Below are 121,896 nucleotides of genomic sequence, written 5' to 3'. Positions count from 1 at the left end.
TGAATCAGGATCTAAAAAACTATTGACAGATTTGAACACTCGGCTAAATCTAGTAAGATGAAATATAATAGGAATAAATGTAAAATATTACTCTTGGGTTCAAAAAAATTGATTTTAGGAGTATATGACAGAGGAGACATTATCAGATCAAAAAAGACTTTAACAGACAAATTATAAGTCAATAATATGATATAGCAGTAAAACAGCTGGGTGGCTTAGTGGATAGAGAGCCAGGAGCAGACAGGAGGTCCTGGATTCAAATTTGACCTCAGACACTTCCTAGCCATGTGACCCTGGGCAAGTCACTTAACCCCAGTTGTCCAGCCCTTACTGCCCTTCTGCCTTGGGATTGATACTAAGTACTGATTCCAAGGAAACATGAGGGTTTTAGAAGGCGATAGAACAGCCCAGAAAGCTAACGTGATTACATTTCCAGCAATAAGGTAATAATCCTGGTGGTCGTAGCTCCTTCTGTGTTCCTGTGTTCAGCTGTGGGGGCCACCCCTTTGGGGAGCGTCCAGAGGATGAAAGAGAACGGACCCCCTTCTCATCCCATTTCAGGCTTCTGATGGCAGAGCTCGGCATAATCCACGTCGAATAAGGAGGTGAAGACGACAAGACGCGGGGGACGCGATGGCTGTCTTCAAGGGTTTGAAGGGCTGTCACGGAAGAGCGCGTGCACTAGCCCGGCCCTGGAGGAAATGAGAAGGAACCAAGCGGATGGTGCAGACACAAACTGAGGCGTGATGTCAGGAGTAGCCTCAGCGCCTGGAGGGCTCCCCCCTCCCTGGACATCTTCAGGAGGACAAGATATCACGGATGCTGAAGCGGGGACTCTTCTCTGGGGAAGGGCTGGACCAAAGGGCCGTTCGGGTCCCATCCAGCTCTGACATGATCTTCAGATTTGTTTTCCCTAGACTACCTGGGCTCTCGTCCCTTACATTTTAGACCGAGTTCCCCTTGCCTCAACAATTCCAATGGCCTTGTCAGAGACTACTTTGGAGTTCCTTTTCTCTTGTCCAATCTTTGGATGTTCCCACCTGCCACTGTCAGCGATGGTCCTCTTCTGGATGAAGCCATCTTTAATAAAATCTCTTGGTCCTGATTAGGGGCTCTTGAGCATCACAAAGGCTCTCTCCCTAGTCCTTTAACTCAGAGGCCCTTCTTTATCCATACCCCAACCCCAAGAAGGAGCAGAAGGCGGAGCTCTTTCATCAATAAATCAATTTATTTAAAAGAATATGTTACAATTAATTACACTAAGTGACATTACCAAACGATTTTAGAGTGGTTAGCTCTAGAACAAGGAATGAAAGAAACACTGTTAGCCATTGTGTGTTTTCTCTTCACATTTCTTAAATCACAAATAAAAAATACAAGATACTGCAGTGAAAATACAATTAAGAGTTTCTCTCAAATAAATTAAAAGAGTGCATGGCCTGGGGAAAGCTGAGACCAGATCATAAGTTCAAAAGGGGGAACATGATACAACATTGGTTTCCATGTTAGCAGTTGGCCCAAACCTCCCACTCTCTCTTCTTTTAAGTTCCCTTTCCAAAGTCCTGGACTGTCCACGCATTGCAAATTATTACCTTGGAAAGCAACCCAATGCTGTCCTGGTATGAATGAGGCCTGGAAAAAACATGCTTAGATCTGGGGGAAAGTGGTGTGAAGAGAGAGAAGAGTGGGGGGAAAGGGGAGTTCAGTGTATCCCCAATACCCACCTCTAACGGCAAAAACTTGCTCTTCCTCCAAGCACACTGCCACTTCTCCCTCATAAAGTGCCACTGAATATGGGAAGGAATACCGGGAAGGCATATGGAGATCCAGCTCTAGGGTCCTCCGAAGCTAATAATCAACCTAGCCCACAGCTTTAGGGTATGGCAGTCTCCTTAGCAGAAGAGTGACCATGGCAGGAAGGTTCCCCAAGACCTTGGGGAAAGCTGCTGCCTAGGAGCCAGACCCCCAAGCTAGTACACTTAGGAACGGGATAGGAAAAGCCCATCGGAGGGGCCCTAGCCTACTATTTTAGATGCTGCGTTGGGCCTAAAAGGGAAACTAAGGTAAGCCTGTAGGGGACTCACCTGGCCCAGTCAACAGAAAAGTTATTTAAGCAGGCCAGGGCTGGGACGGTTCCATTTCCTCCATTAGAACTCGGCCTAGGCCTAGAAGCTACCATGAAAGCCCTCAGATCTGTACCGTAGCTGAGCGGATTCCCTAGGGGATTTAGGAATGGAGCCCGGAAAAGCACAGAACCATTCAAAAATTATCAAAAGCTTAGGCAAAGTGTAAAGACATGAAGACTAACTGAAGATTACGGGTCTTGGGAAATGGGAGACGGGGCCAAAGAGCACCTCTCTAGAAAGCAGGAGTATGCCAGGGCCATTCTCTTCCTCAGTCTCCAAAGCGCTCTCTACTTACCTCGGAGAAATTGGGGGGGGGGGGGGGGCGGCGCCAGGAAGACCCTGCTGGCTCTATTGGGGGATACATTTGGACTATGCCAACCCCAGCAAGGAAAGGAGCAGAGGGAACTACAAATGAGGGAGAGGCGCTTGTCAGACCTAACTAGCACTGGCTCATGGAGAGAGGGGCTCCTTTTCCTAACCTGCAAGTTCCTGGGGCCATGCTGACCTTTGCCACCAGAAACCTGAGGTATAATTGGGGGGGGACCCCACTCTCTTCATCCCTACTGCAAATGGGATGCTTTTTTGTTCATGCGGCAGCTTCAAGAGGGGATTGCCCACAGACCATAACATCAGACTTTGGGGCATTTTCCCATAGGGCCCAGGAAGGGCCCACAGCAGCTGTAGCATACTGTAGAGATTTAGGGGGTGAATTTAGAGAGAAAATCAAAACTACATATGTGGAAGGCATTGCTCCCTCATCTCTTCTTCCCCAGTGTTGGGTCTTTTTACCACCATGCATAGAGGGCAGACAAATCCAAATGACATTAACTATGTCTCTCTCACTATTCTGAGGCCAGCAACCTTTCTGTTTTCGGATTCTCTGGTTGGTCTGTCCCTCCCCATGACAGAGAAGGGCAGGTTTCTATCATTTTGAAATTTGACTAACTGTGGCCAAAAACCTCCTAGGGACTTAGAGGAAGAAACCAACATTTTCTCTTTCCAAAGCTTTTGGCTCAGCCTTAAATTGGTTAAAAACCCAAATGACAAAGTTAATCCTGTGTGAAAGCCTTCAAATCTGGAGTCGCTTCCTGCCACTTTAAACTTTCAGCACATTCTTGAGTTCTGCAAAGTCTGATTCCATGTCCACCTGAGTGAGCAGTGTTAGCAGTGGAGAGGTGTTCTATGCAGACCCAAATCATCAGGTGGGGAGATGCCAGGAAGACAAGGTGGGAAAGAGAGGAAGAAAAGTAGACTCACAACGTTCTGCAAACACATTTCTGGTTCTGAAATACATATCATAAAAATGCATTCCAAACCCCTCCAAGCCCTGCTCAAGACATACTTAATAGTCTTAATGTTAGAATGACTTTCCATAAAACTGACCAGGCTCCCCTCAGGATTGGGGGGGGGGAGTGAGGGGAAGCGGCGGGAGCTTGAAAAGTGTAAACTGGAGCATCAGATGCTACCCTAGTGTTGTGAATGCCTCACCACATAGAGCCCCTCAAAAGCAGCTATTTTTGTCTCAAAGGTCTAACAAGTCAGAATGGGCTCTCTGGGTGGAAAAGGTTGCTCTTTCCCCTGTGTTTCTCAATTTCTGTCATCCATGTTTTCTGTGATGGGGCTCCTGCCTGGGAACTCAACTGATTTAATAGCGAAGGGTTGGGGTCAGTTGGCAAAGCAAAGAGTTGAGGGTATCACTTATTCACGATGAACAAATCCCTCTCTACCCCTGCTGCCCCAGGAAGCTGTTCTAAACCTTGTAACAGATAGGGATGATGGTGCGCCGGTTGGGCAAGGTGTTTCTAAGATGTACAGGGTATTACTTCTTTTTTCTTCCTCCATACAAAGCCAAGTTTCACGTCTAAAACTCTCGGGGCTAGAACTGTCCTTTACCACTGTTCCTGGCAAAAATGATTCTGAGGGCAGACAGAGGAACATGACCACCACAAGGCATGCCTGGGTTTTTTGGAGGAAATGGACCACACAATGTGTCCACTCCATATATCAATGCCTAAGCCCAGGATGCTGGGGAAGCTGGGGAAAGGTCCTCAGAGAAACAGGGAAGAGAGGTGGAACATGGCTGGGGAAAGGTAAGGAACAAAAGGGATATGGGGGTTGGAGCATCTTTCTCTGAGCCAAGAAGAGGCCTTGATTGAGTCTTTTGACTAAGTACACTATCCTTGCCAGGCTATTCCTTTAGCCATTCTTTCCCCTTTCCCATCAGCTCTGCTCTTCATCTTCTTGGAAGGCAAAAAGAACATGTTTTGCTTGCCTTTTAGGCTCCATGTCAACCTCTAGCCAGAAACTGCACCCAACGCAAATAAAGGAAGAAATACAAAACCCAAGCAGGTTGTAAACTTTTCAAGTCTTTCACGAGGAGAGGTATTTTCCCTGTAATTTTTTTAAAAGTTTGTTTCAAAGGAAAAAAGAGCAAGAGAGACAAGAGTAATGAAATCTGGTGAAAGGTGTGTAAAAATGCAAGCTAAAAAAGGTACTGCCATCAATATGAAATTTAAAAAGAAATATATATATATGTATATACGTGCAGCTAATTTGTGTGTGTGTGTATATATATATATATAATTTTTTTTTACATACATACATATATATGTTTGAACAGTGCAAATGGATGGAGTTCGTAGTTCCAGTTTTAAAAATATAGTCCAAGGAGAGTCTGTTGGTGTGAGGCCTGGGCAAAAGACAAAAACGCCTTTGGTGGCTTGGTTGGGCGCGTTTGTTTTTCCATATGACAACTTGGTTGGCTTCTGGTGCTCACCATCCTATGTTTTCTACCAGCTCAATTCCATAGACATGAAATTCACAAAGGGGTTATTAATATTCAGCTTAGGGCTTTTTAATACAATGACTTTCTTTTTTTTTCCTTTTTCTCCTCTTTTGTAAGTGTTAATGGTTACTCTGTCTGACAGGGAGTGGAAGGGGAAAAGGACCATATCAAGGGAAGGAAGGGAAAGGAAGGGAGAGGGCTAAGTGGCCATATCCCTCTGCTGTGACCTGGCCATCTGGAAAATGTTCTGAAAGGAAAAAAGAGAAAAAAAAAAGCCTGGTTATGAGGGAGCCTTGGGAGTGCCACACATTTCCAGTGTGGAATAGCTGTGACACAGCAGATGTACAGGTAACATCTTGGGGGAGGGAAGCCCAGGGCCAGGGCTTCCATCTCTGACCAACCTCTTTCACTACATTGGGATGCCCCCTTTGATTCCTCAGGCTGTTGGAGTTGTTCTTGGAGAGTTAACGACCAGGAGAAACCAGAGTGCTTCCTAGGAGACCATCCCTAGCACTTCCTCAGACAAGAACTGTCAGAGAAGCAGCAAAAACCTGAACACCCATGCAGGGCAGAAAAATCTTGCCTGAGAGACTGTTCCTGATCAGGCAGCTCTTGTAGGTCTGGGCTCCTGGTTTAGCCCTGACATAATGGGGGGCAGAGGAAGGAGAAAACAGATCAGAAGAAAACAAGACAGTTCAGGGACCGTGAATGCCAGTGTTTGTTGGGCAGGGGCTTCACTGGCTCAGCCTGATTTCTGACCAGCACACACCAGTGTCTCTCTTGCAATGCTGCCCTGGGCTGTGTGCTGCCACAATGGGAACTTGTGGGGGCTAGTGAAAAGCAAAGGAGGGAGCAGCACCAGGGAGCCAGGGCACTGCCCCACAATCCTCTGTACAAAGAAGCAAAGACCAATGGGAAGAGCTCTGAGTTACCTCTTTCCTCCACTTGAGTTCGCAGAACACCCTCTCGAAGCACTCATGCATGTAATTGAACTGAAAGAGAAGCAGCAGCATTTACCACCTCCTCACTGCCAGGGCCCTGACCCTGAGTCCACATTCTTCCCCAGCTCCCAGAAGGAGTGAAAAGAGAAGAATGTAGGTGGAGAGAACCTGGTAGGAAAGAGGGGAAGGGTGGGAGGCACACTCCCTGGCTCCTTCTTGTGGCTGCCTGAGAGGAGGACTCAGTTCCATCCCCCAACCAACCATCTCCCACTGGGCCAGGAGGGTCAAGGAATGTGACTCTCCTTCCCATTCTCCTCCTTAGCTGTCCATCCAGCCTTTCCAAACCATGCAGCCCCTCTGACCACTCACATATGGTGTGAAGATTTTAACCCATCGAGGTTTCTTCTCTCCTCTTGCGTATTCAAAACAGAAAGCCATGCCCTCTTCATCTGTGTCCCATCGCTGCATCTCATCCCATTCAAATGCTATTACCTGGTTCTGAACATCAGAGAATAACAGAGTCAAGAGAAGGCCAGGGATTCTGAGCTGGAGATGGTCCAACAAAGGAGTTCTTGGTCAGGCAGCGAGGGGAGAGGGGATGGAGAAGGCTGAGGCCAGGAAGGAAGAATGCAGCAAAGGAGACCTACTGCCAGCTCACTGGCCCCAGGGCAACAGCTGTGATTCACTTCTCTCCTAAAGAGAAGGGCTCAAAGTATGGCTGATGATCATGCTATCATGTCCATACCAGACAGGGATCTTTGTTCTCATGGGAATCCTCTCCCCTTGTTTGCCCCCAGCTTCTGCATGGCTCTCACCTCAAGCTGTCCCTCTTCTGTGCAGGCGTGTAGCTTAAAGTGCGTGATGCTGATGGCTGTGATGACGTGTCCCTTCCTCCTAGAGTCACAGGAACAGTGGGGGAAGATAATCTCATTGTAGCCCTCACAGGTCCTAAGCATGTTGAGGTACTGGGGAGAGGAAGGGGTAAAGCTGTATCACTATGAAGTCAAATTCCTACTGAGAAGCTAGGAGAAAAGAACAATGCACAAGAGACAGCAGGATCTAGAAGAAAGATTACTCCCCTCCACACCTGGAGACCTGCGACCTGAGCTTACTTCTGCACCTGAGCTGCTATAGAAGTCTTACATATTTCATCTTTAAACAAGGGGGGAATGCCCATCTCTCTCACCTGTTTTCTCCTGGCCCCAGAGATGCTGCCAGGAAGGGCAGTAGAAGCACTCATAGTCATTTACTCTCATTCCTTCCCCCATTATTAAGCACATTCAGGAAAGAAGGTTTCACCACCAGCTCTCCTTTGTTTCCTCCAGTCTGAAGGAGCCTCAGGGAAGTTAGCAATCTCAGCTGGAGATGATGATGAGAGCACCCTAAGCATGTAGGTTGTCATGGTCTTCCCTATAAATGCTTGGATTTGAATTTAATGGAAGTCTATAGATAATAATGATCACTGACATTTATAGAGCAATTCTTGTGGATCAGAAAGTCCAAAGCACTCTCATTTGAGTGTTACTGAGGTGCACAGGTAAAAGATTTAACCACAATCATACAGCTTTTGAGTTTGAGAACAAATACTCAAACTGGGGTTTTCCTCGAGTCCAGGACCCTCTGCTCTGCTGCTTCTCAGGTGACTGGTACACAAGGCCACAAATCTAATCCAAGGAAGGCCTCCTCCCTCAGTGCTCCTAAACCTAGGCCCTCCCTAGGGCCAGGCAGGATCCTTAATGTAGTTGTTTCCCCAACTAAATACTGTGTGCAGAGGAAGGTAAAAAGAGTTATGTGAAACCCTGAAGAAAGTTTTCTGGGTTCTAGCCTAACTCCAGGAGAGGCCCTCCAGGAAACAGTTCCATACCTTGAGCCTTCACACCCCCAATCATACATCAAACAGACTGAGAGAACTGGGGATGTTGACAGAATGCCAAAGCTAAAGCATTCACACACACTCTCTCTCTCTCACACACACACACACACACACAAACTGCCCCCCTCACCACCTTAGACTGGCAAGAAGATTGGAATGCCCTGTGAAGTTGGCAGCGAGCTATCTTAATGGGGGAAATGAGGGAATGACAACAAAAAAGGTTACAACTCCAGCATGGGGGGGGAGGAAATTCTTAGACTTTGGAGCCAAAGAATGATTGAGGCAACTATAGATGTCATGAAAGTTTCCTCTAAGGGAGTGGAAAGTCCTAGACAAATCACCTTACGTGTCCCTACCCATCTCATTCAATATTTCATTACTGATAAAAAAAAATCAAGCAAAAATGAATAATAAAGTCAGTCTTAGAGGGCAAAAGAAGTCACAAGGGAAGCCCAAGTAAAGGGCCCTGGTGGGATCTCTATTCCACAGCTGTGGTTCTGGCTGCCACTCTCTTCTCCTCCTCCCTCATTCTTCTTTTGTCTTCTCCCCTTTAAATGTCTTCTGCCTATGCTGGTGGTACCCACAGACAGGGCTTAGCCTTGAATCTGAGGAGAAAAGAGATTCAGCCTCTCAGCATGTTTATCGGAAGCTTTCCACAGGCTGAATAAAAAGCAGATTCAGCTAGAAAAATGCTTTAGTAAGATTTCTACAGTTCTCAGAGCATTTTGGAAGCTCTAAAGCTGGTTCTTCCTGTGTGCTTTTGTCACTGAGAGACAATGAAGTACAGCAGAAACAGGGATGGCCCTGGAATCAGCAGAGACCGAGGTCAAAGTCCCCTTGGACATGTCCTAGTTGTGTGACCACAGGGGGTCCCAAAACCTCTCAACTTCCATTTCCTCATCTGCAAGAGGGCACAGTAAATGAATTCTTGTACTCCGTACCTCACAGGGCTGTCTGTAAGGAAAATGTTTGACCTCAAAGTGCTTATAGAAAGGGAGACATTTTAGACCATATCTTAAACGAAGACCAAGAACATCCAGGGCTTTGGTAAGGATGCATGGGGAAGTCTCATAGAGGCACATTTTAAAAAGGGGCAGATAATCAGCCTCATGGATCAGCAGGTCCAACCATCATGAGCTGATGAATCTCTATTTTAAGGGCTGTTTGAAGGTGGAGAGAAAATGATCTGAAACTGATGGCATGTAATCTGTCTTAAAAGTTAGAAAGGGAAGGGATATAGATCTGGTCAAAGGATGAGAGGTTTACAAATTGAAGGGAAACCCAAAGTTTCCACACAACAAAGATAGGGTTTTATTTATTTTATAGAGGGGAGGAACACAGATGTACCTTTACAACACATGACTTTCCTCTTAGGCATTATAAAAGCCCAAGGCTCTAAAAGTTAAAGTCTTTGCCTTAAACACTACATCAAACCAAACAATAACACTCAATTCCCATGTATATATTATTTTATAGCTTACAAAGTACTTTTCTCAAGGTGAAAAAGTATAGTAAGGGACATTTTACAAGTGTTCAATATTCAACAAGGTAGGCAAATACTGAATTAAAAGAATTATTAAAGCAAGGACTCTGGGCTTAACGGAGCAGAACACTTCTGGCAAGCAGGTCAAGGTCCTCTTTGGAGGAATTTAAATTACCACAACCTGCCTAGGGTCAAACCTGGTATTAAAAATGCCCACTAAGCTTATTTACCCCATCCAACTCCCAGACTTACATGGAAATCTCTTGTCTGTCAGCTCTGCAAAAGAAAATTGGGCTGTTGGAGAACCCCAGCATGAGATGAAATAATGTATACCTGATTTCAATCTTGAGAAAGCAAGTCAGGAATGAGGAACATTATTCTACATTCTACCATCAACAAAAACTGAAATTCAGTCCAACTCGGTTTGAGAGCTAGAAGAGTATGGGAAAGCAAACATGTATTTTACTGAATAGGTGGTGCCAACCTTGGCAAGGCAGTTCTCTTTATGTCTCTGGACATCTCTTTAGGCATCAAGTTTTAGGAAAGTGTCAAAAAACTAACACCATACTTCAAAGGCCCCCATTACAATGCCTAAGAAGAGATTTTTGGCACAGCATGCCTAGTGGGCCAATGAATCAGGAATAAGGCCAAGGCAAAAACCCAGCTCCAATTCCCTAGTCAGAACTGTATCACTAGGATTACACTGCTCCCCTGCAAATGCTCTAATGTGAGAGATTTTTCCATTAGGGAACTTCATACCCAGAATTTGAGGAAACCCAAACCTACCATAACCATCTTCCTCTGTTCACAAAGCTTCTGTAACTGGTACGATTTTTCCTCTGCTTTGATATAACCTTTTTTCACATCATCAACAGCCTGATATCCAAAGATAAGCAAGGAAAAAAGGAAAGAAAAAATTATTATAAAGTTAGCTCTTTAGAAGAATGGAGGAACAGATTAATTCCAAGAATTATTCTATTCATTCTGACCATTTTCACTATTATAATAATCATCATTTGCTTCACAAATTAGTGTTGGGTACACTGATTCAACAATCATTGACTACTAGATAAAAAGCCTCAACTTCTTAACTTAACATTCAAGACTATCTCTAATTTGCCCCAGTTTCCTTCTCCAGCCTTATCTCACACTAACCTCCATCATGCTATGTGTCAGTCAAACGAAGCTACTACTCACTTTCCATCCAAGGAGCACCTCTCTTTCTCCCGGGCCTCTTTTCCAGTCATCTCTTTCTATCAAAATCATACTAATTCTTTAAGACTTAGCTGAGAAATTTAACCTTCCAGAACCTCTCACCTGACAGTGATCTCTTCATTATCTGATCTAGAATTCTGTATTACTGCTATATTTATCATTCTAATATGCATTTTATTCATGTGTATAAAAAAATTTAATTCGGCAAACATAATTAAGCACATATTAAAATGCAAAGCACCATGTTAGTTGATAGGAATGCCAAGATGAGAATGAAACAGTCCCTGTTTTCAAGGAACTTACAATCTACTGAGAGGATATAACTTGCCAGTAGATAAGCCCCCCCAAAAAAGAAACACATTTATACTGTGCTTTTAAAACTCTAGGGGCAGCTAAGTGGTTCAGTGGCTACAGAGTCAGGCCTCAAAAAACACTTCTAGTAGACAAGTCATTTAACCCCAATTTCTAGCCCTTACCCTTTTTCTGTTTTGGAACCAATACTAAGTATCAATTCTAAGACAGAAGGTAAGGGGTTAAAAAAAACCCAACCCAATACTTTACCAAGTTCTTTCTTCCAAAATAATTGTATACAGAGATGAGTGTTTCAAGCTTCATCGTCTTCATTTCACAGCTCGATTGTGTGACTTGCTCTCTTTTTCCAACTTCAGGTTGATGACGTTAAGTCCAATGCTTTGTCCATTATATCATGGCTACCTCCTAATAAATAATCTCACTCCTACAAGACTTTTACCCAGCCTCTGAAATACCAATGTAGGCACTTCCTCTACCTAGTAGATCAGCACCTCCTCTGTATAGCACAGTTACAAAGAAGTGCCTTCATCACTAAGAAATTAAATGACTTCTTCAAGTTCACAGGGCCAATGTGACATAGAGGACAGACTTGAACCCAAGTCTCCATGCCTGAGAGTCTGGCTCTACCATGCCATGCTGACTCTCAAGTCTGTAAATTTCTTAAGTGCAGAGACTGATTAGTCTATCTGTATCCCCACCAGTTCCTAGATGCAAAGGGCTTTATTCTTCTACTTCAATGGACTGAAGAGCCAATGGCACCTCATCAAAATCAATCTTCTCCATTTTTCTGATTCATGTCTGTGTTTATCCAGAAATCTTCCACAGAGGACATACCCTCTAAATCTTTACTGTTTTGTAGGTACAAATGGTGATGGGTACAACATTCAGGATTATCCATGTTATTTCTCTCTCTCTCTTATTGAATCATACATCTGCTTCTCCAGTTCTGGCCCACAATCATTACTGGTGATGTGCTGTAACCTGCTGACAACTATTATGTATTTTCCATCAACTTTAATTCTGATTCTCTGGGAATCTTGGGATTGCAAGCTTCACAACTAAAGAGCACCACCAGTCAAATATTGGTGCTGAAAATATGGGTTTCAATGTAAGAGAAGAGTTTAGGATCGCTGAAATGGCATGGTTGTGGATTTCATTGGGGAGATCTGTCGAGTTATCATTCACAAATAGGAGCATCTGTCAAGAAAGAATCTCTCATTCTTCAGATATCGAGTAAGCTATCCCCAATAACACTGTGAGCACTTTTCCCAAGACTGTTTTATAACTTGTTTACTATTGATAACTAAAGGATTCTTAAAATTACATCTTGTATTATCTTTATACATGAAGGACAACTTATTGGGAAAAAAATCCTTAATATGGTTTTTGATTCACACAAATCCTGTTCTATAACCAAGCAACAATATAGTAAGTAGTACCTTATATTTCTCATACTTTTTAGTCAATTATGAGACTGAAAATTGGTTTAGTGTAGAAAATCGGCTACAAATGCCTGTTTCTTCTCTCCTGTTCTCATCAAAGAAACCTTCAACATATAGTTAGACCATTCTTACAAAGTTTATATAGATGAGGAAGCAGTCATATGGGTCAGTAGCCGCAAATGTCTTCCCATTTAACTTTATTTTGATATTAATACTACCAGGGAACTTTTCTATTCTTTTGGACCCCTCACTTCAGATGTCTTGAAAGTTGATCCCCAAGTGCCTTCAGTCCATTGACATTTTTTGTCTAATCAAGTTTCACTTGTCAATATATTCAGTCTTGACTCCATACTTTGCCACTATATTGGTTTCCTAGCTAATGACCTTACCCCCATTGACCTTCCACTACTTTAGACCTGTGAATCCACAAATTCCCATGTAACCCCCCATCATATGATTTCTCTGCTAACTCTCCAGGACTTATTAGCAGGAGAAATTTGCAAAATTAAGCTGATTTCATGCACTAAAAAGCAATGACATAGAACCTCAGCTGAGTACTTGCTGATGCACAATATTTTTATATTCTATCCTATAGAATTCTATTCTACCTCATTCCCCAGAATGAATGTCCCAGATCTTTTTTCTCTCTTATTACAAATCACTGCACTCCTACTTTATTGAAAAGACCCAGAAGAAAAATTCCCCTTCTTCCTTAACTTCTTAAATGTTCTTAGTATCATCACCCATTTTCTTCATTCCTTCTAATAAAAAAATGAAAAGATATTCTATTGCTAACCCTTGAGATCTGCATTCAAAAGCCTATTTTCTCCACCTTCTTTCAAGAACCTATTCTAGCAGCCACCTCTGTCTCACATCCATCTTTTCCAATTTAGGTCAATTTAACCTATCTCCCTCATCTTACAGTTGAGGAAATTGAGTCACCACAGTCTCCTAACTTTCTCCTTCCTGTTAGAATTGTTCCCTTTGCATTTTCTTCCCTGAGGCTTCATTTCTCCTTCCAAAACCCTTAATTCAGGTGTTCTCCAGGGATCTGTCTTTGCTTGCCTTTTCTTTTCTCTTTCTAGTCTTGTCCTTAACAATCTTGTTCTATGACATTAACTATATCCTCTATACAGATACCTCAACTCTATGTATGTATCTTTGATCTCTCTTTTGTGCTCCAGATCCAAATCCAAAAGGCATTCAGATGCTTGAGTGCTCACTGACATCTTTAATAAAACTCGACATGTTCAAGCAGTAGTTTTACTAACCTCCCTCCCTAAATCATAATTTCATTAATTACGTCAACATCAAAAACACTACATCTCATCTAACCCCCCACATCTGAGACACTGTGATTATAGCTTCAACTCTTTATCTCATCCATGACAAACAATCAATTAATAAATCTTGTCAATTCACAACATTTCTACCTACCATCTTGCCACCTCTTCTCTACTCCCACTGGTACAACCTTAGTACAGGTCTTCATTATCATGTTATCTGGACTACTATAATAGCCTTTCAGCAGAAGACTTGTTTTCCATTTCAAACCAATTTCCTTTTTTTTTTAACTTTAATGTTTTTTATGAAATCCAACACTTGCTTTTGTGAAAACTAAATCATAAGGATAAATGGACATTTAGTTAATATACCAAATAGTATTTATCTAAATGCAAACAAACATATATAACAGAAAAAGTAGAGGTTCATACAGTAAGATATAAAGCAAGGATACTACCCTTTTTTCAAACCAATTTTCTTACTGCTACCAAAATAATCTTCCTTATGAACAAATTTAGTTCCATCACACCTTTGTTTAAAGTCCTCCAACTACTTATCAAGTAAACTTCAAACATTTTTTTGTCAGGCATTCAAGGTGCTATAGATACTACCCATTGTACTCCTTAATGCTTTTGTCAAAGATTTGAATAAAGGCATAGATGCCAAGCTTATCAAATCTTCATTAGACACAAAGTTTGGAGAAGAAAGCTAACAAACTACAAAACGATCAGGATTGGAAATAAACCTCTTGAGGCAAAGTCAAGATGGTGGAGTAGCAGAAAGCAATAGAGCAAGTTTTCCTCCCCAAAATACCTTCAAACGGATCTAAAAAAAAAAACACACTTGGATCAATCCTGATGAAGAAATCCTTTATAAATACTTTTGTAGGTACCCCTATATAAAGGAGAAAATAAATTGGAATATAATATTCTAAAGATTTTAAAAAATGGGTTTATAGCCAAGAATAATTTATCCAGAAAAACTGAATATAATGCTCCAGGAGAAAAAACAGATGTGTAATGAAGAAATTTCCAGCATTTCTAATGAAAAGGGCAGAGCTGTGCAGAAACTCTGAAGTTCACACACAAAAGTTAAAAAGAAGATAAAATATACAAAGACATAGACACACAGAAGGGAAATAAAAGGGAAAGAGAAGAAGAGGGGACATGGAATTATAGAGGGTAGACTAGGGCAAAACAAACTTTAACAACCAAGGATTATAAATATAATATATTCCTTTTGAGATGAGAAAGAATGGGATGAAAGGGCCCCATAAACTGAGGAAGAGATGGACAAGTTATGGTACATAAATGTGATAGGAAAACTACTTTGCTGTAAGAAATGAAGGTGATGGCTTCAGAGAAACCTGAAAAGCCTTTTATGAACCGACACAGAGTGAAATAAACAGAACAAAAAGAAAAATATATACAATGACAATATGATAAAGAAAAACAGCTTTTAAAGAACTGGGTACTCTTATCAGGGCAATGACCAGTCAAGATTCCGAAGAACTGATGCTGAAATACTCTACTCAACTCTTGAGAGAGGGAAAGGGCTTCAGAAGGCAGAACCGACAAGTCAGTTTGGAAATGGCCATTGTGGAAATTGGATGCTTGGTACAGGTTTGTAACTGGTTTTATTTTTCTTTTGTTCTCTACCAAAGGGAGGGTGTATTGGAGTAGGAGAGTAAAAAGGCAGACTTTTGCTAATTAAAAAAGAAAATGCACTTAAAAAATTATTGAAGAGTTAGAACACTGGTTAAAGTAAGAGGAAATTTTAGTAGCAATAAATATGAAGGGTTATGTTTGGGTTGAAAATGTCAACTTCATAAGAACAAAATGGAGTACTGTTATATAGCAGTGCATCTGGAAGAAAAAAAAAAGACCTAGCATTCAAGCAAACTACAAATTCAACATTAGTACATAGTAAATACCACAGCCAAGAAAGCTAAAAAGAAGACTAGAGAAGAAGATAGCTTTGAAATGTTCTTTCCTGGCCAGACAATATTTGGAGTTCATGTTCAGTTCTGGCTACTTCATTTTTTAAGACAGACACTGTTCATCTGGAAAGGATTCTGAGGAAGAAAGGGTCTCAAGGCTCGTACGATCTGGGGAAGTTCCACTTGTGGAGAAAAATATGACTTAGTGGAGCATTATAGATCTCTTCCAAGTATTTGAAGGATTCCAACAAGAAAAAGGGATTAGACTTAATGATCTTGATTGCAAGGCACAAAATTAGAAGCAACGAATAGAAGCTACATAAAAGCAGATTCTGGGGCAGCTAGGTGGCTCAGTAGATAGAGAGCTAGGAGGTTCTGTGTTCAAATGTGACCTCAGATACTTCTAGCTGTGTGACCCTGGGCAAGTCACTTAATTACTAATGCCTAGCCCTTACTGTTCTTCTGTCTTGGAATATGTAGTATAAATTCCTATTTCTATTAGTTTAATAGAAAGTACACTATAGAATAGATTCTCACACCTAGTATTAATATAGTAACTCATGATTAATATGATAATGTACACATGTAAGATGATAAATCAGGGTGCCCTCAGACTACATTATTAATACGGTTACATACACAGGCTTTTACCTGCTATTATATTCTTAGCGTTTCTTAAGCAAATACAAATGAGAGACTGCTTAATTAAATTCCCTTCTTATAATGGACAAGCACAATGAAAAAAGCCATTGTAGTGTTTATATAGTAAGACCCAGAAGAGAAGTCATAGAGTTTTACAGCCTCAAAATACTAGGAGGAAAGTATTTAAAATATGCCAGGCAAGTTATTTTTTTTGTGGGGAATATGAATATTATTTAGTAATTAAATTGGTGTGTTGCTTTTGGGAGTATTCAGTTAGAATTTACAATTTAAATGTGTAATTCAATAGGGTATATATAAAATGATATTTAAATAAAATATTTTAGATCGAAAAAATGAACTATAAACAAACAAAAAAAAAAACAACCCTTACCTTGTCTTGGAATTTATACTACGTATTCCAAGACAGAAGGTAAGGGTTGGTTTTTTGTTTTATTTTTAAACCCTCACCTTCCACCTTAGAATCAATATCGTGTTTTGTCACACAAGGAAATGTCTGAGGCTATATTTGAACCCAGGTACTCCTATCTCTGAACCCACTGAACCACCTAGCTGTCCTGGTTTTTGTTGTTGTTGTTGTTTTTAAAGTAGATTCTGTTTCATTAAGGAAAAATTTCCTTATAATTAGAGCTATTAAGCAGAATAGGCTCCTCTCAGGAGATAATGGATCCCTCTCCATTGGTTATTGTCAGAGAATTATAGGACAGTGCATTGTAGGAGGTAACTGCAATGGGTTGGAGCCAAGAGTTTGGCTTAAACAGTCATAGAAATCCCTTCTTTCTGCTCTCATTACTATTCTGTGTAATTAAATTGTCCTGGGGCAGCTACTTATTGAACTGGAAGAAGGACCTGGGTTCAAATTTTCAAATCTAGAACTGATACTACGACAGAAGGGCATGAGTTTGAAAAAAAATTATTAAAGGGTCCTACTTCCTCCTTTTCACTTATTGAATTACTACCTTTAACAAGTAATCCAATGGAAAAGTCCTTTACAATACCTCATTAAACAATGACCTCCCACTTTGAATCTTATTATAGAACTTTGTTTTTTAACTTTCTAAAGCATTTATCCTGAAATATTGTATTCTTAGTTATTTGTTCTTAGATTTGTTCTTGTTCCTGGAATGGAAGTTCCATAAGAACAGGAACTGATTCAATTAAAGCATTTAGTAAGTGCTTATTGTGCACAAAGCACCATGCTAAATGCCAGGAATACTAAGAAGAAAGTAAGGCAGTTGCTAATCCCAGGGGCCTCCCACTCTGATCAAGAAAAGGCCACCCATGAAAGGGTTCAGCTGTAGAGCCAACAGAAAAAGCCCTGGACCCTTAGAGTAAGTGGCAGAGGACTCGCCTACAGCACTGCTTCTGGAACTTCTTTGGGCCTTACCATGCCTCACTGGGAAATCTCACTAACTTGCAAATGCAGTCCACCTGAGTACTTGAGGGAGCCTAGCACAGTCCTCTCCCCATTCCCCAGGAGCTGTCCTGCTTTGGGACTTCTTGAAAATTCTCCCCCTGGTATCAGCTTCCATTTGTGGCCTTTCTTCCTCATCAGATTATAAGATACTTGGAGACAGGGACTGCCTGTCTTTTTATTTGCATTTGTGTGCCTCACACTTTGCACAGCCCCATCTTGCAAATGGGAGGTTCTTAATGAATGCACTAACTACAGATAGCTGTTTCTGACATCAAACCCTCCGATGACACCAAGCTAGGTCCCTAGCTGTAGGTGCAGAGACAGGCCCCAGCACAGTGAGTCCCATGTCTGCATACATTAGGAGCTTAGTAAAAGTTTGCTAAGGCACAACCAGTAATGGGATAGCAGCACTACAGACCTAGAGCAGAGATCATCTAGTCCGACCTCTTAGTTTCACAGATCAGAAAACTGAGGGCTACGGAGATTAAGTGACTCACTGATAGTCACACATTCAATAATTACCAGATGAGGGATCTGAAGCCAGGTGCTATGATTCCAGGATCACGGTTCTACTCCCTGTGTCACAACCACCTCACAAGACAATGACAGGGTTATTTTAGCTAAAGGTAAAACTTGGAAGGGGGGGCGGGGTGAGGCAGACAGAATGTGTGGAGAGGACATAAAACTAGGCTATCACTTGGGAGATGAATTAGGCTTGTTTTCCTGTGATCGTCCCTTCCCATCTGCCATCCCCTATCACCCCTAGAGCTTATCCCTGTAATAATTAACTAGTGGCCATTCATAAAGGAGAAAGCTGCCCTTTCACTCTCAACTTGACTCACCACCCATACCCCAAGCCAACACTGCCCACTGGGCTTTTAGGAATTCCCATTCCATAACAAACTCTGCTTCCTCCTGGACCTTTTTTCCTCAGACTCTTTCCACCCATTAACTCTCCCTAAGACCTGGCTCCCTCCAATGATCCTCCTATCCTGAACAGCACTGGCTTTTACTATGTCTTATGCTCCAAACCACACTGGATACTCTCACTTCCAGACTCCCTCGGGCCTCCTTTACTTAGGAACCCACCCTTCTGAAGTCCATATGACTCCGATTTTCTACCCAATTGAGGTTATGGATGTTCCATATATACCAACTTCAGATTTACCCTCTCCCTCTCCGTGATTTCTGCTTTCACACTAGGGGACTTGAATGCTTGTGGAGATGTCTCTTCCACCTCCCAATCTCCCATGCTTTCATGACCTCCTTCATCTTGGGTCCCCAGAAGGATTCTACACACCATATCTTGTCACTGTTCACAAGGGCTCCACTTCCCTCATCAAACACTATGAGATTCCCCTCTCTGATCATAATTTGCTGTCATTCCTCTTCCTGTCCTTATTGAGCTGCCAATCCTTCTATGCCCTCAGTACCTTCTTAGACCATCACTCTACTCTGACTTCATTTTCTCCCTCTCTATCTTTGACCCAACAGGCAGTCCTACTTTTCACTCCTACACGTTTGGTCTTTTAACACTCTGTCCTCTACTTTTGATACTTGACCCTTGTCTTAAAACTGCTCTTTTCTTCCCATACCTCAGTCCTCGATTATTTCCACCAACTGCTTCTTCTGCTTCTGCCCAAGAACTACCAAAGAAACCAGAAGTGATCCCATCACTGTCCATTAACAAGCCAGGCATGGCATCCAATCTCACTTAGGCCTTCACTGCAGCAAAGCAGGCCCTCATTGCTGTCTGACTGATTTTTTCTATCACCCCTCCTACAGAAGTTATTCACTTCTCTCCTCCTCCACATCCTTAACTGACAACCTTGCCTCTTACTTTACTGAAAAAAATTGAGGGTGATGGATGCAAGTTCTTTCTTCTCCTGTTCTCTTCATCTAAAAATCTCTGACATTATTCCTACTCTCTCTTCCTTTCCCCCAACTTCTAATTCTAATAAAAGAAGAGGGGATCCTTCTCCTTGCTCCTTATATCAAATGATATAATGTTTATAAAGCTCTTAGAAGAATGCGGCACACAGAAGGTACTCTATAAATGTTTATTCCTCTCCCTCCTCCTATACTCACTGCCTCCATTCCTCTCCTTTTACCTACTCCTCCATTCTTTGCAGGGTTATTCAACTAAAATTACTCTTAACAAAATCAACAGTGATCTCTTAGGTTCCAAAGATGATGGTCTTTTTTCAGGCCTAATCCTTCTCAGTCATCTGCTGCACTGGACATTATTGTCTCCCACTTTACCTTCTCTCTGACCACTCCTCAGTCTCTTGCTGGCGCATTATCTACACTATACTCTAACTGTGGGTGCTCCTCAAGGTTCTCTCTGGGTCTCTCTCCCATTCTTCCTCTCTACCCTTTTAGTAAACTCGACCACTACCTTGGGTTTTAACTATCACCTCTATATAGATGATTCCCAGCCCTACCTATCCTGCTGCAGTTTCTCTGAAGCTCCAGTCCTTTATTAACAATTGCTTATCAGCCATTGTAGGCCTGATATCCTGGACACATCTCAAAGGAGGCTCCAGAAATAAAGGTGATGGATGGAATTATTAGTCAATCTTCAGTCTGCATCTGCTGCCCTGCTTGATGGAGCTGCTCTCAACTCCAAAACAAGATGCTCCCCCCAGGATAAGCTCATTGCCCTTAATCTTACCACCATGCTAACTCAAGCCACCTCCCTAAACTCCTCCCAATGCCCTCCTACAGAGGGCAGAGTTACTACTCTGCTTCTATTGCTCTGCCTTGTCTCAACTCCATGCAACCACCAACACACACCTTTTTGTACATCAGACTGTGTTAGATTGTCATTATATATAGTCATATGAAAAAAGTCCTCCGAGTTACTACTGATGAGAAAATGCAAATTAAAACAACTCTGAGGTACCACATCTACATAGCTTATAAGCTCCATGAGGGCAGGGACCATCTTTCTTTTTATTAATTGTCTCCAGTGCTTAGCAGAGTCCCCATGATATAATAGTTACTTCATAAATGTTTACTGCATTGACATGAAAAGCCTATTAATTAGCCAAAAAAAGGGAGGGTTTTTTTTTCTGGCAACAACATACTGCTGACTCAATGAACTTGTAGTTAACTAAGCCTAAAGGTCTTTTTCACATGTGATGTTTTCATCCATTCTTTTCCCGTACAGTTGAGGCCAACTATCCTACCCCACTGAGACTGATATGAAATTCTATTCTGTCATCCAAAGTGTAATTCAATAAATTCATTCATCTCACAAATTTATTATATACCCAAGGTGTGCAGATGTGCAGAGCACAGAATTGGTTGATGGAGGAAACTTAAAATGCAGATAGGACATGGTCCTGACCCTCTGCACTTAGAGCCTAATATTAGCTGTCTTCAGCTTTGTCACCTGAAATTGTGATCAACAGGTTATCAACTAGTCAAGAGTCCTATCTGGAGTGTTCTCTACCACCTATAAAGGAAAAGACAGGCAGGTCCAGGCAGGGAGGCTGGTGTACCCACCTGATGGAAGAAGTAGGTAACTGCAAGGTCATTGTCATTCAGCAGTGCCTCTTCTTCTGTAGTAAAGAGCCATTTTCGGACAGTCAGGCAGGTGCCTGGCACAGCTGACGTGTAGTTCTGGACATAGAGTTTGTGGGGGAATTCGTTGGGAGCCAGCTTACGTACTACAAGTTAGAGAAAAGACACAAAGCTCAGAGACCCAGGTAGGGAAGAGAAAACTGATCATTCTGATTCAGACTGCAGAGGCCAAATCAGGAATGGCAAGCTATTACCCAGATAAGAACAGGATAACAGTTCAGATCCATTAAGAGATATTTTTGTACCAGAAAATAAGCATTTGTCTTGACAAATATGATTCTCCTACCTTTTCAACTCTTCACAAACTAGTCCAAAAAATGACTGTCATTCTTTTCTTCTGACACCTGAATAATGGAACTTGCAGTTGGCCTACTAATAGCAATAACTACTTGCAAGTTCTCTCCAGTATATCTGATGTAATCTTTGGTAAGTTACATACGAATGCTGTTTATTGACAGGAAGTCTAGCATCTCGTGTGTGAGGGCTTGCTAAGTCCTTTTCAGGGCTGCCTATCTTTGGTATCCACCTCTCATCCAACTCTCATCTGTGGCTCCAAGAAGTTGTAGCATACAGAGCAGCCACACCCTGGTAAAACCATTTAAGTTTCTGGGCTAAACCAGGATGAGAGTAACAATCAGGCCTCAAGCCCTTCAGTGAGTTCAGGGAGTATCTACCCATACATGAGAAGACTTTCCCTGGTAGAAGGGGCAGATAAAAATAGCCATGAAGATGGCAGAAGCAGGGGTTTTGGGAACCTTAAGAGTTTAGTTAAACATAAAAGAGGCTAAGCCCATCCACTGCTTCCAGAATGATTGCCAGTTGCCTTGACTTTTATCTTGCCAATAGACTTAGATGACTCTGGAAGAGAGAGATCCAGTTCTTTACACAACACTGCCTCATTTAAATCCAATTTATGCATAAATCAAAAGATATCACCTCCTGATATTATTTTGGTCCTCTTCCAATATGAAGGACAATCACAAGCCAACTAAACATATTTAAAGCAAGTCTCTCACTCATACAGCTAGGGCATTTTCAGACTCTCAGGTTTCAATTTTCATAAAACTATTTTCACTATTGAGAGGTGAGAGATTCTTTCATCAGAATGAATCCCCAAAGACATTCTTCAAAATTATATGTCTTCTGAAGAATGCTACTTCCTATGTCTGACAATATGTAAACAGGAACTACAAAAAACACTTTTGTGCCTTTCTGAAGAAAAGCCCAGAAAATTCCCTCTTAATATGCCTCCATCAAAAGATGAAGGATGAAATTAACTCTTCCCATCTGACAAAAGAAAAAACTGAAATCCATACTAGAAAAATATATATAGGACAAAGGCAAAATTTGGATTAGGATTCAAATATTCTGGTACCCACTTAGGGAGTCTTTTCTTTCTCTTTTCATTTCATTTCATTTCAATTCAATTTTATTTTATTTTTCAGTTCCAAATTTTCTCCCTCCTTATTCTTCCTACTCTACTTATTGAAAAGGGAAATGAAGCTGTAAGCAGTGCCATTACAAATATTTATAACCATGCAAAAAAATTTTCCACATTGGCCATAGCCAAAAATATACAAAAGAAAAAAGAAAATGAAAAAATGGAAAAAAGAAAAGATCCTTTAATTTGCACTGAGTTTATCAGTTCTCTATTTGGAGGTGAGGAGAATGTTTTATTAGGAATCTTCTGGAATTGTGGTAGGACATTGTATTGATTAGAATTAACTAATTTTAAAAGACGGATTATCTTTACAATATTGTAATTATTACATAAACTGTTTTCCTGGTTCAGCTTATTTAACTTTGCATCAATTCATACAAGTCTTCCCAGGTTTCTCTAAATCCATTGTCTTCATCATTTCTTCCAACACAACAGCATTTTATCACATTCATTTACCACAACTCATTCAGCCATTCCACCATTGATGGGCATCCTTTCAGTTTCCAAATCTTTACCATAAAAAGAACTACTATAAGTATGTACATATGGGTCCTTTTCCCCTTTGATCTCTTTGGGCTATAGAATTAGTATAGTTTCACTGAGGCAAAGGGTATAGCACAATTTAATAGCTTTCCAGAATGACTGGACCAATTCATAGCTCTATCAACAGTGCACTTATTATCTCATCACCCTTCCCTTGTAGTATAAACTCCTTTTTGCACACTTGATGTGAAATATTTCCATTCTTTTTTTTCTTTCCTCCCCTCTTTTTTCTTCCCCATCCTTTCCATTTTTCTATTGAACTCATAAAAATAGAACAGATTCACTCCAAGACCCTCTGTCCAATTAGATTCTCTTTATGACCCCTGATGATAATAGAGTTCTGAAGGGCTACATATATCATCTCCCCATATAAAAATGTAAATAGTTTAACCATGTTTAATCCATTATAATTGCTAACTCATGTTTATGAATAAACATTTTAAAGTGTCTAATATGTGCCAGACACTATGCAAAACCCTGAGGATACAAAAGGAGGCAAGAAAAAGTCCCTGTCTTCAAGGAACTCATAACCTAATGTATCTGTGCTTCAAATTTTCTATTCAACTCTTGTTTTTTTCATAGAGAATGCTTAGAAGTACTCTACTCCATTAAAGTTCTATTTTTTGCTTCTTAGGATTATACTCAATTTTACTGGATTGATATTCTTGGTTGTAAGCCTAGATTCTTCACTTCATGGAATATTGTATTCCAACCTCTCTAATCCCTAATACTGGGGCTGCTAAATCTTGTGTGATCTTAACTATGGCTCTCTGTACTAAAATTCATTCTTTCTGGCTGCTTGCTGAATTTTTTCCTTGACTTGAGAGCTCTGGAATTTGGCTCTCAAAATGTTCTTTTTAGGATCTCTTTCAGGAAGTGATCACTGTAGTCTTTCAATTTCTACTTTATCCTCCAGTTCTACAATACCTGGGCACAGTTTTCTTTCTTTTTTTAAAAAATATGTTATCTAAGTTCTTCTTTGTTGTTGTTGTTCAAGGCTTTTAGGAATTCTGATGTTTCTTAAATGATCTGTCCTAGATCTATTTTCCAGGTCAGTTGTTTCTCCTTAGATTTCATATTTTCTCCTATTTTTTCAGATTAAAAAAAAAAAACATTTCTTGATGTCTCATGAATTGTTAGCTTCCTTTTGGCCAATTATAATTTTTAAGTACTTATTTTCTCAGTAAGATATTATACCTCTTTTCCCAAGCTATTAATTATTTTTTCCTATTTTTCTTCCCTAATTCTCACTTCTCTTATGGTTTTATTTTTTCTTATCATTCTCATTTGGTTTAAATAATTTTTTTTTGCTCTTTTTAAATTCTTGCTTTAAGTCTTCTAGGAATTCTTATTAAACTTGTATCCAAGTTTGAAGCTTTGCTTATAAGTGTTCTCAAGTCCTTTTCTTCTGTGTTTGTATTTTGAACTTCCTGTCACTATAATAGCACTCCAGAGTTAGGTTCTTTCTTGTTTGCTCATTTTTCTAGCCTCCTTCTTGAATTTGGACTTGATGTTAGTGCTGGGCTCAACTCATTTCTGAGGAGAATGTCTGGCCTTAGCGTCTGGCCTCTTATGCCCTTCTGCTGTTTTTGAGGTCAGGCTTGCAAGGTTTCAGTGCTCCCAAGGTAGTATGATCCCCAGATGAAATCTGTTCTCTGTCATCCTGGTCTGAGTTCCATAAATTCCTAAGTTCTGAGTCTGTCTGCATGTCTTTATTTGGGAGTTTGGGAAGACTGCTGCTGGACTTAGCCACTAAGAACCCACTGGGAGGCTCTGCAGTTTGAGTGATTAGAACCGATGGCTCCCCTTTGGTCTAGGATTCCAGCTCTGGTTATTCCGCTAAAGGTTTATGAGCTGAGCTAAATGTTAGAAATGAATTGATCCTGGGATGAGAGACACTCAGCTACAATTTATTTCTAGAACTTGTTCCTTGATCAGTATGTAGTTGGAGCCACATTTGTACCTACTGGCTAATGCAGCCATGACTACCATGTGTTCCTGGCCAGACTCCCTTCCCAGTGATTACAGACCCTTTTGGAAGCTGTACTAGGCTGGAAAAATGGCTCACTATGACTTTTTATTGACTCTCTCAATCAGAATTCAGTCTGGTACATTTTTTCTAGATCTTTGTCAGCTAAAATGCTTCATCTCACTCTACATCTTGACTCCACCCCCTGGTAGTCTTCCCTAAATGAGTCTGTCTTCTTTTCTAATAGTTTAAATAATCATGCATGAGTTATCATGTTCCTTGTAACTTTAGTCATGTGTGTCTCTAAAAGAAGTACAATAGGTCAAACTGACCTAGGGACAGGAAGAGAACAAAATAGCAGGGAGAAAATAAACTTGTTCCCTCGAACTCTGAGACCAAACATGGACCTCTTTAATTGAAGAATAAAGGATCAAATCAACCAACACTGCTCATGTTCTTCCTAAATCTTATTCCTACAACTCCAGTGTTGATATAGAAGAGGGACATACTTTGTAAGAGCTCATGTAAGAGTGAGTCCTATGACTTTCTCACCAATGAGCTCCTGGGAACCTCCCCACCCCATCATGCCTCATTACCCACTGGAAGAATGTTTCTGAATGCCTGAACTTCTCTTGCCAGGATTTCTTAGGAAGGAACTTAGGAATATGAACACATGCAATATAACAAACAGAGTTTTAAATCAATTTTCCCCTCCACTACTGAAAAAAAAATCCCCCTCCCTGAAATAAATTCAGTGGAAAAAAACATCCTAATTAAAGAATCTATAGCTTAAACTATATATTTAATATTTTTATTTAAAATTTAAATTTAAAATACCTCTCAGGGCTATTCCCCCAAGAAACAAAAACTTGTAGTTTGGAAAAAAAAAGGTAGATACAAACAAACTCCAAAACTGTGGCTAATCCATTCAGTAATACTGGACAATACCACTGAGCCAGAAAAAAAAATCAGGCATCTGCCCAAGGCTGTTGTTGAAAAATCTGTATTTTGAAACAGGAAGGTAGCAGCACTGACCTAACACCTCTGGAACTGCTGCTAAATGATTCAAGGAGGTCTGCCTGTTCTGCCTGACCAAAGAGGTTCCAAAAGATGGGATTTCCTTTACATTGGGGGATTTTTTCTCCCTGTGGGTGGGTTATTTCAACCTGATAATTTATTACAAGTTTTTAATTCCAAAGTAAAATATTTCGAACCAGGGGGCAGCTGGGTAGCTCAGTGGATTGAGAGCTAGCCCTAGAGACGGGAGGTCCTGGGTTCAAATGTGGCCTCAGACACTTCCCAGCTGTGTGATCCTGGGCAAGTCACTTGACCCCCATTGCCTAGCCCTTACCACTCTTCTGCCTTGGAGCCAATATACAGTATTGACTCCAAGACGGAAGGTAAGGGTTTAAAAATATATATATATATTTCGAACCAGTCACTGGTACTTACCAAAGGAGTGATTAATCACCTCAAACAAGGCAAAGTAATTTACAGTCGTGCTGTCCATGCCAACCTTTGCTGCAATAGCCTAAAGCATAAGTGGAAAGATAGGTCACCATCAGAGAAACTCAACCTCGCCATGCTAAGCATGGGGCCAATCCACAGATTCATAGCTAAAAAAATTAATCCCTAAACACGTCACACAGTTAAGCTAAATTAACCAAACTGGGGAGGTGTCACAGAAAACTAGGTCCTTTCAGAAGAAACAGTGAAAGAAAGCAAGACAGACCAACATCAACAAGTTGTCAAAGTGTGCATTTGTTGCTATCCCTTAGCTATGTGTGTAGGTCCAGAACAAGCAAGGTCTCCCAGACTACTGGGAGGTAAAGCCCCTGACACCAAGTAAAAAGCAGCAGTAATAAAGTGGGTTCCTTTCTCACTTCCCCAAGGACAGTCACAGGGATTCTTGTACTGATCTCTGTAACAGTCAGAACTCTATTTACCTGATACACCTGGTCTGTGGTGCTATTCTTTTTAACTCGGACTGTCACTGTGGTAGCATCTGGCAAAGCCACTCTCAGTTCGACATCTGACACGCCGTTGTAGTTCTGGTGGGGGGGAAACAGAGAATGGGTGGCAGCACAACTCTTGTTGAATGCATAACTCTCCCTCAGCCCAGGGCACATAAGCTCAATATTAACCTGAATACATGAGAGACAGTAAATCAAACCTTTCCTAAGGAGAAATAAGGGAAGTTATAAAGAGAAAATGAAAACACACTAAAAATCAGTAAGGTGAACAAGTCATGAAGGGAGTCCCTTTCAAACTATGGCAAAATTCAATCTAAAAGGTCCAAAGGAGAAGGGGAAACCAATGCAGTCAGTATTTTGCCTCCTTCTTAAATCAGGAAAGTTCTAAGAACCATTCTTAAAACACAACCACTTGGGTGAGGTTTTCTGTTTCCTTGTTTCAATCAGTTCAGAACTCAATACTAAAGGAAGAAAATTTCCTGAGGAATTTGCTTCAATAAATAGTGTCAAGTGCCTGCCTGGGTGTAAGCTAGACTTGAGGGAGAGCAAGCCACATGATCCTGCTTGGTCACTGAAATTAAATAGCAGTCCTGTTGAGGGACTCATAATTGATATCTATACATCACAAAACACTGTATAGTTTCCAAAATACTTTTGCATGGATTAACTCATTTAAGCCTTATAACAATCCTGTGAGGTAGATAGGTACTACAAATATTCTTATCTTAATCAAAGGAACTAAAGAGGTTAAGTGATTTATCCATACACACACACACACAACTAATAAATCTCAAAGACAGGTTTTGAACCCAGGTTATCCCACCTCCAAGCTGAATACTCTATCCACTATTCCACTCTACTTCAAAAAGGGGATAGGATCTCAGAGATTTGAGCCCTTTTATCTAGTTGTTCTGAAAAAGTGATCTATCTTATCTTGTTAAATTTGAAAGGGAACTTCCTCTACTATAATTTTTAATGATAATCAACAGATTATTCCATAATTCCATCCTCTAAATTTATTTTTGGAAAAAAGAAAGTGGAGTTCCTCTGTGCTTTTTGCTGCACAATCTAAGACAGTTCCCTAAGTTTGGTCAGTAAGACTTAATGAATTCCTTGTTTGCCTACTATTCTAACTCAGAGGTAGATCAAATGCTGTCTCACTCTTCTCCTCAATGAGAAATGCTGAGGAAGAGAAGACCTAAAAGAAAGGAGCAGGAGAATGGGATACAGAAGAGGATAAATGGGGAAGGAAGCAATGAGTAAGATGGAAAATCACTAAGAGCTGGGAGGAGGCAGTAGAGAGTGGGAAAGAAATCCAAGTCTCTTCCCAAAGTGCTTAAAGTATTCGAGATGATATCTTCTTCTTTGGGCCTCCTCATGAAGTTGTCAATAGCTCCAGCTCTACCAGCAGGTCAGCTTTCCTTATAAACTGCTCAGAACAGCAAAGGTAGAATATGCTGAGGTCCACAAGGTCTTACTAGGGATTACTAGTCCTTTGAAGGAAAGAAGACCATCCCTGACAGGTCCGCAAGGATCTCCCAGCCCAAAGACACCAGAGAGCCCAGAAAAGGAATTGGGCAATTCTTGGGAGCTTCAAGTAGTACAGATAAGTGGGGGTATGAGAAGAAATCAATAGCTGCCACTGATGTCATCTGCTACAGTTCCCACTGCCAAAGTGGACAGTTGGACTTGAGCAAAGGAGGAAATGGCCTGATTTACTTGCACTGTGATCCCCTTTGCTGGGACCTCAGACCCCATGCACTGACACCCTTACCCCCGCCTCTCACTGCATTTAGCTTCTCCACATGGGCTGTCCAAGTTATAGTAAAAAGAAAAAGAAGTGGGTCAGAAGGGTTAAAGAACTCACACAGTATTTATAATGAAACATCAGATGGTGTCACTTGGGAATAAAATTAGTGACATCAATAATAGCTTATTAAGCTCATTAATTTGGAATTTAAAAATACAAATGGTAAAAACCTTCCCAAATGCAGATCTTCATCACTGAAGGAACAAGTTCCATTGGAAAAACAAAACTGATACAGAGTGGAAGGAAAAAAACACTAGTTTTCATTCAGATAAGGTAAGGAAAATTTTAGGGAAAGGAGAAGGAAGCTCTTTTAGATTTATCCCAAACCTAATCTATAAGTTAGATTAGTTTCAATTAGCAATAATCAATAATTGTGCCTTGGTTAAACCTCATTTGTTACAATACTGCCACTGTGCAAAGCTTTGTAAAATCAGACTAAGACCTTTAGATTCAAAAGGTTTTTTACATATGCATTTAATTTACTCTTTGCCTTCCCTTTTTGCTTTAAAATCTAAGGAAAGGTTTTCTATGAGAACCAGGAGGCTGAGTCTTCCTAAAGTTAATACTTAGAGTGCAGGCACCACTGAAGGTGCAGACCCAATGCCTACCTCAGTCATATCTAAGCTACAAGACAGAAAAAATGAAAACTTTGGTTAGAAAAAGCTATAGAACAACAGTTGAAATGGTTTTCTCTTCTTGCCTGGGGCATTAGAGTAACTTTTGGCTTCACTCACATTTAGTTATGTTCTAGAAAAGGGTGCTGGACTCAAGGCTCAGGAATTCACATTAATAAGTGAGCTAGGTCACTCACTCAGAATGTGACCCTCAGCATATAACTTCTCTGAGTCTCTATTTATTCATCTATAAAATGATGGGAGAAATTACCTAACCTAACAATATTACTTTGAGGATCAAATATATACACATCACTTGATCAACCTTGCAATTTTAGCAATTATTACATGAAAGGTATCACAGTGTAGCAGAAAAGAACTCTGGACTTGGAATTGGGTAAAGTTCTGGATTCAAATCCATCCGACTGCATGATCTTGGGCAAGTCATTTAACACCTTACAATCTGTTTCCTACCTCAGTGAGGAGGTATCCTCAGACACCTGCCTCCCAAGGGAGTAGTGAGAAAAAAATGCTTTATCACAGGGTAACTAGGTGGCTCAGTGGATAGAAAGCCAGGCTTAGACACTTGTGAACTGTGTGACCTCTAGACAAGTCGTTCAACCCCAACTGCCTAGCCCTGGACACTCTTTGGCCTTAGAGCTGATACTCAGTATCAATTCTCAGACAGAAGACAAGGGTTTAAGGTTTTTTCTAAATGCTTTGTCACCTTGGAGCACTACATCAAATGCAAGTATGGCTGCCAGGGTAGTAGTAAATCAGAAAGTCTGGAGTGTGACTGGCTATGTGCCTACCATTGTGTGTGGGGTCAAAAGAAAGCTTAAGGTATATCCCCCATTCACCGACAAGAACTAACAATCCTATTGGAGAAATAAGACTCATAGAGACTTTGGGGGGGTCTGAGGGAAGGGAAGGGTGGCACCACATGCACCTGGCAGCTCAGAGAAGAGTCTGTAGGTCTAGAGAGGATAAGGGACATACTCAGTGTCACACGGCCAGCAACACATCAGAGATGAGACTTGAACCTCAGTCAGGTCCTCCTGATCGAAAGGCCAGCCCTCTATTACTATGCCACAGCTGCCTTTTATTAAAATAACTAGTCAGCGGAAAAACTGAACAGCTATTCTCCAATATATTCCTGCTCTACTACATCACCATGGCAAAGGGATGATCATCGATTTCAGCATCTTGAAGACAATGCCAGTAGGGTACAAGCTTTGACAGCAATTACCAAGAGGGAAAAGATTCAGATATGGACCAGAGAAGGAACTGTGCTTTTTTTTTTTTAATCCTTACCTTCCATGTTGGAATCAATATTGGGTATTGGTTCCAAGACAGAAGAGCAATCAGGGTTAGGTAATGGGAGTTAAGTGACTTGCCCAGGGTGACACAGTTAGGAAGTGTCTGAGGCCACATTTGAACCCTGGACCGCCTATCTCTAGGCCTGGCTCTCAATCCACTGAGCCACCCAGCTGCCCCCATGTGTTTTTGTCATTCAAGGACAATCCAGCTGGCCACCTGATAATTAATTTGGGGGCACAAAAACTCATGAAAACTGTCCATGAAGGGTTCCATAGGTGAATACTCCCACCAATAAAATTATAGGTCTGATAAAGTACTGAGATGCGTTCATGCATGCAAAACTGATATCACACATAAAGGACTAATTAGTACAGAGAATAAAAATAAGATATTAAATGTGTGATACAGACAAAAAATGCAAAGAAAAATCTAAGGAGTTGGGAGGCTAGAAGTAGTTGCAGTATTTTAACAGCAATTATTATCATCCAAAACTGTTATTGTGAATTTTTTTGAAGGAGTAAAGAGTCACTATGGATGTTGTCAACCTACCTCATCTGACTCCGAGAGGAACTCTTGCATGATGTCACTCTCACCAATGACTCGTATTGAACACACTATGGAACACAAAGATACACCCTGGCATGAGGCTCCAAATTCAATGGATAAAGAAACCAAGAAGGTGCTTGGGTTTGGTTAGGAAGTAGCTCTTGGAGGCCAACCAGAGAGGTGAAAGCTCCACCTTGGCACATGGAATTTTAGGGATGGATGTGGAGCCCCCCACCTCCCCCATAGACATAATATGGGCCTATCTATATGGCCTAAAGTCAGGTTGGTGAACCTATGGCATGTGTGCCGGAGGGGCTACTTGCTCCCCCCCCCAAGCCTGAGGACATTTCTCCCATCACCCTCTGCCCAGCAGCCCAATGGGAGTGCTTCCTCCCTCCCCTAGGTGGGGAGAGGCTCACATGCAGCCTAAGGAAGCAGTTTGGGCACTCGGGTCTCTAAAAGGTTTGCTACCACTGGCCTAGAGCAGTTCTGAACATAGAGGATTCAAAATTATCAAAGTCTAACTTTGCTGTCCTTTGCTTGCTATTAGTGAGCCATGTGAGGGAATGGGGAAAAACTAATAAAAGAATGAACTGGAAAAAGGAGGAGTGAAATCCAATTTCAGCTCAGACTAGGATGCAGTCAGGGAAATTCAGGCATTTAAAGCTGCTCCGCACAAGTATGTTGGCCAATTAAGTGTTTTGTTGAGCATATCCTTTCACCTGACTCTCCCTCTTCTAAGTGGAAGGAAAATCACTCCTTGATCTAAGGAAGGTAATTTCCTGACTCACTCTCATATGGCTAGTAAATTACTTTGATGATTTTACTCTGAATCAACTATGAAACTGAATCTGTGAGGCTTTTCTATGAACTCTAAGGCAGCTCAAGGCTTCATTTTAACCTTTCACATTTCCCAAGAGGCCAATTTAGAGGCCATTCCATGGTTAGAAAAAATGATAATGATGCTAGAAGAGATTTACTACCTTGTACAGAGATTTTTCCTTTAGGATAACAATTCACTGTAGAAGTTCAAAAGAAAAACCAAAAAAAAAAATCCCAACTAAGTTGTTTACTTCTTGTACAAGGGATAAAAAACTACCATTTACTAAATAAGACTATTACTCCAACAATTCTTCAACTAAAGCTTCAGAAGAAAATCTAGTACACAACTAGTGAACTATGCAATTCTATATACCATAGTAACATGAAGAGTGGGAGTGGGGATGGAGGATGAGGATCAGGACACCAGGAAGAGAGGTGGGGGTGATTGAAAAAGAAGGTAGAGGGACATGTTAAAAAAGCAAAACTTCATAGGGAATGTTGACTGAGGGCAGCAAGGGCTACTCTAAGAAAGGCCAACAGTATCTCAAAGATAACTACTGTTCCCTGTACAGAATCAAACCATGTATCTGATGGAGTGTGTATGGGTGTATTTGCTGGCAAATGATATAACAAAGGTCTTCAAGCATTAAAAACAAATTATGTATTTGTGTGTGGTTAAGTATTTGGCAAGCTAATAAGGAGCACACTATTAATCACAACAATGAACAGGCATTTCAGTTGTACTTCAAGCTCCCATCATTAAATTCAGTTTTGAAATGTGCTACAGGCTCACTTGCACTGAAGGCCTCTGCTAACAGGCCAGGGAGCTAGTTACAGAAAGCTAAGCTTGGCTGCATGGGAGCTACAAAGCAACCCCAAGCTATGTGGAAACTAGGGACACTGGAGTCTTGAGGACCAACTCACCTTTCTCCAGGTACTCCTCTAACCCACGACGTCGGGCATCCAACTGTTGTTCTGATAATGAGAATGGCCATTTCCCTGGCAGGCGAGGAAAAGTAAAGTTGGCAAACTCTCGTTTAAGGTTCTGGTGCAGGATTGCAAACTCCCGGTACCGCTTAGAGCACAGCTGCCTTCCTGCCATGTAAACATTGTACACCTGGTAAAAGAGGAGAACAAAGAAAAATGTTTTATTATAATATTTTTAAAGTCATGTTGGGATTGGATTGGTATTGGCCTAATGCTGGCCACTAACAGTGCTTCTACATGAAGGACATGCTTTTCAAACCCTTTACAATCTGGGATCAGTCTGAATCACTGCTAAAACTTCAGTGGTCATTTCTCATTATGACACTGCCTTTTTGTTTTCTTTTTTTTCCTCTGAGTTTATTTTTTTTCTTTAAATAATATTTTATTTGATCATTTCCAAGCATTACTCATTAGAGACAAAGATCATTTTCTTTTCCTCCCCTCCCCATAGCTGACGCATGATTCCACTGGGTATCACATGTGTTCTTGATTCGAACCCATTGCCATGTTGTTAGTATTTGCATTAGAATGTTCGTTCAGTCTCTCCTCTGACCTGTCCCCTCAACCGCTGTAGTCAGGCAGTTGCTTTTCCTCGGGGTTTCTACTCCCACAGTTTGTCCTCTGCTTATGAATGGTGTTTTTTCTCCTAGATCCCTGCAGATTGTTCAGGGACATTACACCGCCACTAATGGAGAAGTCCATTACCTTCGATTATACCACAGTGTATCAGTCTCTGTGTACAATGTTCTCCTGGTTCTGCTCCTCTCGCTCTGCATCACTTCCTGGAGGTTGTTCCAGTCTCTGTGGAATTCCTCCACTTTATTATAGTATTCCATCACCAACATATACCACAATTTGTTCAGCCATTCCCCAATTGATGGGCATCCCCTCATTTTTCAATTTTTGGCCACCACAAAGAGCGCAGGTATGAATATTCTTGTACAAGTCTTTTCCCCCATTATCTCTTTGGGGTACAAACCCAGCAGTGCTATGGCTGGATCAAAGGGTAGACATTCTTTTATCGCCCTTTGGGCATAGTTCCAAATTGCCCTCCAGAATGGTTGGATCAGTTCACAACTCCATCAGCAATGAATTAATGTCCCTACTTTGCCACATCCCCTCCAGCATTCACTGCTTTCCTCTGCTGTCATGTTAGCCAACCTGCTAGGTGTGAAGTGATACCTCAGAGTTGTTTTGATTTTGCATCTCTCTGATTGTAAGAGATTTAGAACACTTCTTCATGTGCTTATTGATAGTTTTGATTTCTTTGGCTGAAAAATGCCTGTTCATGTCCCTTGCCCATTTATCAATTAGAATGGCTTGATTTTTTGTACAATTGATTTAGCTCTTTATAAATTTGGGGAATTAAACCTTTGTCAGAGGTTTCTATGAAGATTTTCCCCCAATTTGTTGTTTCCCTTCTAATTTTAGTTACATTGGTTTTGCTTGTACAAAAGCTTTTTAATTTGATGTAGTCAAAATTATTTATTTTACATTTTGTGATTCTTTCTATGTCTTGCTTGGTTTTAAAGTCTTTCCCCTCCCAAAGGTCTGACATGTATACTATTCTGTGTTTACCCAATTTACTTATGGTTTCCTTCTTTATGTTTAAGTCATTCACCCATTTTGAATTTATCTTGGTGTATGTAGGGTGTGAGGTGTTGATCAATTCCTAATCTCTCCCACACTGTCCTCCAATTTTCCCAGCAGTTTTTATCGAATATTGGATTTTTGTCCCAAAAGCTGGGATCTTTGGGTTTATCGTATACTGTCTTGCAGAGGTCGCTTTCCCCCAGTCGGTTCCACTGATCCTCCTTTCTTTCTCTTAGCCAGTACCAAATTGTTTTGATGACTGCTGCTTTGTAATATAGTTTGAGGTCTGGGACTGCAAGGCCCCCATCATTTGTGGGTTTTTTTCCCATTATTTCTCTGGATATCCTTGATCCTTTGTTATTCCAAATGAACTTTGATATGGTTTTTTCTAAATCAGTAAAGAAATATTTTGGGAGTTCAATGGGTATGGCACTAAATAGATAAATAAGTTTGGGTAGGATGTTCATTTTTATTATATTGGCTCATCCTACCCATGAGCAGTTAATGTTTTTCCAATTGCTCAAGTCTGGTTTTAGTTGTGTGGAAAGTGTTTTGTAGTTGTGTTCATATAGTTCCTGTGTTTGTCTCAGGAGATAGGTTCCTAGGTATTTTATTTTGTCTAAGGTGATTTTGAATGGGATTTCTCTTTCTAGTTCTTGCTGCTGAGCTGTGTTGGAATTATATAGAAATGCTGATGACTTATGTGGGTTTATTTTGTATCCTGCAACTTTGCTAAAGTTGTTGGTTATTTTGATTAACTTTTTGGTTGAATCTCTAGGATTCTTTAAGTAGACCATCATGTCATCTGCAAAGAGCGATAATTTGGTCTCCTCCTGGCCTATTTTGATGCTTTCAATTTCTTTTTCTTCTCTAACTGCTACTGCTAGTGTTTCTAGTACAATGTCAAATAGTAGAGGTGATAATGGGCATCCTTGTTTCACTCCTGATCTTATTGGGAATGCATCTAGTTTATCCCGATTGCAGATGATATTAGCTGATGGTTTTAGATATATACTGTTTATTATTTTTAGGAACGACCCTTCTATTCCTATGCTTTCTAGTGTTTTTAATAGGAATGGATGTTGTATTTTATCGAAGGCTTTTTCTGCATCTATTGAGATAATCATGTGGTTCTTGTTGGTTTGCTTGTTAATGTGGTCAATTATGTGGATGGTTTTTCTAATATTGAACCAGCCCTGCATCGCTGGTATAAATCCTACTTGATCGTGGTGGATGACCCTTCTGATCACTTTCTGGAGTCTTTTTGCTAGTATCCTATTTAAGATTTTTGCATCTATATTCATTAGGGAGATTGGTCTATAGTTTTCTTTCTCTGTTTTTGACCTGCCTGGTTTTGGAATCAGTACCATGTTTGTGTCATAAAAGGAGTTTGGTAGAACTCCCTCTTTGCTTATTATGTCAAATAGTTTGTATAGTATTGGGATTAACTGTTCTCTGAATGTTTGATAGAATTCACTTGTGAATCCGTCAGCCCCTGGGGATTTTTTCTTAGGGAGTTCTTTGATGGCCTGTTGGATTTCATTTTCTGATATGGGATTATTTAAGAATTCTATTTCTTCTTCTGTTAGTCTAGGCAGTTTGTATTTTTGTATATATTCATCCATATCGCCTAGATTGCTGTATTTATTGCCATATAATTGGGCAAAGTAATTTTTAATGATTGCCTTAATTTCCTCTTCATCGGAGGTGATGTCCCCCTTTTCATCTTTGATGCTGTTAATTTGCTTTTCTTTTTTCCTTTTTTTAACTAGATTGACCAGTACTTTGTCTATTTTGTTTGTTTTTTCAAAGTATCAGCTTCTTGTCTTATTTATTAAATCAATAGTTCTATCACTTTTGATTTTATTAATTTCTCCCTTAATTTTTAGGATTTCTAGTTTGGTTTTCTGCTGAAGGTTTTTAATTTGATCACTTTTGAGTTTTTTTATTTGCATTTCCAATTGATTGATCTCTGCTCTCCCTAGTTTGTTAATATATGCACTCAGGGATATGAATTTACCTCTGATTACTGCTTTGGCTGCATCCCAAAAGGTTTGAAAGAATGTCTCGCCGTTGTCATTTTCCTCGGTGAAATTATTGTTTCTATGATTTCTTCTCTAACTAAACTATTTTGGAGTATCATATTGTTTAATTTCCAATTAGTTTTTGATTTGGTTTTCCACGTACCATTACTGATCGTTATTTTTATTGCCTTGTGGTCTGAAAAGGCTGCATTTATTATTTCTGCTTTTCTGCATTTGTATGCCATGTTTCTGTGACCTAGTGTATGGCCAATCTTTGTGAATGTGCCATGTGGTGCTGAGAAGAAGGTGTATTCCTTTTTGTCCCTATTTATTTTTCTCCCTATGTCTATTAATTCTAATTTTTCTTAAGATTTCATTTACTTCTTTTGCCTCTTTCTTATTTATTTTTTGATTTGATTTATCTAAATTTGATAATGGTTGGTTCAAGTCTCCCACTAATATGGTTTTACTGTCTATTTCTTCCTTCAATTCTCCTAGTTTCTCTATTAGAAATTTGGGTGCTATATTATTTGGTGCATATATGTTGATTAGTGATATTTCCTCATTATCTAAAGTCCCTTTTAACAGAATATAATTACCTTCCCTATCTCTTTTAATCAGGTCTATTTTTGCTTTGGCTTTATCAGATATCATGATTGCAACTCAACTGCCTTCTTTCTATCAGTTGAGGCCCAGAAGGTCTTACTCCATCCTTTAATTCTGACCTTTTTGGTGTCTACCCGCCTCATGTGTGTTTCTTGAAGACAACATATGGTAGGGTTTTGGATTCTAATCCATTCTGCTATTCATCTACATTTTATGGGTGAGTTCATCCCATTCACGTTCAAAGTTATGATTGTCACTTGTGGACTCCCTGGCATTTTGATATCCTTCCCTAATTCTAACCTTTCTTCTTCAGCTCTTTTTAATCCAGTGATTTATTTTAAATCAGTCCCCCTTGTCCCCTCCCTTGATATATTTCCCTTTCTAGCCCCTCCCTTTTTGTTCCCTCCCCCACCCCCCTCTTATTCCCTCCCTTTTTTATGTTCCCTCCCACTCTACCCCCCTTGGTTTTCCCTTCTCCCTACTGTTGTTGGGTAAGATAGAATTCAAGATCCTAATGGATCTGGATGTTCTTCCCTCTCAGAGTTGATTTCCCTGAGAGTAAGGTTTAAGTAAAAACTCTCTTCCTCTCCTTCTTATAGGAGTTTTCTTCCCCTCCCCTTTCCGTGTGAATCTTTGTGTGAGAAAGATTATTCTATTTGGTCTTTCTTTTCCCCCTATTTACACATTACATTTTCCCCACCTATTAATATACATAGATGGATATAAATATAGTCCTTATAGAAGAAATCTTGAATAAAAGAAAAAGATAACATTTTTCTCCTTTTCCCTTTCCTTCATATTTATCTTTTCAGGTATTCCATGCTCTTTGTTTTTCAATATCGAACTTTCCACAGAGCTCTGGTTTTTTCTTTGCAAAAACTTGGAAATCTTCTATTTTGTTGAATGCCCATATTTTCCCTTGGAAGTATATAGTCAGTTTTGATGGGTAGCTGATTCTTAGTTGAAAGCCCAGCTCTCTTGCCTTTCTGAAAATCATGTTCCATGCCTTACGGTCATTCAGAGTGGAACTTGCAAGGTCTTGTGTGACCCTGATTGGCATTCCTTTATATCTAAATTGTCTTTTTCTGGCTTCTTGTAAGATTTTTTCTTTTGCTTGAAAGCTTTGGAATTTGGCAATTACATTCCTGGGAGTTGTCTTTTGGGGGTTTAGTGTAGAGGGTGTTCTGTGAACTCTTTCAGTCCCTGTATTGCCCCCTTGTTCTAGAATCTCTGGGCAATTTTCTTTGATTATATCTTGTATTATGATGTCAAGTTTGCTGTTTATTTCTGGATTTTCTGGTAGTCCAATTATTCTTAAATTGTCTCTTCTCCCTCTATTTTCCAAGTCTATGACCTTGTCAGTGAGATATTTTATGTTCTCTTCTAATTTCTTGGTCTTTTGGCTTTGCTTTATTAATTTTTGCTCTTTTACATGCACGCTGTCTTCCAGTTGGCTGATTCTGACCTTTCAAGCCTGGTTTTCCTTTTTCAGTTTGGGCAAACTGGTTTTGTAGATGCGTGAATTTCTTTTGCATTATTTCCCACTTTTCCTCCCAGAAGGCTTCCATCTTTTTGATCATTTCTGATTCAAATTATTCATGTGTTTGTGGAAAGTTTCCGTTTCCTTTGGAAGATTTCGGAGCATTTGCTTGTGTTTCCTCTTCTATCTCCTCTGTATTTTGTATTTTTGCTCCATAAAATGTGTCCAAAGTCATCCCCTTCTTGTTTTTCTTGGAGTTTTGGGGCTTTTCTGTGTTTTTTGCCATCTCTATCTGAGTGGGGAGGTCTAGCTTTTCTTATCTCTGTCTGGTGTTCAGAGGCTTTAGCCCCAGGCGAATTGTCTGTTTGTGGGTGTTAGTGCTCTCAGTTCCCTCCTGATGCTTCTTCGTTGCCTTACTTCCACGCTCTGAGCCTGGCTTGGCACTGTCCGCAAGGTATCTCAGAGCCTTTGTGGGCCAGAAGGGCCTGCACTCTGAGGGGGGAGTGGCCGAGGCTTCCCGATAGGATTAACTTCAGCTGGGTTAGACTGAGTGTGTCTTAATGCAGGGACCTTCCCTGAGACTCGGACGGAAGGATCCAGCCAGGGGGCTACAGGCTCCCCTCTGTCTCTCTCTGTTTCCCTGCTGTCTGGGTATCCCCGCGACTAGCTCAGGTTGTTTTCAGGATGCGGCCTTCAGAATAGCCGGCCCTGAGGTCCTTTTGCTGGCTCTTAGGTTCCCGCTGCTGCCTCGGACTCAGCACTCTGGGTTGGGGGGGGAAGGGTCCTGGGACCTTCCTTCTGCCTACCCCTTAGATCCGAGTGATCTCGGGTTTTGGCTTTTGGGGTGCCGTACCTTTTGATCCAGGTCCAGGAGGAGGGTTCCCAGGATCTATCCTGTTGTTTGTTTTGAATTTCGATGTCCTAGGAGCATACAGTTTGAGATCGGTTGGGAAGGGTTTCTGGAGATCTGAATTTTAGCTCTCTCTAAGCCGCCATCTTGACCAGAAGTCCCCTGTTTTATTCTTCTCCATCTCTTGGTTTCACAGAGACTTGGAGCTGAGCAGAAACCTTCCACCAAGACCATCTAATCCAACATTTCTCATGCTTTTCATACCTGTACTTTCTCACAGGTCTCCTAGCTCAGATTGTTCCACATTTCTATCCCTTCCTTCTTTTCCTGTTACCTTAATATGGGCAAGCCATAAGGGTTAGCCTTTGGACCTGTATTCTCCTTAGGTCTCTTGATCTCCTTTGCTTCCACAGCTTATCACCTCTATGCAGATGACCTTCAAAATCTGTGTCCTCAACTTTTAAACTTATACTCTCCCATTCCTGGCTGTATGTTGGACATCTCCACAAAGAAGGATGTTTTGCTGACAGTTCAAGTTCAACACAAACAAAACTGAATCCATCACACCCCCTTTAACCTCCTCTGTCTCTGATGATAATACCACTACTCTCCAGGTTACCCACACTTGGAACTTTGGAATCATCTCTGACTCTTCCTTGTCCCTTTTCATTTCTCACATCCAACCAGTCGCCAAGTTCTCTAGTCATTCAAATCCTGACATCTCTCCTTCTCCTCCTTCTCCTTTCCACTCCAGGGGCCACCTCCTTAATCCAGACTCTTATCATCTCTTGTATAGACTATGACTAAAGTCTCTTAACTAGCTTTCCTACCAACTGTCTCTTCCATTCACCCTTCATTTTACTGTCAAAGCAATCTTCCCAAGACCTATATCCAAAAGAGTCATATACCTGGCCTTCGGTGGATCTCCAAGAAAACATGCCAATGCTTTTGACATATAAGGCTCTCCATAATCTAGTTCCAATCAATTCACCCAGGCTTATTTCATACTACTCCCCATAAGGATTCTATGAGACTACTAGCCATTTTCTAATTTAGTCCTGTCATTGCCTAGTTCACTGCATTTGCAAAGGCTTCCTTATGCTTAGAATGGACTTCCTAACACTTCTCTATACTAAAATCCTTCTCTTTCCCTCAAGCTCAAGTGCCAACTCTAAGACTTCACTGATCTACAGGTAGAAGTGATCATTTCTTCTCTCCAATTTTCCATCTCTCTTGATGTTCTCTTACACACTTAAGAATAATATGGCACTTTAATTCTCAAAACAACTGTGGGAAGTTGGTACTATTATTAGCCCCATTTTATAGATGAGGAAATGGAGGCAGAGGTCCAGAGTCATACAGCTAGAAAGTATGAGACAGGATTTGGACTCAAGTTTTCCTAATTCCAAGTCTAGTGCTCTATTTACTGTGTCACCTAATCACTAACCTCTATCATAATTACTTATCCATTGTATGTAGGTCTTAACTTCAATAGATTGTAAGCAATCTGAAGACATGGGCTCTGTCATTTCTTATCTTTGAATCCCCAAGGTCTAGCACAATGACATGCATGTAGTAAGTACTCAATAAATGTTTACTCGGTTGGATTATATAATACCATACAACAGACTTTTGGGGTATGGTTTGGAAGTTGTAGTTTGTGAAGCTGTATTTGCCTCATCCATCCAGGCTAAAAGAAGGGCAGCCCCTCAGAGGCCTAATCCCACTAGTGAATGGCATAGAAACTTTGATCTGCTCCATTTCCAGACTAAGTCAATTCATCCCTCTTTAGGCAACCAAGCTCCCAGAACCAGTGCATTATATTAAGGACAGACTTAGAATAGACCCAATTAGCTTAGTCCACTGTAATTCAGAACTCTCAAACTCAAGCAATGTACAAGCTTCAGTCTCCCCAGTAACTGTAACAACTCATAAGACAGAAAGGCAAGGACTAGACAAATAGGGTTAAATGACTTGCCCAAGGACACATGGCTAGAAATATAAGAAGCAACATTTTAAGCCCAGGTCCTCCAGACTCCAGGTCTGGCACTGTATCTACTGTGCCACCTAACTGCTCCCATGACTTTTCTTCTTAAAGCAAACATATCAAGAACGTATATAACAAAATGAGTTTTATATTCTAGTATATGATATACTATGGTTCTAATAAGGCCTTGACATTTTAAAAACTTTTCTAAAACTGCTACTGGTTATATTTTAAGCAATAAATTATCTTTATTCTTTTAAGGTAAATTTGTCTTTCTAGAAACAATCAAGTCAAGGAAATACAAGTAGGTTTATCAAGTTTGATAATTCTGTTTTGAATAGACTATATTCCTAGTGTTCCTAGAGTTTAAAGAATGTTTTGACTTTTCCTTTGTATCCCTAGCTCATAGCATAGTGTCCTGCCACATAGCAGACACTCAATAAATGCTTGAATTGAAATAACATGATAACAATTGTTTGTTTTTTTTGTGTGTAGCTTGTAAGCTAGCTTTGGAGATGATTCCAAAAGTTAAAGAAATATGTTAAGTAATGGTAATATGGTTAAGTATATCACCTCCCAAAATGCCTTACTTTAAAAGACATAACTCATTTGGGCATTAAAGTTCTGGTATGCTCTTCAAAAAGCCAGGCCCATTACTTGATGGTCGTACTTTATGTAATAAGCAAAAACTTGATTATAGCTTTGAGGTAGTTTCATCATCAAAGGGCCAAAAGAGCATATAGGAATAGCTAGTTCTACCACTTAATTCAATTACTGAGCCAATTCATGAAATTCACAAAGGCTTATACAAACTCCTTTGGAGAAAACTATTCCAGAATTTTACAACCTTAACTTTTAACTAAACTATAAACTACTCCAAAGCAGTCAGGGTCTATAGCTAATCTCACCTGAAATGTCTATTCCACAGGTGTGTTACCTGATGATAAAGATGGTAATTGTTAAGTTCCTACATCCTCCCAAGAGACAATATGGACCTATTTTGGTCAAATTAAAAAAGCAAAGTAAGTCTATGGGTGGAGGACTGGGGGGATTAGTGCCTATATTTTTATCTGAAGGCTAAAAGGTACTTTACTCAAGAATCCTGACAACAAACTTTCAGATAAGTATGCTCCTTAGTTTAAAGATGACCAACTGAAAAGATTATGTCCTCCACAGAGAATACCATCAGGGCTGAGAACCAAATCTAAAATATTCCTTATATTAGCTTTTTTCACAATCAGTGCCCTAATGCAACATATATAATTCAAAGCCCAACTGACAACTCAGGAGACTCAAGCCACCTTCTTCATGAGACTTAATTTTTCCAGCTACTCATATTGTCCCTACTAAAGTTACCTAGAAGCTTCTGTGTATATAGTTATGCACAGGAAAACTGACTTCCTTGTTAAAATGTAAGACCTTGGAGGAAGAAAATCTGTTTCCTTTGTGTCTGTATACTCAGCACCTAGCCTAGAGCCTGGCACACACCAAGCATTTAGGAAATGCTTGCTGACTAACACAGACCCTAGTACTTCTGACTCCAAATCAAGTCTCTCTCAATTGCACTTTTTTCCCCTATGTTTTCACTTATTTCCAAAAACTAAAGATGCAAACTGAGAGGCCTGTTTGTTATCAAGCAAACCATCTTTTAAAAGATCCTTTCATTTTTTCCCCTTTGTATCCATAGTGCTTATTTAGCATTGTACATGTTATATAATAGGCAATTAATAATAAGTGGTTATTGGTTCATTCCTCAAGTCATGACTTTGTTTTCACTTCCAAACTAAAATCAAGTCTATGGCAGAAAAATTCACAGCTCTATGCGAGTCCCACTTATATCACTTTTGTAGTAGTATTGGAAATTCTAGTGATTTCAACAAGATAGGAAAAAATCAGAGAAATTAATATTAGAAACAAGGAGGATAAAGTAGCAAACCAACTGTTGCAACCAAAAAAATTAAAAGGAGTAATGAGTCCAGCAAAATCAGAAAATACAAAATTAGCCCACAAAAATCATATACATCCCTACTTAGTAAGGATAAAGAAACAGTGATAAGAGAACCCACTTATAAAAACAAAAAACATAACATATTTGGGCATTAACCTACCTAGAATATGACTTTTGTAAGGATAGTTCTAAAATGATAATGATCAAAATGGAAGACAAGTAAATGGAGAAACATTCAATGTTCATGAATAGATCCCATTAATATAGTTAAAATGACAATACTTCCTAAATAAATTTATGTTTTTAATGCAACATTGATCAAAATGCCAAATGGCTTTTTAAGTGTGTTAATCTAAGACATACTGAAATTTACATGAAAAACAAGTGGAAAAGAAAATCTTGGAACACATAAGAAAAAAGCTGATGGAGATGATTTTACAATCCCCAATCTTCAAAGCATACTACCAAGGGATCTTCATCAAAACCAGAAGTCTCAAACAAAGCCCACACCACCACCTAGTTTAGCTCAACCAAATTAAAATGTAACTGGGAAATACTTAACAAAATAAATATGCAACAAAGTACAGACACTATTGATATGGGGTCCTCTAAGTCAATCTGCAGCCCACAAGGACCTTTTTGTACAGTTTGGTAGCTCTATTTTTATTTGAGTTTGATATCACCAAGAAGGAACTATTTCCTATTGTGTCCAAAAAAAAAGAGAGAGAAATGGAAAAATGGCCCAGGACAGATTTGCTGAGTCCTCAAAGATGTACAAAAGCTTGACTAGAATCTCTTTTCATTAGTTAGTATAGGTAATTCTCAGTAAGGGAATGCTCTGGTCTGTTCTGTAACTTAAGTGTCTTAAAGATTTGTGGGAAAAGGGCAGAGGGCAAGCATTTTTTAAATGCTGGCTATATACCAAGCACTGTACTACATAGTTTACAAATTTTATCTTATTTGATCTTCACAACAATCCCATGAGAAAGGTGCTGTTATCCCCATCCAACAGTTGAGGAAACCGAGGAAGACAGAGGTTGAATGACATGTCTAGGATTATCCTGCTGGTCAGTATCTGTCATGGGATTTGATCTCCAGTCTCTTGACTCCAGGCTCAGTCATCTGTGAACCACCTCAACTCCTAGTGCCCCTGAGAAGTAATGGGATTCTTGCCAATGTAACAGCCAACATGTGCCAAAAATGAACCCTGTCTGGTGTTCCTGGCTGACTTTCTATGCATCACCTCTAAGATGTTACCTTTCTAAAAGAAATAAGAGGAAGGAATGAATCCTTTCCCTAGATTCTATCTAATCAATAAACTTGAGGAAATTATTTGGTTAGTCACTATGAAATAGATTTAGACCTCCATCTTATACTATATACCCCCAATGAATTGCTGCTAGATGATGAACAAATATAAAAAAAGGAAACCCCTCCCAAAAAACCAATAAAGTATTGCTCTTAACTATGGAGGTGGAATAATCTCATTTAATTCAACAATTATTAGGGAAAGTTAGCTGAATTAATTAAAATTAAAAATCTCTGTACAACAAAAACAATTAAAAAGAAAACCAATAAAATAGAGATAATATTTAGAGCAAACAAAACAAATTTAATATCTAAAGCATACACGAGGAACTATTAATAACAGTGGTAAATTAGTAATAATGCATAAAATGTCAAAGGATATGGACACAATTTTCTTTTTTTTTTTAAACCCTTACCTTCCGTCTTGGAGTCAATAGTGTGTATTGGCTCCAAGGCAGAAGAGTGGTAAGGGCTAGGCAATGGGGGTCAAGTGACTTGCCCAGGGTCACACAGCTAGGAAGTGGCTGAGGCCGGATTTGAACCTAGGACCTCCCGTCTCTAGGCCTGGTTCTCAATCCACTGAGCTACTCAGCTGCCCCCTTGGACACAATTTTCAAAAGAAAAATTACTAATAAATTACTTGAAAGAATATTTATCTTCATTAATAATTAAAGAGATAAATATAAACAATTTTATGGTACCATCTCACAACCATCAAATTGGCAAAAAAAATTAAAAGCAATGGTGTGGGGTTGTAGAAGAACAGGTACGTTCGTTCATTTGTTGCTGAGATTGCAGATTTATTGAATCCTTTTGTAGAGAGTTTGGCAGTTACAAAAATAAACATACCCTTTTAGCCAAAAAGTCTACTCTTGGAAATGTAGTGTGACTATGCTATCAAAAGCAAAAAGGGGGGGAGGGGCTATCTTTTTAAAAACTTAAAGTAGTATTATATATGCTAAAAAAAGGTTCTTTCTTTTTTTGAAAAGTATTAAATGGGTTGGACTTGGGCAGATGTCTCCATATAAGTGGGTCTCTAGAGGTTTGCTTGCCTGTAACATAAAATAACAAAAGGAAGAGTTATCATCTAGCCAACATTAATTAAGCATTTATGTCCCAGGATGAATTTGGAAAGAGGGGAAGAGTAGGCTGTTCCCAATGGTAGTGACTTCCATATAAAAGTTGCCTGACAAGGTCATAGTCTTCTGTATCATCTCTTCCTATCAGGCATTTGAAATATCCCTAGCACAGAGATTTGGTCGCTCAATGCTACAGCTCTATCTTCTTCCTCATTTTCAGCCTCCAAAATCAAGCAAGCACAGCTCAAAGGGTAATAGAAACTTCACTATAATACTTCCCACTGGTGTCAACTCTATTTCTTTCTGCAGAGGTTCAGAGGCTGGTGCAAGTAGTTTGTTGGGCATGGTCTCACATCCTCAGACATTCAATGTTCTTTCTTAAATAGATGTTACAGAAATCTTGTTTTTATATCACATAGGCTTCTCCTTGTATCTTCCCTATAATTTCCTGTATTATGGTGTTAAGATTTTTTTGCCCTATCATATTCTAATCTGGGAGGACTATGATCATTAGGTTGTCTCTATGCATCCTGTCTTCTTCAAGTTTAGTATGTTTTGCTTACACAGTGAGCACATTTTCTTAGTTTTGTCTTAAAAAACAAAAACAAACAACCGCGACTATCTGTCTTGGAATCCATACTGCATATTGGTTCCAAGGTAGAAGAGAGGTAAGAGATAGGCAATGGGGGTTAAGTGACTTGCCTAGGGTCACACAGCTAGGCAGTGAATGAGGTCATATTTTCTTTTAATGGTATTATTTTTGCTTCCTTTCTTCTAGACTATCCTTCATTTCTATGTATTTGCATCCCCAATCTATTGTTTTCCCTTTTGTTTCACTGGTAACATTTGCTATCACAAATTTCAGTTTTTCTCTTGTACTCATTATTTTTGATATTCAGCCCATAAATTCTGCTCTCATAATTCTCATTTCTCTTTGGAACCACTTAGTTATATTTGTGCATGTTGTGGTTCCATGTTATCACATTTCATAGGGTCCTCTATTTCATCAAGTGTTGGATTGTTTTCCTTTGTGTTTCTTTTGCAGTATAGAAGTACTTTGTCTTATGTGGCCAATATAAAATCAAGCATAATAACAAACCTCATTATTTAATAAGTATTTCTTAGACAAATGTTCCTAGGCATTTTATAATTTTTCCTCAGGCTTACCAGAGCTACCAGCTAGATTACTACTCTTTCTATTTTGGAGCCATTATTAATAACTAGATAGCACTAATGAAATAAAAAGGAAGCATTTCTCTGACAAGGACACAACTTGTTACAGGCAAGAACTCTAGAAAAAGACTGATTCAGGAGCTAATGTCTGGCAAAAAATAATGTATTGACTCACACTAAACCTTCTCAAGAGCGAAAGGGAGCATGATTGGGCAAAATGCTGCAAGACTTTACCCAATGAGTAAAAGGTGCAGATTTAGTGCATAAATAAAAATATTTTATTTTCTGTATTTTTCTGCCTTTATTTTTTTTATTGTCAATTGTGTATACCTAACTTCACTGTGTTGAGTTTGCATAAAACAAGGTCCTATTGTATTTATTTATTGACACCTAAACTCATTGATTAGATCTGGAAGCCATATTTCCTTTTGTTGTTAAAGTCTTCCCTGGTGGTTTATCTGTTTATATTCAAAGTCTTTGAGTTTCCTTCTACCTGAGATCTTGGGTAATTTCAGGGTTTTCCCCCCTCCCCCCTTTCCCCTATTGTTCACTTTTTAACTCGGGTCCCTTTGATAGTGGTTTCCTTTTGAGGGCTGGATCTGAAAGCAATCTCAGCCTCCTCCCAAGCTCAGTAATTCAATGTTCACCAGTCTAAGATCTCTGCAGGTCTTTTGTCCTTCTTTCTTCAGTCTCCAAAATCAAGAGAGAAAAACTCCTTCTTCCCTCTTTCAAGCCACAAAAGTTCAGCCTTCAGTTGGTCTGGCTTCCAACTGCCTTTCCCCGGTAACATTCCAAATAGAACACTCTCATTTGAATAACAGGTCATCAGTCTCAGCTGCTCTAAACTCTTGTTGCATGCTTTCCCATTTTCTCTCTTCCACATGTCCCAAGTGACTTACAGGAAATAATTGGTGCCAGCTAAATACTGAGCTCCTTCCTTAGGCTTAGTGGAATACCAAACAAAAAAATACATTTCTCTCCCCTCCCTCTCCTTCTCCCTCTCTCACACACACAAACACTGTCCTGTCTCACTTCTGTTCCTCAGTTTTATGGGGTTGTTTGTCCCAGCACTGGCAATTCAGAGCTTTTCAGTAGTGATGATTATTGCTCTTTCCAACAGGCTTCTGGTCCTGAAGAGCTTTCACTATAGTGGCTGGCAGCTACAACCTGAGTAAATTTCTTCCACCTGAAGATGGGGACTCCACAGCACTGGAAAGAGGGTAGGGGACCCAAACAAAGTGTAGGCTAGTTTTGTTGCAAGCCTAGGCCTTCATGTCTGCTGGTGTAGCCTCAATGACAGTAAGTAGAGTGTGAAGTGGGCTGAGTGTAGACATCATTTCATGTTTTGGGGTTTGTTTTTTTCATCTTTTTTTGGATTCTGAATATCCCAGACTATGGAGACAACTGAAGTTGTTTTGTCTTTGGAACATAATTTATGTCTTTGGGAACAGAAAAAATGTCTAGTCCTCCAGTTTGTCCGCATGCCTAGTAGTTCCCTGTTTTTAATAATTTCACAAAATTCCATTTTGCTTGTTTTATAGCAGTTGTCCTTCCCCCTTACATTATTAGAGTCTTTTGGATACTGATTACCTGGGTGTGCTTTCTTCACTTTATATCAGTTCCTATAAATCTTCCCACACTTTTTTTGTATTTATCATAGTCATCATTTCTTATAGCACAATAACATGTTATGACATTTGTGTAATTTGTTTGGCCATTCCCCAACTGACAGTTATCAACTTTGTTTCCAGTTCTTTACAACCCACAAAAGTGCTACTATACATATTTGAGGCATCCATTGAGCCTTTATTTTTGTCAATATAGTCTCCTTGAAGTCTCTTTGAGGACTCATTTTTGTGCTCCCCCAGCACCACTGCTGCCATATGCAGACAATAACCACTCCAAATATCTGGGTAAATCTGTACCCTGACATGCAAAGCCAGAACTGCAGAATCTTATTCTATGCAACTGCAAAAAGGTAGAAACAGTCTAGATGTTCTAAATGGGGTAGAATAATATACTAGAAAATTATAATGTAATTAATACAAGCAAATTTAAGAAACAAAAAATTTTATGACATAATGCAAAGTGAAAAAAGCAGAACAAAAGACACATCAACAACAGTTACATAAAAGGAAAAGTTATGAGAATAAAGAAATTAGAAAAGAATCCCAGTAAGAAATTATAAGTTCCTGAAAAGTTTGTTTAAACATACACAATTATTATGCAAGTCTAATTGGTTGTTTTGATACTCCTGGGTTGTAGGATTAAAAAAGATAAGATGGACTGCTGATGTGGTAAGAGCAAAAGAGCATCATTGAGGCACCTGAGTGTTTCACTGGTATCCTCAAAGCCTCAGGAAAACTGAAGAAAGTTCCTGACAAATTGGAAGGCCCTCTTGTGGTGAATTTGTGAAAGGACATGAACAGAAGTAGCACAAAACTGCCAATCACAGTTTTTGTGCCAATCACACTATTTGTGAACTCCATTGACAGAAACAATAAACATCAATAAGCTCACATGTACACTGAAGTAACCAAGCACTGATGTCCAATGTTTTTTTTTTTGGTTGTTTTTTTTGGTGACTGCATAAAACTTCAAGTGTAGTAACTCCTTCCACTGATGTGGAGAGCTAGTGAAGACATCTAGGGAGCATCTGTAGATCTGATTATGTCAATGAACTCCAGTGACATCTCCAGAATCAAACACAAAATCCTCTTTGTTATTCAAAACCCTTCCTAACCTAACCCCCTTCAACCTTTCCAGTCTTCTTTCACCTTATTCACAGGTGTGAGATGCAGTCACATTGGCCTCTTTCTTATTCCTAAATAAGTCCCTCCATCTCCTGCCTCTAGCATTTTCTCTGCCTATCTCCCATGTGTGCAGATTTCTCTCCCTCTTCATCTTTGCTTCCCGGTTTTCTTCAAGTCCCACCTAAAATCCTACCTTCTACAAGAACTTTTCCTGGCCCTTCTTCATTCGAGAGTCTTGCCTCTATTGATTATTTCCTGTTTATCTTGTCCAAAGCTTGTTTTAATATAGTGGTCTACATGTTGTCTCCTTCATTAGACTGTAAACTCTTTGAGAGCAGGAAGTGTCTACTATCTCTAAGGTCAAATAAAAAACTTCTAAAGCTTTTCCTATCTTGGCCCTGTCTTCATTCTGTATGATTACTCCAGCTGAACTCTACAATCCAACCCAATGGGCCTCACAGTTGTTCCTCAGATACATTCTCCATCTCCCATGCCTGGAATGCGCTCCTTCCCATTTCCTCCACTACTTACTTACTGGAAAGGCAGCTCAAGAACTATCTTCCACATAAAGCTTTTCCTCATCTGACTCATAATTCCTTGATTCCCCGAATTTATCTGGAATTTATTCTGTATCTTTGTGTGTGTGTGTGTGTGTGTGCGCGCACGCGTGTGCATGCGAATGCCTCCTCACTTGCTTTCCTATCTCTCTCACTACCCCAGCCCAAATCTGACTCTTATGTCTTCTCTTCTCAACCAATTCCACTGGTTTCCTCTTGCCTTAGGATAAAACACAAACTCCTCAGTTTAGCTTTTAAAACCCCACCCAACAGGGCTACCTCCTCTCTTTCCAGTTTCCCTGGCTAGTAGTCCTTTTCCCTCAATCTATGCTCCAGCCTTTTGGTCTCTCTGAACTTCCTTACACTCTCTCCTGCCTCCAAACCTTTGACAACCCCCCCAATATTCCTCACTTCAGCCTTACTGCCTTCCAGAAAGTAAGCACTTTAAATCACTATTTGTGGACTAGTGGAGTATGAACTCTTTGAGGGAAAGGACTTTTTCATTTTGGCTTATGATTCCTCACTTAAGGTGCAATAGAAGATCAGCAGATAGAAGATGCTTAATAAATGTTTTATGAATTCTGGAAAAAAACATGAAACCATGTCCAAAGGGTCATAAAACTGTGCATACCCTTTGACCCAGAAAAACCATTGGGTCAAAAAATGACTAGGTCTGTATTCCAAAGACATTAAAGGGGAAAATACCTATTTGTACAAAAATCAACAGCTTTTTGTGATACCAGAGTTGGAAAGTGAGGGGATGTCCATCAGTTACAGAATGACTGAACTAGTTGTGGTCTATGATTGTGATGGAATACTTTTGTGCTATAAGAAATGATGAATAGGATGAATTCAGAGAAACCCGGAAAGATTTATGAACTAATACAAAGTGAAGTGAGCAGAACCAGGAGAACACTATACACAGTAATGGCAATATTGTACAATAATCAACTGCAAATGACTTAGCTATTCTCAGCAATTCAATGTTCCAAGACCGTTCAGAAGGACTTAAGATGAAAAAATGCTATCCATCTCCAGAGAAAGAACTGATGGACTCTGAATGCAGATGAATGCATATCATTTTTCATTTTATCTTCTTTGCAGGGTTTATTTGTTTTGGTTTTTTTTATACATGCCTTCTTCCACAACATGACCGATATGGAAATGATCTACATGCTTCACATGTATTTCAAAATGCTACCATCTCAGGAAATTCAGAGGAGGAAGAAAATTTGGAATTCAAAATTTTAGAAAACTAATGTTTTTATGTAATTGGGGGAAAAAATACTTAAAAGACTTTTAAAATGCTTTGTAATCCCCTAATTTTTGGCTCTGGTTATTTAGCTCTGCATTGACTTTCAGAAATCATGTCTGGGGCTTTCAATGACACATAGTAATTCTTTCTTACCAAATAACAATATTTCACTATATTATGTCCCATCTTTTTCAGCCAATATCCACTTGTGGGTATTTGTCTCATTACCAATTCTTTACTATTACAGTGGGCTGCTATGAATATTCTGAGACATCAAAAAGGGAACACAGTGTCTGAGGTCAAATTTGAACCCAGGACCTCCCATCTCTGGCCCTGACTCTCAATCTACTGAGCTACCCAACTGCACCCTCTTTTTTTTTTGTTTAATCCCTTAATTTCTGCCCTTGTTACAACTCTAAAGCAGAAGGGCAAGAGGTAGGCAAATGAGGTTAAGTGGCTTTGCCCAGGATTACACTCCTAGGAAGTATATGAGGCCAGATTTGAATCTACATCTCCCAATTTCAGGTCTGATGCTCTATTTACTGTGCTACCTAGCCGCCCCTTTATGATCTCTTATTATCTTGGTTTATTAAGAATTCTCACTGTGGCCATTGTTGTGAAAAAGTTCTTTGATCTGTTTCTTCTAATGTTTTTATAATATAACTTTCCTCAAGTTTTTTTTAATAAATATTTTTTTTTAAGTCAAGGCTAAGGAGAATGATGGTTCACGGCAATTCCTTGGAGGATCAAATAAAGATTCAGCACAGCTGGTTTCTCCAACTGCCCAAAGTAACAAATAACAAAAGCATCTTTCATGGAGCTGTTGGTCATCTCACTGAAAAGTACTAAAAATGATGCTAAGCAAACAGAGCCCCAAGATGACTACTAAAGTTTATATGATAATATATGCTATTATGGATAAATAAATTGAGAAATTATTAATAAACTGGTGACTTTTCAAGGTCAAGATGGACATAAAGAAATGTGGCAAAAACCATGCTAGAAAATATGGTTCTGGAACATGAAATCAAAGAACACAGAACCTACACACTACCGAAGCCTCATGCTTACTAGACATCTATAAAGCATCTTCTTTATGCACTAGCACCATATTATGTGTTATGGATAACAAGACAGAAAAGAAGAGTTCTGCCATCAATAAACTTATATTTTACGGCACTATGGTATATGAATAGATAAGGATTGACCAAGGAGAACTGATCTAGGGATTCATGAAGAAATGGCACCAGAATTGAGCCTTGAAGAAAGATACAGATTCTAAATTCGGCAGAAATGAGAAGGTATTATTTTCCAGAAATGGAGGATGGCCCAGAGGTAAGAGAAGGCATTGAGACAAAACTAGTAATCTAATCCGTCTAAAACATAGAATTTGTGAAGGGAAATAATGTAAAGTAAGGATGGAAAGACAGACCAGTTGTGTCCAAGCTATGGAAAACCTTACATATTAGGCTAAGGAATTTATATTTTATCCTAAAGGAGAAGAGGAACCACAGACCTATACTCTGAGATGATTATTAAGACAGAAGACTTTTGATTATATGAAACTGGAAAGCTTTTGCAAAAACAAAATAAATACAAGTAGGAAATAGAAGGGAAGTGGTCAATGGGGAAAAATCGTCATATCACATGTCTCCAATCAGGGTCTAATTTCCAAGCTATACACACCCAACTAACAAACATAGGTCCAAAAGTCATTTCCCAATAGATAAGTGGTCAAAGGATGAGAATATTTCAACAATTATTAACAATCATATGAAAGAATGCCTTAATATAAATCAAAACAATCCTGAGGTTTCACTTCACACCCAGAAATTAGCAAAAATTTTTAAAAGACAGGAAGAGGCAATATTGGAGAAGTTGTAGAAAGACAGGCACATTAATGAATATTTGATGGGGCTATGAATTATTTCAACTATTCTAAAAAGCAGATTGCTTTTCATTATGCAAAGAAAGTCTAAAATATCCATACCCCTTCATTCAGAGATACCACTGCTAAGTTCTATTATCACCACCACCCTATCCCAAGGTCAATGACCAAAAAAAGACCCCATGTGCAACAAAATATTTAAAGCAATACTTTCTCTGGTAGCAAAGAACTGGAAAGAAAGTAGAAGCTCAATGACTGGGAAATGGGTTAAACAAATTGTGATACATAAATGTAATGGAATATACTATGCTATAATAAATTATGAGCATGATGAACAGAGATGCATGAAAAGACTTAAATGATCTGATTCAGTTAACTAAGCAGAACTGGGAAGACAATAACTTTAATAATATAAGTAGAAAGAACGAAAATATAATTAAAACTGAATGCTGTGGAATTATATAATTCAAGCTTGGTCTCAAAGAAGAGATAAGAGAAACACCTCCCCCACACCTTTAAAGAAGTAGAGGAACATGGATGTATGGATATTACATAGAATATCAAACTTCTTTTATATATTTAATTTTTTGAAATGTTTTTTCTTCTTCCCTATCTTCATACATCATGGCTCTTCATTCTAAGATGGCTCCCTCTGAAAAGGGATAAGGAGAAAAATACAGTGGAAAATCTTATTGATGAAAAAATAAAAATATTAATAAAAATTTATTTTTTAAAAGAAAATTTAAAAGGAGAATTCTTAAGCAGCCATATAATGGATTGGTTAAAGAAGGGGAGGGTCTGGTAACAGTAAGAGAGGAAAGAGATACTGGAGAGATGGAATTGGTAGGAGTTGACACCATGAATGCTTTTTTCCCCAAGAGTCAGAAAGCAGCAATAAAATCATAAAAATGAAAATTATTCTATCTTGTAACAAACACAGATGCCATTTCAGTCAGGTGTCTGTGCAATCTGTTCAATAACTAGCTAGAATAAAGATCAAAGCATTACCAATTTAAAGGAATGAGTACATAAAAAGAATATACCTCTACCATGATTAGTTTCAATAAGATATAGAATATTAAAAAAAATTTTAATGGAAAATGAACAAAAGTAACTTGTCCACAATTTTTCTTGGAGAAATTTTGTATCTATGAAACTGTCACCACAATGAGGAGACTAGTCTAGAAACAGATTCAGCCAACAAATACTTAATGTCCTTGCCAACTAGAAATACCTGACAGCCAAGGCCATATCAATTTACAATGAAAACTCTCAGTGGGTTTACAGTATAAGTTCTACTTTCACAAAACATTATAATGAAAGATAATCTGAAGCAAAACTGGCTTACAAGATAATTTTTTAAAGTACTTAATCCATTCCACCATATTCCCCCTCACCAGTAAAAGTGAGTAAAGTTTGCAAAACACTTTTTACATGTTAACTCATCTGATTCTCATAAAAACCCTTTGGGGAAGGAACTATTAGAATTATCACCATTTTACAGAGGAAGAAACTGAGGCACAGAGGTTATGTGGGTCCAGAGTCACATAGCTAATAAGTGCTGTAGGCACTATCCAAACTCAGGTCTTCTGACTCCAAGTATTATATTCTATCTACTGTGCCCCCTAGAGGCCCCATTATACCAAATATCTATGTAGCTCAGTGAATAGAATGCTGAACCTAGAGTCAGAAAGACCAGAGTTCAAATTCAGCTTCATAGTCTTACTACTAACTGAAAGATGCTGGGCAAGTCACTATACCTCTGTTTATCTCAGTTTCCTCATCCCTCATCTGTAAAACAGGGATAACACTTACCTCCCAGGGCTGTTGTGAAGCTCAAGTGAGATATGTGTTAAGTGCCCAGCACAATGTCTGACACATAGTATGTGCTTAATAAATGCTTATTTCATCTATCCATCCACCTCCTTGTCCAAAAAAAAAAAGGAAACTGTCAAAGGACCAACTTTGAGCAATACCAATAAAAATTCTTCCTTTGAGTCTTACCTCAAAATAATGTGCCCCATATTTCTGGGCTATAAGATTGGGGCATAATCATTTTCTATCCTTGCCACCAAGCACTTTTCAGTGCCTTCTGAAAATGAACATGGGGGAAAGAGGGGAGTGGTAAAGAAAGTTCTTCCCTTGAATCAGTAGTACCTATCCTCTTTATAGGGACTCTGAAGCAATCTGTTCCAACCAATCAGATCTCTGTCGTTAGCCATGAGATTCCTCTTTCTAAATTTTGTCAGGAGCTCAGCTCTTCTTCTGCTTTAAAAGCCCACCACAAAAACTTTACTAACACTATTGACAGTTTCTCATGGAAAGAAGAAAAGAAGAAATCTAACTAGTAATATTCCTCATGCAGTGACATATCTTTAACATTTTCAATGACCTTCAAGTAGCAGATCTTCTATAATTCCTACTGAACTAGAGCTTTCTCTACACTCTTCAATTTCCTTAATTTAGGTCTTCTTGACATCAGACATACAACAATAGGGTATAAGAGTATCACATAAAAACCCAGACTCATTTTTCAATACCAAAAAGACATTTCCTAAAAGAGGTAAAACCTACAACTTTAGAGACCCATAAAACAATGTGATACAGAAGCTCCCAAATCAAGTTTGCTATTTCTTAAAATGTAAGAAGTTTCAGATCAAATCTCTTCATCATGTTCTAATCACCTTAGAAAATGGAGTCAAGAGCAAAAGTACCAACAGTTACAGAAGCCTGATATCAATGTTTTATGGCAGATGAGTTGCGCTCCCCTAAAAATGAAACAATTTTTAAAAATATTGAATACTCCTCAGAATGAACTATATTTAATAAAAGAAGACTATATATGCAAGAGGGCCACTGCAATGCCTGTTTTCTTCTCTAGTCCTTAAAATTAACAAAGAACCAGTCATAATCATTCCCTTAATGTTAACACACTCATCTACAAAAATTACTGATTCACTAAGTCTCTGGTTAGGGCGACTGACAATAGGACTATGTGTCATAGTCTCCACAGGAAAATACTTCCCATCTCTGGAAAGGAAGGGAGAAAATGACTAAATATGAGCTAATTCATCACTACAGACTAAACGATTGAGACAAGCAGGCAATCTGGGGACTTGCCCAGTTCAGCTCAGCCTTCAGCTTGGGAGGGTTACTGATAGAGCATTCAGTGGATCACTGCTCATCTTCCCTCCAATTCTTAAGACCATCTACCTTCCCATAAAAGAACCATCATGCTGAGAAATGTTCAGTGTCAACTGCCTGAGGCTGAAAAGCTTAAGTGTGCATGGTTTCCTTCTTGCTGGAAAAAATATCAAGAAGACAGAAAAAAAGATATGGGTGGAGAAGAGGAAAAACTGATCTGGTCAGTAGGTCTATTTTAAAGTCTTTCTTCCTGTAGACTATATGCCAAGAGTTTCAGTTTTCAGCTTCAAAATGATTTGTGAAGTTCTCAATGTCTAAATACTGAGGGTTCATACTGTGCCATTTCCCTTCCCCACCCCCATGACATAGTTCTAGGGAATAAAAGCAAGGAGATGGTGACTGATAGCTGCTTAGGAGCACAAATCACCAGCAGGAGCAAGATCCCAACAATTTCTATCGGGCTTCTACATTCAGTCCCAAATACTGGCTCTCAAAATTTCCAAGGTTGTTTTCAGATTTCTTTCTTAATTTCTGGGTGGGGGGCTTTTAGAATGTTTTACTCTCCCCAAAGGTGGATGACACTCTTGGACATGCACTAGAAGACAAGCCTCTAAGTAACCCAGAGAAGGTTGAGAAATCACTAGAAACTGAAGTTTTATCACAGCAACAGTCTCCAAGTTTCATCTGGCACCAAAATGAACCCTCTGTTGGTACGAATGATGGCCAAACGCACCTGATAACTAGCAAAGTCATTCCCAATGCCAGGTGAATATAACTGCCATGAAATCTACTGAAGAGATGAAAACTGGCTTGCAAGTGCTTATAAGAACAACACAAAAGAGCTGGTTTGGAATAAATCCTATGAAATTAGTACTTATACCTTGCTAAACGCTCCTTGAGAACTTAAAAGAATAAGAGAATGAGGATAGGAACAAATTCTCAAGCAATATGGATTCCTATCATAAAAAGGGGAATGAATGAAATCATATCACTTCTATAGTCAATAGGAAGAATGGATCAATGGTAAGCATTCCAGACTTCTCAGGTACTTTCACTAAACCAAACATAGGTTATTTTTAGATGTCAAGTCTGAGGGGTTGGAGGGCCTGAGTTCAAATCTGGCCTCAGACACTTCCTAGCCAAGTGACCTTGGGCAAGTCACTTAATGCTGATTACTTAGCCCTCAACGCTCTTTTGCCTTAGAATTGATACTAAAACAGAAGGTAAGGGATAAAAAAAATCTGTCAAATCTCCTACCTTTTCTGAGTAGAGATCTCCCAAACCCCTGGCAGATTCTCACAGGTTTCTGTTTGTCCAAGTCTCTCTGGCCTAGACTCCAATTTCCTCCCTCTGTCATACCACCATAAAACAGGTATCCAATAAATCTCCTGATTAAACCAATTCAGTACTTCTAAAGATCAAAACTCTGGGCTTTGGACATGACACTGAACCTGGGTGCTAATACATTTCACTTAACTACAATATTCTGACAAGAATGAAGCAATCCCTTTGCAATTCCTCTAATGTATTTTGAACTACTTTCTTTACCCATCACCAGAATGAATTCACCACAAAAGTCTATATTCCCACAAAATGGTTGATTCCCAGTTTGAGAAGCAAATATAGTTATCAGGTCTTCTTAAATGTATGTGGCCTGATTGCCAGCAAATAACATAACCCATTTCCCACAAAGAATAATGAATATTTCTCATTAACACTAACGTTTCATTTGATCATGGGTAAATAAAGCATAATTGTAGTCAAGAGAAAAATCAAGAAGATTAGTCTATCACTGACAATTAGATTTTTAAGAGCAAACAAAGGCACCAGGAAATACATCACCCAGGATATGGGATGAGCTTTCTATATCTCTGGAAGAAGAGCAACAGATTGGAAATGTGTAAAATAACTCATGTGTGCTACATTTACAGTGCAATCAAGACCCAGAGAAAAACCCTGTGTTAAATACTAGCAGTCACATACTGCCAAAAAGAAGGCAATGGAAACTCGATGAGGTTATTCAAACTAGAAGGAATAGAAGCATAATGGTAGTTCTAAAATGGTTTATGCAATACTACCTAGATAATCTGTGGATACCATCTTTTTCAGCTGATCATACCATATTCCCTTGTAGACAAGAGAAAGGAAAAGACTACTTTTAGGAAAACAGAAATGCCAATTTAAAAAATCCTACAGTATTTACAACATCCCAGAACACAAGCAAGCTAAGAGTTATTTCAGAGGAAAAAAATCGGAATTACACTTAAAGAGAGACAAACACTTCTCCCTACTGAAATATTCCCAACTACAGCATACCTGATTACCCAAGGTCTATTACTTCTATAGGTACCACTTTCTTAGCAGGAACAAAAAGAAATCAACATGTGTCAAAGATAAGACATTTCATATTGTTGTTCTACGAACATTACAGGTAACAAAATGGAGGCAAATGAAGTATAGATGCTTGAAGATGAAGTCAGGCTGACACTTACCACAAACTTCTCGCCATTCTGCTCCACATGTTTATATGTGGGGACTGATATGGGCACCGCTTGCTTTTCCGTATAGTCGTAAAAGGACTGTCCCAATGAATCATCACTGGGATCAAGGTTATCTGCCTCATGGGGAGGTACAGATAACACTGTCAAGATCAATTCCTTTTCACCAGCTCGGATCAGATCCACCACCTGCTTGTGTGTTGCCCCTTCCACATTCACGCCATTCCTGAGAGGGGTGGAAAGAGGAAAAAACAAACCTATGAGGCTTAAGAGTCCATGACTCCTTCCCATGTCCCTCCCAAATCAAGGCAACAGAAACAAAGAAACTTTAGACATATCCACGTACTCTGCTTTGGACAAAATATCTCTCACTATTATAATACAACCTTTTTCTAGTTACTTGGAACAGATATAATTAACCTATTGAAGATTTTTTAAAAACTGATTTGTGTGCAAATTTTTTTCTTTATAGCTCCTGACATAAAACTGTATCTATGAAAAATCCAATAGAAATAAGTAAGAGGCACTATCCTCCCACTGGTCTACAAACCTAGACACAGCTATATTACATGAGAAACAGGGTGAAGCCAAGGAGGAAGCAAAGCTTTTTAAGCTAAAAGGTCCAATTTCCTCATCTATTTATGTACACAGCCCAATCCAAGTATCTCTTACCACTGTGGCCATTTGAACAGAATGATTGTCCTTTGTAACCTCAGGGGAATTTTCTTAAGTGGAATTTTTTATAAATTCATCTCTTTAATTTTCAAAGTCCAATTTAATGGATATACTTTTGTATTACTCCCCAATTTGTATGTATATCTTCCAAATGGCCTGCCCTTCTCATTTCAGTACTAATTTCTTCTAGAGGAAACAACTTCTCTAGGAATCAAATGGCATTTCTCTTCATATTGAATCATGTTTTCCCTACATCATCTGGTACTGAAATTGAAAGAAACTTTCTACCTAGCTTGCTTCATTTTCCCCAAATATTCCAATTCATCTCATCTCATCTTTCCTCTATGTAATTTCTACTCAAGACCTGGTCTAGTCAGTTTGAACTACAACCCCTAACTCTTTCACTTTGATCCTATAGAATAAGCCTACTTATTCAATCCCTCCCCACTGTCAGTGTGTACACAAAATGGGCAATCAAACCACAACATCCAGAAGTCCAAAGTTTTTGTACAGAAATTTCCCAAGTCCCACAAAATTTACCCAACAATTTAACTGCCTTACCAGAGGGAGGATTCACCAGCAAAAACCGCAAGGCAGAGGGGAACCTCCTATGGAAATCCCACAAGAGTCAAAACACATACACCTGGCCTCTAACCAATTTGATATTTGAACTTATCAACCACATAAAATTGAACTCTTTTCCAGTTATGGCCCAAACCATCAATTCTTCCTTCCTGAAAGGGGTACTAAGTTTAGTAACAAACCTTCCATAAAATTTTCAGTCACTGGAATTATCTTTGTTATAGTCTGGTAGCTAAAATATTATGTAGAAACAAGACAAGATCACTCAGCCTGCCTGTTTCATCAGTCTAAATCCAATGAAGTAAAGTCAGTAAACACACTACTCTCAATGCTTTACAAACTTAAGTCTACTTTCAATATACAGAATCCCAAAGAGTGCCAACAATCATATAAGGATAAGATGATTCTTGAAGAAATTAGAGAAGTCCTTATACCTCTGATTAGTTGGAGATTTAAATCCACATTGCATCAGTAATCAAAAATATAGTTAACGATATCCTCAAAGATTTAGAAGTCCATTTTTGGATTATTAAGGATTTCTCCTCTTTATAGGAACACAGATTTAGTCTTGGAAAAACCTCATAAGTCATCTGTTCCAATTTTTCCAGTTTACAGATGTGGAAATTAAGGCACATAGAGATTAAGTAACTTGTCCATCATCATGCAGGTAGTAGGTGGTAGAGAACAAGAATTCAAATCTAGAGCTTATAACCCCAAAATCAAGGATTCTTTTTTCTTCTTTTAATTGGGAATTTCAGCAAATACCAAATAAAGAGCATTCCTTCCAATGTATCCCATGGCCTTTTCTACCTTGCTGCCTATGACTTGGTCAAACCACTATCAACACCTTCATCCAAATCAGTTTTAATAGTGTAGCGACTCATCCGTCTAGGGAAAGGTAAGGTAGAAAAGAAAAACAGATAAGTAAAATTGAAGGTAGGCAAACCAGGGATGGATTTTTTTCACCTATTCTCTACCCTTTAACACAGATATTTGAAAAGATGGCTAGGAAATGGGGGAAGGAGATATTTGTTTTGCTTAAAAAGATGGAAGAAAGAAAAAGATGAGAAAATTCCATGCAACAAAGAAAACTAAAAGACTTTTAACCAAAAGATTTTATTAAATGTTTAAGAGAAATTTCCTTCCTGAAAATTTTTCAGGGACAGAAACCACATAAATCTGTTCAACTAATTTCTCAGCTGACTTAAAATTTTTCCTTAATTAAAAGAGATTATCTATAACATCTTTCACAAATTAAAGTCAGGTAATGAGCCCTACAAATGGTCAGAGAAACCCAGCAGTGAGACTCCAGAACAAACTTGTAATCAGACTAGTGGAATCCTTTAACCTAGGTTTCAGTCTTCATCTTTGCTTTTCATATAAAGAGATCAAGTTGACTACTCAAAATGTAAAAAAAAATGATAGAAAAGAGCTATCAATATTACATTCTAAACATATTTGCTAGCATTTATTTGGTTCAACTGTGGAGATTCATATTCTACAAGTTAATGCAAAATTGAACATAAAAAGTGGCCAAACCTAGGACCGCTGACTTCACAAATGGTCCTCTGTCTTAAGAATTAAGAGGTCTCTATAGTCACAAGAATTCACATAACACCTTCATCTATCTAAGACTACTACAATTAGAATGAAATTAAATGGGGACCATTTCCTGAGGAAATTTAGGAGGTATCAAAGAATATTAAACAATTTCAATAATAAATGGGGCACAAGACAAGAAATTTGACAGTATGTTTTTCTTGCTAGCATAACAGATTCCCTTGCTCCAAAACTTTCAATTCCCTAATGAACAAAAGTCCTCCTTAGCATGGCATGCAAGGGTGCTGGCAACCTGATTCTAAATAGCTTTTCCAGTTTTAGTTCCTTTTGTACACCCCATAATCTAACCAAGATAACTCACTATTCCCTGAACATGTCATCTGCTTCTTACTTCCATGACTTTGCTTACAATATTCTCTCATTTGCACTCATTTTTCCAAAGGCCAATTTAAATATTACCTTCTTTATCAAATTTTCCCTTTCCCACTTCCAAGTGATCTCCGCACCCCCAAAGCTTGAAAGCACTTTGCTTATTCTCCAATACAGTAAAAATCACCTCCTGCTTTGTGTTGTATCTATTAAGGTTCAAGGTGTCTTCACTCTCTCCCTATTATATCTATACTCTCCGTAAAGGCAAGACCCTATCTTATTCTCTGCATTCAGTCATTCGACAAATATTAGTAAATATCTACTGAATGCCAATGGTTTGGTCATCATATTAATTTGCCAGGGAAGGAACATAGTAATTAATGAAAGCATGTACTAAGGATTCTAATGTGAATTGCATAGGTATGGAGGAATTCACATATTTTTTTGGAATATTGAAACAATAATAAAACAGCAATTGAAAACTGATTACAAATGCCCTGCAGTGTTTAACACAGTGTCTTAGCACTGATAAAATACTTTGAAGATCTGTACTCACTCTCAATTATGTTACCTGGTTTTCACATTTTCACCTCTTAGCACCAATTTCTCTCATTATTCCTACTATTCCATCACTCTGTAAGTCAAAATTGGAATTCTATAAGGTCATATACTTACTGGCAATAATCACTAGAAATATGATCAATCTCTCAACTTAAAAGCTTTGGAGGCCAAAAGATGAACTTTTGATATAATAGCCTTTCTTACAATCAGGAAAGAAACAAACTTTCCAAACCAAAACAGATGAAAAATGTGATAAAAGACAATCTACTATGATAAACCACTTGTGTTTACTCAAGGAAGAACCTCCTTCACACCCTCCACTCCCCCCTACTAAAAAAAAAAAACAAACTCACAAATAAATCTAAAATATCACTGAGGCACTAGCTATTAACAAATTGACTTTGTGTCCTAAGCCTAACCAGAACATTTTATCAAGTTCAAGAAAATCTCATTTTTTCATCTCCATTTCCTCCCATGGCAATTAGGTAGCACAATGTTGGATCTAGGGCCAGGAAGATAAGAATTCAAATCAAATCTGGACTTGGACACTATGTGTATGACTCTGGGCAAATAAGTCATTTCTGTGTGCCTCAGTTCCTTCCCTCCACTGTAAAATGGAAATAAAACAATACTCACCTCACAGAGTCATTGTGAGACTCAAAAAAAAAAGTTATAAAGCATCTCATGCAGTGTCTAACACAAGAGGCACTATATAAATGCTTAGTCCCTTCCCTTCTCTTCCTATGGAATGGAATGGAATGGAATGGGTGGATAAGGAGTGTGGCTTCAAATAAGACACTAATTGAAGTTAACCTAGCCAGTTGACCAAATGGCTAAACTGATCAAAACCCTACTAGGAAGATGAGAAACACCAGCAGATTAGAGAGCTGAATGAAAAGCAATTATATAACTACCCAGTCATAAATCTACATCAAGGAGCCACTATTGTGGTTTACTTCTACATGTCATTAAGAAGTTAAAGGATATCTGATCCCCAGAAGACAGTGCAAAATGCAGGCAGGAAATTCCTATAACTTCAAGGAACAAGATACATTTTTATTCAAGCACTATACATTAAGACCCCAAAACTAAAGCATACATGAAACACAGAACAAATCATTTTAAGGTCCCCGGAGAAGAAAGTCTGGCCAATCAGAAACTTTTCCAATTCCTTCCAAATTCACTTTAAAGTGGAATCGAGCTCCAATCTGTCTTTTATTTTACATCCTTGGCCCCACACCATACCACCTTTGAAAAGAAGAATGGAAAGAAATTTTGTGGTAACTACTTCAGTGGCAGGAAGGGAAGAGGGGCAAGGACTGGTTGGGGGAGGGGATAATGCATAGTGTGACAACCACAACACCTAGCCTGGAGAAGTCACACATTTCTTTCTTCAGCACCAAAATCTTCATGGAAGTCAGTCCAATCTAGGAAACTTTCCAAATTCCCCCACCATTTTCCAAAGGAAGGCACAGAAGGTAGATGGGCTAAAAAAGAGTCTGACTTCTTCATGGCTTATATCTCAATCTCCTATTAAAAAAAAAAAAAGACACAACCCAAGTCTTCTAATGGCTAAGGAGACAACAAAATTATAGAGTTAGACCAGCATCTCCCCTAAGAAATAGTGGAAAGAAAAAATTCTGGAGCTAGAGGGAGGAGACTTGAGTTCTAGTTCTGGCTCTGTCCCTCCCTTCCTGATGATATGACCTCTGAGTTGAGTCAGTTCCTGGTCTGTAAAATGGTATATCTGCCTCCACTAACCTTATAGGGTTGTCTTAAGGATCAAATTGCAAAACATATATGAAACTACCCAGAAAAATGCTCTACAAGTACAGGTGATATTAACTGTGTTGAATAGCAAACCAGATTCAAACTGTTTTGAAAAGGCCTAGATACTCAACTTTGGGTGTAATTTTGGACCATTAAGCATTCTATTCTGATAATCTATTTCAAAAAGTATTTTGTAAATTGCTCCCTCCTCCTTTTCCTCCTCCTATAAACTAGGTAAAGAGGTCACACAATTTAGGGGAAAACAGACCCCTGGCAGCACATTAGGAAGTATTTCCTCTGCATCTTGATTGGCTTGTTGAAAGGTTGGAAATTAAATGATTAAAGTAGGGAACTGCTTCATCACTTTAACATGGAGTTGCATTTAACATCTGATCAACAACTGACTCCTTTTCATCTATCAAGCTGTTTACCTATCAAACATCTTATTTAGGTAAATACCTAATATAAGGAATAACATGACATGACATATTTAAAGTAAAAAGAGACCTTAAAGCTCAATATGGCTTATCCATCCAAACTCTTCTTCTCATTTAACAGATAAGGAAACAGACCTAGCACAACTGTAACTTGTCCATATTCATACAAGAAGTTGGAAGCAGAGACAGTACCTGAAACCAAGGCCTCTGACTCCAAATCCAGTGATCTTTCCATTACACTCACTGAGTAATTCTCTTGAAATCCTGCTGTACTTTGCCCTTGACTATTGTACTCCTGGGTCATGAGTCACAAGTATAAGTAATAAACTTGGTCAAAGAAGGAGCAGCACAAGTTTGTTAGTAACAGATTTTCTGTATTCTAATACATTAGCTTTCACGGGCTATGCTTTTACTGTTTCAGTTATATATTCCACATTTCTGTCCTCTCAGTACATTCCATAAATATTAAACACTACTCCATACTCCCTCAAACCAGCTTCTTTATATCCAGTTTACATACGGAAGGCATCTAGGCCACAAAAATATTTCCAAACTTTCTGATAAATAGCAAACTTTAACTACCCACCTAAAACATTTGGTTTGCCTGTACGGTCCCTATTGAGATCTTATGTCACTCTAGAATGAGAAAGGTCTCAATAAAAATATAAGATTAAGTTTGGTCTGTACTAAAAATACCAAAACTTACCAAGTCAGAAGGTTAGGCATCAATCAAAACACCTATCAAAATACAATGGTAAAAAAATTATAAATCCTGTCAAAAAAAACATCACTTCTTAAAGAGTTAAATAGTATTTTTTCTCCTATAAAATGGATCAACCGAATGGAGAAAGATTAACTTTTAAAATTATATTTGTTGCTGCCTCTCTTTCCACTCACCCACATAAATTCAACACACTATTTTTCAATCAGAAACAAATAACTTACCAAATACAAGATATGAGTAGGAAAATTTCACAAGATAACAAAACCTCCAAATTATAATCAAATGCTTGTTGAAGTTATAGAAAATAATTTTGCTCTTCCCCCTTCTTGTCTATGAACTTGTTTTGTTTTTTAAAGATTTTGATTGCTTCATTTCAACATATCTGGCTTCCTTTGGATTTTAAAAACATAATTCTGAGAAGGGGTCCATATGCCTCACCAGACTCCCAAAGTGCCCCTGACTCATATTAAATATTTTAGATAAACCACAGAACTATCATTCTGCAACATTCTTTTACTCAAACTTCTGACAAGTTTCTACCTGTCTGGGACACAAAGACTTGAATAATTAAGTTTTTTGAAAAACAAATCACATTGTAGGCCTGTTTCTTGATAAACAACAAAAAGCTGGCCTCAAAAGGGTCAAACTGTACATATTTCCATCACTCTATGGAAAACCCCTCAACCTCAAAAATAACTAGTGACTCTAAGGTTAAGATTCCTTTTCTTACCCTATAGGAGAATAAATAAGAAAGACAGAATAGACTTAGAAGAAAAGTTACAATTCATCTACTATTGTCAAATCTTAAACCTTTGTCTCTGGCTGAGAAACTGACGAGTGTCCATCCATGGCTGGTCAATTCTCAAAAGGGGAGAGAAAATACTAATGAACTGCTTCCTACTTAAGATGGCTCACTGTTTTTCTCACCAGAACTTCTGCCTCTCAAACACAGTAAGATCAACATAAATCAAATCCGTTTGTCTTTTATGCTTTATAGATCCATAGGGCTTGTTACAAGGAAAGGGGGAAAATGCCAAAACCTCAAAACATTATAATACAAAGGTGCAAAGGAACTATAAATATTCTACAGTCCTACAAAGACAAAGAATTTGAGTTAGATGTAATATTTATTTTTAAATATGCCTAAACTTTTAAGAAGGAGTTAGGCATGTATATACATGCATACTGCTAGGGAAATGGGGAATAAGAAAGCTCATCCATTTCTCTTTTACTATAAAGGAAAGAATCCTAAGTCTCTGAATATTAAGATCATCTTTAAAAGTGGGTTTGGCATTAAAAAACCTTAGTACAAATCTGAATCTTACCATTTATTTTTACTACCTATATGACCTTGGGCAAGTCACCTGTTGGGGCTTCAGTTTTCTCATCTATAAAATGAAGAGTTTAGACTTAATAACCTTTAAAAAAGATCCTTTCCAGCTCCAAATCCATGATCCTACAAATTAAAAGAAAAAAAGAAAAAAAAACCTCACTTGGGGAAAGTACTAATAGGCTCTAAATTGTTCAAGTACAGTATTATGCAGTGACTACTTTGCTTTCTATTATAAGCAATAAAATTACATGTTTAAAATTAGAATATGGCATTCAATATGGGCACAATTAAAAATAATTTTCTTCCATTAAAAGAGATTAAAATTAAAAAATAAACTTGATTTGTTTTTTTTTAATATAAACATGCATCCCAAGCAGCTCAAATTTATGCCAAAATAATGTAGAAAGGAAAAGAATAAAAACCATTTTGATATCAGAAGATAAGCATTTATTTCAGGTGAACTCTAAGAATAATCATATGCCTTCATACAAAGATAAAGTTAAGATAATGAAATTCAAGTCCCAAACCCTTCTCCCTTCAGATTACATAAAACTAAAATATAACAGGAATTTCAGAGGTTTTCAGGGTGAAACCAACAAATATCTGCCATTGGATAATCCTTTCTGATCTGCCAAGACGTCCTAAAGCCAATCTCTTAGCAACTGATTGAGAAGCAAGACTGGATACTTCCTCTAAAAGTTATGGAAAGCTCTAAGGCGGTAAATTTCATTGTGGGGCACTGAAGACAGAAACTGTGGCTTCCCCAACCTTACTTCCTTCTTTCCTTTTCATGTTGCACTCTCACCACTAAAGACTCTTTGATTACTCAAGATGATAAAAATCCACTTGAAAAAATATAACCACTGAATCTTCTACTAAACTAGTTACAAATCTAATTTAGGAGTTGGAAAGAAATCTTGTTTTAAAAAAGTTGTTTCATTAAATGAAGGGGTGTCCCCCAACTGGGGAATAGCTAAACAAATTGTGGTATTGATGGTGATGGAATACTATTGTGCAATAAGGAATAATGAATTGATGGCTAAGAACTAGGAAGACCTAAATGGACTAATGAAGAGTGAAATAAGCAGAACCAGATACACAGAAACACTAACATTGTGGGATGACCAAAAGTAATTGACTTGGCTACTAATAGCAATGGAATGATCTAGGACAATTCTGTGGGACTTATGAGAAAATGCTATCCACATCTAAAGAAAGAACTGTGGGAGTAGAAATCCAGAAGGAAATATATGATTTATCACTTCTTTATTTGTGATCTGAGGTTTTGGTTTTAAAGGATTACTCTTTTACAAAAATGAATAATATGGAAATGGGTTCAAGTGATAATATATATGTATAACCCAGTGGAATTGCTTGTCAGCTCCATGAAGGGGGAGGGTTGAGGGGAGGAAGAAAACATGAATCATGGAAAATTTTTAAAAATAAAAAAATTTAATAGAAAAAAAGTTTTTTCACTAAATTTGGTAGCTAATGAAGCCAAGGTCATCAGCTCAATTTCCATAAACCACTTCCATAAACCCATAGTCCCTTAAACCCAGCCAGCCATCTCCCAAATTGTGGATCAAGGCAAATCTATCCACATCACTGAAGAAAAAGATAAAGCATACATTCTATTACTGACAAATTAGCAGCACTATCTTCATGTGTGAAAGACAACACAGCACAAAAGAAAATTTGTCCCAAAGAGATAAAAGAGGAAAAATACTTGTATGTTCAAAAACTATTTAGAGCAGTTGTTTCTGTGGAAGCAAAGAACTGCAAATTGAAAGAATATTCAAATGAGGAAAAACTAAAATAGTATGGTATATACATGTGATGGAATACAAATGCAGTATAAAAAATGATAAAGGGGAGGGGTTCAGAGAAGTTTGGGAAGATCTGTATGAAGTGATGCAAAGTGAAGTGAGCCGAACCAGAAGAATAATTTATACAGCAATAGCTCTATTATGAAGATAATCAACTTTGAAAAAAACTTATTAACTTTGATCAACACAATGACCAACCTTAGTTGAAACATGCTATCTACCTCCAAATGAAGAGCAAATAAACTGAGTACAAATTCCTCTCTCTCTGACATGGCTAATGCAGGAATTTCTTTTACATGACTACACAGGTAATGGATTTTTTGTTTTTTCTTGCTTTCTCAATAGGTGGTAGAGGGGAAGGTAAAAGAAAGATTTGAAATTGAAAATAAAATAAAATTGAATTAAAAATAAAACAGAATTTGTTATTTTTAGATGCAGTTCCTTAACAATCAACTCTTTCAGTGCAAACTTATCTTAAATTGAGCAATTAGAGATGATAACCACAATTTGAAGGACTGAAGCCCACAATGAATACATCTAGCATAGTACCAGGAGGGACAGAAATATAGGATTTGTTTTTTAATCGCAGGCATATATAAATGCTAATTAGAACCCAAAGAACTAAACTAAATTATTAGCCCCTCAGCTAAGTGATCCCACAAAGGAAATTAAGTTTTATATTTTCACTAAGATCAATAGAAGTAAAAATACAACTCGGGATGAAATTTTGATAGTACAGTGAAGAAGGGGAAACATCGAAAATCCAATGTGGGAGAAAAAACATTACATTTTAATAAGACATAACACATAATCTCACTACCCTAACAACTCATGGATTACTAAATGTTTCACTGTTACTCATTTTAACATTTATTAAGCACCTGTTGTTTGCAGAGCACTGTGTAAGTCTCTGCCCTTTAGGGAGTTAACAATCTAGAGAAAGATGATCAAATACAAATATATATGTATAATGTTAATATACAATATTATAGGAATGCTTTAAAGGTTTATAAAATAGAATATAATCTAAGTTCCAAAGGAAAATATAATTATGAAGAGAACCAGGAAGATTTCATGGAGAAGGTAGCATTTGAGTTGGACTTCAAAGGGCAGAGGAATCCAAAGGGTGAAAATCATGGAGAGAAGGTATTCCAAGCACAGATGGAAAAACCACCAGAAAAGTAAGGAAAAGCAGAGAGTTAAATTTGAACATGGTAGAATTATGTGCCAAGGCACAATATGAACCTTAAAAGGGACAACAGTGCTCAGATATGGAGCACTTAAGACAAAGAAGTCTGAAGTTCACAACAAGAAGTTATTAAAGAGGAATGACATGACCAGATCTTTAAGGCAGACTTATAAAAGGACTTGGAACAATATGAAGATCAGATTAAGAAGAGGATACCGAAGTAGAAAGAAGAACTAATCAAAGACTATTTTAATGATCAAGATTGACCCAGAAGAGGGGAGAAAATGCATCTCCAAACCTTCTTACCAGAAGTGGTAGATATGGGTATGGTACAATGCAAAGATTTGGTTCATGTGTTAGTTTTACTAAACTGCTTTTTCCTTGTATCCTTTTAATTCTTTGTTATAAGAGATAATTCTCTGAATTGGGAAAGAAAATGGAATGTATTTATTATAGCTCTTACTGCTCTTCTGCCTTAAAACCAATATAAAATGTTGATTCTAAGACCGAAGGTAAGGGTTTAAAAAAAGAAAAGAAAAGAATAAAAGTCCGAGACTGTTGCAATAATTGAGATAGATTTATGAGATTCTGTGTTCATCTGGCAGTAGTGGAATAGAAATTGGAGATAAGAGGACAGAGATATGGAACTGACAGTAATTGGTAACTGAAGGAGTAAAAAATCCCCAAGTTTTGAAAATGGAAGATTGGATTAATGGTGATGTATCTAGTACTGTCAAATAGTAAGATCAGAAAGCAGCTAAGTAGCACAGTGGACAGAGCACCAAGCCTGGAGTGAGGAGGACCTGAGTTCAAATCTTTTTAGTGTGACCCTGGATAAGTCACTTAAAATGAGGGACTAGCCCCCAGCCTCAGGGCTTCCAAGGGGTTTCTCTTTCTATGGACATCTTTAAGGAGAAGCTAGAATGAGGAATTGTTGGAAGCTCTTAAGAGATGTTAGAGAGCACAATCTTACTGTGAGTCAGCATTGTGATGTGTTGACCAACAAGTCTGAGAAAATTTGGGTTGTGCTGAGAGACAGCTTCTAGGAAGGATACATGGGCATCCCTTTGTACTAGGTGCTGGTCAGCCCACATCTGGAGACTCATGTTGGGGGCCTACCATTTTGGAAAGTCATTGCTAACCAGAAGCATTATCTAGACCTGTGTGATTAGCTGAGGGATGACTGTGTGACCATGATGAGGGGCTCACAGGCTATGCTTTTTGAGAATTGGTTTTGGCACCTTCCCTCTAGGTGCCCCAGGATACAGCCTTGGGAGTTGTTTTCATGGATACAATGATTTCATGGAGACAATTGGAAAGAATTGAAATATTTGAGATAAGATTGATAAACAGGAAAAAGGGCATGATACTCAACCAATGGCACTTGCCCCTCTCCAAGAATCTAATTATCCATTATCTGCCAACTGAGGAGGGCCACAAAATAATGGAGTGTAGAAATGTATTAAAGCTATTCAGAAATAATATGCAATTCAATAACTATAGAAATAATAATTATAGGAATAACTAATAATGATAATAGAAACCACAACTTTAGGAATGATAATAGGAATAGAAATTGGGGAAAATGATAACTCAAACCAAATGACCCCACAACAGTATATCTTAAGTGGAGCTTGTTCAAGAAATAGTAAGGGTGCTACTGCCCTCCATGTGGGGCAGAAGGTGGTGTCCTTTAGATTCTATTGTTTTTTTGTAGATATTAACCCTTTTCAGTTTTGTCTCTCCTCAAATAGTAGCAAAGAAGGAAGAAGGAAAATAGAAAAAATGGATTTTTGAATACAGTACCCCTGTGATTATATTATACACATTTTTAATATTTTTATTTTTCTTTCCTATTGATCTGTACTATTGTTGCACTTTACTTGTGCCATACAGTATTTGAATTTTTTCTCTCATTTTTTGCATTTGAAGCACATGTCACCAGTATTGAGACTGTATCCTACCACATGCATTGGAGACCATAATCCATAGACAAGTGGATACTGTTTTGGGGAACACATTGGATTTTTGGATTTTATTATTGCTTTTCTTTTATTTTGATTAGAATATTTGATTTTTTTCTTTTTCTCATTTCTTGTACTTAGGTACATACAGTCAATATTATTTTTTATTCTGCAGGAATATAATTTAAAATATATATGCTTGCAATACTATTAATGCAAACCCAAATAGCTTTAGACTATAGGAACCTGCCATTTATTGATAAATGTTATGGGACTGTGATTAATGTTTGTGTCTGATTCTAGAAAATGGGATCAAAAAAGGAGCACAGACTTAACCTGAATAGTGCCAAAAAGAGCACACAGGTCAAAAGAAAAACCAATCCAGGTAGGATTGATGTACTTCTAAGCCATTACAAAGGGACTTGAACCTAGTGTGAGACTCAAGGTTGCGACACTTGACATATGTTAAGATGTAGGACTTCCTTGTATCCACACTCTTTGTGAAATACAGACAAGTACCAAAAGTTTGGCTATCCTGGCTCCCCCTATGCCTGAGAATGACAAAAAATCAGACCAGGGAATGACACTCCCCTATCACATACAAAAATCTGGTCCTTTTTCTCTCTTATAGTATGGCAACTTCCTGTAGTCTTGGCTGCAAATGGGTAAGTGAAATATTACTGCATTCTTTCCTACAGACTTGTATGGAAATTACTTGGACCCTAATACAAGGGTCTATTATGAATTTATTGTTTACTCAAAATTTTATATATATAAAATTTTGATATTTTGATTCTGATTTTGATTTTTTTTCTCCCAAAACCCATTTTTCTTTGTGCTTTTGAGTTTTTTTCCTCTTCTTTTGATAATTGACTCATACCACCATAACTCAGCCTTGCATCCATCCTGAGCTGAACTGGGTGGTTCTCAACACCCTCTTTAGGGGGGGATTGTATTTTCATAAAAATCCAAGATTTAAAATTTTTTTTGTTCGAGAAAGATCTTCAAGGAAAGAAACTTGCTAACTCCTAAATCCAGAGAATGAACTGTTGCAGAAAGATGCCTGAAAAACCTACACTACATCAAGAAGATCCATAATGAACTTTGGGTGTGGTTGGTTGAACTGAAGGTTGATTGAACATTTATTTGATTGTATACTCTTATGCCAAAAGGGGATTGCCCCCATTGGTTTTTGTCAATGTGCCCAGCAAACATTGGTTTTGCTGTCTTTCTATTCCCCTCTTAGCTTTAACTATTGTAGTTTCCTCTTGGGTGATATTTTGTATGCACCTGCAGTTAGTAGATTTAGAGGTAGAAGATGATTGTGTGTGTGCTAGCCAGTGACAAATCAAACAACTGACTGACTCCCTGGACTGTCCTAAGCCAAGTTTAAGCCACCATTGGCACATGTGAGAGACAGGAAGTGATGTAAAGAACTGCCTTTATATTTTGTGTCCCTTCCTGTGAGGGGTACCTTTGTGGCTTTGGTGGACTTTGGTGGTGGAACTTGACGGAGCTCTGAAGCGTGGGTCTTGAGACTGCTTCCCTTGGGAGATCATGTGGTTAGTTTAGTGTTAAGGCTGACTTGCCTTTCCCTTTGATCCTTCTGAAGGCACCAGCCTCCAAGGAGGCCCCTCATCTTGTACATGGAAGCTGAACTCTGGAGTAGATCTTTTCCCTTTTCCCTCATTCTTAATTTCTTTCTTCTATTAAATAAAATAAACCACCATAAATAAATAAACCACCATAAAATTCCAAAAAAAAAAATGAGGGACTAGCAAAGAAAACAGATGTGTAATTAGAGGCAGAAGGAGAACTAAGAGACATGTCCATGTCTTTGAACTCAAAGAAAAGAGAAACCTTCAATAGAAAGAGGTGAAGATCAGTATCAAGTTAAGAAAGATTATGAAGTGCAGAGGTCATTGGTGAACTTTTTTTAGAGAGCAGTTTCAGTAGAATGGTAGAAGCAGAAACCACAGTCCAAGGAACTGAAGGGAGAAGAGATGGTAAGGAAACGAAGCATCTGTTTTGGAGACATTAAGGTTCTATCCTAGGTCCTCTTCTTTACTCCTTCAATCCTATCCCTTCAGTAAGTTCATTACCTCCCATGGGTTCAAATATCTTCTCTAGGAGATGAACCCCTCAACCTATATCTAGCTCTAATCTTGCTCCTTATATCCAGTTGAATATTACTGATTAACAATCTGATATTGTTTCCATAATATCCAACTCAACATGTCTAAGACATAACATACGGCTAACCCCACCTTCTTCTAAGCTTCTCTATTTCTGTTATAAGCATCATCATCCTTTCAGTCATTCCATTTAACCTCAGAATCACATAAGCACCTCCTCCCTCACACTGCCCCCTCATATTCAATCAGCTACTAAGTTTTATTGATTCTATACCCATCTCTTTCATATCTATCCTCTGCTCTCCATTCACACTGCTGCCACCATCACTCTATTTCAGGAACTCACTACCTCTCTCCTGGACCATTACCTCAACAACCTCTCAAATGGACCTCCAACCTTCCTGTCTATCCCTGCCCAATCTATCCTTAACACAGCAGCCAAAATAATCTAATGCATAAAACTGACCATGTCACTCCTTCACTCAAGAAACTTCAGTGGTTCTTTATTGATTTTAGAATACAATACAAACCCTCGGCCTACACTTAAAACACTTTAGAATCTGGCTCCATTCATGTCACCATACTCCCAATTCTCCCATTGAATAAATCCAATGGCTCACTATGACCTCCAGGATGAAAGCTAAAATTCCATTTGCCATTCAAAATCAGGCCTCCCCTCTACCTTCCAAATCTCCTTACACCTTACATCCCCTTCATGTACCCAGATATCCAGTGACACCGGTTTCCTTACATTCCTTGAACAACACCCTTACCTGCCAACTCCAGACATTTTCATCAGCTGTCCCTCTTATCCGGAATGCTCTCCCTCCTCATCTCTACCTCCTGACTTCCTTTTTCCTTCAAGTCTTGATAAAAATTCCACCTTCCACAGGAAGCCTTTGTCTTAAATTCAGTATCTCAACATCCTGTTTATGAGTTGTTTGCATGTTGTCTGTCCCATCAGATTGTGAACTCCTTGAGAACAAGGATTCTCTTCTAGCTTTCTCTATATCCCCAGCATTTGGTACATGACCTGGCCCATAGTTGGTGCTTCATAAATGTTTACTGAGTGACCAACTTCCCAGGCTTATTGCACAATATGGCCCCTAACACAGTCTATGGTCCCGCCAAACTGGCCTACTCACTTTTCCCCTAACTCAGCACTTAAATCTCTCTCCTCAGTACTTTGTACACACTGTTTCTGATGCCTGGAATGTACTCCTTTTCCTTTGTCATAGAATCCATAAATTCCTTCAAGGTTCAGCTTACATGGCATTTCCTATGAAAAGACTTTGGAAAAGTTATTAGTGTTTGCACCTTCCTCAAAAAAAAAAATCATCATATATGTTTTTGTTTATATATCTCTTTGAGTACAGGGATCATTTTTTGTTCAAATAATTTTGTATTCCCAATAGGCCCCGGTTACTTAGAAGGTACTTAATATAAGCTTGTTGGCCTAGGGTTGGACAATTTTTGTCAAGAAAATTACCAAAAGGCAATAAGAAGAATGAATTTTTTTTTTAACTTGAGGAATCATTACACATTCAACAAATTGGCAAGATGGTAAAAGGAAAAATTCAGTGTTGGTAAAGCTTTGGCAAAACTAGTACATTAATTCACTATTGGTCCAATTGTGACTTGGTATAGTCATGTTGGAAAATAAACTGGAATTATTCAAAAAAAGGCACAAAATTGTTTGCTACCTTTGATCCAAAGATTCTTCTACTAGGCTTCTATAACAGAGTTTACTGAAAAGAAGAAAAGACGCATTTGGACATGACAGGAGCACTATCTCTAAGAGCAAAAAGTTGAAAATGAACTATGCTTGATGTCTAGAGAATGGCTAAGTTATGGTAAATTAATACATATATATTATTATGCAAAAGGAATCATAAATAGGAATAATTCAAAGAAATATGGGGAAAACTGTGTAAGGTGAAGAAAGCAAAACCCAAAGGGCACACAAACAATGACCACACCTTTATAAATGAAGATAACTTTAAATAACAATACAACTTGGTCATGTTGGCTTAGTGAATACAGTGCCAGACTTGAAGTCAGAAAGATCAGAGTTTAAATCCTACGTCCGATATGAGCTGTAAGATCCTGAGCAATCACTTAACCTCTATATGCCTCAGCTTCACTTGCAAAATGGGAATAATAGCATCTCCAAGGGCTGTTATAAATATTATGTAAGATGATATACATACAGCACTTAGCAAAGCTTAAGAAGCTATATAAATGTTAGTTATTTTTATCAATATTGTTTTATAAAGCTGTGGACATTGGTACCAAAGTTAAATTATACATTCTTCCTCTCTTTTAAGAAACAAACAAGTACTCAGGGATAACACTTCATGTAAAGTCAATTGCAATCACTTTTTTGTTCTCTCTTGTTTTCAAGGATTTTATATTGTGAGGGACTGACCTGTAAATCTATCAGGGTTTTTATACAAAGCACTGAAACACAATTTATCAATTAAAAAAACCTTAGCAGTGAAGAATAAAGAGATAGGATAGGAGCTGTACAGAGAAGAAGAGTTAAAGACTGTTTTTAAGTTCAGAGTGACCTATGCAGGTTTGTAGGTAAGTAAAAAGGAATCATGGAGAAAGAAACTAAAGAAGCATGAGAGTGTCAGAGAGAGACAAAGACAGACAGACAGAAAGGCAAAGAACATCTACTACAGCAACATTCTGGAGAAAATGGTAAAGAATGGGATAAAAAGGAATTAAATTTAGTATGTAATAGGTATATTTCTATGAGGGAAAAGAAAAGAGAAGGTAATAGCACTAAGTTTAGGAGAAAAGAGATGAGAAGGTAAGGAAACTCACATCAAATGGCCTTAACTTGATCTGCAAGATAAGCTGAAAGCCAATGTGTTTTTTTTGGTATTCTTTTTTTTTTAATTTTATAGTATTTTATTTGATCATTTCCATGCATTATTCATTAAAGACAAAGATCATTTTCTTTTCCTCCCTCCCACCCCCCGTAGCCGACGTGTGATTCCACTGGGTATCACATGTGTTCTTGATTCGAACCCATTGCCATGTTGTTAGTATTTGCATTAGAGTATTCGTTTAGGGTCTCTCCTCTGTCATGTCCCCTCAGCCATTGTAGTCAGGCAGTTGCTTTTCCTCAGTGTTTCTACTCCCTCAGTTTGTCCTCTGCTTATGAATAGTGTTTTTTCTCCTGGATCCCTGCAGATTGTTCAGGGACATTACACCGCCACTAATGGAGAAGTCCATTACGTTCGATTATACCACAGTGTATTAGTCTCTGTGTACATTGTTCTCCTGGTTCTGCTCCTCTCGCTCTGCATCACTTCCTGGAGGTCATTCCAGTATCCATGGAATTCCTCCACTTTATTATTCCTTTTTGCACAATAATATTCCATCACCTGAAAGCCAATGTTTTAAAAACTTCCATTCTCAAAATTGTAAAGTGGACAAAGTATTTTCATTTATTAAGCCTCTTTGTTTAAATATACCAGACAACAGCACTCAACATAGAACACTCATAGTACTTTCCAAAAATACCCCAACGCTATTTTTTTAAAGCCAATCTAGTCAAGCTATCACATATTTCTGTAAGGTGACTTTTTGGCAGATAGCCCTCCTTGCAACCAGCTGAGAGAATATAACTGCATAAACAAATGCCACCATGCTCCTATAGGTCATTCTGTATTTTTCCAAAGCAGAATAAGCTAATAAAATGTCTCAAGCCTATAGAAAATTCAGATCTCTTTTTGAAGTGTTACTATGAGGTTGGACAATCATGTCTGAAGAGTTTCAAGTACCTTAAGAAAGAACAAATCACTTTGAAAGAGAGGTTTCTTTAATAGAGAAAGTTCACTGGTAAGGTAAAAACAACTATACTCAAATAGAATTCCTTATTTCTTGCTCAGGATCTGAAATATCCTGGAGATTAAGTCTATTTCTTCAACTAGCATTTGGTTGGCAAGGGCCAAAAGAATAAGTAATTATTAAAGAATTCCATGTGTATGTATATTACCCAATTCTTGACTCATTTCACACTAGAAAACTTCACCTTTTTAGTATTCCTGATGATATTTCAAGCAAAGAGAATTAACTTTGTCATCATCATTAATCCTTGTATTTGTGTGAAGTGTTTTCCTTTGATTTTCATTCTGAAATTGATGGGGGGAGGTGAATTTTGATATTAAAATAGGTTGTTTTCTATTTTTAATTCCTTTAACTCCCATCAACATATGCAACATACTAAAAGAAAAAAAGGAGAGAGTCAGCAAGAGTACAGGCATCAAATCCTGTTCTACAGCACAAAAATGAAACTCACAGTTTACTTCTATTCCTAAGGAATTCTAAAATCAGATTATATTCATTTGGGGGCTTGAAACATATCAGAAGATTCAAGTTGCTCTCCACCAGTTGCCCTCTTAAATCTAAGTGTTAAAATTTGGATTTTTCCATCTTCATCTTAAAAAAAAAAAAAGCCAAATAAATAAAACCTGAGACAAAACAAGATAATCTTGAGAAACCTACTCAGATTCCTTATACAACAATTTCCCCTTCTGACAAAAAAGAGATAAATCACCTTCCCCAATATCACAAGTTTTAGCACACAGAGCCATGTTCTGCCATTCACATACAAAATAAATGGTAGTGAGCAACTATTCATTCCTTTAAACAAATATTAAATTTATAGTAAGTGCTAGGAAAAATCCAAAGTTCAGATTAAGACACAATTCCTGTCTTTATGAGGCTTACACTTAGGTAGGAGAATAAGACACAAACCCAGAGGTCTAAAATACACAACATTACCTAACTACATTAAAGTCTTACAAAATCAAGTTGTTATGTAAGGTCCAACGTCATCACCCAGATGCAACTGGAAGAAGGGTTTTATGGAAGAAGCATTTGAGTTGGGCTTAAAAGGATGGGTAGGAATTCACCAGACAAAGCACTGGGAGCCTAGGGGCATAATAAGAGGGAAAGGGAAAAGATATTATAGGCATAGGGAATAACATGAGAAAAGGCATAGAGGTGAGGCAGTAAAGTCTGTGTTCTGGGTGCAAAGTAATCCAGTTTGAGGAGATTTACAAGTACAAAGAAGAGAATCATAAGACTGGAGTGAGAGGGTGACAAACCACACCATTAAAAGCCTGCTGCCCCACATCCTGACCCAGAGGTGTTAGTAGACTCCAAAGAAGATATATGTCTGAATTTAGCCAAGATGGGAATTTGTTTTGCTTGACTATACATATATTACTAGGGTTTTGTTTTTCATTCCCCCCCCCTTAATTTGGAGGGAGAGAAAATATCATCTAAAAAATAAAGGTAAGATGTCACTAAATTATGGAGTATCCTGAATGCCAGACAAAGTAATCTAAACTTTACCTGGTATACCACAGGGAATCACCAAAATCTAATGGACAACCTCAGTCCAGATCAATCCAAGAGAAAAATTATTCTGGCTGTGCCATGAAGGATAGATAACAGAGAGGGGAGAATAAAGGGGAAAGGGCCATTCCATGATAGGGATGAAAGGAGGAGAAAGACCTATTAGAAGGCTGCAGCAATAGGAATACTTCCAGTAGATATGAGATGAAGACCTGTATTTGGGTGGTAACACTAGAGGGATTTGAGATGTGCTGCTCAAATGCATCTAAAGGGCTTAATCACTAAATAGAGATGAAAACCTAGAGAGAGTGAAGTACAAGCTGGCCCCAAAATTTCAAACACAGAGTCTAAAAATGACTGAAAAAAATTCAAGTCAGAAATAATAAAGTTGGAAAACAGATGAGGTTTAAGGAGAAATGGTATAAGCTTAGTTGAGGAATTGAGCTTGAGATGCCAGAGAACATCGAAATGGAAATATCCTATAGAAAGTTGGAGGTGTGGGTCTGAAGCTCAGAAGTAAGATCAAGACTGAAAATAAGAGATGTGAGAGTCAACTGCTAAGAGAGAGCAGTAGAAGCCATGGGAATGAATTAGAATGGTAAAGAGAAAAAAATGGGGAGAAAACAGAACCACTGGATAGACCCTCAGGGGACATTCACCTTAAAGTGTTGGTAGACTATTTCCCTTGAGCTATTTTTCTGTTGTGAGGAAATAGGTTTAAATACCTAAGGCATCTCTCCTGTTTACCCAACAGTATTCACTTTCAAGAAAGTTAACCAGGATCAAGGGTATAGCAAAGTGAGTCCAATTGCCTCAGGTTAAACCTTAGATTCATCAATAGTAAATTATAACCAAATGAACTTTAACAGACACAGATATAACTACTGCAGTTAAATAGCAAAGATGTACACAGGTTTTAAATATCACAATGAATTCACTGTGTCAATTAAGTCACTTTGCTTCTGTGTCAGAACATAGGATTTCCCAATGAGACTCATTTCAGAAGTAATTTGTTGCCTCAGGGGACACGTTAACAAGTCTACATCAGAAACAAATAGTAGACACCATCTGAAAGTAAGGTGTCCCAAGCCAATGTGATTGGAAAAAGAACTGGTCCCAGCATACCACCTTATCCATATACTGATGCAAATCTGCATGTGCTCACAGAGGGCAGCCACTAGTCATAGTACTGCTATGGGAGCTGCTTCTGAAAGGAAAATACAAGCTATTTCTGGATTTAGTTTTTAATTGTTTTCCATTCTCCCTACAAAAATAAGTTATTTCTTGGATTTATAATTCTGATGGATATAGTTCCTTCACTAGAGGTCAGTTCAATGAATATAACAAGGATACAAATACCTATTTAGTCATCTTCTGTCTCTCACAACTTAGAAAAATAATTAAGAGGATAAAGACATAAACACAAAGCCATTAAATTATCTGACAATACTGGACTGCCCACCAAATTTCTACTCCTACCTGAGTTTACAAAGACACAGTTGAATTCCAGAGGTCAAAATAACATCACTGGAAAGAATGGTAGTAGGATCAAGTAAGCCTACTAAATTCTTATATGTGTTTGTGTGTAGATAGATAGATAGATAGATAGATAGATAGCTATCCTTTCTTTGTCTTAGAATAGATACTGAGTATTGGTTCCAAGGCAGAAAAGTGGTAAGAACTAGGCAGTTGGGGTTGTGACTTGACCAGGGTCACACAGCTAGGAAGTGTCTGAGGCCACATTTGAACCCAGGACCTCCTGACTTCAGGACCTGGCATTCTATCCATGAGCAACCCCAAGTCAACTAAATTCTGCACCACAATTTTCCTAAGGTAAAGGAACTTTGCTCAAAGTAAAAATAATGATAATAATAAGTCAATGGTACAAAATTCTAGATCATGGAAGTGATACAAATGAAGCTACAAAAAAAAGTTAACCTTGATACCAGTTTGTCCACTATCCTGTTCAATGCAACTGCTTTTCTACCGAGATTAGAACATAGGAACATAATAATTAAATCAATTTTTCAAATATAGTCTATTAGTGGTTCCTTCCAAGCATTTCCCACAGTGAATATGACAATAAGGAATGAATTCAGAATCCTAATCATATAATATATAGATTTTCCTTCTGTCTAAATCTACATGGAGAATGGAATCACACAATATTGGAGAAAATAGCTCTTTTAATAGGTCTTAATTAGTGAAGGTTACGTTCTTGAACTTGATTTGCAATGGACACTTCTCAAAGAGCAGCTAGTCATCTTTTGCTTCACATTTTTATAGTGAAACTGAAAAATTTTATGACCAGGAAATTAATCTTAAAAAGTTGTAAATATTAACTGACTTTCAGCAGGCATTTTCTTAATCCTTTAGCTTTTGTTTGGGAGAACTGAGATAAAAGGTATACTTTCCTATGTACTACCACAGACAAACATTATAGTATAGTGACTAGCAATTGCCCGTCTCAATGGGACTTCACTCAACTAATCTGAAATGACTAAGCATTAGTATTACCTTCACTTACTATATTAACAGACCTACTGACTCTGAAGGCTATAAAATCCACCCCCAAAAGACTAGATAATGCATACCCAAGAGACCAAGACATCACGTCAAGTGACAAAGAGAAATCTTCAAAATTATGGAGGAAAAATACCAGTTCTACATCCAAAGCACACTTAACCTCAAGGCAGCAAGAGATCAGTCCAGAATCTTTAGAAATAAATTAATTCAGGGCAGCTAGGTGGCTCACTGAACAGAAAGCCAAGCTTGGAGATGAGAAGTCCTAGATTCAAATTTGGCTTCAGGCAGTTCCTAGCTATGTCTCTTAACTCCCATTGCCTACATAATATAATAGTGCAAAGACATTTATTTTGGTTCCATTTTTTTAATGCACCCTTCATTCTTTAGCCTATGAGTGCATTCACATCAAAGGAAACAGACATGCAACATATGTTACAATGGAGAAGATTTCAGAGTAGAAAATTAAGTTTGCTCAATAGGAAGTCTTTGAGTTTGAAGTAAGATTTAGAGCCCAGAAACCTTATTCATACTGTAATACCTGTAACAAGGCAATTTCCTAAATCAGATATAATTTTGTAGGGAAAGAGGAGACAGTAAACCATGCTAGCTAATTTGTCCCCAAAACTATACCCTGGTCTCAGTGTAGGAAGGGTCTTTGTGAATGAATATTTTTAAAAAGTAACAATTTCATTTATGTACAAACTTGCACATCTTTTACTCCTAAATTATAAAGGCCTCTGCCCACAAATACAACCATAAATTGCCCAAACAACTGTACAAAGTGGAAAAATACAACTGTAATTCTTTTGAAAAAAAAACACAAATGGCACAAAGTTTTAAAATATCATTATTATGTGGAAACTCAAAGGATCAAAATATACACACAATCACAATTCAAACCACATGTATACAATGATTACCTATCCTTGGCCCAGACCCCACTTGACATTTCAACAAGCAAAGCTTTTCTGAGCAAGATATGATGGGCCAAAGAATCTACTTGAAAGACAGAAGAAAGCTCTCTTAAATATTTTACAGAGGAAGAACTGGAATATTTTGGGGAGTAAACAAATAAATTTTTATAGGAAAATAAGCATGTTTACTAACCATGATCAAAACAAAGAAATTAAATCCTTGCTATGTCCTCCTTCCTCTGGCAATCAGACAGTCCCCTTAAGAAGTCAAGTCTATCCATATTCACCAAAATGTTTATAGATACACTTTCTGTGGTAGCAAAAAAACTGGAAACAAGGTGGATTCCCATTAACTAGAAAATAACTAAACAAATTATGGGACATGAATGTAATGGAATATTACTATACCATAAAAATCATGAACATGAAGAATTCTAAGAAGTTTGGGAAGATTTATATGAATTGATGTTGGCTCTGAAGGAAGTGGTGCCGTAAAAACAATATACATAATTATAACCACATAGCTGGAAAGATCAAAGACAAAAGAAAATATAACTGAATAGTAGGCTAATTATGATGATTAAGCCAGGTCCCCAAAAAGAGATGAGAAAAGATACCACTCTCCCTTTTTGGAAATATGGGACTGTGGATTATGGAAAAGTGCATACACTGACAAACTCAGCTAAAGCATTGGTTAATTTTGCTGAACTGCTTATTTTTCGTTTTTTTAATTCTTTGCTGAGAAAGAATGGTATAGGGATATATTCAGAAATGAAGGAGATGTAAAAACAAAAAAAAACACACATTCATACACTTTTTAAAGTAGGGGGAAAGTCATGTGCACCTAGTAATTGATTTATTACTCTTACTCAGCATGACCAAGGAAGGAACTAGAAGAGGCAAGAACTGGAATCGTGGAAGGAAGTTGTATAGATGAAGTTTCAAGAGAATTTCTCAATTTGTTCAATTCTGTGATGCAACGGTCACTTTTTTCCATTGCATGGTGCCCAGAGAAGCTTCATGGACTATGAAAATCAAAAATAAATGCAAATGAGTCTAACAAGAACTTCCATAGTGAAAGGAAATCTACACCTCCCAAGGCTGCTGACAAGAGACGACAACAGGCATAGATTTTCTATAGTCTGGAAAGAATAGAATTCTGGGCTCAGGTAATGGGGGGAAAAAAGATCACCACTGCAATATAGGTCTCAGGGCCCTGATCCCCCAGAAGAGTAATATATTGGCACAGCAGGTGGGAGAAAAGCGAAACTGTAGGCAAAGCAGTAGAAAGTAGAGGGAAAAGATATATTCACCTAAGGGGGGAAGGGTGGAATTCCTAACATCCTACTTTCTTAGATAAGTCATTATCACTGAGGTAGGAAGGATGAGGAATTCCAAAGGAAAAGTGTCACAGAAGAAAACAAACGTGGATGGAGGGAGAGGCCACTCTATTCACCAGACACACCTTCAGGATACAAGTCTGCCTCTTAAACTCCGGGCTAAGCAACTGTTTTATTAGGTGAAGGCCTGAAGGTAGGGAGGGACTTCTGTGATTGAAAGAAAATTTAGGAAAGCAGAGAGGCAAAGACAGAATATTTTAGGAAAGGAGAATGAGGCAAGCCAGTCAAAGAAAAATGTACAAGAAAAAAGGAGTAAGGAATACGGGCAATACAGAAAGAGTGAAAGACATTGGGGGGAAAGGAATGGAGGCAATGGGAGTACTACAATAAACCCACTGATGGGCACTACACACACACACACGCACGTACGCACGCAGTAGGGACTGCAACAAGGCTGATGAAGAAGAGAACTTAAAAAGGTAGGGGCTGCAGGGAGTGGGAGGGATGGGAAGAAACTGTATAGAAAGGCAAAGGCATGAAACTTGGAAGATTGGGGGGAGGAGGGAACAGAAGAACAGGATGTAGGGCAAGGGAATGGAAAATGCCACCAGGCACAAGTGAGACCCATGGGTACCTGGCCCAAATGAGGGCCGAAACATAGACAAAAGGACGTATACGAATGGCACCGGGGTGGAAGGGCACAGGAAGGGATGCCAGGGCATTAGAGGGGTACAAGGAGAGCACACGAAGGGGGCCCAGGAGGACGCCGGCCTGTCAGGGTATTGGAAGAAGGAAGAGGCAGGAGCACATCGGAAAAGGCTCGGAGTCCTGCCCGGTCAGCCCGGGGGGTCGCAGGGAGGGGTGGCTGCTGGCCGTCGGTGGGGGCAGGGGGAGCGCCGCAGAGACAGCGCCTCGGGGGGCGGGCGGGGGCCGGGGCCCCGATACTCACACCTCCAGGATGCGGTCCCCCTTGCGCACCCCGGCACGGTCGGCCGCCCCCCCGGGCAGCACGGCGCTCACATGCTGCAGCGGCGCGTACAGCTCCCCGTTGATGCTCCGCAGCTGCCCGCCCTCGCTCACTTGGCCCCGGACGTTGAAGCCATAGCCAGACTCGGACTTGACGATGCGCACCACCCGCGGGCCGCCCCCGCCGCCGTTCCCGGCGCCCAGGAGCCCGGACCCGCCGCCGCCTCCGCCGCCGCCGTTCCGCTGAGGGGCTGAAGGGTGAATCCCTTCCCCGTCCTCGTCCGCCATCTTGCGAGCGAGCGAGCGAGCGAGCGAGCCGTCCCCCCGCCCCCTCCCCAGCCTGGCCCTCCCCCTCCCTCACACGCTCGCTCCTCTCGGGCCAGCGAGAGAGCGCGCGCGCGCGCGCCCAGGCGATGGCGTTCGCCGAGCTGGACTGGGAGAGAAGGGCTGTTGAACGGCCCGAGGCCTCCTGGGAAATGTAGTTTGTACCGGGAGCGTTCCGTGCTGGGGGATGGGAGGCGAGTTGAGGACGGACGAGGGAGGGAGGAAGGAGGAGGGTGAAGCCGGGTGATGATGTCACGCTTAGAAGCGGAGCCTGTTGGGAGTTGTAGTTGATTTCCTTTTCCCGCCTTTTCTGCCAGCCTTAGAACCTCTTCTCCTTTGGAGAAGCTAACAAGCTAAGACCCAGGATGGCTCATTTGGCAGCTGCTCATGGTTGACAGGATTCTTCGTTTTTAGCCAGCGAATACAGTGTACATTGACTTTTTTTTTTAACCCTTATCTTTTGTTTTAAAATCAATACTGTGTATTGGTTCCAAAGTAGAAGAGCAGTAAGAACTGGGTAATGGGGGTTAAGTAGCTCACGGGTCACACAGCTAGTAAATGTCAGAGGCTACATTTGAACCCAAGACCTCCCATCCCTAGGTCTGGCTCTCATTCCACTGAGTCACCTAGCTCCATCTCTCACCCCCACCATGTTGACTTCTGGTTCAACATGGTTATGATAAAAAGGAAGAATTGTCTATGAATAAATAGAAATTACAAGAAATTGGACCTTTGAGGTAGTTGTTGTTCATTTGTTTCAGTCCTGTCCAACTCTTCATGACCCCATTTGAGGTTTTCTAGGCAAAGATACTAGAGTGGTGTGCCATTTCCTTCTCCAGCTCATTTTCCAGATGCGGAAACTGAGGCAAACAGGGTGAAGTGACTTGTTTAAGGTCACACAGCCATTATGTGTCTGAGGCTGAATTTGAACTCATGAAGCTTAATCTTCATGACTCCATCCCAGGTATTCTATCCAATGTAACACCTTAATAATGATTCTACTTGACTAAACATTTGGGTCTCTGGAATTCCACATCAGTTTTTGTCTAACAAATACAAGTGCATCCTATCATGATGAAGACTAAAACATTGTCTACAAATGGATCAAAAATAGAGGAAATTGAGCCCTCAAGGAAATTAGACTAGACTCAATTCTCTAACCCTGCAATAATTCTACTTGAGCAAAAAATCAAGTTCTGGATTTTCCCATCATCTCCATCCTATTCTCATCATTCCTTTATACTCCCTCAGAACTTAACGGTTTCAGTTTGTACTATGACTGTGGCAACCACCATCCAGGTTTTTTTAGGATGCCTCAAATTCAAGGATAATAATTGCATTTTAAGGGAAATTTATGCAAAAATTTATATTCTTTACCAGACCAGATGTCACAATTTTTGGCATGGAAAATAGGATCGCTCTCAACCTATAACATTCTCTTTAAAATCATTCATGTGTTGGTTTTGTCTTCGCTACTACACTGTAAACTCTTCAGTCAGCAAACAATAAGAACCTATTATGTGTCAAACTAAGCCCAGGGAATACAAAGAGTCAAAAGATATTATCTGCCTTCAAGGAGCTTACAATCTAATAGTGGTGACAACATGTGAACAAATACATGCAAAGCAAGCTAAATACTGAATAAATAGGAAATAATTAAGAGGGAAGGCTATAGAAATAGGAAATCCTTCCTATTGAAGTTGAGATTTTAGTTAGGATTTAAAGGAAGTGAGGAAAGACAGGAGGGAGAGTGTAGCAGTCCAGCCCATATGTATAATTAAGAGGCAAGGATTGTGTGTGGGCACATGGCCATTCTATGCATGGCAATGAACTCTGTTCCCAGCATGGCTAAGGTTAGGGTGTGAAACCTTGCTTCCCTTTGTCTTACTCACCTGGGATAAAAACCCCACCTTCACCTTGTCGTAATTTGCAATTATCCAATGGCAATACACTATGTAACTTATCAATATGTATTGAGACACTATGTAACACATCAATATGTATTGAGAACATTTGCATATAAAAAGGGAGCCCGCAGCCATCTAGATCTTTCTCTTGGACAAGATCTCAGGATTGCTGAGCACTGTCTTTCCACCTTTCTCTCTCCTCTCTATCTCTACCTGAAACCTGGCCTTCAGCCAGGTTTCTTTCTTTTCCAATGCTAATACCTATTACTCTCTAACTCCTCCTATTATTCTCTACTCATTCCCCTAGCTGAGCTATATCATCCTCTGACCGGTGAAGTGTTAAATTGGGATCTTTGGACAGGAAATAGCCTTTCAGAGACATCCACTGATCGGGGCTTGGCTGCGGCTCTATGATATTAATAAGACCTGATCTCTGACTCATTTCTGACATCTCGAACTCGGCTCCAACACTCCCTTCATGGTATCCAAAACTTCTATCCTTTTTCTATCTTCCTACCTTGTGGCTTCTCTCGGGTTCAGGAAGCCATAGAGAGACAAAAAGGAAGAGTATCCCAGACATGAGGAACAACAAAGAAAATGCTAGAGCCAAGAGATGGAGTGTCTTATCCATGAAACAGCCAGGAGGCCAGTGTTACTGGATTGAAAAGTGTGTGTTAGGGAGTATAGTATAAGGAGACTGGAAAGGTTGGACAAGGCTAGGTTATGAAGAGCTTTGAATGTCAATCAGAGGGTTTTGTATTTGATCCTGGAGGTGATAGGGAGCCACTGGAATTTCTTGGGTAGTAGAGGTGGCATGATCAGAACTGTGCTTTAGGGAAATTCACTTTCTTTCCTCTCTCTCTCTTCTAAAACCACTGCAATATGGCTTCTGAAGTCATCATCCAATCGAAATTACTCTTCAAAGATATCAATGGACTCTTAATTGATGAATCTAATGTCTTCTCAAACCTCATTATTCTAGACCTTTCCGCAGCCTTTAAAATGATCCATCACCTATTTCTGCATACTTTCTCCTTTGTCAGTTTTCATAATTCTCTCCGGATGTCCTCCTACTTCTCTGATTACAACCTCTCAGTTTTCTTTGCAAGGTCTTCCTCCAGATCACACCCCTAACTGTGAGTGTTCTCCAAGGATCTGTCCTTGGCCCTCTGACACAGTAGTAGTAGGCATTCAGTAAATGTCTGCTGAAGAGAGAAAAAGGAAGTAGCTTATAGGATAGGCTCCCTGGCTTTTGTCTCTTGTTTGCTCTCCACTGTCTTTTGCATTTTTCCCATCTCAGTACATAAATATTTAACTTCCAGTTAGCTGACTAAGATCAGCTGACCTTCAGAGAGTAGATAACTATCAAAATCTAGAAGGGTTACTACCCCAGGGGTAGCTATCTCATGGATAAGATCCCATACATAGCAACTTTTGTGGGATGTGAGTGTTATTCAAGGTATGGGCAATACTTCTCAGGTGCTCTTTAGAACAAAAATTCCCAAATCCTGCCCCTTATTTGATTATTACCTTTTAATTCTCTCTTACTGGATTCAAAGGCAATCTAATATATATGAATGGGAATTGCCCCAGATAGTATTAAAAATGCAAAATTTCTCATACTAATTAACAAACTATCTCTAACCTGTCACCCTACTTCATAAGAACAAAAGAGAAAAACAAACAAGCTTCTTTTTGCATGGTTTTTTTCTCTTTTATCAGTCTCAAACTCTGGTCTCATGAATTTAGACAAGCATCAATATTACTATGTAACCTAGAAACAGTTACAAATAATGTTAAGATAAAGATATGTATTTCAACAATGTTTCAGCTGTGAGAAAGGTCACAGCTGGAATCAAACTTGTACCAATAGCTGTGACTTCTGACTTCTCCAAAACACTGGAATCTCAGTTCAACAATTAGTCCCCTGAGGATAGCAGTTAAAAATCTCTCAGGAATTCTTGGGATTTCTTCTCCACATGATAAGAAATAAACTCGGTTATCTCAAAAATGTCTCTTCAGACCCCTTCAAAGAAAGTTCCTCAGAAACACAATCTCTCTTGGTAGTTAATTGTAGTCTTTCAGAATCTTTTACCGTAACAATTAACTTGACAGTGAAATTGAATATGTACCATAAGTGACAGAACTGATAATATCTTTTGACTTAACAATTTCATTGATTGGATTTTGACCTAAAAACGTAAAAGGAGGATAGGGACTTATCTATTATTCTATTTATTCAGGGAGTTCTCTGATAAAGAGGACCTATTAATGAAAAAAGGAGACAATTGTAGGTCATGCACCAGTTAATCAAAAAAGATTCACTGATCCATAACAAGAGAAGGGTATGAAATAAGGACAGGCATTGAAGATACTCAAAGTTGTTTTAGCTGAGAGAAGTTACCCTCACTTGAATTGTCCATTATCCACCAACCAATCATCAAAGAACTTCTCGTAGATGCTTTATACTCAAGTGATCAGGAAGCAATGTTAACAGACAATGCCTTTAGCCCCCTGATCCAACCAATACTTTAAAAAAAAAAAACTTATCTTATGTCTTAGAATTGATACTAATGGCTAGGCCATTGGGATTAAGGGACTTGCCTGGGTCACATAGCATAGCGATCCATTGCTTCCACATTGAAGGGTTAGAGACCATATCTGAACCCAGAACCTCCCATCTCTAGACCTGGCTCTATTCACAGAGCTACCTAGTTCCCTCTCCAACCAAAACTTTTAAAGGAAAAATTAGCCTAACTTGCACGAGGAAAAGGGTTGCAATCCTAATAAAATCGGGGGGAAAGGAAGGCCAATCATGTAATAACAAGAAAAGCCAAAGGGTTGCAATGGTACCCATGGAATGCAAAGAGACATAGAGGGAGGCATTCACCATGTTGGGTGAATCTTCTACGGAAACTTTATGGAAGAACATGGATAAAGAGGCATAGATGATTTGTTATGCACACTACTAGAGGGAGGACCCATGTTGATAAAATCACAGATCAACAGAACTATATTAATGTAATGTGATATTATGGCCCTATTTAAAATGACCACAAAGCAAACAAAGGAAATATGGAAATAAATCAAACCAATATGAAAAAATGTAAGACAACATTACTAGAAATAGAACTGCATAGACCTTAACTAGAACTATATTTTGGATAAAATAAAACAAAGACAAAGGTAGCAAAACTTTAGCTGAACTTGGAAAGGGATATAAAGCAAGTATTTTTCTTTCTTTTCTGTTAATTTATTTGGCTTTATTTTATTAAGTACTAAAGATCTTAAGATTTATTCCTCACTCTATATATTTCCTTGATTTTTTTGCATTTGTTATTGTTTATAATAAAAAAGTTATGTATTTGTTTTTTCTCCATACTTCACTGTAAGCTCTATGAGGGCAGGCACCCAGTGTTGTTATAAGAATTTAATTTAGTTTGCTCTATTTAGTTAGGAGCAGAAATATAGGTCAGGTGTGAATTTTAAAATTACTCCACCCTAATTAGAAATACTTTAGGGGAAGATAAAGTTGTAAACTCTTGATTGAACAATGAAGGTACTTAACTCATACCTTATGGTGAAGCTAGAACCTTAAGCTAAGTCTATTTTTAGATCTAATACAAAAAGGTGTTAAGTACATATAAAGGTTAAATTAATCACAAAAAGGTCAAGTAGCTCACAAAAGGTAAGCTTAACAAAGAAGTGAGAAGTACCTCAAAAGATATAATCTAACCAGAGAAGGTGAAAACTAAAGAATAGGCAGTCCTGAAAAAAGCGTGTACTGTGATTGGTAGATGTGAAAATTTGGGGGAGGTGACATAAGAAGAAAATTTTTTAAAAGGCAATTGAATTCAATTCGGAGTGCAATTGGATTCGGAATTCAGTTCAGGACTGGAAATCAGCCTGGAGGATCTCACTCAGACAGCTTCCTTGGAAACGGTCTCCTGGTGATTGATAAGACTGACTCCCTTTCCCTTAGGCTCAGGCCTTTAACTACTGCCTGGCTCAGTCTGAACCAGAGCAGTTTAAATTCTCAGTCTCTCTCTCTCTCTCTCTCTCTCTCTCTCTCTCTCTCTCTCTCTCTCTCTCTCTCTCTCTCTCTCCCCTCTCCCTCCTTCTTTCCTTTCCTTAATTCCTTCTCTCTATATTAATTAAAATCTCCATAATCCCAGCTAACTTGGGTATTTTATTATTTGGGAATCATCCCTGGTGACCAATTATTTAGATTTAAGTCAAAACACTAAAATTATCCTTTACACAGGGAAAGGGTTTGTGACTTTTACACTGTCCCCTTTAAGAGGGAGAACCCACAGAACTTGGAGATGCTCTTTAAGAGGCCTCTTTTAGGATAAAAGAGAGTCAGTTAGAGAATTCTGGAGCCTCTCTCTTGGACTTCCTCTCAAAAGCAGGTGGCTAGGTTTTTTCTCTGACAGAAAACAAAGATTTTAGTGACTTTAGATAGTTTATTTGAGAGCTGAGATACATACTCAACTAAGTAGTATATTTACTGAGAGCTTTTCCCCTCTTCACCAGAGGGGGAGCTGAAGAACAGTTTTTGTCAACAGAGGGGACAGTTGGATGGGAGTGGAGAGAAACTGTCAGAAGCCTGTTTTCTTCTCTGACTTCTGAAGAGAGAGACAAACTGCTTCAACTTCTCTCTCAAAATTATACACGTTAAAGAAAAAGGCACCTACAAGAATATTCATAGCGGTGCTCTTTGTGGTGGCCAAAAATTGGAAAATGAGGGGATGCCCTTCATTTGTGGAATGGCTGAACAAATTGTGGTATATGTTGGTGATGGAATACTATTGTGCTAAAAGGAATAATAAAGTGGAGGAATTCCATGGAGACTGGAACAACCTCCAGGAAGTAATTCAGAGCAAAAGGAGCAGAACCAGGAGAACATTGTACACAGAGACTGAAACACTGTGGTACAATCGAACATAATGGACTTCTCCATTAGTGTCAATGCAATGTCCCTGAACAATCTGCAGGGATCTAAAAAACACTATCCACAAGCAGAAGATAAACTGTGGGAGTAAAAACACCGAAGAAAAGTAACTGTTTGACTACAGGGGTGGAGGGGACATGTCTGAGGAGAGACTCTAAATGAACACCCTAATGCAAATACCAACAACATGGAAAAGGGTTCGAATTAAGGACACATGTGATACCCAGTGGAATCGCGAGTCAGCTATGGGAGAGGTGATGGGAGGGGGGGAGGAAAAGAAAATGATCTTTGTTTCCAAGGAATAATGTTTGAAAATGACCAAATAAAATAATGTTTTAAAAATAAAAAAATTAAAAAAAAAGATTATACATGTTAATTTAGGAGTTTACTATATATTTAAAGTTCATTGTTTTAGCATAGCTTAGTAAGATAGAAGTTCAATTTTTGGTCAGTGACTATAGTTAAGTAAAGCTCTGTGAGGAGCCAATTTGGAGACATTTTTAGTATTAGTATTAGTATTAGTATTAGATTTCCTACTTTATTCCTAACTCCTATTGCTACTTCTTATTGCCTTTCCTTACATCAACTAAAATAAATTGCAGTTGGATCAAACTGTTTCCTGACATCCATCTACTGCCAGTAAATAGTTTAACAACTGACAGCTATAATTACTATAACAGCTTGGTCCATACCAGCTTTAGTTTAGTTATAACAGCAGTCTCATCTAAACTTCACATCACTATTAGTGCCCAGAAAAAGGATCTAGTAGATCCTTAATAAATGTCTCATGAATTTAAATGAGGATGTATAAGAAATAGATACAAATATATAAGAACAAGAGTTATTCACCAAAAGATACATGGTCAGTTTTAGTTTTATAAGATTATTCACTTTAAAAATGAATAATATGGAAATATGTTTTGCATGATAATATGCATATAACTCAGACTGAATTGCTTGCCAACTCTCAGAGTAGAGAGGGAAGAAGGAAGGAAGACAATATGAATCATATAACTTGAGAAAATTTATGTGGAAATTTGTTTTTAAAATAAAAATATTTTGAAGATACATGGTCAAAGGATATGAACAAAACAATCTTTTCTAATATTCCATCAGCCTATCAATAATGCTTTTTGATACCACAAACTCTTCTTGGGACCTGCAAGTAGGTATTTATATACATCTAAATAGATATTCTTTCTTAAATGTTCCCTTTATCTTCACTTCTCTCTTCAATAACCTTCATTTATTTCCTTCTACATTAACTCTAGAACTGTGAAGGAATATGGACGAAGGAAAAAACTTTTTTGTTGGGGAGGGAACCCTTTCCCACATCCCATCAAACAAGAATATTCCACATTTTGAAGGGAGAAATGAACACACATAAAAAATGAAATTTAGAAACAATCTTATTTCTTCTCACAACTCTTTCTGTCTAGTTTTCAAAGTCTGCTATATAATTGGATTTTATCCTACAACTACATATGCTAGTTAGGCTAACCCTCTCATTGAAGCATAGTTTAATGGAAAGAGCACTGGACCAAAGACAAAAGAAAATTTGAGATCCAGGCTAAAACTGACTGTGAAAACTTGAACAAGTCACTTCCCCACCCCAAAACTCAGCTTATTAATAAAGTTGATTCATCAATATCCCTATATCACAGAGTTGATATGAGTAAAGTGTCTTGTAAACACAAAAGCACTATATAAATATGAGCTATCATCTTTATCTCTATAGGGTATAGGAACTGGACCTATGATTTCACTGATAGAGGGAATTCCTGGGTGAAGAAAATTAATCTATTCATAAAATTGGCACCTCCTCTGTAATTTGTAATCTTATGCTGCTGACTAGAATATTTGATGGATTAAGTAATTTGTGCAGGAATCTCTATAGATCTCATCCATATCCCATGTTTATTACATGTCAGTGGCACCTTGGGATACATATAAAATGCATGTTGACCCTTAGTGCCTTGTCCTGTGTGTCACATGTCATGTAAACATCATGTGTGATCAAAAGGTGGTTACATGTGCATCATATATGCATTATCCATTTATCCTATTTATCACATAAATAGTTTGTGGACATCATTTGATGCTCATGTATTATGTGTATATTAAATGTGCCTTTGTGTATATCATGTGTTGATCACAAATCAAATGAATATTGGGTACATATCATCTGTTTTCATCTGTGTGTCATCATGTATTGTTCAGTACATATCATGTGTTCATCACTTGTATATCACAATGCTTTGCTTATTCTTGCTTCTCTCTCTGGGAATGGGAGAGTCTAAGGTTGGGAAAGAGCAGACAGTCATATTGGGAAAGAAAAATTCTGTATAAAGCCAGAAATTTTAGTAACACTGTCACTGTCACATAAATCCAAATCAGTGGGTTCAGAGGAGGATAAGAGGTCTTTTCCCATTTAACCCACCAGCAAAAAGAGCAAGCAGGGAATTAACTGTCTTGGAGAAGGGTGTTTTTGAGACAAAAAATGATGTGTAATGCACTCTGTCTTGTGATCTGAAACCTTCTCAGCCTTGTTGTCCACTTTGGAATTAAAATGTACTTGGCTTGGTGATCTGGCTCAGTGTAAAGCCCTGGCTCAGAAATGCACTAGGTCAGATCTGTAATGCAATCTCCTTTGAGATGTACACTATCATGCCCTGTTTCTGGAAGCACTTAACACAAGCCTAACAACCTCTCAACAAAAACTCAAGCATTAAGCACATCATTCCCCACCCCCCTACCCTGGGCCTGGAAGTGCAGAAAAAGAGGTGGAATTTTAAGAGACCCACGTTTTGGTTTGTTTTGCTTGATTCTATGTATCTGTTACAAGAGAGGGTTTTTATTTAGGAGAGGGTGATAGAAATGCTAAAAAGAACATCAGTAAAAGCATTTTGTTTTTCTCTTACACAAAGAAAACAAAAGGAAGTCCAGAAGGAGACCCAAACAAATAAAACAATGTTGCTAAAACTATACAAATCAGTTTACAGTTTCTTATACAATCTTCTTTCTTCTTTGAATATTGAAATGTTTGTGTTTATTGATGACTATTCAATAGAAAATTTATTATTAAATATCCAATAGAACAAGAAGGGAAATTTGAGTGGTTGAATCTAAATTACAGGATCTTCCAACTTTTTGTTGATATTGTATTAACTCTAACAAGTAATAATAACTCCTCCAAGCATTGCTGAGATTCCCATTGGGTAGTGACAGTAAGGAGATGTTATTCCAGATTCCGATCTTATTTCCCATACCTAGATGCCATTCATCAACTCCCAGTTGCCTGCTATTTTGTAATATTAGCTACCATGACCAACTGTCACTTTCACTTTTAAAGGGTCCCTTCCAACAGTAATTCTCCAGGCCCGTGGCAATTGTAACCCTACATTGCTCCCAATTTTTCTACACCACTATTTTGTCCAAGGAAAAGAGAGGAGAGAGAGAAGAAATGGGTGTCCAGGACAGATCCCTGTGACACATGCATTAAAAGTGGCAGAAAATGATGATAATCTAACAAGATGAAGAAGATTCAGCTAAGGGTGGTGGTGGGGGGACCAGAAAAAGAGAAATGTCACACAAGCAAAAATAGTAGAGATGATCCAGGAGGAGGAGGCAATCAATAGTATCAAGAGCTACTGAAAGATCAAGGAAGATAAAGATTAAGAAAAGCCATTGAATTTAGCAGTTAAGAGATCATTTGTAACTTTGAGGAGATCAGTTTTTCAATCTAGTCCAAATAGTTGGAACAGAAGCCACACTCCAAGGAATTGAGGAATGAGGGATAAAGAAATGGAGGCATCCAGTGTAGAAAGTTCTTTCTAGGAGTTTGATAGTGAAAAGAAGGAAAAATATTAGATAATAGATTGACAATTTGGGAAGACCAAGTGAAGGATTTTTTTCCAAGGATGTAGAAGGCTTGAATATGTTTATAGGCATCAGGAAAAGAATCATAAGGGAGAAATTGAAGATGAAACAGAGAGAGGGAATGATTAATGGAACAAATTCCTGAAGGGACCACAAAGGTAGTATTGAACACACCAGTAAAGATGGTAATCTTGGCAAGCAGAGTGGCCATCTATTCCTCATCAACAGGAGTAAAGGACAAGAGGATGGGTGAAGTTGGAAAGGGTTTTGTAGTATAGAAAAGAATTGATGAGGGAACACAGGATGGCTGGGTTTTTTATTTTCTCAGTAAAATAGGAGGAATGGAAATTTGAGGGAGATATCGGTGGAGGGATAGGAGTTTGAGGAGAGAAAAGAGAACTAGAATAATTCCTGAAGGGAATGGAATAAAGAATCAGTCAAGGCAGAATAGAAGTTTTTGTTGTTATGGCATTTAAAAGAGTGGATGCCATAAACTGTAAGAGTTAAAATGGTTGAGGTTGTAAACTGTAGTGAGTAAAATAGTGGAAGATATAAATTGTAGTAGATATAAGAGTGGGTGAGTAAATTGTGACTGCAGAAAATATGTTTTCACTACAGTGTCTTGTTTTAAATCAAATATAAGGTGGTCGCCAAGGAAATATTCCCAATTATGAATATACCCAAGTCAACTGGGTTTTATAGAGAATTTAATTAATAATACAATGAAGAATCAAAGAAAGAGAGAGAGAGAGAAAAAGGAAATAAATGAGAAAAGAATAGGCCGGCCCAGGCAGCCCTGGCCAACCCAGGATCTAAGCCCTAAAAGAAAAGATCAGTCAGTCCTTAATCACTCACCATAAGATCTATTCAAGCAAGGATTCAGGGGGACAGAGTCTCCCCAGAGGGAGTTCCAGCCAGAGTCAGCCTCCCTTGAGAGACCTCCTTAGAGATTGTCCTTCTCTCAAAACCTCCTTAGAGACTGTCTCTCAAGAGACTGTGTCTCTTTCAACAGCCTGTTCTTTTCTTATGTAGGGGGTTTTCTCCTATGTCACCTCCCCTAAGTTCTTCCATCTACCAATCACAGTAGACGTTTTCCAAAGGACAGCCCATTCTGAATTCACACCTGAGTAGACTAATCCTTTTAGTAATCCACACCTGAGTAGGTTAGAATCTCTGAGTAAGTTTCTCACCTTTTTGTCCCATGTAAGTTTGCCTGACCTTTATAGGTACTTAGCACCCCTTTGTATTAATTCTAAAAATAGGCATGGCTTAAGTATGGGAGTAAGTATTTTTCATTGTTCAACAAGGAGTTTTCTCCCCTAAAGCAGTCTTAAGTACTGGTGAAGTAGAGATCTTCACATTTTTGATCTAAGTAGAGTTCTCACATTTTAAATGGGGAATGGTCCCAATAGGGAATTGTCCCAATGGAAAATTCCCCAATGGGGAATTTTTTTAACATTCACAAGTCTGAGAAATTTCAAGATTCACACTGTGCAGCAGTGAAGGGCCCAGTAAGATTAAATACCATGGGGGGCAGCTAAGTGGTTCAGCAGAGAGAGAGTCAGGCCTGGAGGAAGGAGGTCCTGGGTTCAAATTTGGTATCAGATATTTCCTAGCTATGTAATCCTGGGCAAGTCACTTAACCCCCATTGCACAGCTCTTATCACTCTTCTGCCTTAGAACTAATAATATCAATTCTAAGACAGTAGGTAAGGATTTAAATGTATAGCATATTAAATATATGCTTATGTAATTTATGTATATGATATATTTAAATGTATATTTAATAGAAATATTTATATTAAATGTACTATTATAAGATGTCATATTAATATGTGTATGTATATAATACCATGAATATATAGTAGACCCAGTTAGCCTGTTGGTATGAATTCCTCCTCCAGCAATCCTCTTCTCTTCTGAAGAGAATTAAACTCTCTTTGTTTATTTTTAATGTAATCAGTCAGCAACCTTTAATTTAATCAATCAAGAATTTAATAATCAATCAATCAAGTACCCCTACTTAACACTTAATAAGTCATTAAGTAAGAGAGTTCACAAGTCACTTACTAGAAAAAAAAGTTCTCTCTCTCTCTCTCTCTCTCTCTCTCTCTCTCTCTCTCTCTCTCTCTCTCTCTCTCTCTCTCTCTCTCTCTCTCTCTCTCTCTCTCTCTCCCCCCCGTCTCCTTCCTCTCCCCTCCAGTGCCCCACCCACCCACCTCAGTTGACTGGTTGGTGCTTTGGTGGGACACTCTCTTCAGAGTGAGCTCTGGTAAACTCTAAGTGATTTTGGCCTCATGTGTGCTGAAGGTTCTCAGCAGGTTTTCATCGTCTCCTAGCTCTCTGAATTTCAGCTTCCTAATTAGGACCTTGGATTCTGGTGAGATTCACTTTTGTATTAGCATTTGGGTCTGGAGACACTAGGATTAGGACTTAGGGTATTTGTAGCTAGGTGATTTTTTTCTACTTCTTTCCTATATTTCCCACTTTATTATCTCTATCTTGCTGTAAATAAAAGCTACTTATAGTTATTTTGATTGGAGAAGTTAATTATTTTTATAAATAGTGACACAATATATTTGTTTAATTCTCATTTATCAAACCCATTTCAATTATTACATTCTTTAAAAACAAGGAAACTAAAGGGTAAAGGGATTAACTTGCCCAAGGCCACATCAGTAGTTTCTTTCAATTAAAAAACATTTATTAAGTACCAACTGTGTACCAGGCACTATACTAAGTGGATATAAATTATGGGGTGGGAGGAGATAATCCTTGCCATGGGGAAAGACCTGGTTAGTTATTGTGCCTACCCAAACTGTCTCACTGAGGTAAATATCTTCATGGATTAGAGTGAGGAGAGGCTGCTGGATCTAGATGTTGCCTTTTTCCTGCTTGGTATTCCACCTCTCTCTAGAAAGGTGATGGTCTACATGTGAGAAAAAGAAATGTGTTGTTAGACATAGTCAGTGTTCATTTATTTTCCCATTTGTAAAAGCTTAATTGTACTTCTTTGTTACAAGACAGGATTCTATGAGAGTAAGGAGTATTAGAAAATGGCTATAATGTTTTAATTAAAATTCTTACCAGCTATCTTAGAATTCTGTGTTTTGGTTCCAAGGCAGAAGAGCTTTCTCTAACCTTCAAGAAAGTACCAACATGCAGTTTCTTTTGCAGGCTCTTGTCTGGGGCCAACTATCGTACAATTCTAGTACTTCAGGTATGGTCCAATTCATAACTAAAAGGAATTCCCATTATAACATACCCAGCTTCCACTTGGATACCTCCAAGGAACAGGAATTATACTACCTTATTTGGTAACCTGTTCCACTTTTAGATGGTTCTGACTGTTTTTGTTAGGAAATGTTTCTTGGCATCAAACTGTTTGCCTCGTCACATCTTCCTGTGACAAGGAAATCACTTTAAAAGACTGATATATATTAATTTAAGGTCGCCAAGGAATTCAGCTATGTAATTCCTTAATGAAAACTCAAGTCAGCAGTCAACCTTTTATGGAGTTTAATTACAAACAGGAGGAAGAAAGGTATTAGAGAGAAAGAGAGAGAGAGAGAGAGAAACAGAGAGAGAGAGAGAGAGAGAGAGAGAGAGAGAGAGAGAGAGAGAGAGAAGGGAATAGGGCTTAAATACCCCCTCTGTTTAGGCTGGGCCAAAAGGCCCAAGCCCTTAGATAGCTGAGGCAAAGAAAAGAGATCAGTCCCTATCACTCACGTGACCAAAATGGAGAAACAGTCTCAGGGGCCTCCACCTCCAGCTTCCTTCAGAGCAAGCTTCTCAGAACACAACCTCTCAGAGCAAAACCTCTCCCACCTCCCAGTCCTCAGACCCCGCTATCTTTAAGGAAACCATCCAAGTTCCCTCCCCTCAGTTCTTACATCTACCAATCACTGTCCATGTCTTCCCTGTGCCAATCATGGCTCTAGCTTAACCCAGGACTGCCCAGAGGTCTGTGGCTTTGCACATGTCTGTTGAAGGTCATATTCTCAAATAATTAAATCTTGATCCTTTGCTGCAGCCCTTCCTAAATCCTGTTAGGACTGAGTAGGGTGGAGATTGCAATTTCCAAGACTTGGTTCTGTCATTCCAAGTATCTCTATTGTATCAATTCTAAAATAAATCATGACTCAAAGAACTTCCTGTTCTATGCTTAAGCATAGGTCAAAGCCCTTTCCATTGTTCAGCAAAAGGTTTCTGTCCTAAAGTAATCTTAAGTAGGGAGGAGAAGGACCCTCCCATGCCAAAGGGGGGGTTCACATTCCAATAGACTATCAGTAGAAAATTTTTCAAGTATGAAATTTCCAAATGGTGAAATTTCCAACATTTTTAAGTCTAAGAAATTTTAAGGTTTACATTCCACACATTGCTCCTAGCTCTACTCTCCACAGTCAAACAGAACATGTCTAACTTCCACAGGACAGATCTCCAAATACCTGGAGTCAGTTACTATGTTTTCCAGGAGTCTTCTAAACATGCCCATTTCACTCAATTGAGCTGAAGTTCTAATGACCTAATATGAATGTTCATCATCTCAATGTCCCTCATAAACTGGGATGCTCAGAATGGAACAAAACATGCCAGATGTTGTTTGACCAAGGCAGAGAATAGAGTGATTATTATCTCTTCATTCTCAGAAGCTTTGCCTTTCTTAATGTAGCCCAAGATCACATTGGCTTTCTTGGCTGCCATATCACACTTCTAAATAATATTGAACTTGGCTGCAGTCCACTAGAACCCTCACATCTTTTCAGACAAACCATGACTCCTATTCTGTACTTGAAAAGATGATTTTTGGGGGGACCATGTATAGATTTTACATTTTTCCTTATTGAATTTCTTGACTCTGTCATGCTATGTGTTATCTTTCACTGTTAGTTTTGGGTCATCTACAGATTCTATGAGCATGCCACCTATGTCTTTTTCTAAGTTATCAGTAAAAATTCTAAACATCCCAAGACCAATCATAGATTCTTGAGACACCATTGGAACCTTCCTAATAAGACCATTAATTGAATCATTAATGACTATATTTTGAGCATGGACCATCAGTTTAGGCTCTCTCTCTATCTCATTTTTAAACACACACACACACACACATAGTATATATAGATATATATATATAATATCATATATCTATTGTATATACTAGATATATATGATTTATCTAATTGTAATATCCTCTAGTCCACAACTTAGATCTTTTCCATAAAACTAGTAAAATATTCTTTAACAGACATTTTGTTAAAATCTAGGTAAACTATTTTCACAGTCTTCCCTGAGTTTAATAACTTTGTCAAAAAAGAAAATAAGGTTTGGAATGGCCTATGTTGGGGGAGGGGAATGATACTAATAAAATACTCTGCATTTTAAGTTCATTTTCAAACAATTTTTATTGAATTTAACATTTCCAGCTTGAAAATGTCTATACTGATATAGACCCCTATGCCCCCTAACATGACTTGCTTCCCAAGATAATTTTAGGTAACATTTATAGGAATCTTGAACAAAGACAAGATCATAATTAAAATATAGTTTTGAGTTAACATTCTAAAACTACTCAGTTTCTTCCTGGACCATTCCACTTAAGGAATGAAAATTTTATTGCATCCTGAGATCACTATCTTAACCTCCAAATTCAAAAGAGAAAACACTATTATTGGGTAGATCATGACAATCATTTCTGAGCCTGGGAAGGCAATGATCTTATTTAGAATAGAGTTAAATTTTATTATCATCCTTATTTCATGGCAAAGGAAGACCTTAGCTTTTCTTCCCACTTACCTAAAGGAAAATTCTGGAAAGGATTTTCGGCTGAAGAAAGAGTTAATATTTCTAAAGAAACTAAAAAGATGTTTTCAAAAAATATTTGCTTCCATCCTCTTCTTAAAGACATGCTGGTCCTTTGTGATATTTTCCTAGATGTTAACATCTCTCTCTAATAATCCATTCTAGAGTCTTCCCAAGAATTGCAATCATGTTCTTTAGCCTTATAATCTCTTTTCATTTTTCCTTCTAGAAAATCAGAGTGATATTTCCCCTTCTCCAATCCTATGGTATTTCTCCCATTTTCCATAATTTTTCAAATATCACTGACAGTGCCTCGGAAATTACATCTGCTATTTCTTTCAGTACCAAAGGATGCAGGTCATCTGATCCAGATGACTTGAATACAGTTCCATTTAGCAATCTTGTAAATTGCAGGGAACACTGTGCTATCTTGCTATCTTTTTACTTATCTTGGGTCATAAATGTTGTGAAATTCTGGCATTAATGTTGACAGTCTGCACATAACCAATAGAGTTGACATTTGACTTGGTGAGCTGACATCCTGGCCCTTGAGGTTCCTGGACACTTTCTCTGCTTTGTTTTTCCTTTCTTGGTTATATGTGACCAAACCATGATCCCAGGATGGAACCATGCTGTCTCAAAAGTCACCTTGTAAGATTGAGAGGTGAGAGATTTTGGTTCCTTTGATCAGACTGACTTGGCAGCAAGGGAAGTTTCTGTTTTTGGAGAAGCTGATAACCAAATTTTAAATGAGTCTAATTCCTGGTCAGACCTGTCAGAAGACCTCTACCTTCAGCAGGACACTGCAAGGTGATATGAAACATGGCCAGGCCTCATCTGCAAACCTGAAAATTGCTTCAGGTTCAAATGTTTACATTTCAACATCCCAGGAGACTATAAAGGTAGTTGTTACTTGTTGCTTGTTTAAACTTTTGTCAGTGCCCTCTTGGGAGAGCCTTTTGTCTTTGGTGTTTCTTTTATATGGAGTAAATAAATACTATTACTATGCCTGATTTACATTGTATTTCTAGTACCATTCCACCCTCATTTTGGGAGACCCAGGACTTGAGTCAAACCTAAACTTTAAGTAAATCCACTAGGGTGTATAATGATACAAATAATACAAAATGTATAATGATATAAAGCAAAAGCAAAAGAATCTTCCCTCCACCCACCTCCACCTCTCTCTCCCTCTCTCTCCCTCTCTCTCTCTCTCTCTCTCTCCCTCTCTTTCTCTCCCTCTCTCCCTCTCCTCTCCCTCTCTCTCTCTCTCTCTCTCTCCCTCTCTCTCTCTCTCTCTCCCTATCTCTCTCTCCCTCTCCCTCCCTCCCTCTCTCTCTCTCTCTCTCTCTCTCTCTCTCTCTCTCTCTCTCTCGCTCTCTCTCTCTCTCTCCCTCTCTCTCTCTGCTCTCTCCCTCTCTCTCTCTCTCTCCCTCTCTTTCTCTCCCTCTCTCCCTCTCCTCTCCCTCTCTCTCTCTCTCTCTCCCTCTCTCTCTCTCTCTCTCTCTCTCTCTCTCTCTCTCTCTTCCTCTCCTCTCTCTCTCTCTCTCTCTCTCTCTCTCTCTCTCTCTCTCTCTCTGTCTCTCTGTCTCTCTCTCTGTCTCTCTCTCACTCCCCCTCACTTTTTCTTTCTCTATACATATATATATATATATATATATATATATATATATATATATATATACTATATACATACTTTTCCCTCTCTCTCATCTAGTAGCTGAATACATTATTTTTTGTATTTATTAAATGTTCTCCACCCCTGGTCAGGAGTCTTTTATCCCTCTACAGACAGTTTCCCAAAATAATCGTTCTCTACTATATTCACTGTTTTCAATGTACAGCAGGGAGAAAAATACGACCTGTCTCCCTGTGGTCTTCAGTTTCTTGCCGAGAATTTTATAATCTTTGGTAACAGTTTCATTTTCCTTCTGGAAGTATTATTTGTGGTTTTTTTTTTTAATAACAAGAAGTGGGCAGGAGTTATCTATCTTGATATCCAATAACTGTTAGATGAGTATTCATTACTCTTGTTCTCCTAGTTGCCATGGAATTTGATCAATTAAACAAGGTATTAACAGTATGACTCAAAATACATCCTGTATATATATTATCATATTCTCTGAGTATCACCACTACCTCCCCTAAATTAAAAGTTTTCGATAAAGGTCTGGTCTCATTAATGAATCCCCATTATTCAATGATGGGGTAGTTATGGTAGTAATACCAGTTCAGCAAGGTATACAGTCACATAAAGCAATTTTATGCTATTTTCTTTTTTAATTTTATTTAATTACTTTAGAGTATTTTTCCAAAGTAACAAAAATAATGTTCTATCTCTTCCCTCCCCCCATCCCCTTCCATAGCCGACACACAATTCCATTGGGTTATACATTTGTCATTGGTCAAGACCTATTTCCATATTATTGATATTTGCACCAGGGTGATCCTTTACAGTCTATAACCCCAATCATATCCCCTTCAATGCATGTGATCAAGCAATTGTTCTATGTTTCTACTCCCACAGTTTTTCCTCTGGATGTGATAGCATCTTTCTCATAAGTCCTTCAGAATTGTCCTGGATCATTGCCTTGCTGCCAATAGAGAAGTCCATTACATTTGATTTTACCATAGTGTATCAGTTTCTGGGTACAATGTTCTCCTGGTTCTGCTCCTCTCGCTCTGCATCACTTCCTGGAGGTTGTTCCAGTCTCCGTGGAACTCCTCCACTTTATTATTCCTTTTAGCACAATAGTATTCCATCACCAACACATACCACAGTTTGTTCAGCCATTCCCCAATTGAAGGGCATCCCCTCATTTTCCAATTTTTTGCCACCACAAAGAGCGTGACTATGAATATTCATGTACAAGACTTTTTCCTTATTATCTCTTTGGGGTACAAACCCAGCAGTGCTATGGCTGGATCAAAGGTATGCTGTTTTCTTGAATTAAGTACCTGGATTGGTGGGCTTATGCTGGAAAAATCATGCCATTGCCAAATTACAAACCTCTCAAACACAAACACACACACACACACACACACACACACAAACACATATCATATTGATTCCTGTGAGGCTAATGCTGGTAGACACAGGTTGACTCATAACATTCAAAATCTTCCTTACTTTTTCGAGGATGAGTCCTCAAAAATGCATAATAAAAATTGCCAACCGTCCTGCAAGTGAGAAATTTTTTCTTTGATATTTATATAATGAGGGCAAAAATTACATAAATGTATTGACTCTTCCCCCACACCCCCATCTGCTCTGGCTAGGGCACTCTCCCCTCTTGGGAGCATGTCTAGTGATGAGTACTTTTCAGGGTCACAGGTGCTATCCCTGGAACTAGGCCCTCCCAGGGATATATTTTCCCAGGCCCTTTCTGATAAGGCCACTGATAAAAGATATTCACAACCAGAGGCTTTTGATTGGTCCCCAGGTAGATTTTTGCCTGCCCTTCATATAACAGGGGGCTCTGTCAAAGAGACTGGTCATTGAACAGTAAGAATTCTTACTCAATAGATTTGATTTTATTTTATGCCAATACTAAGTATCAGTTCAAAGGCAAAAAAGTGGTAAGGGCTGGGCAGTCAGGGTTAAGTGATTTCTTCTGGTCACATAACTATTTGAGGCCAGATTTGAATCTAGGATCTCCTATCTTCATGCCAGACTCTCTATCCGTTAAAACACCTAGGTAACCAACCCTCCATAGACTTTAAAGGGGGAGTCAAACAGGACAGTATTGATATTATTTTAAATTAAATAATAGTATGTAAATAATATATAAAACTGAGGCCAACAGGATGAAGTAACTTGCCCAGGGTCACACAGCTAGTGTCTGATGCTAGGTTTTAACTCCGGTCTTGAAGGCCTATTCACTTTGCTTCTTACTTGCTCCTTTGTACTCAGTGTAAAGTAGATTTATTTCTTCTACCACAAAAGAAATAGTTATGTAACCAGAGGCTCAAAACCCATTGCTATGCATCTTTGTGAGGATCAGACTGGAATCGATGAGACTTGTCAGGTTTTTTTTGAGTCATGTAAGTCTCTTTGGGCTCTACAGCTTCAGGTGCTTCTGATTTCCAGCTTCAAGAGAGAAGATGGAAGGTACCAACCCCAACTCAAGTTACTGAAGGAAAAGACTCTGAGAAGAAGCCAACATGAAAAGAGTTGACAGTCTCTTTCATGTTCCTCTCCTCGGCTTGCTACACTAGAAACTTCCTTGGTAGAGATCTAGGATTCTCACTCGTGGCTGACCTAAATTACTTTAATCCCAGTGGGAAATCTCTTTCACTTTTTATTGCCTGGCATATATTCTCCTATATATACTTTTCCTTATTTTCTGGATTGTTGTTGTTTTGTTATTAACTTGTACAAAGTAGTTTCTTGGCTAATAAATGTGTGTATTCATTGTGGAAATGGTATTTGGTGGAAAGAATCAAACCTTGGATAAGGCTTGGGATCCTGGTTTTCCATTAATGAAACAGTGATCAGAAGTTTGATTGTACCTGAAAATACATTCCCTAGACTAATAATAGTTAAGGATGTCTCATGCGAGATTTATATCTACTTGTTATTGAATGGTCATTTTACCTTCACCTCAGTTCTGCTGAGAATAAGCTATTCCCCCTAAGGCTCATAGCTTCTGGCATGTTTGGACATGACTTTGACTCATCCCCCTGGCAGTGCTCATCTCTTCTGAGAAGTATTGTAATAACTGCAGAAAGCATCTCCTGCTGCCAGTCACCTGGACCTCGGTTACTCCAGATCTCCTTGCTGTACCTCTCAAAAGATATCCTATCTCACTGTCCATCAGTTGGGGAATGACTGAACAAATTGTGCTATATGTTGATAATGGAACTCTGTTGTGTTATAAGAAATGATAAGCAGGATGCTTTCAAAAAAGTCTGAAAGATCTGCATGAACTGATGCAGAATGAAACAAACAGAACCATGAGAATACTGTTCACAGTAACAGCAATATTGTACGATGATGATCTGTGAAAACTTAGCTATTCTCCACAATGCAATGATCTAGGACAATTCTGAAAGACTTATGTTGGGGAATGCTACCCACTTCCAGAGAAAGAACTGTTGGAGTTAGATAGATGCTGATCAAAGCATACTATATTTCATATCAGTGTATTTATGATTTTATTTGAGGGTTTTGGTTTTGTATGTGTGCTTTTACAATAATGACCAAAATGGAAGTATGTTTTGCATGATAATACGTGTATGGTACAGATCAAATTGCTTACCATCTCCAAGTGGAGAAAGGGAAAGGAAAGAAGGAGTCTTGGGTCTTATAATTTTGGATAACATGTTGAAAATTATTATTACATGTAATAGGGAAAATAAAATATCTTTGAATTTTTAAAAAAGATACCTCATCTCTTGACTCCATGTATTTTATTGTTAAAAATATTTATTTACATGTAGAAACAATTTTTAATATAATTTTCTGACACTTTGAGACCTTTCTCTGACCCCCCTTTTCCTCCCTTTTCCCTGTGATGGCAAATAATCTAATATAAATTATATCAATGTTGTCATGTAATATCGCCATATCCCTACTGCCATGAAAGACATGAGTCCCAGATGAAATCCTCCCTTCTGCAGGAAGCCTTTTTCAATCCCTCTTAATTTTACTGCCTTCCCTCTGTTGATTATCTCCAATTTATGCAGTTTAATGGCTTGTCTGTACACAGCTGTTTATATGTTGTTTCCCCCATTAGATTGTGAACTCCTTAAGGACAGGGACTCCCTTTTTTACCTTTCTTTGTATCTGTAGCACTTAGCATAGTGCCTAACACATAGTAGGAGCTTAATATTTAGTGAATGAGGACCAAACCTCTTGAGTCCCCAAGGTAGTCATTAAGGCTGGAAATACCCATCCAGGATTGATGTTCTGCCTCATGATCAGAAAAAGGAATATAAAACTGAAGGCTCTCTTAGAAGAAAGAACTCAGGTTCTCCTGCCATGTGTAGGCATGGGGGAACTAATTCTTCCACTCCTTGAATTTCATGACTATCCCATTTCCAAATCATATGTTCAGAAGAGGAGAGGAAATGCATGCAAGTTGACTCTCCCTTTAAAATCTACTGAGGGCAGAGTCAAAATGGTGGAGTAGAGGCAGCGAAAGTTCAGACCTCTGAAAACCCTTCCTTTCCGATTAAAAACTAAATGATCCTAGGGGACTGAAAATCAAACCTAACAACAGGATAGAGCCAAGGAACCCTCCTGCTGGACTCAACTAAAAAGGTACACCCCCAAAAAACTTGAATTCCAGAACACTTGAGTTTAAGGGGAAAGAAGAAGGAAGGTCCCAGGACCCCTCCCCCACCTAGAGTGATGAACCTCCAGTGGTAGCTGGAATCTCTGGGCAAACAGGGATGCTGGTCTGGAGGGAGTACCTTGTGGGCAAAGATGTGCCAGGCTCAGAACGTTGAACACAGGCGATGGGGAAGCAATTGGAGAAGAAGGGCAGAGCAGTTAGCCTAGTTGCAGCAGTAGAGATACTCCATATTACACCCCCCCCCTTCCTGAGGTTTTGACCTCAGGGTGCATCCAGCTCTGCAAGTTCAACCCAGCTGGACTTAATCTCATCAAAGCCTTCAGAGGGCAGGGAAGCTCAAGCTCCAACACCCCTCCCCCACAGACTGGACTGAGAAATTTGCTGACTAAACTCCAAGGGGGGAGGCTGACAGAAAAGTCCCAAACCACAGATCCAACACAAAATGAGAGGCTCAAAAGCACAGGCAACTACAGGGAGTAAAGAAGGGCTAAATATGAGCAAACAACAGAAAAAGAAAAAAGAAATTACAATCAACAGCTTCTATCCAGGCAATGAACAAAGAGCAAATGTAACTAAGAAGGATGAAGAAACACCAAGCAAAAACACAGAAACTCCATCGAATTGGACACAGGCTTTGGAAGAACTCAAAATACAATTCAAAACACAATTAAGAGAGGCTGAAGACAACTGGGAAAAGAACTTAAAAAGCAAGATAAGTCATCTGGAAACAGACACTTGAACTAAAAGAAGAAAATAGTGTCTTGAAAGACAAAATTAATCAGTTTGAAAATGAGGCAAAGGAGATGAAAGATCAGAATGAGAAGGATGACCAAAAAGCCAGGGATGAAATTCAGTCTTTAAAAACCAGAATACAACAATTAGAAGCAAGCAACTTCACAAGGCACCAGGAAACTATAAAACAAAATAAAATCTACTGAATAACACCCAGCAGATGGACCAATATAAAAGTAAAGGAAAACAATGAAGGTTGGGGAGAATATGTCAAAATTGGGACACTATTACACTGGTGGTGAAGTTGTGAATTGATCCAACCATTCTGGAAGGCAATTTGGAACTATGCCCAAAGGACTTTAAAAAGAATGTACACCCTTTGTTCCAGCAATACCACTACTAGGTTTGTATTGCAAAGAGATAATAAGGAAAAATGCTTGTACAAAAATAATCATACCCATCCATGCTCTTTGTGGTGGCAAAAAACTGGAAAATGAATGGCTGAACAAATTGTGGAATATGATCATGATGGAATATTATTATGCTATAAAGAATGATAAACTGCTTGATTCCAATATGAGCTGGAAAGACCTCCATGAACTGATGCAGAGCAAAATGAGCAGAACCAGGAGAATGTTCTACACAGAGACTAAAACATTGTGGGACAATCATATGTAATTGACTTTGCTACTGAGTGCAATGCAATGATCTAGGACAATCCTGAGGGAATTATGAGAAGGAATGCTATCCACATTGAGAGAAAGAACTATGGGAGCAGAAACACAGGAGGAAAACATATGATTTATCACTTGTTTATATGGTGTTGGATGTGGGGCTTTGGTTTTTAAAAAATTTTTACAAAAAATTATTAATATGGAAATAGGTATTGAGTGATAATACAGGTATAACCCAGTGGAATTGCTTGTTGGCTCTGGGAGAGGGAAGGGGAAAAGGAAAGGGAAAATACATGAATCATGTAACCATGGAAAAATAATTAAATAAAAAAATTTTAATGGAGATAAAAAATCTGCTGAGTGAGGAGCTCTTGCTGCTCAGTGGTTAAACTTTTTAAAAATTTTAATTTTATTTCATCAGTTTAGAACATTATTCTTTGGTTACAAGAATCATATTCTTTCCCTCCCTCCCTTCCACTCACCCTTCTCATACCCGACACACAATTACACTGGGTATTACATGTATCCTTGATCAGAACCCATTTCCATGTTGTTGATATTTGCACTAGGATGATCATTTAGAGTCTACATCACCAACCATATTCCCTCAACCCATGTATTCAAGCAGTTGTTTTTCTTTGGTTTTTCTATTCCCACAGTTTTTCCTCTGAATGTGGATAGTGTTCTTTCTCATAGATCCCTCAGAGTTGTTTAGGATCACTGCATTGCCACTAATGGAGAAGTCCATTATATTCAATTGTACCACAGTGTATCAGTCTCTGTGTATAATGTTCTCCTGGTTCTGCTCCTTTCATTCTGCATCAGTTCCTGGAGATCATCCCAGTTCACATGGAATTCCTCCAGTTTATTATTCCTTTGATCACAATAGTACTCCATCACCAACATATACCACAATTTGTTCAGCCATTCCTCAATTGAAGGGCATCCCCTCATTTTCCAATTTTTGGCCACCACAAAGAGCACAGCTATGAATATTCTTGTACATGTCTTTTTCCTTATTATCTCTTTGAGATACAAACCCAGCAGTGCTATGGCTGGATCAAAGGACAGACAGTCTTTTATCACCCTTTGGGCATAGTTCCAAATTGCCATCCAGAATGGTTGGATCAGTTCACAACTCCACCAGCAGTGCTTTAATGTTCCAACTTACTTTGCCACATCCCCTCCAGCATTCATTACTTTCCTTTGCTGTCATGTTAGCCAATCTGCTAGGTGTGAGGTGATACCTCAGAGTTGTTTTGATTGGCATCTCTCTGATTATAGGAGATTTAGAATACTTTTTCATGTGCTTACTAATAGTTTAGATTTCTTTAACTGAAAATTGCGTATTCATGTCCCTTGCCCATTTATCGATTGGAGAATGGCTTGATTTTTTGTACAATTGATTTAGCTCTTTATAAATTTGAGTAATTAGACCTTTGTCAGAGGTTTATGTTATGAAGATTGTTTCCCAATTTGTTGCTTCCCTTCTAATTTTGATTCATTGGTTTTGTTTGGACAAAAACTTTTTAATTTAATGTAATCAAAATTGTTTATTTTACATTTTGTGATTTTTTTCTAACTCTTTTTTGGTCTTAAAATCTTTCCTTTCCCAAAGATCTGACATGTATACTATTCTGTGTTACTTATAGTTTCCTTCTTTATATTCTAGTCATTCACCCAGTGGTTAACCATTTTTGACACAGACACGCTATCTCTATATATATCATGGTATGTTTTGGGGGTGGGGAAGGCAAGGTAAGGAGCTACATAGTAGTGGTAGTCTCTCAGTGACCGAGAATGACAATTGTCTTTGTGCATTATCCTCTATTGATGTACCTTCATGTGGCTTTGGAGTCCAAAGGCTGAGGCGCAGAGTTTGTGGCACACGGGGCCTGGGACGCCAGTTGTTACGGGAGGTGTGGTTGTGGCCTGGTGTCAGCATTCACGCGCAGCGGCAAGACATCGACGTCGCTCATCTTCAAAGGTGGCGGCGGCATGGTTAATGTGGGTTTGCCAGCTGCTTCTGTCAGAGGCAGCGAGTTCTAGTTGCTTTGGTGTAATGCCAGCCCACTTCAAGTTGGACTTTAGCTGATCCTTGAATCTTTTCTTTGGTCGGCCTTGTTTCCTGAGTCCAGCTGACAGTTCACTGTAGAATACCTGTCTTGGTATTCACTGTGGGTCCATGCGGATGACGTGTCCAGACCATCGTAGCTGGGTGTTGAGGACCATGACTTTGATGCTGGTGGAGTTGGCTCTGTTGAGGACTTCCTGGTTGGTGATTCGGTCCTGCCATCAGATCCTCATGATTGACCGGAGGTAGCGTTGGTGGAATTGCTCCAGCTGTTTCATGTGCTTCCAGTACAGTGTCCGTGTCTCACAACCATATAGGAGCAAGCTGAGGACCACTGCATTATACACTTTGAGCTTCATTGCAGTGCTTACACCTCTGTGTTGGAGGACTTTAGAGTGCAGCCATCCGAGTGCCTGGCTGGCCTTTTGGATCCTGGCATTAATCTCGTGGTCTAGGGACCCGTCGTTGGCGATGGTGCTGCCCAGGTACTTGAAAGTGTTGACGTTAGAAAGCTGCATGCCATCGATAGTTATGCACGGCTGGTTAGTTGGCCTCCCTGGTGCAGGTTGGAACAGCACCTCTGTTTTGCTGAGGCTGATAGTGAAGCCAAACAGTTTTGTTGCTGTAGAGAACCTGTCCACAATGGTTTGGAGATGATTTTCTTGGGGGGCCATGAGAGCACAGTCATCTGCAAAGAGAGCTTCCAGGATGAGTCTCTCTGTTGTCTTTGTTTTTGCAGTCAGGCAGCGAAGGTCGAATAGTGAGCCATCCAGTCGGTATTTGATGTAGATGCCCAGGTCTAGATCCATCACAGCATGTCATAATACTTGGGTGAAGTATAGGTTGAATAGTACCGGAGTGAGGACACAGCTTTGTTTCATGCCATCGGAGATGTTGAAGCGATTGGAAGTCTCTCCACCAGATAGGACTTCCCCTGTCATGTCAACACGAAAGAGCTGGATCAGTTTGACGAATTTTGCTGGGCAACCGAGCTTGCTGAGGATCACCCACAATGCGTCCCTGTTCACTGTGTTGAACACCTTTGTCAGGTCTATGAAGACAATGTAGAGACTTAGGTTCTGCTCAAGGCATTTTTCCTGCATTTGCCTCACCATGAAGACCATGTCGATGGTGCTGCGATTTGGTCGAAAACCACATTGTGATTCAGGCAGGTTCTGCTCTAAAACAGATGACAGGAGTCTGTTGAGTATAACATGGGTGAGGATCTTTCCAGCAGTGGAGAGTAGTGAGATGCCTCTGTAGTTGTCACAGGCTGCTCGTGCACCTTTATTCTTGTATAGGACTACGATGGAGGCATCTCTGAGTTCTGGGGGCAGGTCTTCCTCTTCTCGTATGCTGGTCAGCACTATGTGGAATGCCTGGAGCACCTTTCCATTTAAGGCCTTGTACACCTCGGTTGGCATCCCGTCTTTACCGGGTGCCTTGCCTGCACTCATTTGTTTAATGGCTTTTTGGACTTCCTCTATTGAAGGAGGGACGTCAAGTTGTTCAATGGTGAGGTTTTGGGGGATCTGGTCAAGGGCACTTTGGTCAACTGCAGAGGGTCGGTTGAGAAGCTGACTGAAGTGTTCTTTCCACCTGATGCTGATGCCTTTTTAATCTTTTATGAGAGTGTCACTGTCAGAGGATAGCAAAGTAGTGGTGGTGGGTTTTAATGGCCCATAGACAGTCTTGAGGGCACTGAAAAATTGTTTGTAGTTTTTCGTATCAGCAAAACGCTGGATTTCCTCTGCCTTTTTTTTCCCACCATCAGTCTTTCATCTTCCTGATCTCACACTGCACTGTGGCTTGGAGAGACTTGAATCTGTCCTTTTTAGGAGCAGAATTTGGGTTATTTTGCCACTCCATAAAGGCTTTGTTCTTTTTTCTCAATAGGTCTTCAATAGCAGTGTTGTTCTCGTCAACTAGTCCTGGTGGTTGCGTTGTTTGGGGCCTAGGACTGCCTTTGATGTTTCCTTCACTGCATCTCTGAATTGGTTCCATTTCTTGGTTGAGCTCCCAGTGAGTGGTCCCTTGGCAGACAGCTTGTCGTCCAGGCAGGACTGGAATGTTTGCAAATAAGATGGATCTCTAAGACAACTCATGTTGTAAAATGCGCTAACTGTCTGGGTGCGTTTTGGATGGTGGGGCGCAATGCGCATTTGAAGAGTCCCTCTAACCAATTGGTGGTCTGTCTAGCATTCAGCTCCTCTCATGGCTCTGGTGATCTGTACATCCTGGATGTCTCGCCGGCATACAATGATGTAGTCAATGAGATGCCACTGTTTTGATCGTGGGTGCATCCACATTGTTTTATATTTGTTCGCCATTCTGAACACAGTGTTCGTGATGGTGAGTTCGAACGCCTTTGGTTACAGCTCCTAACTAACATTTGTTTTTTTTATTTTATTTATTATTATTTTATTTATTTATCTTTTTATTAATATTTACTCACCAGAAAGGATCAAGGCAAATGTGCCATCAAAGAGGGGCCAGACATGGGGAGGAGACGGATGGTACTAAAAGGTACTCTGCTCCAAGCATATTTCCCCAAAAAGGGATGGTGATCCAGCTAGAACAGGGTACTGGGTCCCTTGATTGCTCCCTTACATTTAGTATGGGGTGAGTAAATTCCTCTCAGTTTCCATAATCCTCTGACAACTGATACCACAGACTTCCAAATTGCCTGAAAACTTTAGATCAATCCCTTATCTCTATAGTAGGACTCTTCCTTACCCTGTCACCTGCCTGCCAGACAACAAGAATGGAATTTCTAACTTTTACTTTTCTAATCTCAGTATAAGATGAAGGTTGATTGAATCTGTCCATCAATCACTTAGCTTGTCACTTAGCCTGGATAATATCTTTATCATGTGGAAAAAAACACACATACACACACAAAGCCATGGGGTCTCTCCTAGCTTAAGACAGGAGCTCCAGCAGGACCACCGGGCCACTGAATTATACATGTCTTTAATCAGCCTTTCTTTTTATTCCAGGTATCTTCAGAGGTTGCCTTTCTTGTTTCCCTTTCTCCTGCCAAGGTTAAAAAGGCTCCATTCTGGGGGCAGCTGGGTAGCTCAGTGGATTGAGAGCCAGGTCTAGATATGGGAGGTCCTAGGTTCAAATCTGGCCTCAGACACTTCCCAGCTGTGTGACCCTGGACAAGTCACTTAACCCCCATGGCCTAGCCCTCACCAGTCTTCTGCCTTGGAACCAATACACAGTATTGATTCCATACACAGTATTGATTCCAAGATGGAAGGAAAGGGTTAAAAAAAAAGACTCCATTCTATGTCTTTCTCCCATCCCACTTTTTACTTAGAAATCATAGAAAACATCTTATTTAATCATTTAAGGGAATTTTAGGATACTTTAGCTCATCTGAGCTTAGTTCTGTGTATAACACTTTGCTAGTCTTTAAGTGCTATAGAGATGACAATTATCATTGTTATTATCATGGAACATTTAGAGACAATTTGGTCTAGTAGAGAGATGTCTGCACCTGGCATTGTAGGAAGTAGGAGAAGGTAGAGGAAGACACAGTAAGTGTGCATGCTGGGAGGGACAGTAATAATTTCAGCCTGTGATAAGAAGAATACTGAAGGGATTTATGCCATACTCTGGACTCTGAGGCAGATGTCCTGATTACAAAGAAAACCAGAGCATTAGCAAGTTGATAATGGGAGGGAGAATGGCTAATGCTTTGATTAGGGCCAAATTTTTTAAACTATCAGTGATATCTTTGTGGTCACGTTTAACTCCTTTTATATTAAGCTCTTTAACTTGCCTTGTTTATCATACTCTGCCCGTGGTGTATAGATAACTTATTAGAAGAATATAATTTCCGCCTTTCCTCCCAGCCATTATTTCCTCTGGAATATTATAGATTTTTCCCCCTACATCATCATATCTGTTGCTCTCTATGATATCTGGTTTAGCAGCACATCTGGACATTTTGGTCATAGATTCATAGATTTAATCACAGAATCATAGAATTTTAGAGCTGGAGCATCTGGTCCAATCCATACAGAAGAGGAATCTCCACCATAGCATACCTGACAAAAGGATATCTAAACACTGCTGGAAGACCTCCAAGGAGGGGCAATCAATCTGTCACCTCTTTAGGCAGCCAAACCCATTTTTGGACAGCTCCAATTATTTTTTTAACCTGTATTTTTCTATTTTTATTTTTTACCAATTACATGTAATAACAAATTTCCACATTGAGCTTTCTGTAGTTATGTGATCCAAATTGTCTCCTTCCTTCTTTCCCTCCTGCCTCCTGGAGCTGGCAGACAATTCAATATGGGTTATACCTATATTATCACGCAAAGCATATTTCCATACTCTTCATTTTGGTAAGTGAATAATCTTATAAACTCAAAACATATACCCAAGTAAACAAGTAAAAAATTATATGATTTGATCTGCATTCCAATTCCAACAGCCCTTTCTCTGGAAGTGGATAGCATTCTTTGTCATAAGTCCCTCAGAATTGTCCTGGATCATTTATTATAAGAAAAAATTTCCTGATACAGAAGCTAAATATTCTTTCTGTAACTTCTGCCCATTGCTTCTTCTTCTTTTTTTTAAACCCTTCTCTTCTGTCTTGGAATCAATATTGATTCAAGGCAGAAGAGTGGTAAGGGTTAGGTAATGAGGGTTAAGTGACTTGCCCAGGGTCACACAGCTAGGAAGTATCTGATGCTGGATTTGAACCTAGGACCTCCCATCTCTAGGCTTAGTTCTCGATCCACTGAGCTACTCAGATGTCCCCCTGCCCATTGCTTCTGATTCTGGTCTCTGAAGCCAAATAGAGCAAATCCAAATTTAGAGTTGGAAGGGACCTTTGAGATCATCTAACTCTACCTAGGTCTTTTATTCCCTCTTTTATTTTCAGTTTAAAACCTTTTTAAAACAAACTAATATTCAGTGGAATACTTTTTCCTTTTCCTTTTGGATGTTTCCTGTCCCTGAACAACAATCTTTCATTCTTTTTTTTTTTAGCCCCTACCTTTTGTCTGATTCTAAGGCAGAAGAGCAGTGAAGGCTGGGCAATTGAGGTTAAATGATTTGTCCAAACAGCTAGGACGTGTTTGACATCAGATTTTAACCAAGGACCTCCCTTCTTCAGGCCTGGCTATCTATCCATTGAGCCACCTTACTGCCCCAGGAGTCTTTCATTCTTGTATTTTATACTACACCACAGGAGCCAAATGCTGTTTTCCAGCACCATTTTCTTAGCCATCTGGTGGCCTCCCTTATTTTTCTTTCTCTTCTCTCAAAACCTCCTGACTCTACTCCTAGTCTCTCCTCTTTCCACTCCATTCTCTCTACATAGCTGTCAAATTTATACTGCTAAAACATCATTCAGATCAAATCTTACTGCCAGAATTTTATTACAGGAAAAGGCAATAACAGCAAACCTGATTTTCCTTCTTCCCTAATGGTTGACCCACACTGCCATTCACAGGACTCTTGAGGATGACTAAAAAACTCCTAACTTTTACTTTTCTAATCTCAGCGTAAGCTGGTGGTTGATTGAATCTGTCCATCAATCACTGTATGTCATTTAGCCTGGATAATACCTTTATCATGTAAAAACACATCTTTGATCAGTGAGAACTCTGAATTAAGTATTAACAAAGCCTCCTGCACACCTGGACACATAGGACAGAAAGGTTGGGGACTTAAATGAATAATAAGGGATTCGCATAATACTAGAAAGCTAAGTTTGGCATCTGGAATTCCATTCTCAAGCCCAGAATGCTCCCATCATCTTCCACTCCTACTCATATGCTGCTAAACAGGGCTATAGCAACCTTGCTGATTGACTCTACTACTAATTTATGCTTTCTAATTTCAACTAAGCCCTCATCCCATTATTCATCTAGCATCAGTTCCCTATCATATTCCCTCCAGTGGCTATTCCAAATCTTTTCTTCTTTTTTCAATCCTCTCTCACCTCTGTTCTGCCATTTGCACAAATGCCTGTCCTCCCACAGATGGTCTCCATTTTTTGGTCATCTTTGTCAATCTTATAGGTGTGAAGTAGAACCTCAGAGTTGTTTTGATTTGCATTTTTCTCATTATTCATAATATGGAACATCTTTTTTCATATGGTTGTTGTTAGGTTGCATTTCTTCTTTTAAGAACTATAGAGTTCATATCCTTTGACCATTTATCTATTGGGGATCAAGCACCACCTTCAATAGACCTTTCCTGATCACTCTACCTACTAGTGACCCATCCCAAACAAATCAGATAATATTTGTAAAGCATTTAGCAAAGTGTCTGACCATAGTGGGCACTTAATGTTCGTTCCCTTTTCCTTTCCTTCCTCAAGTTCGCTCTCTTTTTTTAGGCCCTTACTTTTCATCTTAAAATCAATACTAAGAATTGGTTCCAAGGCAGAAGAGCAGTAAAGGGCTGGGCAACTGGGGTTATGTCACATGGCTGGACGTGCCTGAGTCCAGATTTGAACCCAGGCCCTCCCACCTCTCAGCTTGGCTCTCTATCCACTGAGCCACCTAGCTGCACACACCATCCCCCCTCCTGAGTGCTCTTATATTTATTTTGTGTGCATTTTTGTATTTAGTTTTATACATGTTCTTATTTCCATCATTAGAAAGTAAACTCTTTGAGGTCAGAGCCTGTTTTTGTTTCTGTATCTCCAGGTTCGTAGAATAGTGATAAGAAAAATACACAGTATACAATGTAAGCAATTTAATTCTCAAATACTTGAACAGGTAATTGATGTTCTTAAATGAGAACTGTCAATAAGGACTGACCTATAAACCTACTCTCCCACTATATTCAAAATCTTTTAAGAGTCATCTATATATATATATACACTGAGGCAACGAGATATTGCAATGGATAGGGAACAGGCCTAAAGTCAGAAAGACTTACTGTCCTGAGTTCAAATCGCACTTCAGATTACTTACTAGCTGTGTGAACCATGGGCAAGTCAGTCATTTAACCCTGTTTGCCTCAGTTTCCTCATCTGTAAAATGAGCTGGAGGAGGAAACCACTCTAGTATTTTTGCCAAGAAAATCTCAAAAGGGATCACAAAGAGTCAGATTCAACTGAAATAACAATATATATACTAATTGAGGACATCCTCAAATGAATTTCTTAAAGTGGGGTTGTTTCAATCAGTTCTCTCCATTATAATTGTATGGAACCAACTCATAATGAAAAATGCCATCTGCCTGCAGAGAAAGAATTGAAACAGTCTGAATCCAGGTCAAAGCATAATATATTTCACTTTCTTTCTTCATTTTTTTGTTCATGTTTTCTTCTGCAAAAGGACCAGTATGGAAAAATGTTTTACATGATTGTACATTTAAATCTATATCAGATTGCTTACTGTCTCAGGGAGGGTTGGAAATGGGAGGGAGGGAAAGAATTCAGTACTCAAAATTTAAAAAAGAATTTTTAAAATTGTCTTACATGTAATTAGGGGAAATATTATTTTTAAATTGTATTGTAAAATATTATCAGAAAACAATTATTAAAAATCGTATACATGTATGATCTGAGAAAGAAAAATATAATTAAAAAAAATTTATTGTATGGAACCAGAGTTTAAAGTTAGAGGATTCAAATCATACTTTGACTTACTGTTTCTATAACCTTAGTCACTTAACCTCTCCTAAGCTTCAATTTCCATATCTGCACAATGCAGGCATTGGATTCAAAGCTCTCTTAAGTCTCCTCTAGCTCTAAAATAATGCTCTTATTATGAAATGATGAATCTACTAAAGTACAATATTAGTATTAGCAACCAAAATTTTGGTCTTATCCCAATTTTTGTTCCTGGACAGCATCAATTACCAAGTCCTTTATGTTATCTCCAAGCATCCCAGAGATATATATATATCTCCTTTCCCCTGATAGCCGCATTGTGTTTTGAGTTAAGTGGATGTGTATCTAGTAACCAATAATTCCATTCCCAAACATCCTCTGGGAAGATTCCTGCCCTGGATAAACCCTACCATGAAGTACTAGATTGAGAGACAGAAGAATGAATTTCACATCTCAGTTCTGCTATTTGGTTGTCATATGTCTTTGAGCAGATCGATTAACCTTTTGGGGTCTATTTCCTCACCTGTAAATTGAGGGGTTAGGCTAGATGATTTCTAAGATTCCAGTTATAAATCTATGGACCTTACGTTCGTTATTATCTCTCCTGACCCCTGGACTTTTTTCCTTTTGAAGGTGATTCTATCTTTTTTTTCCTTGGTTTTCTCTGGTCTTCTTTAAAGATGACCAGTTCCTTCACACCCCCTAGCCTGGAGACTTTTGTATCCCAATCGTGCCCTGGAGATGGAGAAGAAGACAAAGAAGCAGGGAGAAATACAAGCCCAAGGCACCACCGGATGTTGACAGCTTTCATTCACCAAGTCTGTTTACTGTCAGCACATATGTACTAATATTTACAGCTCTCACAGATGTTTGCAAATGAGGCAAAGCTGTGAGGAGAATTGCAACAGATGAAATGGCAGCCCTTGGCGACTACATAAGTCCTCACTTTCCTGGGAACCAGTGACCAGATGCCAACTAAGATTATCCAATTCCTGGATATGAACTTGAAGTCAAGGCTTACCCATTCTCCTCCGTCCTGTGGATTCTGTTTTGCATTACCAAAATCAGACTTGACAGAAGGGTAATTCCTGATCCCAAAGATTTTCAGGGAAGAGATTTGACCATTTCCCCAATCTCTTATTCCCTTCTATCCATCTCAGTTCCTCCTATTAGAATTGAAACAGATGCTAGCCTTGAGGCATCTTCCAAAGCTTGGATATATTTTGCCCCATGTTACTGTTATGAGATATTATTCTTATACTTTTTATATCTTGTTTTGCATGTATATGGTACTGATCAACCCAATATGATCAGCTCTAACCTGGGCTTGATCTTGCTTCTTTCTGTTCTGTGACTGCATGCTGTATCTTTACCCCTGGCACAAACACTGATGGTGATAGTCACCAGCCTCCTTCAAAGCACAGTTGAGTTGTGCCTTTTTTATATGCCATCTTTCCTGATCAAATCAGTCAAGTCATTTAGCATTTATGGCCCCTCAATGGTCCTGTCTTACTTAGTCATGTTTACCTCTAAATATATTTGGTATCAACTTGAATTAGATTAGGAATGAATTTTCAGTTTTTTGTAAGATATTTTCTGATCTCAAGTCTGATTTATTTGAGGTCTAAGTCTTAATTAAGTACCTACTATGTACCAGGCACATAGGGGATATAAAGAAAGACAAAAGTCTGTTCTCGGGGAGCTCAGTCCAATGAGGGAGTGAACATTCAAACAACTATGCCCAAACAAGCTAAAGAAAACATAAATTGGGAGTAGTCTCAGAGAGAAGGCACCAAGGTTAAGATGTACAGAAGATGGGACTTTAGCTGAGGCTTGAAGGAATCCAGGGAAACCAGAAGGCAGAGACAAGAAGGGAAATAATTCCAGGCATGGGGGAATCCTTGGAGTCAAAAGGAAAGAGTAATATGTGAGGAATAGAAAGAAGGCCAGGGAGAGGGGAGTGGGGTGGCTCAGTGGGTTGAGAGCTAGGCCCCAGAGATGGGATGTCCTGGGTTCAAATATGTGACCCTGAGCAAGTCACTTAACTCCTATTGCCTAGTTCTTACTGCTCTTCTGCCTTGGAACCAATACATACTATTGATTCTAAGATGGAAGATAAGGGTTATTTTAAAAAAATTTTTAAAGGCTAGCATCATTGGAACTCAGAATACCTG

General features: G+C 38.8%; 1 protein-coding gene across 4 annotated transcripts; it reads right to left on the bottom strand.

The window, feature by feature from the left end:
• Positions 1–1,209: 1,209 nt before the first annotated feature.
• On the bottom strand, positions 1,210–85,833 carry SNX27 (sorting nexin 27). Of its 4 annotated transcripts, none has more exons than XM_016429173.2 (12): positions 85,467–85,833; positions 59,228–59,459; positions 33,028–33,220; positions 31,285–31,349; positions 26,965–27,069; positions 26,471–26,549; positions 20,988–21,151; positions 9,995–10,084; positions 6,668–6,817; positions 6,222–6,350; positions 5,844–5,903; positions 1,210–3,306 (listed from the first exon to the last, which is right to left on the bottom strand). In XM_016429173.2, the coding sequence occupies exons 1-12, from the start codon at positions 85,769–85,771 to the stop codon at positions 3,223–3,225; spliced, it is 1,656 nt and encodes a 551-aa protein (XP_016284659.1). In that variant the 5' UTR covers positions 85,772–85,833; the 3' UTR covers positions 1,210–3,222. The 4 variants fall into 4 exon arrangements, with proteins under 4 accessions (XP_016284659.1, XP_001371747.2, XP_056675391.1 ...); XM_001371710.5 differs by having other exon boundaries at positions 1,210–5,158; positions 85,467–85,822; XM_056819413.1 differs by having other exon boundaries at positions 85,598–85,754.
• Positions 85,834–121,896: the final 36,063 nt, after the last annotated feature.

The sequence above is a fragment of the Monodelphis domestica genome, chromosome 2 (genome assembly GCF_027887165.1).
Source record: "Monodelphis domestica isolate mMonDom1 chromosome 2, mMonDom1.pri, whole genome shotgun sequence".
In the NCBI taxonomy this organism is placed as follows: Eukaryota; Metazoa; Chordata; class Mammalia; order Didelphimorphia; family Didelphidae; genus Monodelphis; species Monodelphis domestica.
Note: the sequence above shows the minus strand (reverse complement) of the source record. Positions and strands in the feature narration are given on the sequence as shown.

Coding starts and splice junctions, on each gene's coding strand:
- SNX27 (XM_016429173.2), bottom strand. CDS start 85,771: ATGGCGGACGAGGACGGGGAAGGGATTCACCCTTCAGCCCCTCAGCGG. Junction 31,350..33,027: donor AGAGGAGTACCTGGAGAAAG/GTGAGTTGGTCC, acceptor TGTGTTCCATAG/TGTGTTCAATACGAGTCATT. Junction 3,307..5,843: donor AACTCAAGTGGAGGAAAGAG/GTAACTCAGAGC, acceptor GGGTCTGCATAG/AACACCTCTCCACTGCTAAC.